Source organism: Chelonoidis abingdonii, chromosome 18 (assembly GCF_003597395.2).
Source record: "Chelonoidis abingdonii isolate Lonesome George chromosome 18, CheloAbing_2.0, whole genome shotgun sequence".
Lineage (NCBI taxonomy): Eukaryota > Metazoa > Chordata > Testudines > Testudinidae > Chelonoidis > Chelonoidis abingdonii.
Genome location: NC_133786.1, coordinates 19,623,785 through 19,766,529, shown reverse-complemented (window position 1 = coordinate 19,766,529; position 142,745 = coordinate 19,623,785). Strand labels below are relative to the sequence as shown.

General features: G+C 48.8%; 2 protein-coding genes across 6 annotated transcripts; one reads left to right on the top strand and one right to left on the bottom strand.

The window, feature by feature from the left end:
- The first annotated feature begins 25,546 nt into the window (after positions 1-25,546).
- BCL9L (BCL9 like) lies at positions 25,547-114,900 on the top strand. Of its 5 annotated transcripts, none has more exons than XM_075073563.1 (9): positions 25,547-26,132; positions 30,952-31,082; positions 89,260-89,638; positions 94,129-94,251; positions 100,106-100,316; positions 101,738-101,822; positions 102,043-104,392; positions 106,624-106,884; positions 109,882-114,900. In XM_075073563.1, exons 3-9 carry the CDS (start codon positions 89,338-89,340, stop codon positions 111,036-111,038), a joined length of 4,488 nt encoding a protein of 1,495 aa, XP_074929664.1. In that variant the 5' UTR covers positions 25,547-26,132; positions 30,952-31,082; positions 89,260-89,337; the 3' UTR covers positions 111,039-114,900. The 5 variants fall into 5 exon arrangements, with proteins under 5 accessions (XP_074929664.1, XP_074929663.1, XP_032633023.1 ...); XM_075073562.1 differs by having other exon boundaries at positions 30,952-31,101; XM_032777132.2 differs by lacking the exon at positions 30,952-31,082 and having other exon boundaries at positions 106,720-106,884.
- Positions 114,901-119,005: 4,105 nt separating this feature from the next.
- On the bottom strand, positions 119,006-128,736 carry CXCR5 (C-X-C motif chemokine receptor 5). Its single transcript, XM_032777159.2, has 2 exons — positions 128,569-128,736; positions 119,006-122,301 (listed from the first exon to the last, which is right to left on the bottom strand). The coding sequence occupies exons 1-2, from the start codon at positions 128,605-128,607 to the stop codon at positions 121,222-121,224; spliced, it is 1,119 nt and encodes a 372-aa protein (XP_032633050.1). The 5' UTR covers positions 128,608-128,736; the 3' UTR covers positions 119,006-121,221.
- Between the last annotated feature and the right edge of the window lie 14,009 nt (positions 128,737-142,745).

Sequence of the window (142,745 nt, the reverse complement as noted above, 5' to 3'; positions counted from 1 at the left end):
AAAGAATTTGCTGGAGAGGGGATTGAAAAACCATTATGAGCCTTCATCCCCCACAGAAGCTAAAACTAAGAGCTTCTCCTTCCAGTGGGGAGAACAGAAATAAGCCTTTGGGACACTTTATGTCCCGCTGAGCTGTAGATTCAAGCTGAGTCATCCCCTGCTTGGCACTCTGAACCCTTTTGTGTTCATCATCACGTCACATCTTCCTTACAGGAGTGTACTTCAATCACAGCCATCATCGGACTTTCTGTATACTGTCTGGGTTACTTCTCCAAACCCATGTTTTTTTTTTCTAATGACACTGAGAGCTGGATGGTTGGGGTAGCGAAGATCAAGCATTACGTGTTTCTCTCTCTTTACTGTCAAGAATACTTGGTTCCTAGAGCCAGTCGTAACAGATACTGTCAATACTTAATGATCCCACTTCATGTGGAAAAGATGCATATGGGGGAAAAAGTATCTGCAGCAGTATATACCTTCTTCTCAACCTCTAAGAAATGTGTAGTAGCTGTACCTCAATTCACATTTAGGATCCTGGTTCTCTGTGGGTTCCCTTTGTTGAAGTCCTGATCGTTCTTCCTATCAATGCTATTGCTGAAGGGCTAGATTTCCTGGGGTTTGGACCAGCCCCCAGGGCAGGGAAGCTGACCTTCAGGAACACCATATTGCCCTTTTGGGTCAATGGTGCGCTGCTGAATTCTTCCGCTCCCACTGCAGTGGGTCTTTGTCATTCCCCACATATGTCCAGCTTAGGCAGGCCATAGGGAGGTTGTTCCAGCTCTGCTGTAGTCTCTCAGTGTGATCCTTTCCCAAGTGCTGACACCAGCTGTAATACTGCATGAGCAACAAACATGGCAACTGCCAAAAAGAGATTTATGTACTCCTCTGAATTGTAGAGTGATTTTACATTGGTGTAGTGCCTTTCACCTACATGTATCAGAAGGGTGGTAGCTGTGTTAGTCTGGATCTGTAAAAGCAGCAAAGAATCCCGTGGCACCTTAGAGACTAACAGACATTTTGGAGCATGAGCTTTCGTGGGTGAATACCCACTTCGTCAGATGCATCCACCCACATGGAACTCAAAGCACCTTATTAACTGGGCAAATTTTATAGGCAGCACAGGGGCCAACTCATCTGCTGCTGAAATGCAGCTGTCTTTGAGGGGAGTACAACAGCTGTTGATAGTGCACATTAGCAGTACTGATTTAAGACAGTGCAAGGTGCCTTTGCTCCAGCCAGACTGCATCCTGCCATGAAGCATACTGCTCATAAGGGTTTTTCTCTCTGCCCTCCTATCACCCCACAGTGCTCTCTTCTTGGTGAGCATAAAATAACAGGCCTCTATTTTGTCCCCATCTCTCTGCACTTTTGTATCCTCACTTGTAGACCTGGCTCTCAACTGCAGGAGGGAGAGGTGATTCCTCTGAGCACCTCACATATACCAAAGCAATGACCCCAAAGGCTGGAGCTGTGGGATGCCTGCCTAGCTTCCACCTGCTTCTCTGCTCTGGGCTGCCAAGAGTGGGTTTGGGCCCTGGTGAAAATTTTTTTTCGGGCCCCCCAGCAAGGGTGGACCAGCTAAACAGGGCCGGGGAAGCCAGGCCCCCTTCCGGACCGCTGGGCCCCACTAATTTGCCCCAGCTCCCTCCCCCCGTCTCCCGTCAGCCCTGTCTCTGCCAGGTCTCTGTTTGACATGCAGATCAGACGCCTTTCCAAATCTGGTATTTGCAGAGGGGAGGGGCAGGATCACCTCTGCTGCTTGCTCCATGATAACGGGCTGTTCCAGCTCATCTGTGAAATACTGCTAGATGGACAGATCTCCACATTAGGAAATACCAATGTGCTGCACACTCACATGCATGCCTCTTGTGTACGTGGTAAGTTGCTGTTGAATCCTTCATATTTTGAAGACAAAGAGACTTGGGACCAAATTCAGCCCTTGTGTACATTGCTCTGCCCACACCAGTGTCCTCCCACATGCTTATTGTGCTGCTGTTTATTCTCCCCAGCTCCCTGGATGGATACCAGTGACCCCCATGCAGCTCTTGCCAGCTTTCTGGGGACTCCTGGATGGGGAAAGTGTATTAAAAATAAACAGGGACCAGAACTCAAATCCAACTCCCCTTTTGAATTTGAGAGATTGAATTGAATCCTTGGATCTTAGCCTGCCTGCACAGTTTGGGCCTAGGTCAGATCCAGTACCATCAGGAACCTATTGTCCAGTTTCAGTTTGGTTTTCATGGATTTCCACCTAATCTGATGTGATTTGGGTGCTATCTAGCCTGACGTAGCCCTGATTTGGCCCCTGGTTTAGCACTGAACCTGGAGCACCTAATCCTAAATTACTTTGAATTCTGACATCCTCAGCCTGTAAAGGAAAATTAATTAGCTGGCACTGCTGTGGCCACATTGGGCACCCCTCCTGTCCCCTCTTTTGTAATGGAATCAGAGGACTGGAAGTTTGAGAGTGATAATTGTTTCTGTTTTCATGTCCTATCTTGGGGCCAATTAAATTTGCTGGCAGGTGGCTATCAGCTGTATAGGACTGTACTGCACTCTTTTTTTTTTTTTTTCCTGTGACATGTCACAAGTTGCAGGGTAAAATACTGGTAGATTTTGTCAGGAGTGACTCTAGGCACCTGTGAATCCTCCTAGTGCAGGAGCTTGGAGCAGATGCAGGTGGGTGTAGCTCTGTTCACCTTATATAGGCCCCCTGCATTTGATGTTTTCAGGGCTCTTTATATAGGCCCAAGGAGACTGGTTTGAGGTCTGTTGTGGCGAGAGTGGGAAACCCCAGTCCCTGTGTGTTCATGACACACACAGATCTATGTCTCCTTGGTCTCACTGAAGAATCAATCTCCCTGTCATGAAATATTCATGACTATTTCCGAATGGGCTCCAGCAAAGCAAATCTACATGTTCCTCCCCTCCCCCTGCCCTCATGTGCATACCACCCCCTCTGCGCACAGACACAGAGGCACAGCGTCTGCAGCAGTGAGGGCGGCTGAAGGCTCTGCTGTGAGGTCAAACTGGCAGCTGATCTCTATGCCTTTGAGGAAATAAAATAGAAAGAGCAGGAAAAAAAGCAGCAAAAGGCTCAGGAGATGGTTGAGAGATTTAACCCTTTTGAGGTCAGGGAGCATCAACGGAAAATCCAGAGTGCACCAGGCCGTCTGAACAGGGAAAGAGAGAATGAGATCTGGGGAACAGAACAGATTATGCAGGACTCACTCGCTTAGGCTGGATGGTGACTCCCAATTTTGAGAATCCTGCTGAGGTGCAGCTCTGGCTGCACTGGGGCTAGGAATCCATCTCTTCACACCTGTGCCCTGGATCGTGCATCCTGCTGCACTCAGAAGCACTGGGGCACAAGAATGGGCATACTGGGTCAGATGAATGGTCCTTCTAGCTCAGTGTTCTCTTTCAATAGATGCTTCAGAGGAAATACATAGAGCGCATCAATTTATCGACTGTTTCTCATTCAGGCCCAGCTTCTGGCAGTCAGAGGCTAAGGGACACCCAGAGCATGGAGTTGTGTCCCTGACAAAAGGCTAATTGCCATCGATGGACCTATCCTCCATGAACTTAGCTAATTCTTTTTTGAACCCACCCAGTTATACTTTTGGCCTTCACAACATCCCTGGCAATGAGTTCTTTGTGTGAAGAAGTACTTCTTTTTTTAATTTTAAACCTCCTGCCTAATAATTTCATCAGGTGACCCTGGCTCTTGTGTGATGTGAAGGGGTAAATAGCACTTCCTTATTCACTTTCTCCATCCCATTCGTTATTTTATAGGCCTCTTATCATATCCCCCCCATCGTCTCTTTTCTAATGCTGAATAGTTCCAATCTTTTTTAATCTCTCCTCATATGGAAACTATTCCATACCCATTATTATTTTTGTTACCTTTTTCTGTACTTTTTCCAGTTCTGTTTTTTTCCCCTCAGTGGTGTGACCAGAACTGCATGTAGCATTCAAGTTGTGGGCGTACTATGGATTTATACTGTGGGATTATGATAATTTATCTTATCTAACTATGTATCCTAGTGGTTCTCAACCTATTTATCACTGTGGGCCACATATGCACAATATATATACTACTTGTATGGCCCTGAAGATGTCACATGGGCTGCTGCTCTGTGCTGTATGGGCCACAAGCAGCCCGTGGGTTGAGAACCACTGATCTGTCCCTTTCTTAATCTGATCTATCCCTTTCTAGCATTCTGTTAGATTTTTTTTGACTGCCGCTGCACATTGAGCAGGTGTTTTCGGAGAACTAGCCACGACTCTAAGATCTCTTTCTTGAATGGTAACAGCAAATTTAGACCCCATAATTTTGTGTGTATAGCTGGGATAATGTTTTCCAATGTACATTACTTTGCATTTATCAACATTAAATTTCATCTGCCATTTTGTTGCCTAGTCACCCAGTTTTGTGAGATCCGTTTGTAATTGTAACTCTTTGCAGTCAGCTTTGGACTTAACTATCTTGAGTAATTTGTACCATCTGCAAACTTTGCCACCTTACCGTTTACTCCTTTTTATGGATTATTTATGAATGGGCTGAACAGCGCAGGTCCCAGTACACATCTCTGGGGAACCCGCTATTTATCTCTCTCCATTGTGAAAACGGACAGTTTATTCATATGCTTTGTTTCCTGTCTTTTAACCAATTACTGATCCATGGAAAGATTTTCCCTCTTATCCCAAGTCTGCTCACTTTGCTTTAGAGCCTTTGGTGAGGAACCTAGTCAAAGGCTTTCTGAAAGTCCAAGTACACTGTATTGACTGGATCTCCCTTGTCCATGTGTTTGTTGAGACCCTCAAAGGATTCTAATAGATTGGTGAGGCATGATTTCTCTTTACAAAAGCCATCTAGATTCTTTCCCAATATATTGTGTTCATCTAGGTGTCCGATAATTCTGTTGTTTATTATAGTTCACCGAGTTTACCTGGTTTTGAAGTTAGGTTTACCGGCCTGTCATTGCCAAGATCACCTCTGGAACCTTTTTAAAAAAATCCACCTCAGATTAGCTATTCTCCAATCATCCGATACAGAAGCTGATAAACCAATAGTTTACATACCACTCTTGTTAGTTCTGCAATTTCATATTTGAGTTATTTCAGAACTTTTGGGTGAATACCATCTTGTCCTGGTGAGTTATTACTGTTTAATTTATCAGTTCATTCCACATCTTCCTCTGTTGGCACCTCAATCTGGGACACTTCCTCAGATTTGTCACCTAAGAAGAATGGCTCAGGTGTGGGACTCTCCCTCACATTTTCTGCAGTGAAGACTGTGCAAAGAGTTAATTTAGCTTCTCTGCAACAGCCTTATCTTTCTTGAATGCTTCTTTAGAACCTCAGTTGCCCGGTGGTCCCACTGATTGTTTGGCAGGCTTTCTGCTTCTGAGGTACTTAAAAGTATTTTTGCTGTTAGTTTTTGTGTCTTTTGCTAATTTCTCTTCAAATTCATTTTTGGCCTGCCTACTTATTCTTTTGTACTACATTTGCCAGAGGTTATATTCCTTTCTATTTTTCTCAGTAGGATTTGACTTCCAGTTTTTAAAGGATGTCTTTTTGTCTCTAACTGCTTTATTTACTCTGCTGTTTAGCCATAGAGGTGTTTCTATTATCCTTTTATTGTTTTTTTTATTTGGGATATATATCTAGTTTGAGCTTCTATTATGGTGTTTTTAAAAAGTTTTCATGCAGCTTGCAGGCATTTTACTTTTGTGATTGTTCCTTTTAATTTCCGTTTAACTAGCTTCCTCATTTTTGTGTAGTTCCCCTTTTGAAGTTAAAACGTTACTGGGCTTCTTTGGTATTTCCCCCCTACAAGGATGTTCAATTTAATTATATTATGGCAACTATTACTGAGTGGCTGTATTCACCTCTTGGTCTATATCCTGTGCTCCGCCTCAGGCTAAATCAAGACTTGCCTCTCTCCTTCTGGGTGCTAGGACTCTGATCTATGAAACATCCTATCCTGAGGTGACATGTACCCAATCAATATGGTGGGGATAGTTAACATTTTTCATTATCATCTGATTTTGTAGCCTCTCTAATCTCCCTGAGCATTTCACAATCACCATCACTATCCTGATTCCGTGGTCACAGTAGTATATTCTTACTGCTATACTCTTATTATTCAAGCATGAAATTTCTATCCATGCAGATTCTATGGTACAGTTTGCTTCATTTAAAGTTTTTACTATATTTGACTCAATGCTTTCACATATAGTGCCACTCCACCAGCACGACCTGTTCTGTCATTCCTGTATATTTTGTACCCCAGTATTATAGTGTTCCATTAATTATCATCATTCCATCAAGTTTTTATGATGCCTATTATATCAATATGCTTATTTAATGCCAGGCACTCAAGTTCACCCTTTAAACTTCTTGTATTTGTATACAAGCACTCATAACATTTGTCAGTATTTAGTTGTCTGCCTTCATATGATGTAATTTAATGGGACTCTTTTTCCTTTGACTTTTTCTCTTCAATTCCTGCCGGTACTTTATCAACTTCTGTCCTCTCCTCTTTACTAGGATATAGAGTATCCCCTTTAATAAGTCCTCCCCTAAAGGATGTCTGTGTCCCAACCATGTGCTCCTGCACACCTTCGGCTTTCCCTCAGCCCTCAGTTTAAAAACTCCTCTTATGGCCTTTTTCATTTTATATGCCAGCAATCTGGTTCCATTTTGGCTTAGGTGGAGCCCGTCCTTCCTGTATAGGATCCTCCTTTCCCAAAAGGTTCCCCAGTTTCTAATAAACCTAAAACCCTCCTCTGAACACCATCATCTCATCCATGAATTGAGACCCTGCAGTTCTGCCTTTCTAATTGGCCCTGCGCATGAAACTGGAAGCATTTCAGAAAATGCTGCCATGGAGGTCCTGGACTTTAATCTCTGTCCTAGAAGCGTAAATTTGGTCTCCAGGACCTCTCTCCTACCTTTCCCTCTGTCATTGGTACCTACATGTACCATAACTACCAACTCTTCCCCAGTACTGCATATAAATCTATTTAAATGTCTTGAGAGATCCACAACCTTTGTACTTGGCAAGCAGTTCACCATGCTGTTCTCCCAGTCATCACAAACCCAACTACTCTTTATATTTCTATTAAGCGAATCCCCCCATTACTAATACCTGTCTTTTCCTAATAACTAGGGTTCCCAAATTCATCTATTGTGTAAATGTGGCCATCTCCCATTGGCTCTGAGGGGACCTCTGCTTGCTTATATTGGGATGCATTTGGTCTGCAGAGTGAGAGTCCTGGATTATAATTAGTAATGCCAGGCAGCAAGGATTATATGTTGCCCCAATTAAATAGAAATCTTTCCAGTCAAAGAGAGGAAGGATAGTTTTATATCTTAAGTATAAGACTGGAAGTCAGGACTCCCAGAGTTCTTTTCCTGGCTCTGCCAAAGACTCCGCATGTGACCTTGGACAAGCCCCGTCCCTTCTCTGTGCCTCAGTTTCCTCTGTGTACAGTGGGTACCGTACTATTTGCCTCAGTGGGAGATGTAGGGCTAAATGGACTGATGTGTGTAAAGTACTCTCAGCTTTGGCTGCAGGCACCAGGGATGGGCAGGGGGCAGCTCCGTGGTGGGATTCCACTTGTTTGCAGCACAGGTGGGCCATTGTGCAAGTGGGCTGGTGTGGCTGCTGGGTGCAGGTGGCTCATCCCTCCCCATTTGTCCCCTTGATAATCTGATTTACATTCCCCTTTTCTTCCTCTGGATCCTGCTGTTACCATGGGAACTATGTTCTCATTTGCGTTTCATTGGCTTCCCAGAGAAACCCTTTTCTTTTCTTAACTTAATTTCAAGGCTTAGAGATGGGCTGTGGCTGTGTGTTTGCTGCAGGGAGAGGGAGCTCTTGGCCACATGTGGGGGCTCTGGGGAACTGGGGGGAATCAGGATGCCATGGGGTCCTCTGGCCCTGAGAGCAAGACAAATGGATGATGTCCCCATTGAGTGGCCAGCTGTAGTTCAAGTACCTTTGTCAGGAGAAAGTGCAGACCGGTGATGAGTCCCTAGGGGTTTGGGGCAGAGGCAGGGACTTCTAGGCACGAATTTTCCTGCTTCATTCTGCGGCCTCCAGGTGAGAAATGGGGTTCTGGGTGGTCAATGTCCTAAGAGCTGCCTCTTTGTCCCAAGGCATGTCCTGGCCTCATGATGATTCCCACTCTGAACTGCAACTAGAGAGTCGGGGCCAGGCCTCTGCAGCATGTACCATGACCCACCCCGCCCTGACTGGGGCTTTCTCAGCCCTGACCCTGCCAATGTCAGGCTGGTGCCCTGGCTGCTGGTGTTATGAAAGTGAGGGTAGGACAGGCAGCTCCAGGGCCCTCCACTGTCACTGACTGCTTCCCTTGGCCCAGGTGAAGGAGAGATGTTGGGGTTTTGGAATTAACAAACATTAACTTGATGTAATTTATATTTCTCAAGTTGCCAGAGAGAAATCGGGGATAGGGAGGGGTAGATGGGCCTGAGCTGAGAGGGAGTTCGTTCCTCTGCTGCATGATCAGGGGGCTACTCCTTCCCTTACCTCTTTCTGTCTCATTTATAGGGGAGGAGAAGGGGGCCTCGAGGTAAGACTATGGCACCCTCTCTCTATCCCGCCCTGACTCCTGCACTCTTACTCCCCTCACTTCTATTCATAATGGTGCTGCCAGGTCATCTTCTCAGCTCATCCGCATAGACCACATCAGGCCCTGGAGTCCCTCTGCTAGCTCCTACTTTATCTACATATCAAATAAAAGCTTCTTGTCTTTACCCTTGAGGACCTTCATAATGTAGCCCCGCCCCATCTCGTGGCTTAGGTACTGATTGCAATGTTAACCCCTGTGTTCGCTCTGCCAGAGTTCCCAGCTTTCATTGCCCATCAGGCAGCTTCTCCCTCAGACACCTCCATACTGCCCTCATGGCCTAGGAAAATTCCCACTGCCACTGCCTTGTCTTCTTCAGGACACCAATCTGCTGTGAAGCCTGCAGAACCAGCCAAAAGGCATGGCCAACCAAGTGATTATCTGACCCTGTTCCTTGTCCCCTTATTTGCTTTCCCTCTACTTGAAATTAGCCATCCACCATCTGTGTAACTGACCCAGCTGGGTCCAATTCCTTACCAGGTTAATTAGTTTCTCTGTGTTTTTGCAACCCCGTGCACCATGGTTTCCACAATCCCGACTGGAGCCTTTGGATGCTACCAGAATATAAATATTTAATAGGAGTATGGGACAGGGAGTCAAGACTTCTGAGTTCAATTCCCAGCTCTGCCACTGACTTGCTGCATAGCCTTGGGGAAGGCACTCCTCTTCAGTGCCCCACTTGTAAAGTGGGGATAATACCCACCTAGTAGGGAGTTCTGAAGTGCTTTGAGATCACTGTACTGTAGATGCTGGAGAAGGGCAATGCCTTGTATTTTCCTGTCTCAGGATGATGTCTGTGCCAGAGGGGATGGTTTAATGGTCTAAGCACCAACTTTAAAGCATTTGCACTTTCTAGAACTGAGGGTTCAAACTCAGCACAGTCCTCAGCCTCCTGATGTAGAAAAATGGAGTGAGGATCTCTGAGATTCAGCTCATCTCTTCACTGCCTGGACATTAATGTTCAGATGAGGGATTTTCCCAGAGAGACAAGATTTCTCTTGTTACCCCTGGCTAGAGCATCAGTTCCTGTTGAGCAGTGTGCTGTGCCCTGGTTGCCATGCTTTTCCTCAAAGGTAGCTGCATCTCCATCATTCTACCTGGGATGGAAGGGTGTGTGTGGTAGGGATGGGGATTATTATATATCGGGTTCTTTCCCGAGATAGCTCTGCTATTGTTTCTCTGTTTACATCCCTATTAATCCACCTCTGCAAAAAGAAAGTGCTCCTGTGTTATTGATGGATATGTCAGGGAAGGAGCTGTGTGACTCAGCAAGGAGGAGGTAAGGTACAGCAATAAACCTCCTGCTCCTTGATGAGGCCAGGGCTGACCAGCAGCGAAAGGATGGGGCTGGTTTGGTACAAGAGGCTGATGCAGCAACTAGACGGTCTTTCCCAGGTTTGACACCTGGGAAGAGCTCACCGCAGGGGACTAAACCTCATTCCCCCCTAGGTACGTCCTGGAACTGGGGTTCTGCAGAGGAGTAAGGGGTATCACGGCAGTGAAGTGTATGTGTATCAGTGACCCCCAACCCTCTACACTCCTCCTATATCGGACTCTGCTCACTTTGTGTCACTTTGCAATGCTGATACCTGTCAGCATCAAGGAGGGGCCAGTTGACTCATCTGGATATGTACGGATGAAGGATCTGAACTGCACAAAGTAGCACTAGAGAGCTGAACTAGCCCCCCAGCTCCATGTGCCCTGTGTCCCATGGCTTCAGTCGGCCCTTGAATCAAAGTGTCACTGGGAGGTGAATCCCACCCAGCCCTGTGTGGGCAGGACTTTGCAGAGCAGCTTGGGGCCTCCCCTCCTGGTCCCACGTCTTAGTTTCCAAAGGCTGTTAGATTTATTTCCTGGGAGTCATCTTTGCCCCTGGGTTCCCCTGCTGCCCCACCCCAGTTGGGAAGACCATCCCTGCCCCCTTCTGCTCCACACTGGGGAAGACGGGAGCTATATCTGCCTCTCCCAACCCTTACATCCCACTCTGAAATGTCTGCCTCATCTCTTGGACTCCCCAGTCCTGTGCTACCAGTGCTGTCTTTGCCCCGTTAAGTGAAACATTCCATTCTTGGATGCCTCAGTAGATTCTTTCCATCCCGCATGAGCCACCACTTTCTAGAGATGCTGCCAACAGGCCTTGTGGCAGCTCCAACGGGGGATAAACACACACTGCATTTTGCTTTCATAGGGATGGACTTCAAGCCCCCGGGCTGTCTGTACCAGGGACAGGGATGCCTCCCAGTTTGCTGCATGAGCTTTGGTGATGGGCCAGGGCCTGCTGTTGGGGGAAGCCTTTTTCTCTGCAGATGGGATGATGGATCCTTTACCAAATATGAATGTCCTTGGAGTCACTCATCTTTCTGCTATCTGGAGTCTGAGTCCTCTGTCTCTTCCTCTGACTGGTAATGACTCAGAGACCCTCTCCCTTCGCAGCTGCCAGTCTGAATCCAGATCAGGCTGCCAGAGACCCATCTGATGGCTGTGCAGTGGCACCCTGGATGAGATTACTTTGGTGTGTCTTATTTCAGTTCTCAGGAAACCAATGCCCACATCAAAAAAGCCATTGATACTGACGTCCACCTGGTCAGGGGAGAGACCAAGAACTGAAATGGCTGTGGTGCCAGTACTCCCGTCTCACTCCTAAGTTCTGCATCCCAGGCAGGGCTGAGGCACATTGATGGGGGAAACCATTCTGTCCCTGCTCTGCAGAAGCAGAAGGGCATCTGTCTCCAGGGCTTCATGGCTACTAGACAGTAAAATAACCAGGATCCAGGATTGTGGTAGTTGGAAGGAAATGACAGCAACAGAGAGAGCTTGCTCTCTCCACTCACCAAAGAGAGCAGTGCCCAGTGTGTGCCTTGCCAAGGGAACCTTGGGAGCAGAGATATCATCTCCATCCGGGGAGCAGAGCAGCCCCGTCCCACCTAGTAATTGCCTCCAACCTTAGGGTAGCATCTGAGCGAGTGTTTACACTGGAAACAGGACTGTGCCACAGAGTTTGGATCCAGAGAAGTCTCTGTGCACCCCAAAGGTTGTCTCCTTGCAGAGATGAGGTTGGTCCACTGAGGTTAGACTTGGATCCATACGTGTCCCTGAGGATGACTCTAATTTGCATATTTTAGCTACAGAAGTTCTCAAAACAAAATAAGACAGAAATCAAAGTCCTTAATTCCCAGGCCTGGTGCCCCCTTTCCCTGGCTGCCAGGAACTGGCAGAAGGGCAAAAATGCTTAGTCCTTAGGGAGGTACATGGTAGGGGAAAGTGCCTTACATTGCTTTCCTTTGCCTCCTTGGCTAATTAAAACAATTCATTAAGGGGCTCTGATGAAAACTTGACATGGATGGAGAGATGGTCCCTGTCTTGGGAATGGGGAATGAATGGACAGCCCCTCCGGCTTGGCTGCAGGTGTTAGTCTGTATGTCTGGTGCAGGGTGATGTGATTTAGCTAGGGCCTGCTCATAGTTTTCAGCAATGGGGATCCAGGCCTGTCTTTAATAGGATTAGGAGTGGCTTTGTGGCAGAATTAACCTCCTTGACAAGCTGATTCCAGCATCTCCCGCTCCCAGTTCTCGGACCTGGAAACTCTGTGGAGCATCCCATTCCCTCAGACTGCAATATGGGAATGTCTGGAGGAGCTCTTCTGGCAGAGTGGGGTATACAGCATTGTGTGACCCCTGCACTGACCACCATGGCGCAATTTGTACTACAAATCATTTGGCCTCCCATCCTATCTCTGACCCTTGCCTTTCCTGCAGTCAGGGGACTAGAGATGTGACCAGTGGCCTTGACAGGTGACATTGCTGCTAATCCATTCTAGACCCCCTTTTCTCCTGTACAACCTTACAGCTCTCTTGTGCCATACCCTGTTCACATCAAACGCTAGTCTCCTCAGGGGAATCGAAGTGATTATCCTATAGCAGCCAGATGGCAGCCTGTGAAGTCCCAGCTCCTGTGGAGAAGTCAAGCTGGGAAGGCCCCAAACTGCAAAAGCCCACACTCTCCATTCTTCCTACTTGACCTCATTTAACAATCTTCCCATCTTCTACTCCAGGGACAAATCCAGCCTCAGAGCTGTAATTCCTGCTAAAGCCAATGGTGCCAAATATCTTTGGCAGGAGGCCAGGCAGGTTGCGCCCTGCATGACATGGAGGACACTTTGGCCAAAGGCATAGGAACAAGCCCCCTTTTGCTTCCCACTTGCCTCAAGGGAATCTGTTGCAACGTTTGGGAAGTTCCACAAACTCATAGATGCTACCTGATTTTTGTGGGCTGGGCCTAGAAGCCAAAGGTTAAAACTCCCGTTAGAGGAGCTGTTTTGGGGCAGCCCTAGTCTGAGCAGAAGCAGGAAATACCAGAAATTACCTGGGTGAGCCAGAACTTTGGAGGCTTCAAGGCCAGCTCTGCAAACCTAAGGGGTTCAAAGAGTTCAGTACTGGGCAATCCTCCACGGCCATCATGTGTAGATCCAAGGTCAATAGAAGTTCTCGCAGGGGGCAGTTCTCCAAATTGTTTGTTCCAACTTGACAAAGAGGTGCAGGAGAGAGATCAGCTGCTTCTGCCCACCATGGACTGAGAACCCCGGGGCTGAAACACACCAAGCTACTAGTGACCCAGTGCATCTCTGCAGAGAGAGGGTAGAACAGAAGTATGTGAGGGAGCAGTCTTCTCGGGCTTTCTGTAAAGGCTTCACAGATGCAGAGATGCTGAGTTTGAACAGGGCAGGGGCCAAAGAAAAGGTGAAAGCTGAGTGCATGGGGCAGGGCTGAGAACTACAGAGAGGAAGCATGGCCCTTTGCTAGCTCCAAATGTCTCCAAGCGCTTCTCTGATGGTAATTAATTTGGCTGCTCAGCGCCCTCCTGAGGCAAGAAAGTCTCGTTATTCCCACTGTACAGATGGGGAAGCTAAGGCACAGAAAGGGAGAGGGACTGACCTAAAGCCACAGTGGCAGAACTGGGAATAGAGCCCAGAATCCCTGATATCCAGTCCCCTGCTCTAATCACGAGTCAGACAAGCCTTCCTCAGAGCATGCAGGGGAGCTGGCACCATCTGGGCAGCAGGGCCTGTTTGGGACCCCCTTTAGTTTCAGGGAAGTTCTGTATTCCTTGCTTTGTCTTAGAGTCCCTGCCTGGCGCACAGAACTAGTCGCATGCAGGGCCAGGACCTTCTCGCACCTGGTGACAGTGGCCACATTATTAAGATATTGTATATAGTCGAGTAAATGACTGTCTTGGAACCTGGGCCAGATAACTCCATTGGGCCCTGGGCACAAACAGCCGTCAGAGCTTAGACCATCAGTCATGGGTGGCCTAGCAATGCCTGAGAGAGTGAGAGTAGGAAGTCAATTGCTTGCAATGTCCAAGCCTCAGAACTCCACTAATGGTGAAGAAACAGGGACTGTGAGTGTGTGTTATGGAGGAAGGGGATTTGGAATCAGGCCTTCTGGGTGCAGTTACCAGCTCTGTGACCTTGGGCAAGTTCCATCACTTGACTGTTGATGTCCCCATCAGTACAGTGGTGATAATGAAACCAACCAACCTCTCCAGAGTTAATTATTCTTACTAAAGCACTTTGTGATCCTCAGATAAAAGGCGCAACACTGTGTGTCGTGTATGTCTGAGTACACAGGATGCACGTCTTCAGCAATGCCCTGTGTGTGTATTATACTTTGTGTTAGCAGTAGTACATGTGTATGTATGTAGAATGTCCATGTATTGTTTGTGTCTATTACACCATTTGTTTAGTTACATGTTCAGAGTGTGCATTTACCTACACACCCTGTGTGTGTTTCGGGTACTTTCCCTATCAGGTTTGTTTTCAGAGGAGCTTCAGAGGTGCAGAATGCCTGCAGGAGCAGAGCCAGGTGCTTGTGCGGGAGGGGGAGCTCAGGAATGCAATAGCAGCCAGCCAGCAGCAGAGCCAACCACCTATCTGTGTGTACTAACCTGAAATCCCCTGCAGCCTGTGCAGGGCCTGTTCACGCATGCGCAACCAACCAGGAATGTCATAGGAAAATCTCACTCCTGGGGGGTGGAATGATGTCTTTCTCCTCCCACACCAAGATCAGTCTGTCTCATCCCAATCCTCAGAGGTCCACATCCCTTGCCCTATGGCCTGTAGCATGCACTGAAGTTAGCAGGGTGCATGTTTGCCGGTCCCTGGCCCACACCAGCCCCTAACTCTCCTTTATTTCAGAGGGGAGATCTGGCTGGCTTTGTGTCACTGAGGCGCTGCGATTTCAGAACCAGCCCTGCCTGCTCAGTTTTTCCAAACCCTCACTTGGCAGGAAGGAGCCGTATCAGGATAAGAGTCCTCCCAACCCACCCCTTTCATTGCCATCTTTCCTGCTCTCCAGCCAGACCTAGCTCTAGGTGGCGGTGGGAGGGTTGCCTCTGCTGATTGCTACATTTATCACACTGGTGGCCTTGCTAAATGGTTTAACCCTTTGGTCCCCGCCATCCTCATTGCACTGTGTGGTTGTCTGTGCTGACAGCAGACTAGGAGGTTAGTTCTGCTGGTGGCTGCCCCAGCAGCCTCCCTTGCTGCACTAGGATCCAGGTCTTACTCCTCACAGTGGGCTTTGAGTCTCTGGCTCCCAATGGTGACTTTGCTGTCTGCCTAGGGTGGGAGATGTTGTAGCTGTGTTTGACCCCGGATATTAGAGAGACAAGCTGCATGAGGCAATATCTGTTATTGGACCAACTTCTGTTGGTGAAAGAGACAAACTTTCAAGCTACTCCGAGTTCTTCTTAAGATCTGGGCAGCCCTGAAGCTCCGTGTGGCTCGAAAGCTTCTCTCTTTTACCAACAGAAGCTAGTCCAATAAAAGATGTTAGCTCACCCACCTTGTCTCTGTGATGGGAGAGACAGCTTCCACCCTCAGCTGGCTCCAGAGCTACATCAGCTCTCTCCTGAGTTGGAGCACAGGGATCCCAAGATGCCAGATGGCTGGTTTGTGTTTGCCCATGTGACACCACATCTATTGGCAGCAAAGCAGAGGTCTGTATGGGTCTCAGTGCAACAAACACCCCAGCCCTGGGACCAACGGAATAGGAACCTTTCACCACTTGCCCCACCCCCAGAGCGAGAGGCAGCTGATAGCCTGATTTCCAAACTAATTCTCTCCTTCCAGAATTTGTCTGCTCCAGGACAGGCCTAAATTGCTGCATGAGTCCTGCGTGTTACCACAGTCAAAGCACATAGCAAGGGCCTTGGCCTCAGATTTGCCAAGGAACCTTCCCTTGGCCAGTCCAGTAGGAGCTGTGCTGATCTCCCTGGCCAGGGGATGTCCAGGTTCACAGCAGTGCCAGGGCTTTGCATACACCATGATGTATCTGGGTTTAGGGCATCGTCTGAGATGCAGTAGGCATGTAAGATTGAAACAACTCTGGGACTGTGCAGGCATACAGTGGGCACGGGAATGACAGTGCTGGGGCAGCGCAGGTAGGATTGTGACAGCACTGGGACTTCACAGGTATGCAGAGTGCATCTGGCATTGCAGGGATACTGAGGCTACGGAAGCACCCAGAATCATGGCAATCCAGTAATGCTTCTGGAATTTTGGCAGCTCTAGATCTCTGGAGGAAAGTGGTGCAGTAGCAGCGCTGTGCTGCTAAGCTGAATGGGGCTCTCCTCTCTGCCATCCCAAACCAGGACCAGACCTGTGCCTTTAGAATTGCAGTATACATGAAACTCTCAAGAACCCAGGCTTGGCAGTTAGAGCAGGAGGCTGGGAGTCAGGACTCCTGAGATTTATGCCCAGCTTTGGGAGACCAGTGTTGAGCAGGAGCCTGGAATTCCCAAGCTCCATTCCTAGCTCTTACATTAGGTCACTGGGTTGTCTTTGCCAGGACACTGCTGTGTGCCTCAGTTTTCCCTCAGTGCAGTGGAGCAATTATCCTGTGCTGATGGGGCTGTGATGGTTAATGAGTTAGGGTTTGTGATTGTGAAGCAGGCTGAGGTCCTACCATGAAAGATGCTGTAAAAGCAAAGAGGAGATCCTGATCATGGCCCTCTTCAGATCCATCCGACCAATGAGCACATACTGCCCAGGCAGCTACAGAGGTGGGACAGGTGGTGCTGGTGGGATGGAAGTCAGCCCTCTGTTCTCAATGAGCTGTGTATCACACCTGTGTCTCTGGACTGACTCAGTAAACACATTAAAAGGTGTGGGGTAGAACATTAGTTGCAACAGTGCATCACTTTTTTAAACTATTCTCGGGCACAATTAGCCAACAGGAAGATGGCATCTCACAGTGAGTGCAGCTTAGTTCCTGCTAAAACAATTAACCATTTTGTTGCTAAATTAAACCCTGTGCCAATACATCTGCAAGCGAATCCAGCCTGTCCGTTTTGCCTGTCTCCATTGCAGACTAGCTCATGAAGTTTCTTTAGGGCATTTGCTTACCATCTGTCAGTCAACAGAAAACAATAGGGAGCAACAGCTACACAGGCTGATAGGTTAGGATTAGGGTCAGGCCAGGACAATAAGAGATAATCACTCTCTGATCCTTTGAGGTCGTAGCTCCAAACAGGGTCTTTTATTTACGGGATGGGGAGATGGGTATTGAATCTAAGTTCTTTTCCTTCCCAGCTTTCTGCAGTGAGTTGGGCCAGTTTGTATCACAGCCTCCCTGAACAGTGGGGAAGGCAATATTCCTCCCCTTCCCAATAACGAGGAAAGGAATTGCTGTTTGGAGCACTGGGGCAGGGACACCCCAGCATTGACTCATTCAGCAGAGCGCTTACCTCCTCTTCCTTTATCCTGCTTCCCATCCCAGGACACATGCTGTAATGGGGCCCCTTCTCTGCAAGAGAAATAACAGTGGAGCCAAACAGTGGGTGGTACAGAAACCTATGGTGAAATGTAATTTCAAACTCAGGAGATGAGGAAGGGATTGGGGTATGGAGCCTCTGGGTTGCTGGTTCCAATCCATACCCAGGCAGTAGTGAGTGACAGTTGTTACTTGCTGATTGCTGGTCATTGGCCTGTCGGGGATGGGTTTGGTAGATCTCTGGTGTGGTGGGTTTCTAGAGCATGGGTGTATACAATTTAACTGTCCTGTTCCTGACAGCCAAGGGTTGGCTGGGCCATGGAGCCTGAAATCTCCAATTGCCTGGATGGGTCCATTGAGGGCAATGGGGCAGCACATTGTTGGGGCAGTGTGGAGGAGCCTGCCCTGCCGAAACATTGTGTGCACTGGCGATGGAGAGAAGACTTCGATCTATGGAGCTGTCAGGACAGCATCTTTTGCTAATGCTGAATTTACTGAACAAAAATTACAAGAGGAAAAAAAACAAATGGCCCGAAGTCAGGAAAGCTCCGTGTGTGGCAGAAGCAGGTAGCAGCCAGTCTGGGCTGCTCAGCCTTGGACTCATTAACATGCTGATGTACCAGGCAGCTCCTGGAATCAGCTGCTGGGATTTTGTTGTTTTTGGCATAAGGAGGCCGTGAGGAGCTCCAGGGACTCTGCTTCCCCAATTGCCTCTCCTTCCTGTCTCTCCTGGTGTGGGCGTAATGACAGAGGAGGGGAAGGGAGATGGGAGTAAGAGTCAAGTGCAGGGAGGATGGCTTGCCCAGCAGATGTTAATTAACGACAGAGGCTCAGCGCTGAGCCGGCAGCGCCTGGTCCTCCCTCTGACCTTTCCCAGTCTCACTCTATCGCTTTCATGCGCACAGCCTGGGAGAGATGTTAGGTGCTGTGATGTAGGAAGCCCAGGAGGCCAAGGAGAAAGAAAAAGAGGACAAGGGAAAGGTGGCTGGAGGCCCTGGCAAACAGGGGCTTGGTATATTCCATCTGGATCGGACACAGCTGGAGAAAGGCGCTGCCAGCATCTATACCCCTTCCACAGAGTGTTGGGTGCCACCATGCCAAATGGCAGCAGTTGGGTGCTTTTATTAACCCTCTGTGTGCTGTGGTTGGCTGCACTCATGGGGCATTAGATATATTAGTGACTTTATATTGCTATGGGGAGAGAAGGAAAGGTGAAGCCATGAACGTCCCCAGCCCCATGCAGATGGGAAGTGCAGACCAGAATCCCATGTGCTAGGGCAGTTTAGATCCAGAAGGTGCCCAGAATTGCATTATCTCACCAGTTATGGGTCACAGGCCCATGATGTGAGAGTAGGGCTAGGCAACCTGCTGGAGGCCGAGTGAGAATGCCTACCCCTCAAGCTTTGAAAACATTTAAGTCTGACCCACATGCAGGACCCCAGGGCAGGTGCTCAGATATACTTCAGAGAAGCATCCGAAACATGTTGTGCTGTTCCAGGGTGTGGCCCATTCAGAGCAGGGACCTTTGTGAGGCTCCCACATCTTCTAGGAATTTCACAGACAAACGCTGGGGATGCTGAAGACTTGGCTGGTGTTCTGAGACAATAATGAGAGCCAGTGTGGTCTAGGGGTGAGAGCAGAGGGTGAGAGGTGAAAAGACCTGGACCCTGCAATGCATTCATTATGGGAGCTTTGGCTTCACCTATCTGTGCCTTTGTTTCTCTGCCTGTAAGAAGGAGGGTCCATGTGTGGCTGCATGAAGCAAGCTGAGATCCTCCTCCAAGGAAAGACCAGTGCTGCTGTTATACAGGGGTGAGTAGAGATGTCTGTATTATTTTGGCACTGTGGACAAATTGTCCCCTTTCTCTACTCCAGTCTGTTTGCTGGTCTCCTCAGGGGCAAAACCACTCAGTGCCTTGGGGAAAATACCTTGAAAAGAGAATTCTGATCCCTTCTCTTTAGGTTTTGGGAACAGTGAGTGTCTCTCTCTTCTCTAGGGTGTCTCTTTGGTGCAATATCTGAAGTTTGCTTTGGTAAATTCTGCAGAATTTCATGCATATTGTGTTTATTCATGCTGCCCCAGCTTGCTCTGTACCCAAAATGCAAACAACCAAAGGAGCAACGTGGCCTCAATAAATATGATTTGTCAAATGAATTACATCATTTCCTGCTCCTGTCTGGGGAGCACAGGCTGTGGTTTGTTCACTTGTTAGAGTACAGTATGAATGTTAACGATGTTACCTTCCTATCCACACACATTCACACGGATTCTCTTTATCTTAGTTTATTATTTTATAGTCCAAATAAAAAACACCAACAGAGCTGTAGGAAGAGAGTGGGGTCTAGTGATGAGACTGGGGAGCCAGGACTCATGGGTTCTTTTCCCAGCTCTGTAACTCACTTTCCCTCCCTGTGCCTCAGTTTCCCAAGCTGAAAAGTAATCTTAATACTGGCAGCTACTTCATGGGAGGCTTCATTACTAACATCCCAAAATGCCCTGAGATTTTTCACATGGCAGATGCTAAAAAAGAGGAAAAGCATCATTACTGGTAGACGCAGCTGTTCCATCCTCAGATACCAAGCTGTGTGCAAACCCAGGGGCACTGGAACAATCTGTTTGTATAGTGGGGGTGCTAAGAGTCATTGAACCAAACTGTAAGCCCTGTGTATAATAGAAACCACTTCAAGCCACAGGGCATGGCAGCACCCCTAGTTCCAACACCTATGTGCAAATCCTTATGGGAAGGCAACATTGCCCTTGTTTCCACTCTTTCCTTAGCAGATGTGACATGTAGGACTTGAGGTTATCTGTGTGACTGATGCACACTTCAGGCAGGGAAAGATGTTTCCTGGAAGAGAGGCAACGACATTCCAACTGCCTGCCTGGCACCTCTTCAGCCAAGCAGAGACAGCTGTTGTGGATCCGCAGTTTAGGCACACACCACAAGGGGGCAGTGGTGCACAAACCCTCAGCTGCAGTTCCTGTGGCTCAAGTTAGCAGAATCCCAGTTCTGTCCCAGTACAGTCTGGGGGACAGAGAGAGCCTGTAGCTCAGAGTGCTTTGCACACATGAAATTCCCAAGCCTCCCAACCCCTGCCAGGTCAGAAAACAATCATGCCACTTACTGTCCTTAGTATGGGCAGCCCCAAGCATCCAAAAATCATGTCACAAAGACAATAAATAAATAAATAAATTAAAATAAAATAAAATAAAAAAATCACAAGATTTAAGATCTGAAAAAGAAAAGGTTGAGGGTAATTGTATTTGCTTTCCGTTTTCTGAGACTTTAGAGTGTGCTTGAGCCACCATTCATTGCTACTTCCTACTGGGGATCTCAAAGTGCTGTCTCCCCTTCTAAAGCTGCCCACTTTGCCTGCTCTCAGGTAGAGGATGAGGGAGCGTTGCTGAGGAATCCTATGGATAAGGCTGCTGCATGCTGCACTTTTATGTCTTCCACAAAAGATGGCACCTCCTGCAACATGGTACCCTGTAGCATCAGGATGGGACACTGGCGTGAGTGCTAACTTGGTGGAAGAACATGCCCTGCTGTGTTACTCACATACTTCCCTGTAGTGCAGCAATTACTTTGTGGGGCTAGTAAGCTATTCACACTGCTCCCTGCAATACTGTGCCCCCAGTGCCATGCTCTCACATTGGTTCCATATGGCTGAAAGCAGTATCTACCTAAGATACCAGCGCTGCTCCCTGCAGCTCTTGGGTATTCCTTTGAGGTCTAGCCAGTATTTTTTTACCTAGACCATACCTGCTTAGCTTGTGAGATCTGAAAGATCATAGACTTTGACACGACAGTTGCAGGGCTAGGTCTGACTCCTGGATCTTTGCTCGCCAGAGGCCACATTTACTTTCTTGCTGTGACATTCCTCCCTGCTGGCCATGGGAGGGTTAATAATATAGGGTGTCTCTCTCTCTGGCTGTGGCCACTAGTGTCTGCATGTGAAGCAGGAGGGAAAGGTGTATTTTAATTTCCAGTTAGGGCTGCTGCTTCCCATCAGCTGAGATTGTTTGTTTGTCCCTGGATCCCCTTTAGCTGTGCAATGCTTTAAGATCCCCTTTAGCTTTGCAGTGCCAAGTGGTCACTGCCTCCAGCTGTCTCCACTCTCCCCAACCCACCCCTGAACAGTTAGTGTGCTGCAGATAGGAAAGTGACACATCCTGGTTAGGATGCTGCTGGCATCAGCCGAAAGTGGGTGGACTGGTTTAATAGCCTAATGTGTGTGTGTTGTACAGCTCCCTTCTGTTTGCAGGAGGCAGAGTGGGGGCATGCAAAGAGCCCAGGTGGCCAGCTGTGTCCTTTCTCAGCTGTATCTGTCATGCCTTTACCAACAGCAGACTCCCACTTGGAATATATTTCCTGAGATGCATGCCATCCACTGCTTGGAAGTCTCTATTCCTGCCACCCAGCCAAAGCAGATTGTGCATTTGAAATAGATGTTATTTTCACTGTAGCTAAGCCTCTTGGCCTCTCCATTCCTTCCCTCCTTTAGCTCCTAGACTGACTGTCTCCTCTCCCAGGTTCAAACCTGCAGAGAGACTCCTTTTGTGCCGAGGTGCTGCAAGTTTCAATTAGATGTTTGAAAATCTCACTTTTATACTTTTTTTAACTTTTCCTTGTTCAAACTGTCCCAGCTTGACAGCCCTGCAGGGTTGTTCCTGAACTTATCAGGAAAATAAGCAAGGAAGGACTATTTAGATCTTGGGGTGAGAAGGACTCTAAAATACCTCCACTAGATCCTGAATACAGTTTAGTTGTAGCCGTGTTGGTCCCAGGATATTAAAGAGACATGGTGGGTGAGGTAGTATCTTTCATTGGGCCAACTTCTGTGTGCCTTGAAAGCTTGTCTCTGTCACCAACAGAAATTGGTCCGTCTCACCACCCTGTCACTCCCCTAGATCTTATTAGATGAGTGGAAGCGGGGGGACAACCCCATGGAGGGACCTGCCAATGAGGAGCAGGATTTTATAATGGTTTCTGGAGGGGACAGGAAACCAAGGTGATTTCAATGGAAGAGGATAGCTGTGCAGCCCCGGTTCTAGGTACAAGAGTGGGGAGATGCTGCTCCATGCAGGAAGAGTAGGATCTCAAGGCAGTAAGGTATCAGAGGGGTAGCCGTGTTAGTCTGGATCTGTAAAAGCAGCAAAGAATCCTGTGGCACCTTATAGACGAACAGTCATATTGGAGCATGAGCTTTCGTGGGTGAATACCCACTTCGTCAGATGCATCCGACGAAGTGGGTATTCACCCACAAAAGCTCATGCTCCAATACGTCTATTAGTCTATAAGGTGCTACAGGACTCTTTGCTGCTAAGGCAGTCAGATTGGTGGTTGGGAGTTGTCCAGCTGAGAAGAGGTGAAGACTCAATGACCAATCTCGGCAGAAGTTGTGGTTCCAGGGGAAGGAGAGAGTGGAATGCCTGGATTCCTCGTGGGAGTGAGGACCTGCAGACTGGGGTTCTAGAGAGAGATGCAAGTGGTGAGGGATTTGGATTGAATGTGCGGCTTAGTGGAGTTTCATTCAGAGATGAGGCCTGGACAGTTTGGGGTGAGGATGGAGCAGAGGGGTCTGGAGTTTGGTCTGAGAAGCCTCTTCTTGCCACTTAGCAGGGCATCGGTTTGGGATTCGTTAAGCTGAATTAAATGGTGTTGGAGTCAGGCACTGGTGGTGCAGAGATGCTTAGTGACTAAAGGACAGAAGCTGTGACAAGGGTAAAGTCTGGAGTGCACGCAGGTACACTTCACTCCCACACGTACATTCACAAACATGTACATGCAAAATAGAGACAAACCTTTAGTGATACTGGTGTTGGTTAAACATGGACCACAGCATGTATGTAAACAGACTCCTGAGTAACTATAGTCACATATACTTCTTGCATAGCCACATGCCTGAAAACCACTTGCAAGGGTGCGTGACCACGGTGAGCATTTAGGCTCTGCCATTTCCTTTTAGTGTGTAAACTTCCAATGCAATCATGCATGATTTTAAACTGAGCAGCAGGTGACAACTAGGGTTGACTGCCAGAAGCTGGGGCTGGATAACAGGAGATGGATCACTCGATAATTGCCGTGTTCTGTTTATTCCCTCTGAAACATCTGGCATTGGCCACTGTTGGAAGACAGGATACTGGTCTAGATGGACCATAGGTCTGACCCAGGATGGCTGTTCTTAGGTTGTCAAGTTCAGAGGGATAGCCGTGTTAGTCTGGATCTGTAAAAGCAGCTGAGTCCGAAGTGGGTATTCACCCACAAAAGCTCATGCTCCAATACGTCTGTTAGTCTCTAAGGTGCCACAGGACTCTTTGCTGTTCTTAGGTTGTTCTCTGATCTTCCTGCATAGTGAAGGGAGAAAGACCTGTGGAGATGTGGGTGCTCACAACAGCAGTTTCTGACATACCTGCTAGTTTTACGCAAAGTACTCAATAATCCCATTGGTTCTGTCCAGTAATTTGCCACTCCCCCCCTCCCATACACACAGAGTTTACTAAGTTCCCATTTTGGAGCTGGGTGGTCAGACAGATGACCCAGCCCTCTTATTAACTGTACAGCACTCAGCTCACCCTGAGTCTGCTTGGATGTCTGGCAAAGCCTAGCTCATGAGCATTAGCATAGCATGACTTGGTGTATAGAGCTTGAAACTGTGAGGTCTTTGTTTTGTGTGTACTGTACCTTTACATTTCTGTTACCTCTCCCAGAATGCAAAGACAGCTGCCATTCTCTTCTGAGGTGCTGCATCTGTGGTGGAGATAACACATGCTACACTCTCTCCTGGAAACTTCACTTTTGTTCTTGGCATTTTCCTCATTCTAAAATAAGTGGCTTTAGGCTGAACATTTCTGTTTTGCTGCTTCTGCATGGAAATTTAATTCTTGTTTGTGTATTTACAGCCCCCCTAGTGAAGCAACAATGTACCTTTCCATGCAGCAGCAGAATATCTCAGACCAAAAGCATCATAGAGCCAGAGCACTGGATGACCCAGTAGGTATAGTCCTTTTAGAACCTTTTTTGCTGAAAAATCAAAGTAAAGTACATTTATTCCTAGCTGAGAAAAGTTCTGGCATTTGGTGACATCCTTGAGCCATGAGTAAAGGACTGTGAATGTGTAAAGGACTAATCATTGCTTTAAACTGAAATAGGCCACAACCTGCTAGAAGTCATACCAGGAGGGAACAATTCTGCACTGGTGAGGTGATGGATCTGAATAGGGATTTTGGTGACCCCACCGTAATAAAACACTCAGAAAAGGAAAGACTTAAACTTTCACAGCCAACAGTTCAAAAGCAAATAAAGGATTTAGGGCCTGATCCTGAGAGGTGCTGAGTACCCCCAATCTCCACTAAAGTCAGTGACAGGATTGGTCTCTTAATCAAAGTAGAGATCCTGCCCTTTACTAGAATCCTGTGGAGAGTTTTCATATGCTCTGATCATTAGTAGATCAATGAGTGAGTCAGATCCACAACAGCAACAAGGAACCTCCCTCTTCATTGTCAGAGTTTAATTAATTCCCAAGCAAGTGGAGGAGCTGGTAGGGGCTAGAGCTCTCTGGGGGCTGTTTTTAATTACTGTGCCAACCAAGCCAGAGACTCAGGTGCAGACATTTAGCCAATTTGCTAAGCCTGCCTACATGGGGGCTGTCTGTCCTCTGCCATTAGCTTGGGCAGCTTTCCTTATGTCTGAAAAAAACTCATCCCTCTTCTTTCACTCCTAGATGCAAACAAGAGCACCAGTCGTGAGTGTGTAACATAAGATTTGCTCTTTTGGAGTTTCCTTATTTTTTTTTGTTTTGTTTATAATTTATTTTTAATGCTCCTCATCAATGTCCTTTAAAGACTTTGCCTCTCATGCCATTATTTGTCTGGGCCATAAGTGCAGGTGAGGCATTTAGCAATGGGGGTTAATTGTTTCCCATCGTCTCTTTTTGCAAGGTGTTCCTCTCAGACAGGCCACTGGGAGGCCAGAGGAGGAGACCTAGATTAGGAAGCAGTTAATCAGTGGAAGAGGCAAACTGGGGCTTTTATTTTGACAGGGCACTGCTTGGCTTCTTGTATGAAGGCAAAGTGAATGATCCTGTTTCTCCAAATGATTATTCAGACTCAGGAAGAGAAAGAGAGAGGGAAAGGAGCGTTCCATACACAGAGCTTTGGCCACTTTATAACCGCATCCTCTCAAAAACACCGAGATTCTTAGCTGGAGGGATCTAACAGACAGTTAAACAATAATAAGGATCAAGAGGGGGGGAAAATTGTGGAAAAGGTTGTTGTAACTTCAGGGGGCAAGAGGGAAGTTGCTGCTAAAAATCAGCCAACCAACAAGCTCCCCTACCAGAAACGGAGTCTGAATTCTCCTCAAGTGAAAGTGAAACAACTAAAGGAGTGAAAGTGTGTGCGAGAGGCAGAGTGTTTGAAATGTGTGTGCGTGTGTGCTGTACACGTAGGTGAGACTCCAGTGCGTGTGGAAAGAGCATGATCCACTCCCCAGAGCCCCCTGCAGCTGGCTAGAAGGCTGTTGGTGAAGAAGATCATGAGCCCTGACTGCATGGCTGTCCCCCAGCAGCTTCCAGATCCTCAGCTCCCCTCTAACAAGCTTCACCGAGCAGACAGCTGCTGAAAAACCCAAAGGAAAAAAGCACAGGATCACTATGGGAAATACCTCTGGCCTTTCTTGAGACCTGGAGCAAGAGAAAGGTAAGTAGTCTTCCAACCACTTTCTTTCAATCCCCGAGTGTTTTGAAATGAGAGGACTGTCCTACAGGCAGGTCCATTTTGTATGGTGTAGTGATAAGTCTGGGGCTGGGCAGACGGAGTATTTTTTCCAGCATGCTGCAGACTTCCTAGGTGTTTTTCTTAAAAGATTGATTAGAGTCCTAATCTGTATTTTCCCCTGGAGACTGCAAGGGTCCTTGTAGGGAACTCCACTTTTGCCTTCTTCTTAGATTTGTGAGGAATGTGATGTGTCTTGTACTTAGGATTCGTGGTAGCAAATGAAGACATGTATTTGCAAATGTTTAATTGTTTTGAATTTAAAATTAAAGGTCGTCTTGCTTTTTTGTTCTTGTTTGTGAGCAAGTACCCTCCCTTGCTGCCTGTTGGTATGGAGGGCTGTTCTGGGAGCTCAGCTTGGGCTGCTGACTTGGAGTACAATTCTATGTGTGTGTGTTATTTTTGTGAGAAATTGACAGTTTCTTTTGAACATCGTCTCAAAGCCCAGATCTTTGATTATGGCTGTCATTTTCAGTCAGCCTAGCTGGCAATAGGCAGGGGGTGATGGACAGCACAGGCATCCAGTAACTGGGTAGAAGTCACTGAATTGAATCAAAGTACAGCCAGTGTGAAGAGAGCAGGCTGGCCATTTGGCAACTGAATGTTGGCTGTGTGGCCCCAAAGGCTTCTGGTCGCTGTAGTCTTTTCCTTTCTCTTGTTTGTTTGGCTACTGAAGCAGAAGTCTTTGGTTTTCTCTTAATTTTTTTCATGTGGTCAGAAATCATGGTGGGCTGCAGACTGCTGTGCACAGAGACTAAACACCGGCCAGTCAGCAAATGCAGCATAGCAAAGTAATAGATTAGCGCCTGTGGCAGGCTTTACAGAGGAGTAATCAGACATTGTACTACAACTCCCATGGGGCTGTTTTGTTTTTAGGGGGGTGAAGGTGGCAGCATTGAGAGGTTCCTAGACAGAGGTGGTAAGAACTTCTTGTGGAAAGGGCACTGGTCTTAGAGGAGCCTGGATCTGTATTGGGTGGTTTTCCAGTATCTCACTTCTGTCCTTCTGCTCAGTTTCCAATGCACAGGGCACTTGCCTACAGCTCTGGAGCAATGATGCAGGGGATCCAGCCCTCTGAATATTTCTGTTCACTCCTCACTGCATGGAGAGTTTTCTGAGTTGGGGATGCATGGGAGAGAGGCCCTATCTGCACCTCCCTCTTTCTGGGCATGTGATGAGCCTCATCTCCATTCTCTTTGGCCCTTGGTGCTTAGTTTTTGTGTTTGGAAACTCATTCTCTTAGGCTGCAGTGCTTCCTCTGTGTGAGGGCACTGTCATTGGCAGCAGTTCCAAGAGCAGGGTCAGAGTACTCATTGATGGCTCTGCTACGGGTGTGACAGGCTTACCTGCCGTGCACCCAGCTTTCCCCATGTGCTCCAGGTCTGGCCTGCTCTGTCTGGAACGGATCTGGGTTTCACAGCTCGTCACCAGTTGGGTCCAAACCCTGCAGTGGCTTGGAACAGAACTATTTTATCTGGAACTATCGAAGTTCAGGTAGAGTCTGGATAAATGGTTCCAATTTTGGCCAGTCTCTTAACAGTGAAATAGACAACAAGGAAAAGCTCTCCCTATTCCCGGGAATATCTTACCAGGGGCTGCTCAGTGTTCTCATATGGGAAGGAAGGATGCCTGTTCAGTTTGCAAAGAGCAAAACTCCTTTTTTCTTCTGCATTAACCTTCCTCCCCGCCCCCCGCATCCACATGAATGTGCCCTTCACTGTTTTGTGTTGAGGTGGTGAAGTTGCCCCAGCGCTGCTTTGTGCTAGCAGCCATGTGCTGGGGTAGAAACATGAGAGGGCTGCATTTCTGTACATGTAAGTAATGCTACATGACAGGGCATGCTGTTGTGGTGTAGTATGCAGCGTCTGTATGCCTTGGGGCAGTGCTACATGACATGGTGTTCGGCTGTAGTGTCATACACCTGCGTTCTGGGGATGTAAGGCAGAGCATTGCCAACACTGAAGGCACAAACAACTGGACGCTTAGGACTATGTTGCTGTCTTTGCAGAATGGAATACGAAGGATTTAGCTGCTTACTCTTGACCTGTGGACTCTAGTCTCCTATGGATACAGCCCTGATTTCTTATACCCTTTCCAAATGCTGCATCATGCCAAGCAGGAAATGATGACGTGCCATCAGTTGCAAAGTTCTTTGCAAAGGAGAGTGTGCATTATTCTCCCTACTTTTACAGAGTGAGGGAGAAGGAAACTGGGGCACAGAGGGGGAAGTGATTTGCCCAAGGTCATGTGGTGAATCTGTGTCAAAACTGAGCATCCAAACCCTTAATACTATAGCTATCTTTTTTTTACATCTAATCTACCATTTCTGCTGGACATAAATATCCTGTGATGCCCTCTCCTCCCTCTCTAGCTATATTGCATAGTGAACTGAGGAGAAATCTATCTTGTTTTTTTCCCACAGGTTTTGTGCCTTAATCATGTTTCAGTTCTCTCTAAATCCAAAACCAGAACTTTTTTTGGGGGAGGGGGGGCGAGAGTTTATAGGAAGAGTATTAAAAATATACTTAAAAATCTTGGTTTTAAGCCTGTTTGGTTTTTTTTAAACCCTGCTGCAGGAGGCTAATAATAATATATACTTGTAGACTTTAAGCCGAGAAGGGACCATCATGATCATCTAGTCTGACCCCATGCACATTGGACAAAATATTACTTTAAAACCTTCTACCTATTAACTCATCTCCTGTAAGATGGGTCCTGTTGCCCCATTTTATAGATGGGGAGGAAAGTAAGACCTAGTATTTGAAGTGACTTACCCAAGATCTCACAAGGCAGTTCAGAGCTGAGATTAAAACTCAGGCATTACTGGGGGCGCTGGAACAATTTGTATAGTGGAGGTGCTGAGAGCCATTGAACCAAAATGTAAACCCTGTATATGATGGAAGCCACTTCAAGCCAAGCGGTGTGGCAGGACCCCTAGTATCAGCACCTATGGGAGTTAGTGGCTTGCAGTCCTGTGCTCTAATCGCTAGGCAGTGTTGTCTGACTGCCAAAATGCATTGAGACTAAACTCTGCTTTGGTTCCACTGGTGTAAATCTGGAGTAATTCTTGACTGGGCCTGAGGCCACGCACTGGACTTCTACTTGTTTAGGACCTCTAAGACTTTGTCAGCTCTGTCTATCTCTTCTGTGGACAATTCAACCCAGTTTGCACAAGCTTCTCAAAGTTTGGTATTCTGGGAAGGGATCTTTGCCTTCTCTTTCCACCCCTGGAATCCACCTTCCTGCCAGCATCCCCTGTGTTCTCACCCTTGCAGCTCTACTTCCTGAGTGAAGAGGCCTGAGAGGGTATTCCTCTTTTATCACAGTTGCTTCTTACCTAGACAGAAGGCTCTCCTTGACCTCACCAAGGTACTTCAGCTGCATTCCTGGCCCATGCAGCCTGGAGGCCAAAGGATTTTTCTGCAGTTATTTTGTCTGGGTTTAACCTACCCCCACCCACCCCAGGCCTGATGCATCTTCCCCTGTCAGGTACAACAGTTGCAAAGTCCAAGTCACTGCCAGTCTCATCAGCATTTCTTGTGCCTGGTCTCTTACTTATGGCCAACACCATGACATGTTTCCCTTTGCTGCCTTAGCTGGTGTAATTGGCTCATCTGCTCTGATGAGTGAGGCTTTACCCATCCCTGTGCTGCAGTCTGCTTGTTTGCTCTCTCAGTATCTGTCCTTGTGGGGATCTAGAAGTAGAAATGAACTCCTACAGGTGGGGAAGACTGGTTGGGGCCCATCCCTGGTGGGCAAGAGAGACTGGATTCCGGCTCTCCATTCCCCTGATGTCTGTCCATTTCAGCTGTGGATGTCTTCAGTGATGGACCCCTAGTCCCTTAGAGAAATGATTCCTCCATGGAATGAGTCTTCTGGAAGAATGTTCCCCTCCTTTGCTTGTGCTCTTGGACCTATCCAAGAATCACAGCCTTGTGGACAGCAATTGCATTCCACTGCCAGTCATCCGGTGGCCAGGTCAGACAGACATAGCTCTCTTTGGCTCTTCACTGCTGACTTACTGTTTCCAGACTCTTCACTGTCACTGCTGCTCTTCTGTAAAAACATTTTCCAGTTTGGCATAAAGTTGAGGCTCATTTTCTACCCATCCCACATGCTGTGGGGACCATGTGAGGCTTTCCTCATCCATTCTCCTGCTCCTTTGTTCAGGTAATTCTAAGATCACAGAGCCTTGATGGCATAAGATGGCCATGCTGGTCACCTTGGATGTCTGCCAGAAATACCCACAGACCCCAGTCTCAACTGAACAGGACCCTGGAGGTTGTCCTACAGCTGTGGTTTTCCACATGGTGGCGGTGGTGGTGTTCTGGCGAAGACCCAGAGTTATATTAGCCACTATATCCTCTCCGCAGGGTGCTGGACCCTACCCTTGCAGGGGTAGAGACTCAGGACAAGTCTGTAATTAAAGCTGTTGCTGGGATAGTAATCTCTGTTAGGAGTGTGTGTGTGTGTGTGTGGCGGGCGGGAGTTAATGACTTTTTTATACCAGAAAAAGCTCTAGTGTAGATGCAGTTATTGGGGGGAAATGCTTTTGCAGATATAGCTTAGTTTGTTTGGGAGAGTGGGGTAAGCTATATTGGCCAGCGCACTCTTTTCTGGCATAGGCTATATTCCTTGGTCCCTTCCAGTTTTCAGCCAACTGCAACCTGATTTCTTTCTCTCCTATGGAAGGTGCTGACTGGCCAGTGCAAGTTCCCTGAGCTGTTTGTGTCTCACTTCACAGGGTTGAACTTGTGAATCCTGGATGAAAATTACCCCAGAAGTCACTGGTTCAGACTGCCCAGGGAAACGCACACATCTCGGAGCGAAGGACCTAGGAGTTTGGCTGCTGCTTTTCCTTCTCCATATCTGATAGTAACCACAAGAGATATTGGTATGGGCTGGGGGGGGGGGGGGAGAAGGAGGGGGGAAGCAGGGAAGGCTGGAAATTAGGATTCTTAGAACCAAGAATTGAATCCATCTGTGACTCCTGGTGTGACCCTTGGACAAGTCATTCCTGCTATTGGTGTCTCAGTTTCCCATCTGTAAATACCTCCTAGGGAGTAGTGCATGTAAAATACCTTGGGTTCTTGTGTAAGAAATGCTGGAGGAGGGCAGGGTCTGTCAGTATCTGTGCTGATCTCTATTGTCCTTGCCCAGCCTTCCCTTGTGAACCAGAGCTGGCCAAGTCAGGTGGGCCTTATTGGAGACTCTCTCCCAGATGGTGTGTTTCCACAGGACAATCTCGAGGACACCTGCTTGGCACCGGGCAGCTCCCGTGGATATCCATTTCTTTCCTGTCGTCTGTCAGACCCAGTTACCAATTGTGGGTTTGGGTACTGAATTACCTCTGTCTGGGGTCACCTCCTTGTGGAGCCTGTACCTGCTGCAGGGCTATTCCCTGTCAGGAGTTGGCACAGAGGAAGCAGTTTATGTCACTGATACCTGCTTTTGATTTAAGGGAGAGCCATGTAATCAAGGGGCGGGTTGCCAGGAACCATGCACGTATCCAGGTTCCTTGGAAAGCAGGGTTGTGTTTGTGAGTGCAGCAGGCATTCTATTCTCCAGTGCAGGAGGAGAAGGGGGCTTGTGCAATACCAGCCAGGCTTTGTCATGACTAACCAAGGCCTGTGCCAATTCCCAGAGATCAGGACAGTGAGATTCCATCTCCCCACCAGGTCCAAGCAAGGCTCCCTGCTCCCCCCTCTGCTTGACATCCAGCTCCGTCCTTTGTAAGGGTGGGAGTAGGTCATTGTTGAGACCTGCCACATATGTGCTGCTGCCTGGATTATTAGGTGGGCTGTGAAACACCCTTGGGACTGGAGGAGTTATGAATGCTCCTGCAGCTAGTACTCCTGCCCAGATCCCTACAGCACGCCATGCTGGGAGAGGCCATCACTGGGGACTCCTTTGGGAAGGGGCCACAGCCATGGCCAGTGGGGTTCTTCAGTGCTAGTGTCAATTACAAGGAAGCAAGGCAGAGGAGAGACTGGAGACTCCTGGTAGGGCAGAGAGCAAGTGACATCCCATTCTTTTCACAGCAAGGACCTGGTCACTGGAGGTGTGAAAGTCTCTTGAGGCTGCTCAGACTGAGAGTGGTGGGGGATGCGGTGCCTCCTTCATATACGCAGCTGTGCAGCTGTCGGCTCCTTCTCCAGGGAACAGGGGAGGGCTTTTCCTCAGCTGACAGGTTAATTGAACGGCTCCTTTCTGAGCCCTGATTACCCCTCTCATCCCCCAAATCCAATGGAACCATCCAGGGTGCTGTAAAGTGGGGAAATTGGGCCAGGAACTGCCTCCCTTTATATACTGCTGGAGGGGAAGGCTGTTCTCTTGGGGAGTCTGCTTCCCTCTGGCCTTCCGGCAGAGTGGGAGGGCAGGCCAGGCTGTGGTTCCAGCTACTCTGGCTCTGCTCCTGTTGAATGGGAGCAGAGGGGGAGGACCTGTAGGGTATGATGGTTTGGGGGCTGGCACACAGTGAGACTGGCCCATGCATCCTGCAGCACGGGTACTTGTGAGCAATGAGATGTGGTAGGCATGCCCAGGAAGCAGTGGCATTGGCTGTAGCTATAAAAGTCTGAGCAGGATCTCTGTGGTAGGGATGGGGCTCTGTCTGTTAGGAACTGTTAGTCCCTCCTGTGGCTCATTCCCTTCCTCCAAGCCCCCCCACCCCCCACTTCCCTGGGAATAGACGTCTCAGCCCTCGCTGTCTGGCTCCATCTGGCTTCTTTCCTTCTGCAGTCTCTGAAAAGCTCAGGCCTCTGTCTGGCCCATAGAATCTGCTCCATGCTGAATCTATCAGGGCTGGGACAAGTGAGTCTGTTCCTCAGTATATGAGGTTCCAGAAGGCAGTGCTGGGACCTGCTTGTCTTCATGTTGAACACTAACAGCACTCGGCTCTTTGGAAGCACCTCTCAGCCGTGGAGCTCCAAGTGCTAAATGGCAGATAGAACCCAGGAGTTCGGGCTCTCTGGCTCTTATTGCTAGATCCCACTTTCTCCCAGAGCAAAAATAGAGCTGGGGCCTCCTAATCACCTGCTCTAACCATGAAATCAAGGTGCCTTGAACCCCAGTACACATTAGTGAAAGTCAGGGGGTGAGGAGCCTGCTCTGGGGTTTTCAGCTCTGTGGCTGTGGCTGATGTTCCCCAAGGTAATAAGCAGCTCCAGGAATTGGCTGCATTCTGTGCCTGGGGACGGGGCGTCTCCCTGGTTGAAGAGAAGCTTCAGTGGAGCCGAATCCTGGGCCAGGAGCCAGGTTGGCGCCCTGTGCCAGAGAGAGGGCGAGACTTGGAAAGTGGAGCCAAACTCCTCCTGTGTGAGAGATGGCCTGAAATACCGAGTGAAACCACAGAGTGCTCCTTGTTCTGCCTCTGCCTGCTGGTCTTCCCTGGGCCTAATGAGTTGTGGGAGGTCACAGCACTTGGCTGCTGAGGAGGAAGCAGAGCCCAACAGAACATACGGGCCTTTCTGCTGTCTCCCATCTCTCAAAATGCTTGTTGGGTTGATTTTGTTTTTAGCTTTGTTACTCCCATCTCTCTGTCCCTTGCTAGTACTAGTTGCAAGAGCCTTCTCTGTATCTCCTGCTGTCTGAAACAGCCCATGTACAGTTGCTCTCTTATAGCTCAGCTGAAAACCTCTCCTCTTACTTTCCTCTACCTCTTTAAATAATGAAACAGAGGGAGAGGAATTAGCTGGAAAGTGTCTTGAAGACATAGTTTGTATAAAGATGCTGCACAAAATATTGAATGTTTACAGCCTTTGTGCTCCTTAAAATGTAAGCAAAGGAAATGCCAGGTTTTGCTTGCATTTGTGAGAGAACATTGTAGCTTCCTGTATGTTACCAGGTGTTCTGTTCAGTTAGGCATAATGACCGTGGATTCTGGGATCCAAATACCTAGGTGTGTTCAAAGCATCCCAGCAGATGGCTTTGCTTGATAAGTGGCGTGCTGTGTGTAGGAATTGGGTAGTATGTCTTGAAATCGTTTGTGAGCCTTCTCATGGTGCTTTCTGTGTTCTGTATTTAGCACCCTATTAGGGCAGCAGTGTGTATGTGTGGCTAGGACCTGCAAGTAGTGTATAGTTAGTAGACCTGGACCTTGCTGTGCCTGTGTGAGTTCTTCATGTTACATTTATTGTCCATGGAGCCAAAGATACAAGAGGGTGTTTTGTTGCACTGCATTCTCCTGCTGTAGAGAGGGCTGGGCATGCTCCAGCAAAATGCCAGTCCCTGTCTCCAGGTAAGGCTGCATCCCTGTTTGGGGAAGGAAGCTGAGTGGCTGGACTTTGCCCCAGAGCATGTTGTTTGTGGATCTGAATGTTGGCAAGCTTGTCAACTGAGCGCCATCCTCATATTTGCGTTGAGTTCCTGCTGTTCTCACCGACAGGTCCAGACATCACATTTTTGGTTCTTTCTCATATGAACGTAACACTGGTGGAAAGGCTCCAAAGTGACAGTCTTAGAGATTAGTGTCTTCCCTATCTGCAGAGGAGGAGCAGTAGGCAGGGCAAGTTTCCCCCTCACTAGGCCTGCCAACATAACTCACCCCAGGGACATGATGTTTCCTCTAAGAATTTGCCTGATCTGTCAAGCTTCAACCCCTAAAGTCAAATTCAGTCCTTTTATAAGGGGTGTAACTCCACTGAAGCCGATGGAAGCTGCACCTGTCTGCAGTCAAGATGTATGTGGCCTGTCCTGGCTATGGTAGATGCCCATATGGTGGATTCCCCCACCTCACTTATATCCAAGAGTGATAACTGTCCTGCCAGGCCTGTGTCAGTCAGCGCATCATGCAGATAAAGACTCAACTGAGCATTCCAGTCTTCTTTAAAAGCAAGTACTGGTTTAACTTGCTCAGTCGATACAATGGTCTCCTTCTCTTTCTGTCTTAAATGATTGTGTGGTGTTTTTATACAGTGGTAAACAGCTGTCATGCCCCATGCCGGAGATGACTGCATTTCAACAGTGGGTAAGGTGATTTCTGCCTCATGCAGTTGGGTACTAAAGTGTTCTAGACTCCTTAGGAATGATATAATGTGAGGCTCTTGTCATTAATGGGCTTGGGGTTTTGAACTTGGGCTAGGCAGGGCCCTAAATATGCATAGTTTGAGGCTCTGGGAGACCCAAATGTCTGAGTCTTCTGGGAGCATAAATGGCTGGGATGAGGAGGAATCGCTTGGGGTGCTCCAAGGGAGAATGACTAGGAGCCAGGGGTGAAACTCCAGGTGACTTTCTGACATGAGCTGGATGAAGCAGTGTAATGCTCTATAGTGTAGCTGCATTCATTCCTTCCCTTGGTAGGAGACAATCCTGCATGGTCCCCAGTTGGGATTGGGTCACACGAGACATGAGTGGAGCTAGTCTGCCCCCAGCTTAGGCTCAAGCATGGGTGGTTAAACTGAACTGAAAGCTGTCTGTGTCCAGTGTCTGCATGGTCATATTTGAACTTCTCCCTGGCAAGGAGAGAAAGGAACTGGGGAGAGAAACAGGGCTGGGCTGAGCAAGTTTCTTCTGCCCTCCCTGTCCCTTGGACATAAATGGGGCAGCAGCTCCAAACTCCAGCACTGTCACCAAGGACAGCTTGGGGGCCTTGTGCTGGTGGTTGTTCAAAAAATAATTTTTGCCTCCAGAACTCTCTGCCTCTCAGACTGTGATGTTTTCGAGGGAGGTGAAGCTGTGGTTTAGAATGAGCCCTCTGGATGGCAAGAAAATTGCTGAGTAGCTGGTTTCCAGGCTGCCGAGGACTAAGCCAGGGCCCAGCTTGGCTGCCAGAAGCAACAGGCTTGGAATTTCCTCTGCCCGGTGCCAGGTCCTCTCGGGCTGGCCACTGCACTTCTGATGGGGCCAAGGCTCCTCCAGAGCCCCACGGAGGGGAGTGTTCCCAGAGCAGGGTGGGTTACACTTGGAGCTGAGAACCTCCCCCCATTCTTGGGGCCTGGGAGAACCTCTCCCCGTTCTTGGGGCCTGGTTTCTATTTTTTTTTCCAGGGTCCAAGCTGTTTTGAATTATGCAGCCTGCACCTCCCGCGGGGCTCCCGGAGCAGCCGTCTAATGAGCTGAGCTCCTGACAAACTTCACTCTGGCTCTGGCTGCGTTTGGAAAATTTTACAGCCTTTTTAGAGAAAGGAAATGCCAGTAATGTCTGTCTCTTCTTATTTTTATGAGGGGGTCCCAGTTGAGTGGGGGATGGGAGGCTTCGAAAGGAAGACAGGAAGGATTTTGTATAGCACTTATTGCTGTAACCCGCTGCCCCCTCTCAACCAATGTGCATTGGAGTGGGGTTGCTAGTGATTAGTGCATGGTAGAGTGAAACTGTCATGGCTGCACCCTTTCAGAGCTGTATACAATATGGGGTAAGACCTGTAAAGGACCATCGGGGTGGGGAGCATGGTGGAGATTTCAGAGATCTGGGCAGTGGGAATAGGAGGAACCCACCAAGCATTGCAGGCCCTGGGGAGGCAGGAGAGTGAATGACAGTGGCGTGGGACCAGGCCACCAGCCTGGATTCCATGAAGTACTGAGTCCCTCTGTACCTGAGCATCTGGCTTCCTAGTGGGAAATAGTTCTGTGGAGACAGACCCAACAGCTCCCCTTCTCCCCTGCAACCCACAAACCACCTGTCCTCTGTTGCTGTGTGCTTAGCAGAGCTGGAAGGGCTGGGGAGGAACAGGGAAAGTTCTCCCTCATCTGGCATACTACCGACTCAGTGGGAGGGGAGGGGAGGGGAGGAAAGTCTCAGATGCTAGAAATTGGGGGCCACATATGGGTGGATAATTTTGCATTGATGCGTGGACTTGTCCAAATGCTCCTCACACAGATAGTGGGGAACTCTGCTGCTGGCTGCCAGAATAGATATTAGTCATTTAATCTTTGCTAATTATGTGTTTAAATGAAATATAAAAATCAGAGTTTTATTATTGCTACTGTGGCAGCACCCAGAGGCCCCACCTGGGGTCAGGGCCCCATCCTGCAGAGTCAATTAGATGATCCCTCCCCAGAATGCGTTAGTGACATAGTGCCTGGGCAATAATCGCATGAGGAAAAAGGGGTTAGGGGCAGCATTGCCCTTCTGACACAAGGATGTCCAGGAGCCTGGTCTGTTCACAGATTGAATGTGCTCCGCAGGTGGCCAGAATATTATCCCAGGAGACTGGCATCCTCTCTATTGTCAGAACATGGGCAGAGCAGGCTGCCCTGTGTTGTCCTGTGAATGGGTGTCTCCTTGTTCTGAAGTGGTCTCGACTAGAGTGAAAGGGGAATGCAGACTCCCTGGGACCCCTGTCGAGACTGCCAGCAAGGGATCAGTTGTGGCATTGTCACTATCTTCTGGAAGCCACCAGTTTGCTTATAGGTAACCATTAAACAGTTGCCAGCTGGTCACATTGCTGTTGTGGTGGGTTGGATTGGAGATGGCAGCCTGGAGTTGAAAGTCTCCTGTTAAGGAGCCAGAGCTTGTGAATTTACCCACTCCTCTGTGAGGGGCCCTTTGGACTAGGATTTAGCATGGCCAGAGTGTCTGGGCAGGAGGTTGCCCATGTGTCCATGCCATGTGATCAGGCTCCTTCTCTCGCTGTGTAGCGGCCTGATACGCACCTCCTACCTTGTGTATGTTAGTAGTGTACCTGGTTACTTTCTCATGGCCCATAGGGATCTGTGAGGTGGGGACGGTAGGTGGAATATATAAAAATGCAGCTGCCTGGGGAGATGCACAGCTTCTTCTCTGGGTTGGGAGGGGTTCCTGCATGATCTGTAGGCATCAGCTGTTGCCAGTCAGAGTGAATGAGTCTCAGATGTGAGCAGTGCATTGCCCTGGGTGGATGAAGGCTTGGGTTGGTCCCGCTCTGAGGGCTTGTTTGTTAATGTGTGTCAGGAGCATGGCTCTGGATGGCTATTTGATGTGGCAGCCTCAGCAAGCCTGGCAGCCTCCAAAGCAAGTTGAGTAGTGAGGAGCAGGCACCAGAATTGTGCCCCATTCCTCCTTGCTTTCTGCTGTACAGGGGCTGGAAGGCACACTGGAGGGCCCAGTGAGTGATGGGCCACCTCCCCTCCCAACCTGGGAAGTGAGCAACAGCCCCCACGTTCTCTAGCAGATTTTATGGGTAGAGTCTGGATTTTATTGAGCTAAAGCCTGGAGTCTCCCCCACCCACCCCCAGCTGCGTTTGATGGGAGCAGCACGGGGTCTGAAGTGCTCCTGGTATGTGGCACATTTGTGATTCTGAAGTGTACCATTTGACATCAGAACTAGCATGGTCTGGGGCCTGATTCTAGGAGCATTTGAGAACCTGTAGCCCCGGTTGATGTCTGCACTTCCAGAACTAAGGCTTCTATTGCCCAGGTGACTCTCGGGTCATACCCAGGTTTGAGCTGAGGCTCAATATCTCCCAGTGCCACTTGGTGAAGGAGTATTGAGTCTGCACTGGGTTATCACCACATCAGAGTAACAGTAATTGAAAACTAGGCTAGACAGCAGGGAAGTGGAAAAGTTTGAGTCTGAAAAACGAGGGAAGCAGCCACTCTCTCAGCAATGTAGGTGCCTTGCTATAAAGCACAGAACTGAAGGTGTGTTTATGAGGGGATTGTGTGTATGTGCACATGTGGGCAATGGGAAGTTTCTGCATGCATGTACATACAGTCAGGGTTGGGTTTTTTGTGTTTGTTTTGGGGTTTTTTTGCATGCCATGTTGGGTCCTGGCAGTGTCTGGAAGCACAGTCTAAATGACCTCCATTTAAGCCCAAACTCAGAGACGGACCCTATCTGGTCTCTTGGGAATAGCTGTGTTCACAGTGGCTCTGTTGGTTTCAGGATTCCCTTGAGCATGATGCACAGGAGTTGGTTTTTGGCCAGGAAAAGAATTGGTTAGTCTATATCCTGGTCTTCATGGAAAAATCCTCCCTCTGCACCAGACCAAAAATCACAGACTGATGACCTCCATTGTGTACATAGCCAGATTCTGAACCCTGTTGTAGAAAAGGCCTTGGAGGGTTTTAAATGACTCTCTCATGGTCAGTTACTTGTAGAACAAAATGTGCCGTCTGATTTGGCACTGCTGGGTTTACAGAGAAGAGCACCACTGAATGTGTGAAGGGAGCTGCTAGGATTGTGAGCCACCAGACTTCTTCCAGAATGGAAGCCTTGGTGGGGTGGGACAGCATGGGTGGGGGTGGTTGGGCAGGAAATGGCTGTTGGCATGTGTACCCCAGGCCTCAGAACATGCAGCCCATGTGGTTTCAGATGGCTGTATCTGTGTGCTACAGTGTCAGCAACTGTCCCAGAGACTGGGAGTTGAGACTTCTCCAGGATGACAAATATCATGCTTTTAAAACAAACAAACAAAAAAAGGTAAACATCTTTTATTTGCATGATGCCAGCAGTGACTTCCCATTTTATAGTCTTATGTTGATGAAGTGGATGTTTTGTACTTATTTCTTTTAATTAGTTTCCTAATTGTTAGTAGAGTTTGTTTAATTTTTACATAGCAATTTTCTTTCTACTAATAAGTTTCACATTTAAAATGCTTTTCTTTGCTGAAAAAGATAAATCCAGGCCTTTCATTAGCATCCTTGCTGTGAGAACAACACAAACTCAAATGCAAAACAGATAAGTAAATAGCTTGTGCTATATTTACAGATGATAATACTTTCTGATGTATTGAACTTACACAAGTCAGTAAAGTTGCAGTGCTTTGACCAGGCTATGCTCCTCCATCAGCATTTGCATGCTGACATAAATGGGAACTGTGGTCCTATGTCACTTAAGGTACTTTTGAAAATCTCAAGGTACAGTCGGTACCTAAATACGGAGTTAGAAACCTATTTTTCAAAATTTGGGCATATGTATAAGTAACAACATTATTGTGACTTGTTTTGACATGTATTGAAAGTCTAAACTTTGATAACTCTGGAGCTATTTTGTTTTGAAGTAACAAAGATTTTATGCCACTAAGAGATATCTCTAATTAAAATTAAATTTTAACTCTTGATTGCTGCTAACGCTTACACATGAGAGTCACTGGAACTCTTTCTGAGAATAGTTCCTACTTAAATGTTTGCAGGGTCAGGACCTTAAGTTTCAATATTTTGTTTAGCCAGTTTTGTAAAATTAAAATAAAAGTCCCTGTTAGCTGTGGCATTTAAAATCCCAGCACTTATTGTTCAGTTTCTTAGAAATTTTAATCTCAAATTGCAATAGCACAATTTTTAGATTAATTTCACAAAGCCTCAACCAAATTTGAACAAATCTACTCTGGGACTTCTGGGTTCTCCTGCGGACTGTCACTGCGTTGCTATGAGCCCTCTTTGTGCGCCAGTTTCCCCATCTGTCAAAGGGGAGAATACTTGCCCCTCTCATGTGTTTGCAGGTGCTAGAAGGTGTTGTCGTGACATGGCAGTGTCTATACTGCGCTCTGTATCCATCTCGCCAAAACCAGCTGGAACAGTAAGTTGCCTTATGTGGTATCTGGCTGTGATTGGGGCATGGATGTAGGTGGGCTGAGGCTCAAATTGGGTAGGACTGCAGTGATCATTGATTGCTTGGAAGCAGCAGGAAGAGGTGACAGGGGTAATATCAGCCCTCCCCCTGTCCAGGGAATGTCCACCTCTTGCTGTTTAGGTTTGCAACCTAAGGCCATTGTTGGCTAGGGCCCAGTTGGATGGCTGAGTCTGTTGTTGCTATTGGTAGTTGTATTTGTGAATGTTGTCAGGGCACTCAGTGACTCCTATTTTCTTCTTGTATAAAATGGAAGAAGAATTAAGCTAATAAACACCCCTGGAGAATGACCAGGAGGTGTCTGTTGCTCTCATTGTTTCTTCTTCTCTTCCATCGCTTTATGGGCAACAGGCCTTTGCCTCCTCATGCACGCATCAGGCTGGCTATAGTATCTGACTGGTTAAACTCAGCTTTCAGCTCAAAGTCTTGTTTTTCATCCGTCCCAACATGAGGTTCAGCAGGATATGACCATGGCCCTTCCCTGCTCCCATAGCAGAATTATGGTTGTCCAGACTCTGTGTTGGATCTTGGTCTTAAGTCAGTGGGAACATTTCAGCTCACAAGGCTAGTTCCAAATGTTTGAGACTTGAGTTGAGGTCTGAGGAGGAGAGAGATTGGGATCATAGGTCAGAGCAGGGGGAAGCCCATGCTTTGCCCTGACCCCAAAGCTACCCTGGCAACTAGCTAGGAATCACAAGTCCCAATTTAATTTGCATATAATTAACTTTTTAATGAGGATCCACACCTGCCTCAATACTTGCTGATGCCTCTATCTGCCCCAGGAAAAGACCAGGAATTGTTTGATATGAACAGCAGTGGAAACAAGCTGAGGGAGGCCACACAATCAGTGATTGGGAAATGGGTCTGTGAGTCCAGACTCCCGGGTTTAATTTCAGGTTTTACTATGGAGTTCACCCTGTAGCCTTTGCCAAGTCTTCCCATCTGTAAATGGAAGGCAGCTATACTGGGGGCTTTAAGGTCCTTGGGAATAATACAGGGCATGAGAGGGGAATCTGGCCTGTTTAGTCTCTGCATCTATTGGGGCACATGGGCTAGGTTCAAGATTTCCATCACTAACGGGGGCTCTGGTGCCATGGAGCAGGCTCTCTGCCCTTGTGCTATCTCAGCTCCTTATCCCCTATCCATACTGTCTTCCCCAGGACTCTACATCCCAGGTGGCACAAAACAGAGACTAAAGGTAAAGTGGGGGCTGAGGTCAAGAAGCTTCTCTCTGTGCCCAGCAGGATGTATTACTGGGGAGAACCTGAATGCAAAGCTTCCCCAGGTTGCCTCATACTGCAGAAAGGGAGCAAAAACCTTCTCTACCCAGAGACAGGAAATCAGAACCACGTGGGCTGCCTTAGAGCCCAGCTGATACCTCAAGTCTGCAGAGAAGGGACTTGGCTGGTCTAGGTTCTCTGGCTGCCTTCCAAGGAACTGACTGCTGCATTCTGTATCATCTGGTTGAAAAATGAAGGGGGGAAATACAGGCCTTCACTCCCAAGTGTATGGGGGAGGGTGGAAACTATAAACCTGAACAGTCCCTGACAGGGTTTAGAATTGTCTAGTGCTTAAAGTTGGGGACTGGGAGTCAGGACTTCTGGGGTCTGTTGCTGTTTTTCCTAGTGACCTAGTGTCACTGTGTCAGGCATCTATGCCACAACCACTGCGAGATGGGGAGGGGTTTCAGTAACTGTCTGTTGGTTACGTTGAGACCAGGTAGAGTGTTATCTACCAGGCTTTTGGGGGTTTGGAGCCAAGTGCAGCCCTGGCATAAGGGCCTGCAGCTCCGCTGAATACACCGAGAGAGCCACTTGCGCTGTGTCTGCCTGAGATTCCTGGTTCAGAAACTGCTGGGTTTTATTGTGGGGCTCTTCCCTCCTTGGATCCAGGTTCTCCAATCACTGTCCCGATCTCTTCCTCTGACGGTAAGTTCAGGGTCCTGGGATTTCTGCTTCACATCTCACACAGCAGTGGTTATTGGAGGAAAAAGGCAACTTAAGCTTTCTCAGCACAAGTTGTCATGTTTGTTCAATTACAATGCAGCAGCAGTGGCACCAGCCCCTGCCTCCTTCCTATTGCTGGGCTGGAGCACGGTGGCCCTTGGTGGACATCTGCTGCCTCCCTGCCCCAGCCCCGTCCCCCGCCCGTCCCCCCCCCCCCCCGCCCCAGGTAGGAAGGCTGCAATGGCTTTCCATTGAACGGAGTTGCTCCTTTACATCACTCCCTCACCCCAACCAAAGCTTCCGTCCGCTCTGATAGGCTCCTTCGCTGGACCTTGAAATGGTGGTTTCCCTGGAGCTGGCTAATATCCAAGCAGCTTTCCCTCTCACTGAATGGTAGGTTAAAAATCCAGGGAGGATGGTGGACGCGGAAGGCTTAAGGGAGCCTGGGTGTCACTTGCTCCAATCTGGCTTGTGACAGGCAAACCTCTTCCAGGCTAGTCTCCACCTGGAGCCCAGGGCCCCAGACACACATGGTCTGGGACATTTGGAGCTTGGATAGGTTTGGCTGGAGTAGATGCAGGTGCGGGTCAGCTGTGAACTTAAGGCCACATACCAGAGTCTGGTGTCTGGCTCAAATGTATCCCACATAGGTGTGGAGGGTGGGGTTGCCAGTACAGTGTGTGTCGCTGCAGCTGTGCAACTGGCCCCTTTCTCCAAGAATGAGTGTCTGTTTCCTCCCACTGTGTCTAACTGGGGCAAGAAACTCTCTCTTTTCTCCCCCACCCACCTCCAGTGGGCTGGAAAAAGACAGTTAATGGATCTCTTCCCCTGTGACAGTGACTTGGAGACTCAGTGCCTTCACAAGTCACAGAAGCGACTCCAGTCCCCCAACCTTGGAGTGCTTAGATTTGATTATTTATTTTTGGCCTCTTGCCATGCTGGGTCCCTGTGTGTGAGCATGCAAACGCTCCAGAATAGTGGCATTCTGTGAGTATGTACGTGGGGCACCAAAGGAGGGGAAGATGGGAGTAGTCTGAAGTCCAACTTTTGCCTTCTCCCCAACCTTCTCGTTCCCTGACGCACATTCTCTTAGGCCCATTATCTGTACTGTTTGTGCTTCTAGCCTCAAAGCTCCGTTGGAGATGGGTATGTGCCTGCTGGGGTGTGGTCTGCAATGCCACCCCTTTGTGCAGCTACAACAGATTCAAAATGTGGTGGAGAAATGGAAAATCCCTTGGGAATTCAAGTTCCCATCTCCCTGCAGGAATTTTAATGATAGGTGGGAGGAGGGGCAGTATGACCTGGAGCACTGTCACTAATCACCATTATGTAACCCCTCCTCCCAAGAGAGGGTAGGGAACAGCAAATAGCAACATGAAGGGGCAGGTGGCTTGTAAACTGTGGGACAGCCCAGGGGTGAGATCCATGGATTGTTACTCAGAAGAAATGGTAGAGGATAAAAGAGGGTGCAGCAGTGGTGACTGTAAAGGCAGGTTTGGAAAGAAGGAGGTAGAGGGATTTCAGATGGGGTAGAAACATGAGAGTTTGGAAATGAGGAGTGAATGGATGTGGTGGGGGATTTGCTGCTTTCTGGCGGGAGCAGCATGATGCGTGAGAGAGAGCGATTCAACAGGGCTTTTACAAGAAGACACAGGTCTCCAGGTGGAGGGAGATGGAGTTGATTTTACTCACATTTACCAGCATCTTTTCAGCTGGTGCCAGGGAGGTGGAAAAGCCCAACAACAGCCCCTCCAAGATCAGAGAATCTACTACTGACATACAGAGTAAAGTAACTGTACCTGGGACATGAGTCATCAATGACATGATGTCACACAACAGGCCCCTCAGTTTGTCTAGCAAGAAGCTTGTGTGGGGGAACAGTGCCACCCCTTGCCAGTGCTGGGCAGCTGAGCAGTAGCGGAGGGTGCACTTAGAGGCACAAGTGAATATTTAAATTATACAGGAACATACTTAGCATGGCACTAGAATGAGACCAATGGGTGGGGCCATTTGGGGGAACAAGGAAGTGATGAGGTAATTAAATCCATGGGATTGACCTAAGCAACAGCTAGGGACTCAGTGTGGGAACAGTGTGAGAGAAGGGGGTGTTTCTGGGCAGGCAGCAGAGGCTTTTCAAGGGAAGGGCCATCTTCAGACATGTGGCTGGGCCGTGGCACTTAATTACCTATTAGGTTCACTCCCTCTGGGGCACCTGGGATCGTCCACTGTTGGTAGACAGGATACTGGGCTGGATGGACCTTTGGTCTGACCCAGTATGGCCGTTCTTATGTTCTTACCAGGCATCAGCAATGAGTGTGGTTATGTATAAAACCAAGAAGGAGGTGCTGCCCCCAACGAGCCTTTTTTCATTTTGACAGGAACTAGCAGGGCAAGGATGGGGCCCTGGGGGAGGGGGAGATGTCTGGGCAGTTGGTGGGGCCAGGGCCTGGAGGAAGCTCTTTGCAGCTGGCAAGGGCACTGCGGGGAATCCCGGTCAGCTGGCAGGATGGGAGCAGGTTGAGGTGTATTTTTATATTAACTAAGATGATGAACTGCAGTGATTGGGATCAGACCCATTGCATCAAGGGAAAAGTGAGTGGGCCACAGTCATGCAGCAAGAGCTGAAATTAGAACCCAGGTCTCTTGGCTGGGCATTAACCACAAGCCCATCCTTCTTGTTGGCACAACAAGCCTTTGTATGTAAGGAAGATGAGGTGAGTGAAAAAGCCTGAGGCGCCTAGAAGACGGGGCTCTGTGTGAGTTCATGCAACACGTGAGGGATGCTGCCGAAAACCGTAACGGAACTCTGTGCCTTATTGTTTGCTGGCAGATACTTGGCAGGGATGGGGGCAACAGGACTGGACTGGAGGGCAGAAACGTGCGCACACGTCTCTGGGAAAGGAAGTTGAAAGGCTTCAGGAAGCCAGGCTCTTGTCTGCACAGGTGATCAAGGACTACAGCATCGTAGGAGTGAGAAGGCAAAGCCCTTCCCGTACTCAGTCAGCTGAGCTCTGTCCCGGAACCTGGAAGGAAGGGGCCAAAGAGATAAGGGAGCCTAGGCAGATGGTGTTTAAAACCTCCACTTGGAAATGGGAGTGGCATCAGCAGCCTGAGGAGAGGCTGACAGATTTGTATTTACCTGAGATGCTGGGGAGAACCAGAAAGTCCATGTAAAGGGCTGTTGCTGGTCCAAAGGGGAGCACAATGGAGCAGAGGAAAAACCATCTTGGATATTGAAGTCACTGGGGGGGGAAGATGGCTGGTGTGGAGATACCAGGGTTAGTGCCAAGATGGCTGCTGATGTTGGCATCCTTATCTCCAAGCTGGAGGAAAGAGGGCTTGAAAGCTAGAAGCCAGGACTCCTGGGTTCTCTCTCTGGCTCTGCCTGTGCCTCCTTGGTCCATTTGAGATGCAGGAGTAGGATTACATGGGAGTTAGGATTCTAAAGGTCTTTGAGATCTGAGGTAGAAGGCACTGGACAGAGCAGAGTGTTGTTCGTACTGACGTTAGGGACTCAGTGCAGGAGGGAAGATCAGTGAGTGCGCAGAGTGTGGCTGTGCTCAGAGTCTTTGGACATCAAGGGCCAGAGGCCTGTAAGAGAGTGACTGGTGTAAATGGGGGACTTGTAGGAAGAGGACTGTAACTTTCAGCGTACTACCTGCAGTGGGAGAGGGAAGGCTCTGTGTCAAGGCCTAGGGGAAACAAACCAGGAATCAAGCTTTTCCCAAAAGTCTGGTGACCTAGCAGTGTTCCCTGGAAGGGAAGTATAGGCCACCATTTCCAAGGGGGACTGAAGCTATTTGACCTGGTGTGAAATGGGAGTGAAGGAGGTGCCAGCTCAAGTCCTGGGAGAAGGACCGTGCCTGGCAGGGATTTCTTTATGCAGGAGCATAGAACAAGCCTTTCTGAACCACAAGGAGGAAGCACTGCCTCTTGTGATTACACTGCAGGGTTCTGTGCTGTGCTGGAACTATGGGTTCTGACCCGGATGGGGCCTCTAGGTGCTGCTGTGATCTAATGTGTGGGAGGTGGGGGTTTCAGGGAGGCCCAGACCCATTTGGCTGCCTTGTTCTTCTGCGAATTAATGCAGCCATGTATTCTACTTACCCAGTGCATCGGAGCCAGAGAATTTTCCTAGAAGTACCTGTAACAGGTGGCACTTGCGCCTCATGCTCGTAGCCTCTACACAGCACCACTTTGACCCTCCTCAGTTTCTTCTTACCATCTGTGGCCAGAGGCAGAGCTCTTTCTGGTTCCTAACCTCACAACCTCTCTCTTCCTTGGTAATTTTTTTCTAATTGTATTTAGTTAAGTAGTGCTCTTAGTATAGTGTTAGTTAGACTTAGCACTAGGTAGATTTAGTTTAAATATTTCACCAGTGATGTCCTCACCAGGGTTTAAACATTATCTGTCGTATGGGGGGAATGATACCCAACAACAATCCCCACACATGATCGTTGCTGTGCTTAGGCAAAGCCCACATCAAGAAGTGGTGGTCAATTTGCAGATCATTCACGAAACGGATTCAGGTGGAGAGGGATCTTTGTCTAAAGAACTACCTGCTCAAACAGGCAATGTGACCTGCTTTGGCACCGAGGCCCTCATCAGAGAGGAGGTCACCCTCGGGTTCTGAGAATGCTGACGTTGCATGCTCAAGAGCCAGTGCATCTCTGAAGAGATGGAGTAGGCGTTCCCTATCAAATGCGCCAGGGAAAAGGTTGCATAAGACCTATGGAGGCCACTCCAGGTTGCGTGGGGACTCATGCATCCTCCAGAAGGCGCGCAGACCAGCATGGTGTGAATGCTGGCATACGGGACGGAGCAGGTCCTGTTAACTGCTCCCCGGTACTGTGCAAGGACGCAAGGAGGTCAGAGACCCCATACCGTCGACTCCAGTTCTGGCGCTGGAGTATCTGTTGAGTCTGGTATTGCCGAAGGTGATACCAACACTGGGTGTTCCCACGCTGGTGGTGTATCAGGTGGCAGTGGACCTTCTCTGCCTTTCTGTCCCAACCTCTCCCTTGGTCTGTGAATTTGCAAGGGCTGTGTCATTTATAGCCCCATTGTCTGAATGGGCTGCTAAACGTGTTTGTTGGCACCACATCCTGATGTTTCCCTTGCACAGTCAGTGGAAGTGAGGCTAGTGCTGGGCTCTGCACAAGAGATCTCTGTGGCACCAGGAACTTTCTCAGCACCCTTGCTTTCGGCGCTGCTGATGTTACTATGGCGGCACTCACCACCCTCTACTTCAGCAACGTCAGTCTCCTCGGTGCTGACTTCCGGGTTGACACTGCTTCTGACACGACAAACAATGGAAGCGTACTCAGTGCCAGGAATACTGTTTCTACTGTCGGTGCTAGTTCTCTCTTTGTTCTGGGTTATGGATGAGTCAGTCTGATTGCTCACATGCTTAGGGCTGGCTCCATCTTTGTCCCCTCAAGTCAGGGATTCCTCAGCATCCAGATTGGGATCATCCTCCTCCTGTTCTCTCTTTCTTGACCTGCATCGGGGGCCAGGCTGTTCATGCAGCATTATGGGTATCAGGATTGGTGCCTGTGTCGTGGTCGGGACGGGGACCTCTTGCCTGGGGCCTACTGGTCACCAATGTCCTATTCATGTCAGTAGCCTCCATGGAATCCATGGGATGCTCCTTGATCGTGGGAGTCCCACTCCTCATCAGGCTCTAAGGAGAGATTAAGTATGTCTATGGCAGTGACCATCGATCCACTGCAGGCCCAGAAACTGGTGAGCCTTCCCCTCAGGGAGCTTCCAGAATCATCCTTCCAAATCCATCAATCCTGGAACAGAGTCTATTTCTGGCACAGCTAAATGTTTTGTCTTCATCCCTGGATGATTCTGCTGTATCTAGCTCTTCCTCTCCTTTGTCAGCTGAGGATTTCAAGGCATACCAAGACCTTTTGCAGCATGTGGCTGCTTCCCTGGGTATTCAGGCAGAGTTTCTGCAGGAGAATACTCATATGTTTTTGGATATCCTGCAGCCGTCTGCCTGTGGAGTGTCACCCTCCCTATTAATGATGCGTTCCTAGAGCCTGCTATGGTTCTTTGGAGACTGTCTGTCTGCTTCAGTACTACCTACTGGAGAGAGCTTGGAGAAACACCATTTTGTCGTGGACCAAGGATCTGAGGGATTTACTCTTACCCAGCACCAAATTCCCTGGTCACAACCACAGTGAACAATAGGACTCAGCGGGGCAGATTTAAGGCCACTCCCAAGGATAAGAACTCTAAATGGATGGACCTGATGGGTAGGAAGATGTACACCACCTCTTCCTTGCAGATGTGCACTGCTAACCAGCAGGCATTGCTGTCCAAATGTTCACATGACTTTAGACCTAGCCATCCAGTTCACAATTTTGCAAAGAGGACAAGTTTGATGGGGTGGCGGGGTGCGGTCAGGGATGGGGCGGGGGACTGTCAAGGGCAGGGTCCCGGGGGGCCATCAGGGAACGGGGGGTTAGATGGGGCAGGAGTCCGGGAGGGGTGTGTGGATAGGGAGTGGGAGCTGGGCCATGACCCCCTCCTCTAACCGGCCCTGCATAATTTCTGAAACCCAGTGCAGTCCTCAGGCCAAAAAGTTTGCCTGCCCCTGCATTATGTGAACAGGCAAAGGGGAACACGCTCCCGGGTGCTTTGTTGAGGCAATAACGTTGTGGCAGTTGTGTTTGAGGAGATTATCACTCCCATAACTGATCACTTGCCCAGAGTCCAGAATCATCTTGCAGGTCATCTAATCAGGAATTTTTCCCTGAGTCACAAGCGGTCCCTGAAGAAAAGTGTCCTCTGGATCATCTTTGCAGCCTTGGGCATTCAGTGGTTAACCTGTTTGCTACAAGGGACAAGAAGAAATGTCATCCATTGAGCTCTTGAGGGGCCCTCAGCCTGGACTCGCTGCTGCTTCTTTCACATGGCTGGTGTAGAGCAGCAACTACAATGTCACCTGAAGTTGATTGAGCCAAATGGCTACATCAGAAGTAGCAGAATTTATTGCAGTGATGCCTCCTTCATATTTATAATTTGGGCAGTAGGTAGTGATATGTTCAATGGGTTGTTGTGGGCAACCACGCTTGCATGCTAGGGAGTCCTTGATTTTCCATTTGTACATTAGATGTCCACATCTACTATGGTTGGTTTGGATTTGGTTCAGAATTGATCAAGATGACCATGGAAGGTCAAACCCAGGAACCTTCTGTATGGGATCTGGCACAAGTTACTTATTTTTTAAGTCATCTTTAGCCCAATATGCTTTCCAAGCCTCCTCCTGATGGTAGCTTGATTGCATGAAGCTAAATGAATGTTCCCAGAAAGGCTTGCAGGACTTAAGACATTGTGGGGTGCATTGTCAAGATCTTGGTGGACAGGAAAGACATCTGTTTTCCTGGATTTACTGAGCTTTGGGTAATGTCACTGTAATTTGGCATATTGGTGGGGAAGCGATGTTAGAACAGGTAGTCATGGTGTTGAAGTTGACTTAAGGGTTCCTGTAATGCACTGCATTACTATATTCAGCTGGATGTACAATGCCAAGGTAGCAAGATTCTTAAAAGGGCCCCTTCATCTCCATCCGCTGGCCTGAGGGCCGGTTCCTCTGTGGGACCTTAACATGGTCCTAGTGGCTTTGATAGGACCTCCGTTTGAACCCCTGACATCTTGTCCCTTTCTGCTTTTGTGTCAGAAGACTGCATTCCTGGTAGCGATAACATCAGCAAAGAGAGTGAGTGGCAGGCTCTGTTGGCAGAGCCTCCTTATACACAGTTCTCCAAGGACAAAGTGACTTTATTACCACACCCAAAATTTTTGTCTAAAGTGGTTTCTCAGTTTCCTTTGAACCAGGCAGTTTATTTACTTGTGTTCTTTCCACATTCATCTACGGAGGAGCAATGTCTCCGTGCAATAGCTGTCAGTCAATGTCTAGCCTTCTGTCTGAACAGACTAAACTGTTTCATCCTTCACCTTGTCTGTTTGTGTCATATGAAGATCATATGAAGGGGCAAGGAGTTTCCTCACAGATGATCTCTAAATGGATGACATTCTGTATCAAGACTGTATATGAAATAGCTTCAGTTACACCCCTCAGCAGGTGTGAGCTCATTCTACAAAAGTGCAAGCGATGTCAATAGCATTCCTCAGTGACGTCTCCATATTGGACATTTGCAGACTGCTACATGGTCGTCAACACGTATGTTTACGAACTATTATGCCATTGCCACATCATCAACCGCAGATGCAAGTTTTGGTGGGGTGGTCCTGCAATCCTTGTTTATGTAGACTCTGAGCCCCGCCTCCTGGGGTTAGTATTGTTTGTGAGCCACCTGAGTGGAATACATGGCTGCATCTACTCGAAGAAGAAGAAGAAGTGGTTGCTTTTTGTAGTGATGGTTCTTCAAGATGTGATGCAGATGTGTATTCCACAACCCACCCTTCATCCACCCTACATTGGAGTCTGGTCTGTGGGTGTTCGGTGCGAAGGAACTGGGGGGGATCAAGGCGCTGCCACCTCATGTAGCCAGAGGAGGAGCTATGTGCATGAGGTGCAAGCTCCACCTCCTACAGATACTGCTAGGAAAAATTCTCTGGCTCCACTGCACTAACTACAGAATACAAATCTGCACCACATCTTGAAGAACCAGTTACAGGCAGTAATGGTTTTTTCTTTCACATCCTAAAATGGCCTATGTCCCCTGTGGTCTATAACTGTCATTCTCTCCCATCCCTAGTGCGTAGACCTGAGCGTGACTAATGCTGGGTTATGGATAGATTCTGGGTACAGCTTGATCCTCACTACAAAGCGATAGGTCTGGCCGTGCTCTGCTCCAGTCTTTCCCCAGCTCAGTGCCAGGCACCAAAGCCCTAACATGTCAGGCGCTCTTGGCACCTCTGATCCTTGCCGGTAGTTATTGTGGTTGGTGAGCTGGGAAAGCAGTTGAGATTTATATGCTGGTGTTTTGACTCCAGGCCCTGGGTGCAACTGACGCACTGGCTCTCACACCTGAGGAGGTGCACCTCTGCTCCTGTTCTGCTGATGTCTGCTTCTGAGCTATCTCCCCTATCCCCAGGCTGGGGCCTGACTGAAATGCAAGTGAAGCTAGCAGCCGTTTGGGGTCCCCCACCCCCTCCACATGAGGGAGAAAACAACTCTTTGCTAGGTTTCAGAGTAGCAGCCGTGTTAGTTTGTATCCACAAAAGGAACAGGAGTACTTGTGGCACAAGTACAGCGTCCAATTAAGTGCTCTGTAGCCCACAAAAGCTTATGCTTAAGTAAATTTGTTAGTCTCTAAGGTACCACAAGTACTCCAACTCTTTGCTAGTCCCCCTCCATCTCCTCCCACCTCAGTCAAGGGAAAGAACTCTCAGACCCTTGCCCACCACCTTCCTGGTGTTTTGAGGGGAGCATGTTCTAAGGCTTCCCCTGTTGAGGATCATCCTCCTCCACCACTCCACAGCGAGCAGCGTTATGTTTACTGGGACAGACGCAGCGGAGTAGTTGCCATGCAAAGGGTTAATTCTGTGCAGCAGCTTGCTGTGTGCTGCAGGAGTGGTGTTTAGCAGCTTGCTCCAGTTGGCTTCTTTCCCAGAATGCTTTGGAAAAGCACTGACCTCTGACCCCCAGTACAAACTGAGCCCAGCACGTGGGAGGGAGAAATTACTCCCAGACCTTCAGGCTCCAGAGTTTACAAGCTGCCTGCAATAAAGCAGCCATTTTTCCCTGACAGTCATTAAATCTCTTCTTCTAGTTCCACTGCTAACCCCAGCCCCCCCCCCCCCCCAAATAAAATAAAATCTTCTTCCTGGCGCTCTTCCTCCAAAGGTGACACCAAGCCAGTAGCCCAAGAGCTTGTAGCTCTGCAGATCTTCAGGGCTGCTAGTTCTAAGCTGTGAACTGTGAATTTCATTGTGGAAGATTTTGTTAGACTTGGCGGTCAGCCTCTTGTTGACTGGTCCGGCTGTTTTCTGCATAGTGCTGTGCTCACTGGGATGCCTGCATGCCTTGTCAGGGCCTCTCCAGAATGGTTCCTCCAGGGAGTCTCTGCACCTGCCAGTTTTCTCCTCGACCCTTACCCAGTGTGTACACATGTAGAATCCTGTGCCTGCTCTGACTATGGACTGAGAGTCCTCACAAAATGTGGTGGCAAGGGGATCGGTGCTTGTGTTACAGATAGTACCTTGATAGAGAGGAACATTGTCTACAAAAGCTCACAAAATGCCAATTTAAAGGGCTGGATTACAGTAGTTCATTGAGTGGCAATCTTGTCTTAGTGGTCATATGAGGAAATAGGAAGTCAGGGCTCCTGGGTTTCATTCCTGGCTCTGCCACTGGCTTGTGCAATTCCTTAGCTTTTCTGTGCCTCAATTCCATCATCTACAAATGGGAATAAAAATACAGTGGCCACACGTAACTCTTTCCAATTCCTTACATAATTCATCTCCCTCCACATTCCCTGCAGTGAGTCTAGAATTAATTTCCAGCCAAGCTGGCCCCTTTCTGTGAGTGATTGCTGTGTGGGAGACGCAGGTGACTTCACCAACTAGTATTTGTAAAGCATGTGATCTGTGCACAAGAAATCAGGGAGGTGCCAGCTGGTGCTCCTTCCCTTATGACTTCACTGATAGCTCCAGGTGAGACTGTAAGCTGTGTGTGTCTGGTACTGCGCTGAGTACATCAGTGCTTAGCACTGCCACACAGGTAGCTCCTGCAGCTGAGGGTGTGGAAAGTTATTCATGTTTGAACTGCACTTTGAGAACACTGTGCACTCATTATGAAATACTGCCATGCCATGGGCACTACAGAATCCAGATAAATAAAACAGGAGTCAGTATTTAAAAGCAATTTCTTCCGTGCTTCTGCTGCTTCTTATATGCAGATTTCTCAGACCGACTGTGGGTCTCCCGGAAGGTGGGGAAACACCTGCAGTGTGCAAGATTTGGAGCCACAGACCCGGTACCTGTGGATCATTGCACTGGCAAGAAAGAAACCAAGTCATTCTCACTTCTAGACACATGCACAAAGCCAAACCCACTTCTCAGGAACAGCTCTCCCACTGCATATTGCTTTGGCTTGGCTATTTTCCCCCTATAAGATAGACATTACCAGGGCTAGGGGAGCATGTATCAAACAAGTATTACTTTCTCCCAGCTCTTTCAAGATCTTGAGGGATCTGCAGGGGGAGCAGACCTTAGTTTAGCCTTGGGGTTTTATTTTACTTATTTTCAAACCAAGGCATTTTCAGAGGGCAGAGTGGCCAGAGACCTGTGCTCCCTGAGACCCTACTGACAAAGTGTGATAGAGAAACCATTTTCCTGAATACATATTGGGCTGGTCTAGAATCCATTTGCAGTCAACAAAAAAGCACATTCATCTGAATCCCCTGCTCTCCCCTCTCTGAGAGCTGGGTTTTGTTTTTAAATTTATGTGGCAGGAGACCAAACTGGCTGAGTCAGTCGGCTGGCTGGCCACCAGAAATAAAAATGTGGTTTCTGTCCCCTCCCTCCTTCTCCCCTTGGTATTTTTTTTTTCTTCTTTTTCTTCACTTAGCGACAGTTTCATGTATTCATAACAAACCTCTTTCTGCCTCACTCCTTCTCAGGGCTGGGACAAGTGGAAGCTGGTTTTTGTTCTGAGAATCAGTCTAAAAGGAAAGGATGCTATGTGGCAGCTTGTTTTTGTCACACTCTCTAACCCACAATGCTGGAGTTTCTGAAGAGATGGGAGGCTGCGTGCTGAACTCCTGGCCCCAAAAGGACTCTGGACAATTCAAATTCTGAAGCTAATGCTCTGCACTTTTCTAGAACCTTGTCTACCAGTCTCTAAGTGTGCAGTTAGTGCTGCCTCCCCACACCCATGTGAGGCAGCTATTACCCCCATTTTACTGACAGTTAATAGAGGTGGAGAGAGGTTGCCTGAGGCCACGCAAGCTAGTTCCTGTTAATCCCTTTCTTCCTGTTGTACCACAGGAGGCCCTCTGGCATGGGGTTGCTGCACCAGCCACAGGGCAGGTGTTTGGGGAATGAGAGGAGGTGAAAGGTGAAAACTGTGATTTCTAAATGTTTACAGTGCAAGTGGCCTGAATGGCACAGAACTGGGGAGGCTGTTCAAAAAGAAACTTGGGGTCAGTGTTCACACTTGGGTGTCCAAAATTAGCAGCCTAAAAACATGAGAGGCCTAATTTTTCGGAGGTCCAAGTTGCTGAATGGCAGTCGTGGATGCTTAGCACTTCTGAAAATCAGCCATTTGGTTCTGGAAGTGCCTGGCTTTGGGCACTTTAGTTTGAAACTCTTCTGGCCTTGATGTCCATGTGCTTGGCTTTTCCCCTAGTGCTGAACTTTGCATCTGGATGGCAGAGGGGAGAGTTCATGTGCTGGTGGCTGTCCGTCTGGCCAGTGGCTGGGGCTTGGTGGCAGTGCTTGTGTCTATGCCTACCCATCCTTGAGTGCTGCAAGGATCCATTAGTTAATGTGTGCACACTGGGAAGCACTCCGAACGCTAAGTGTTGTTACTGTCTCCCACAGAGGTGAAATTGCATCACTCCCTCCCAGGCTATTGCACCAACTCCCAGGGCAAAGTACATGAGTCTGAGACATGCACACACACCCCAACTCGTCCAGAGGGGGTTGGGGAGATGTCTTGGGTTGTATGGGAACAGCAGCAGGAGGGCTTAAGAGCCTCTCCCTCTACTGACCATGTTCATAGGTCTGCTAATTCCCAGGGGAGAGCACCCAGCCTTGGAAGTACAGCTTTTCCCCAGGGCTTTCAGAAAGGCTGCCAGCCCCTGCATTTGTCGCCTGCTCCCACATTCCCGCAGAGGAGCATTCGTGCCCAAAAGGTTGCTGCTCTAGCAGGAATGGCTCTTGGCCTCAGGCTGGTTGAGTCAAACCTGCACAACCTGCTGGTGGCTTGGAGGGAGCTACCTCCTAGGTCCCAAAATCCCACATATCTCTCCTGCTTCTCTGACACCCTGGGGAAAGAGCCCACCTTTGGCTCGCTTTAGGGAGGAATAGTAACTTTCAGGATGGGGCTCTAGACCAGTGGTGGGCATCTCGTGGGCTGCATGCGGCCCATCAGAGTAAGCTGATTACAAGGGGGCCAGTTAGTACCGATGACTGCTGATGTGGAACCCTGGAGTCTGGGGGCAGATGCAGCAAACTCAGCCCTGCAAGATGATTGGGAGGGTTTCTAGTGACTATCTCAAACTAGGGCTTGACTTGTCTCCATGCTGCAGCTTCATCTAAGAGGATCATCCCAGCTGAGGCATCAGACTCCGTTATTAGGATTTATTTGTATTCTGGTAGCACCTAGTGTCTGACTGAGAAGGGGGTCCCATTGTGCTTTTTGCTGTGCAGGGTAGTAGATAGTCCCTGCCCCTCAGTTCTTGTTGCTCTGAGCACCCATCAGATGCCTGGATGGGGTGTTGGAAGGCAGTGCTTTGCCCCTCTGTAGCTTGCAGGGACAGGGTGCTGCTACTTGGAATGGATGATTAGGTCCTGTCTTTATTGACACAGTCACTAACCCACCCAAGCTGGAGATCCCCTTTGAAAATAATAGGGGAGCTCCTGGATGCTCTCTGATTGCAAGGGAGTTTCTGTTTTGATGCTGGGACTTGCCTACTCTTGTGTGGCTCTGTTGGGGAGGCTCCCTGTGCTGGGTAACTAGGCAGGACACTTCTGATCACTTTGGAAATTTCTTAACAGACCACAGTCCCTTCTTCTTTCTGTGCATCCTGCAGGAGGAGGTGCCAGCAGGCCCATGTGCCAACGTGTGTGCGCAGTGGCATGTGGCAAATGGGAATGGAGAAGCACTCGCTAGTTGTCTGATTGTCCTTGTGGAGTGAACAATTGCAGCAGGAGGGGAGAGTGATCTCCTTTTCCAAGCAGGGAGCCAGGACAATCTCTTGTCCTGGGCGGCCATGCTCTGGCCATGTAACTATTCCTACCCTCACTATCCAGCTACATCTAAACGTGGAGAAAAGCAGGGTGCATGGGAAGGAGGGAGCATTTGGTTCCTTGTTGGCTGTGGTTTGGCTCTTGCCTGTCTAACTTCAATAGTGCTTCTGTGGGCAGTCCAGTGACATGTTCTGGGCGAGTGGGGAGACAGTGGGTAGCATTGAAGCAGGTGACTGACATCTCCTGTTGCTGCCAAGTCAGCTCCTTGCTGCACTGAGCATTCATGGCTGCCCTACGTCTCCATTTTTCACCGTGTGCCATATCAAGAGCGATATTGCGTGCAATCAGACTCCCATTGGGGTGCACAGAAATTGTGGTGCACAGCACCTCACAGTAGCAGCACTTGTTTAACAGGGCAAGGAGACCCCCTGGGGTGAGATTACATTTCTAATGCAAATAGGCCAATCAGTTTCTGAGGTAGGTTTTCTTCATTTGTGTGTTTGGATTTTATTATTATAAACGCACAAATGCTGGCAAATGCTTCAGCCTTACTCTGGCTTCTGTGTGCTTGAGCGAGGGGCCTGCATAAATGCAAGGAGCCGGTTGGCTGTTGTGAGCCATGCGGGTATTTGAGGATATTCACACTGGTCTGAACTAGTTTGCTGCTTTCTCACGTAATATATCACCGCTCAATTGCAATCCATACTTCCAAGGCAAGGAAGGAGAGAAATTGATTTACTGTTTTTTTTATTTTAGCAGAAGAGGATGTGATGGGCTAAGAAATGGAAAAGGGGAAATAAATCCTCTTGTAAAGAGAATTCACTCCATTGAAATGAAGTGAACTTAAGATGTGTAATAAAGGTTGGGAATGCAAAGAAGAGAAGTTGCTGAGGGTTCCCATGGATCTAAGCTGTAGCTTTCACCTCAGCCCCCTGCTCTGCACCAGGGAAGCTGGACGCTAGAGAAATGGCTGTCCTCTTCCCTAAAGGTGTCTGTCCACAAATAAATCATTTTCCCGTTTTGATTCAATGGCCATGGTCCTGTGTACGCTACGCAATGTTCTTCTTTGAGTGGTTGTTCATGTCAATTCCAATCAGGTACGTGTGTGCGCACATGCACGGTAGCTGGAAGATTTTTCTCATAGCAGAATCCGTTGGGTTGGTCCAGGTGCGCCCTCGAGTCGCGCCTTCATGGCGCTCAATATAGAGCCCTGCCGACCCATCACCTCCTCAGTTCCTTCTTGCCGCCAGTGACAGTGACTGGAACTTCGTGCAGCCCTTGCTTTAGCAAGCGCTTTCAACTCCAGTTGTTTGTATATAGTTAGTTTATCCTTTTAGTTAGTGATTACAGTTGTTGGCGGGGTCTCCACCCACCTTCCAACTCCCTGGAGCTGTGATGTGCCATGGTCCCCGGAGTTTAAAAACTGTGTGGTCTGCGCAAAGTGCATGCCAAAGAGCAATCCACACTCCCTGTGTTTACAGAGCCTAGGGGAGGTCACCAAAAGGATCACTGTAAGATCTGCCGCGAGTTCTGCCCTAGAACTCTTAAAGAAAGGGAGTAATGGCTTAAAGTGATCCTCATGGAGGCAGCTCTACACCCACATTCAGACCTGAGCTCAGGGGACCTGGCTCCTAACACTTCCTCGTCGACGTGGAGCACCCCGGCGCTGTCATAGAGTTCGGTGCAGAGAAAGGACTTGTCCCGGGATGCTTGGCACCGGTATGGCGCCTCCCAAGGTCTAGCAGGCACCAATCTCATTCGTCATTGCCCCAGAAGAAAAAGCTGGATAGTTGGTCACCTCCGGCTAAATCTAAGGAAGTGAGACCCGAGGCAGGCCACAGCTCAGGATCCCCCACTGGGGCCTTGTTGACTCCTGCCCAGATGAAGCAGTTGAGTCTGTGCCCCCCGCATTCACTTACGTGCCAGCAGCTGCTGCTTCCTTCGACGCTGGAAGCTTTTGAAGCCGCTTGGGCTCTGCCGTATCTTACGGTGCCATTCTCTCCCTCTAGGAGGGAGGAACCTCCTGCGCTGGCGATCCCATCCTGCCCCCAGGTGGAGTGGAGGGAAGCCTGCAATGATGTCCAGGCATTCCCCCTCTCCACATCCTTCAGCACCGGCCCACTCAGACAGCCTAGTCACTCCCCAAACTCTCAACACTTGAGGCACCAAAGCCTGGAGTCAGAGTCTGATTCCTACTGCTCTTGGAAGAGTGGGAGCCGATGATTGAGGTCAGGGAGAGACGGGCAGGAGCCCCAATCATGGCCACCACAGTGGCAGAATTCACCACATAGGCCATTCTGGACCCCTTGGGACTTTCACCAAAGCCAGGAAGGGAACAGCACTGCTCTGCAGCTTCTTCAGTGGCCTCGACCACATTCGTCCTGCCGTCAACCACACAGCTCACCTCAGCGTCTGTCTACATGCCAACGCCATCAGCTGCAGCACCATCGTTGGCTCCAGCACCGGCAACTCTTTCAACCTCTGTGCTGGCACCAACAGCATTTTTGGCACCGATGGCAACCTTTGCACCGAGAGCAGCACAGACAATGGGCCCGCCACCAGGCAGCTGGTTCGGCACTGGCTCCACCAGCTGTACCACCAGTGTCTCTGGTGCCCATGCCAACGCTGAGTTTGGCATTGACAGCCCCGGCACCGACGGGCGCTCCATCGGCATTGACATTGCCCCAAGAGTCACAGGACCCCATGGGAGCTGATGGCAGGGAGCATCCTCTGTTTATAGGGGCTTCCTCCTCGTCATTTCTGGATGAGGCATTGGCAGGCACAGCCAGCCATTGCCCCAGTGCTTGAGGACAACAGGGCATTACAAGAGTTGCTGCTCAGCGTCTGGGGATTAAGGCTGAGGAGGTGGTCGAGGAGGTTGATCCCATGGTGGATATCCTCGCCCCCTCAGGACCTTCTTGTATTGCCCTACCACTGATTAAAACTATTGTGGATACCACCAAGACCCAGTGGCAGACGCCAGCTTCCTTGCTGCCCACTGCCAAGCACAGTGAGAGGTGTTATTTCATGCCCTCCAAGGACTATGAACATTTGTACTCTTACCCACCTCCCAACTCTCTTATCATGGACATTGCTAATCAGTGTGAGTAGCTGGGTTTCCAGGAGCCCTCCCCTAAAAACAGGGAGGCTAAGTGACTTGACCTTATCAGGAGAAATGTCTACTCTGTAGGGGGTCTTCAGCTCCATATTTCGAACTAACAGGCCATCGTCAGCAGGTACTTTTATAACACCTGTGTAGCAATGGCCAAATTTGCAGAGCTCCTCCCTTCAGACTCCCTAGTCGAGTTCTTGGGCTTGGTGGAGGAGGGAAAGCTAGTCTCCCAGGCTTCCCTCCAGGCCATGTTGGATGGTGCTGATGCCAAGTATCAGGGGGTAGCCGTGTTAGTCTGTATCCACTAAAACAACAAGGAGTGCTGTGGCATCTTAAAGACTAGTAGATTTATTTGGACATAAGCTTTCGTGGGTAAAAAAAAACTCACTTCTTCTGATGCCACCATTAGGGTCATGGCTATTGGAGTGGCCATGAGAAGGGGCTCCTGGCCCCAAGTCTTGGTGCTCCCTTATGAGGTCCAACAGACCATTCAGAACCTCCCATTTGAGGGTGTGACTCTTTCTTTTTTTTTTTTTTCCTCTGAAAAGACAGACAAGAGGCTGCATAGTCTGAAAAACTCACGAGCCACCCTTTGGTGTTTGGGCCTTCACACTCCTGCCACACTGTGGAAACACTTTAGGCCACAACCTCCTCTGAGGTTCTATTAGCAGAATCGCCAGGATGGTTCTCGGAGGAGGAACAGGAGTGGTTTGAGCATTGGCCTGCTAAACCCAGGGTTGTGAGTTCAATCCTTGAAGGGACCATTTAGGGATCTGGGGCAAAAATCTGATGGTACTTGGTCCTGCTGTGAAGGCAGGGGACTGGACTTGTTGACCTTTCAAGGTCTCTTCCAGTTCTGAGAGACAGGATAGGAGTGGCAGGAAAAGACAACACTCGTCCTCAGGCAAGGGCTCTGGCCAATCCAAACCAGTTTCCAGACCCAAATCGTCCTTTTGAAGGTGTGGTTGAGGATGGCGCACCAGAACAGAAACTGGATCTACCCTGCCTTACCTTTTCCTCCCGACTGTCCCCTTTCTACCATGCATCGTCCCGTATCACTTCGGACCGCTGGGTGCTCCACCCGATAGAGAGGGGATACTCCATCCAATTATGTGTCTCCCTGCCCTTCCACCCTCCTTCCCCGTCCCCCTTCAGGGACCCTTCTCACGAGCAGCTCCTTATCCAGGAGGTGCAGTTGCTCCCATCTCTAGGGGCAGTGGAGGACATTGCTCAGGAGAATAGGGGTGAGAGCTTTTATTCCCGGTATTTCCTAATACCGAAAGCCAAAGGCTCCCTCGGGCCTATCTTGGACCTGCAAGAACTCAACAAGTTGGTGAAGAAACTCAGTTTCCACATGATCTCCTTGGCCTCCATCATCCCCTCACTGGATCCAGCAGACTGGTATGCCGCCCTTGACTTGAAGGATGCATATTTTCATATCTCAATCACTCAGCGCCACAAGAAGTATCTCAGGTTCGTGGTCAACAGTACCCACCACCAATTTACCATCCTTCTATTCGGCCTCTCAGCAGCATATTGAGTCTTCACCGTGTGCATGGCAGTCGCCGCCGTGTTCTTGCACAGGCACCAGGTACAGGTGTTTCCATACCTTGACAACTGGCTGATCAGGGGCCACTCCAGGACCCAAGTGGAAGCTCAGGTCAGATTCATCAGAGCCACCTTCACCAACCTAGGTCTCGTTCTAAACAAAGCAAAATCGACTCTGTCCCCCATCCAGTGGATAGCGTTCATAGAGGCAGTACTAGACTTGACCCAATCCAGGGCATATCTGCCAGAAGCAAGGTTTCAGGCCCTGACTGATCTAATTCAAGGCCTCAGACAGTTTCCCACCACCACCACAGCGAGAAAGTGCCTGAAGCTTCTTAGACACACTGCTGCCTGTACCTATGTGGTGCAGCACGCCAGACTCAGGCTTTGACCTCTTCAGTCATGACTGGCATCAGTGTATCGCCCAGCCCAGGACAGCTTGGACAGGGTCGTGACCCTGCCTGGCCCAGTCCTTGACTCCCTCCTGTGATGGTTCAGCCCTCAGGAGATATGCTCAGGGGTCTTCTTTGCCATTCCTCAGCCGTCTCCGTCGCTAGTGACGGATGCATCAGACTTGGGCTGGGGAGCACATCTGGGAGACCGCAGGACTCAAGGCTTCTGATCTCAGGCAGACCTGGGTCTCCACATCAGTGTCAGAGAACTTAGAGCGGTGCGTCTGGTGTGGCATACCTTCCGGGCACACTTAATGGGGCAACGTGTATCAGTCATGACAGACAATACAACAGCAATGTTCTACAGCAACAAATGGGCTCCAGCGTGGGTGCGTTCCTCCTCCACTGGGGAGGTTGTCTTTCTGCCCATACCGCTGGTTCACAAGGTGGTCCTCAAGATCCAGAGGGAACAAGCTCAGGTCATATTGATAGCGCCAGCCTGGCCCCGTCAGCGCTGGTACACATCTCCCCTAGCCATGTCCGTGGAAGCCCGGATCACCCTGTCACTGTTCCCGGACCTTCTGACACAAGATCATGGCCAACTTCAACTTCTGAACCTCGAGTCACTTCACCTCATGGCATGGAAGCTCCATGGTTGAACCCAATGGAGCTTTCCTGTTCAGATCAGGTTAGACAAGGCAGCAGAAAACCCTCTACAAGAGCCACATACCTTGCCAAGTGGGCGAGATTTTCAGTATGGTCGGCACTGTGCCATTCATCCCCGATGCTAGCCTCAGTGCTGCTTACTCTGGACTACGTCCTCCATCTGAAGCAGCATGGGCTTTCGTTGTCATCAATAAGAGTGCACTTAGCCGCCATCTAGTCTTTTCAACCAGGTGTTGAGGGCCACTCTGTGTTTGCTAACCCTATGGTCTGCTGGTTTTTAAAAGGGCTCGACAGTCTATACCCTAACGTCCATCAGCCTGTCCCTGCCTGGGACCTCAACCTAGTCCTTTCTAAGCTCATGGGACCCTCCTTGGAACCATTAGTGACGTGGTTCCTGCTCTACCTCTCTTACAAGGTGGCGTTCCTGGTAGTAATAACCTTGGCCAGGAGGATGTCTGAGCTCAGGGCTCTAATATCAGAGCCTCCTTACACTGTGTTCTGTAAGGACAAGGTTCAACTCAGGCCTCATTCTGCTTTCCTCCCGAAGGTTGTGTCACAATTTCACATCAACCAGGACCTCTTTCTCATGGTGTTCTATCCTAAGCCACATTCCAACAGCAGGGAGCAGAGACCCCGGTCTCTGGATGTTTGCAGGGCGCTAGCCTTTTACATCAAGAGAACGAAACCGTTCAGAAAATCAGTCCAGTTATTTGTGTCAGTGGCAGACATAATGAAAGGACTGCCTGTGTTGTCACAACACATTTCATCATGGATAGTGTTCTGTATTTATGAGTGCTGTGCACTTCATCAACAGTATTCCTGGCTCAGGTTCTCACTCAGGAAATCTTCAGGGTCATGACATGGTCCTCCGTCCACATCTTTGCCACACACCATGCGCTTACCCAGCAGGCCACAGACTATGCGGCCTTCGGACGAGCAGTGCTCCAATCAGTGGAAAACTCTGACCTCACCACCTAAACCTGGGTTTGAGAGTCACCTGATTTGGAGTTGACATGAACAAGCACTTGAAGAAAAAATGGTTACTCACCTTCTTGTGACAATTGTTCTTCGAGATGTGGTGTTTATGTCCATTCCAATACCCACATTCCTGCCTCTCTGTTGGAGTAGGCGGCAAGAAGGAACTGAGGGGTTGGCATGTTCGGCAGGGCTCTATATTGAGCGCCATGAGGGGGGCGCCCAGACTGACCTGATGGATGCTGCTATGGGAAAAATCTTCTGGCTACTGTGCACGTGCACACGCATACACCTGATTGGAATGGACATGAACAACACATCTTGAAGAACAAGGATTACGAGAAGGTGGGTAACTTTTTTTTACCATGTTTGAGTACAGCTGTGAACATGTTGCAGTGTAGGCAAGGCAAGAGTTTGCTCAGGAACTGGGATAACCTGGTGGGGGTGAGCGGGCAAGCGATACAGGTGACAGCTGGAATGTGTTGGCAGAGCTTTGTTGAGACTCTAGGACTGGAATCAAATAGGGTAGTGCAGATCAAGAGTGAGGGGTATTGGCAGAGCTATGGAGGGCCTGGACCCCTGGAGCTGGGACAGGAAGAGGTGCTCCAGGGTTAGGATGAGAATCCGCTAGTACAGCTGCCTGGGGAAATACACAGTGCACCTGCTTGTGCCTAGCCCTAGGCCCCTGCTACCTTCTATTCCCTTTTCAGTCTTTAAAACCCAGTTACCCCTGCTTCAGTAGGTGTAGGGAGAAAGAAGGGTTAATGCCTGTGGACCTATGTCTCTGGTCAGAAAGCCCAGTCCTGTCTAGCACCAGATTTCCTTAAACATATTTAATGGTCTTCAAATAATCCCCCTTTTTATCAATACCTGAAAAGGCCCCCTAACAGAGTGTGGCTAATCCGCTAATCCGATACATTCTGCAACCAATGAGATGAATTGATCTTCTCTCCAGGGTGTTATGACTGCTGGCCCAAGATGCATTGGCAGAGCTGTGTGGCGTGGGGTCCTGTCTGTACTATGCCTGGCAATACTCAGTGCCTTTAGTTTGTTGTTTTCATAAACACCAAAGTCCCCCAATGAACAAAATTTGGATTTTTTTATTTATTTATTTATTTTATTTTATTTTTTGCATCTGGCTGTAGAAATCCACCCCTCAGTGTTGCAGTAGTGGCTTGCTGAGCTCACATCAGTAGAGCTTGAGAGAGAGAAGGTGAACAGGGGCCAGGAGCCCTGTTAAGGACTGGAGGAGGAGACATTAATTAAGTCACAATGACCTGCAGGCTGCTCAGATGCATCTCAGTGCTTTAGAAGTGTAGACCAACAATTCCAGCCCTGGGCACCTAACGCTGCTGACTTCAGTGGGAGCTGTGTCTACTCAGAAGCTCTGAGAACTGGCACCTTTATTTGGGAGCTTAATAGGAGGCACCTCAGTGAGAAAACTGCAGTCTGCTGGCTTTGGTGCAAACGTGAGCTTGGCCAGTCACAGCGCTGAGAATGTATGTTCAACATGATAATTACAGTAATTACTGACGTTGGCAGTAACCCCAGAGATTGTTCTGAAAACCAGCTTCATCCTCGCTATTCCTGTGTTTTGCTTTTTGCCATTCTGTTGGAAGATTGGTTAGTTCCATGATTTTCTGATCAGTTTCCCTTTCTGGCTCTCCTGTCCTAGCCTAGTGCTGCAATGGTTGGGTTACAAATGCTGCAGAAATCTTTAAATCCCAGTCATTCTTTCTGAAATGAAGGAAAAGAACCATGAACATGGATTTGTTAATGGCAGGATTGTTTAAACCCCTCCACCCAAACCTCCTCTCCTGCCCCCAACCAAACGGAAATCCCATCTAAACTTCATGGCAATCGGTCCCCTTTGACATTTTGTACCGTAAGCAGTTGTTGCACTGCCTGATCCACTCTTTCCTACAGGGCACACACTGTTTTGTGGCCCACACTACAGCTGTTGGTAGTGTTCTTCCATCCTAGCAATTGTTTTTAATGGTGAAGGAGTGGGAGGAGGGAAGGGTCCCCGAGGGACTATTTAACTTTCACACCTGCCTTCATGTTTCTCCCCAGGCAGGTGACCGGAGCTTGGCACAGCCTGTTTCTAACGTAATCACTAGGAAAGACATTTGTAACAAGGTCTGACCCATGGCAAACTTTAAAACAAACACAAACAAACTCCTGCATTCAATCGATAACTGGATCAATGGGTTATTTTTTTTTTCCCTCTCAGGGAAGATTCTAGGGCTGTGTTGACTCGGTCTGTTGAGATGGCTCTGCATATGTGGCTGTTTCCCAGAAGGCTGAAACTTTAGGGCCAGAATTTCAAATGCTTAGTGCCCAAAATTGGGGCCAGATTTGGGGTGCATGTCAGGTGCTAGGTTCTTGGGGAAAATCTGGTCCATAACATCCATTGCTGGATCCCATGTTTAACTGGTCGTGTCTTGGGCATATAAAAAACTTGAAGGTGGGCGAGACCACTCAGTTTTGGAGATAGAGAGATCCTTTCAGGGGCTGGTGATAGCAAGAAGTGTGTGTGTGTGTGTGTGTGTTCCTGAGCTTTTGGGCAGCTTGCAGATTTGGATCTGGACCTTGTTCTACTTTGAATCTACTTCGTGTGTGTGTGGGGGGGGGGGGGGGGGTTCCTGAGCTTTTGGGCAGCTTGCAGATTTGGATCTGGACCTTGTTCTACTTTGAATCTACTTCTGCTCCTTAACTCTGTCCTCTTGATTCTGTAGGGCCAAGTAACATATTAGTGCAATGGTTCTTCAGCCAGTGACGCATATGGCAAATCCCATGGCAAGTTGTGGGATAGTAGTATTTTCTACTATTTGACCATCGCTGGCAGTCATTTTGTCTCTTTTTAAGCATCTTAAATGGAAAGCTGATTGACAGCATGTTATAGTTAATTGCAGTGCCCCCGGGCTGGATGGGTGGCAGCATCCATCATAGCTAGTAACTTTAGTCCTGTTATGTCTTGGTAATAAACAGCTAGAAAAGATTCCCCCAGGTTTGGTAACCCAGCACACTTCCCAGACACCACGACTGTGTGTCTGAAAGGCAGGTCCAGTCCCGCATGTGCTGTGCTGTGGCTGATCCACTCCATGGTGCTACGTGTGACCAGGGTTGCTATCCTGGAGATTCCTTCTGGGGCCATAATCTCAATAAAAGTAGAACCCTTGGGCCCCATGACCTGATCCCCGGCCCTGCTGTTTTTTTAGTTTCACTGTATATGACCCCAGCCAAATTGTTGGGGGAGACATAGTCACCCTGGAGATCGCTGGAAGCAAAATCTGGGTATTCGCTAAGCCTTGATTAGCCTTCATTATGAAGAAATGGGAACTTGCTGACTGGCCTTCATTTTTGCCTTCAATGCTTTGTGGTCATGTGCTCTATGTTTTTATCCTGGAGTATTGGGTTAGCCAAAGGCAGGTCATGGTCTTGTGACGGTTCCTCTCTGTGAATTCTGGTCAGGGTGGGTTTTTTTTAACCTGGAGATTAAACTTGTTTAAAATGAGACTGGAGAAAGTCTCCTTAGGAGCAAGGAGGGTTTCATTCCAAAACACAGGCCCAACTCAGGCTGCAAGCATAGCTGCTCCGAGTCCTCTTGACCGGCATGGGCTGGGGAGGAATTGTCTGGCCCCTGGCAGAGCCCTATGGCAAACTAATGCAGGGTGTTTAGAAAGGAAACATGGGCTTGTGGTGAGGTACTGGGCTGGGACTCAGGAGATCTGTGTTCAGTTTCCAGCTCCACTGGCAACCCTGTCTGACCTCAGGCAAGTTGCTGAATCTCTCTGTGCCTGTTGCGCCTTCGGTAGAATGGGTTTAGTAACAGAGGGGGTTGTGAAGGTAAATCCCCTGATATTTATGAGGCTCAGACACTACAGTTGGGGAGCTGTATGAGTCCCTAAAGAGAGAAAGAGAGAGGACCCGACAGAGTGTGTGGGAATTCAGTCAGGTGCAATGTACATAATAGAAGACTTGCCTATGTACACATTGGTTGGGGAAACCCTGCAGCCACCAGCCATGCCCAAGTGTGGTGTGCTGTGGTGGTAGCTAGCATGGCTCTGGCTGCAGCCCCACCCCGGTAGGGCCTCAGTCACCTTTCTAACCAGGTTCTGATGTCCAAGGCTGATTCTGTTTAGTTTACAGGGCTTGGCAGCCAGGAGACAGAATACCCCAGATACCCCATCCTCCACCCCTGTTTTGGTGAATGGAACCCCCATGTACTCACTGCCTGCACCCATTGTCTGGATGGGCCCTTGTGAGGGCTTGGGGACAGTGGGTGAGGGGTGAATATAGGGATCTCTCAGAAGTATCCAGGGAATCGTCAAAATGAACAGTGGCTGGATACCTGCCTGTCACAATAGTGTAGTTTCAGCAGTGATACAAAGTGATACAAAGAAGGCCTCAGCGTGGGTCTCTGGTTTCTACCATGCCTCCCCTTGACACCAGAGAATGCAGCATGGCAAGAGTTACACATTCCCCATGGGCCTCTTCTGCACACAGACAGACATGCTTATGTGGGCACATTCACGTCCACACACGCTGGTGTGGGCACGCTGACACATGCACATTCATGTGCATGCAAATACAGACTCCCACTGGTATGGGCATGCTTGTACAGGTTTACATAGATATGCTCAAGCAGGCATTCCCATGCATACAGACTCCCGCTGACATGGGTACACTTGCTCACTCTCACACTTGCGGTCTTGGTCACATGCACATGGATGCAAGCTCACACACACACACTGACATGCTCATGCACACACATGGACAAGCAGCAGAGCTAAGCCAGCTGTAGTCTATTTTTGGGAGGACTCCTAAGAGTTTGGAACGTATTTCAGATGTTACAATCTTAGACGGGGGAACGCAAGAACAGATGGCTGGAGGGTTCAGAGCAGCAGCCCTGCTGGGAACTGATATTTATAGGTGGATTTAGCCCTTGTGTGGTCTTTGGAACCACCTTTAAAGGCACAAGCACAGAATCTCTGTTCCAGAAGTGAGCTGCGAGGACCCACATAACAACCAAATCCAAATATGCGTGGTCCTTTCCCTTCTGTCTCTGCGAGTCACACTGGCATCCAGATCAATTAGTGATCCAGCTTGGAAATCCACAGTAACATGCTCCTCCTGATTCCTTGAGTGTGGGGATGTGACTGTCTCTGCACTGTCAGCCTGGGCTGTTGGCTTAGCTGTGCTCATTTTTCCATTTGTCTTGTTTAAATTGGGGCCCGTCTGTCTCTTCTGAGCTGCCTCCAGGAGCTAGGTCTATGAGTGCTCAGATGAGCCTGCAGTTGCTGGATTAGCAAGACTAGAGATATCTAAACAATCGCAGGGCTAGCCTTCTTGCCCTGTTTATGCCAATGGCCACCCAGACTCTTGCCTTGTCTGCTGAGAGGGGAGACATTGCAGCCTAGAGAAACATTTGCTCCTGGGCAGAGTCCCCTGTGAAGGTGCTTGAGCCTCTCCATAAAAAAATCCTTATATCTGACCTCTTCAGTGCCTGTGCCTGATGTTTTAGATGAAGAACGTACTAAGTTAGTTGAGCAAAGCTGGTCATGGAGCATGGAATACAACCTGTCAGTGCTTTGCCAATGGCTGCAGACTCATCCCTAACCCTTCCCCTAAGAGCAGTGAGCTCCCCAGTTGGGACCTGAAGTTCTACTGTACTCTTTATCTTGTATAGTGCATCTTACACAGTATCCCAAAGGGCTTTGCTGAGATGAGTAACTTCAGAGGAAGAGAGCAATTAAGAGGCAAAGGAGGAAAGTGATGTCTTCACCTGAGACTTGGCGTGACACAGGAGCTGCTGTGGAGAAGGCTCTTGGACCGACAGGTGAAAAGCAGGGCGGGGAGGGAGGGATGTAAGATGCCGGGCAAATCCACTTAGGCCGCTAAACATAAGAAATCGAATTATCAACTTTGGTCTGGAAATGAATGAGAAGCCAGCAGAGCTCCTGAGCCAGAGCAGGAGGCTGATACCCAAAGGGGTATCTGAGCAAGTCCGAGTGAAGGGACAGTGGAGACACTGGCCACACTTTCAAGGTTAGTGCTGTCAGATTAGTGGGTGGCACTGGACTGTAGCTGCTGATGAGAGAGAGCCTGGTCACTTAGCCTATGTGGGAGATGGAGGGGGGAGGTCCAGGCTGGAGGTGGAGACGGACACGCATCACAATGTCTAGCTACCCATTAACACACTAGGCTTTCTACTGCACTGTAGCCAGCATGGTGTGTACCAGTGCCTGTTCCTAGCAGGTTGGGATCCTGGGGTGTTAATGTCTGTACTCTGACTCACACAGGGCTGTGGTTGTGTCTTCTGTCTGCAGTGCATGAGACATCCAGAGTGACTCGGGGAGGCCAAACCCAGCACATTTCAGTGATACGGACCAATGCAGGGTCTGGGAATCAGGACTCCTGGGTTCTTTTCCTAGCTCAGCTGCTGACTCACTCTGTAACCATGGGCAAGTCACTTCCCTTTTCTGTGCGTTCGTCTGAAACCTGGGGATGTGCTTTTCTGTCCTCGCTGAAGGGGTTGAGAGGGTAGGTTAATGTTGGTTAAGGGCTTGGCCGTGCAGGGGACAGAGTGCCATTAACACCTAAAATCCTCCCTCACCCCAGAGGAGACTTTCCACTATATGAACTTAAAGGGCAGCAGCTGCTACCTGGACCCTGCACTGCTGCTTTTCTTTCCTGTCTGAGGTTGAGATTTGTGTCCTTGGAGCTTGCATGTGTGCTGTTTGGCAATTCCCAGCACTTCCCTGGAGCCTTGGCTGGGCTGCAGGAAGCTCTAGTGTACTTCAGGCAACAATGTTGTGGTTTCTAAGGCTTGGCTTGTCCCCTCTCATTGTCCCCATCGTTCTGCCATCTCAATCTTTCTTCTCCTCTCTTTTCCAGTTCAGAAGCAGTAATAAATTTTACTGACATCTCCCCTACTAAGCTGCTGGTAATTGCTGCTGTGTGCCCCTCACTGTTTAACATGATGATTGTCTCCTCTTCCACGCACACCCCCTTCAACCTCTGCTGCTTTATCTTTCTCCTAATTATGCAGTAGATCCTATACCGGCCAAGGTGGGAGCCAAATGTTCTCTTACAGTTGTGCCCTGCTGGCAGCACAGAGTTGGGGAGAGGGGGAGCGAGAATTTTTTTTGTTTGTTTGGCTTCTGTGGCCAACCACCTTTGCCCCACGTTTGGAATCCTGCCTTGGAATATGCCTGTGGGGTGAAGGGAGAGCCTTGTACCTCCTGGCACCAATCCCCCTGACTTTAGAATAGCTCGTTATGTTGCTAGTCATGCTCTGCAGCTAGCATGCAATGGCTTAGAAAACATAGCAAGGAACCATCCTGCTGCACTTTAGAAGCTTTGAATGCATCTGTCTCTATTCGGATGTGGCACTGGCTCCTGTAATAAATGATCGTTGAGGGAATAGAAGCCAGGTTGTTCAGCAGCATGATGCATCTTCTCAGGATGGCTTGGTAACCTTTGGCAGCGGATTGCTGTGTCCTGTGTGGCTCTGACCACATCTAGATCTGTGTGCAGGGCCGGGGAGATGTACTCACTCTCTTCCTGTACCTGACCAGGGAGGAGGAGAGTGCATGGCAGGAGCAGTACACCCATTTGGTAACTCCCAGTGCCAGAAATCTGCCCACACTTGCCTGCCCTCCCACAATAGCCCAATTGTTCCTGCCAAAAGCAAGGAGACTTCCTGCAGTTCCCTGGGCATTGTTAACCCTCTGGTTACCAGCTGCAGAACCAGCAGTGTGTTCCTGGTCAAGTGCAGAGTGGAAGGGGTAGGGGGCAAATGGGGAGAGCTTCTGCTGCCCTTGGGCTAGTGGTGCAGCTTGGGAAGCAGGAGCCCCAGTTCTAGTGCTTCCCCACAAAGTTCTGTTGGTTGTTACCATTTCAGAAGATGGGTAGCAGATGCCTTTGTTGAAAATGTCATCCCAGCATCCCCCAAGGAGAGCTGTATCCAAGGGGATGTAAGCCGGCAGAAAGGGGTCCAGCTGAGCTCCTACAGCCTCTCCCCAAACGAGAGCAGGGGGAGAGTATTCTGCATATTTCTAGGGTGCTGCTTTCTGTGGTATCTAGGCAAGGTGACTTGCTACTCTGGGGGCAGCCCAGCCTGCACCTCTGCACACACAGAAGGATCCAGGCCATCCATCCTCTGTTACTCTGGCACAGTGTCCGGGACAGGAAGTGCCTCTGGATGTGGGGAGATGGGGCGCTAATTCCAGTGGCTTAGATACTGGCATGGAAACCATTTAAAGCAATCTCAGCTCGATCAAAGTGCCCTCTTCCTTCCTGTGCTGTAATGTGATCATGAGCCCAGGAGCTGCTCTTGGGCTTCTCTGGTTTCTGACTTCTGTGGCTTTAAAGACAGCCCTGAAAGGAACAGACATGCTTCACCAATGCACTCACACAGCATCGATACAGGCCCGCTGTCTGGAGCGGGACATGGATAGAAACAGCATCGTGTGTGTGTGTGAAAGAGAGAGAGAGAGAGGAGTATAATGAATAGTGAATGTAAGGCAGTGCTGCTGAGTAGTGGGCTGTGGGAACCCAGAATCCTGGGTTTTGTTCCCTGCTGTGGCTCATGTGCTATGGCTGTGTCTACGACAGCCATCTTCCCACTACCAGAGACCACCTGCAGGGGTCAAGACAGGATCCCTCCCACAATGTGTTCTGGGTTTTGTTTTCATTTTTTAATCTCCTTATGCAGAAGCATCCGGGATGTCTGTGGCTGGAGATAGAATATAGGAGGGGTGGGCACCAAGCATTCTGGTGCTTGGCTGGCAGGTTCTTGCTCACATGCACATGCTCTACCCAATTGCCATATGTGGGGTTGGGAGGGAATTTTCGCCTAGGCCAGGTTGGCAGGGACCTTGTTGAGGGGTTTTTCAGCTTCTTCTTCACTGTGTGGGTGTAGGTCACTTACTAGGATTATCTGGGTGTATCTCAATCATGTCCCTGCCATCGTGGGGGGCTCCTGCACTGGTGCACTTCAGTCCCTCCTATTCGCTGCCTGTGGCATGTAATAGTCTCGTTTCTTGAGGGCTGTAATACCTTGGTCTCATTTCAGTTGTTGGGTTCAATGTGCAGGTGCTGGTGGCCTGTGACGTACAGGAGGTCAGACTAGATGATCTGGTGGTCCCTTCTGACTCTTTATGTCTCAGGGAGGAAGGGTCAATGCTGGCGCCCCGACCTCCCCCCCATGTTTTCTGGGCAAGGGGGGCTGCTCGAGGTGTTGCTGTTGTGTGTGTTAGCACAGGGTTTACTATTTTTTTTCTCTCATGCATGTTGATATGTTGTGACTCCTCTGTGAAGACTCTGTAGCTAAGGGTCTGGGTGAGTTTCAGTTATAAACATTATAAATCCATTCAGAGTTGAAGCTTGGCACAAACTCTCAGGCCCAGAGATGACTATTTTCCCCCTTCCAACTGCAGAGACTCAGACCAGCTGAGGTGGGGGCTCAAGCTGCAGACATCTCTTTGGAACACCCTGCTACCCTCAAGTCTGCATAGACCCAATCTCTGTCCTTGCTCACTCAATGCCGACCTGTGATGCGGTACAACAGGACTTTTCTGAGGGTCACATGAAGGCAGAGCCCTGTGGAATTGCCACAGCATTCCTTCTGTTACAGAATTATGCTTCAGAATGGTGAGGGTTGGGGTGAAGAAAGGGAGGAGGTGCTGCACTAGTTGTTCCAGAATCCTGGGGGGAGTCTCTCCAGCTCTGAGTTGTGTTTATTTCACAGTGATTGTCAGTAAGCTGCCGTCCCAGTGCCAGATGCCCCATTTCCCACTATGGACCTACAAAACACTATGGACCTAGCTTCCTACCCCCACACGTTTTCAGTGCAGTAACAGGTCACTATGAAAATCAGTCACATGTTGAATACAGAATGTATTAGGCAGAGTAAAATAAATGGAAATGACCATCCTAGTGATCAGCCCCAACCTTTCTCTGAGTGTCTTACTGCACTAAACGTAATTGAAGCTGCCACAGAATTTTTGTCTGGCTGCACCATAACTGCGGAATCCAAGCACCTGACCACAGAACACGGCCTGTTGGCTACAGGAGCCACTGCATACCTTGAAATGAGCCCCAGTGAGCGCTAAACACTTGCTAGGGGCTCTGTGGTTGGAAAGCCAAGGGGTATCTGCATGCAGTCTGCTGCCTGTCTGCTGGATCTTGACAATCCTGCCTGCAGTCCCTACCCACAGAGGAATGATCTGTGATCCTAATGGCTCTTTCCGTTCTGTGACCTGGCTGAAGTGATGACACTGAAACAACAATAACTCTTGTTGTTTGGAGTACCTTGCTTCCTGCCTGTGCAGTCCAGACACTCCAGTATCACCTGGTCTCTCTGGTCCTTTCTTCTCTTTATGAGGTGTGTGTGCAGGTAGCTTCTGTTAGGCTGACTGACTCAGCATCCCCACCTGCATCACCCACTAACTCCCAGGACTGGGCCTGAGGGATTGGTTTAGTGATCTCTCTCTCTCTCTCACACACACACACACGTGTCAGTGAAGGACTGGAAATGGCTTAGGAATACTCATACCTAGGATTGCCAACCCTCCAGTATTGTCCTGGAGGATCCAGGAATTAAAGCTTAATCTTTAATTAGAGATTGTTGTGGGATGAAACCTCCAGGAATACATCCAATCAAACTTGGCAACCGTACTCATATCCTCAAGAAACTCACTCTTTCTCACCTCCTTGCCAGCTTTGTGGATGTTATAAATTAACAAGGCATCTTTTCCTTCTGTGCAGGAGTCTCTGTAGGGAGCACTAGGAAAAGTTGTTTGTTGGGCCTGACCCCTAAAAAGTAAGCTGTTGTGTGGCATCACTGTGCTGCTGTTAAATTTCTGCCATGCCTCACTCGAGTAGGGCTGCATTTCAGTGCTGGGGGAGCGATTCCTGTCGTTAGTCTGCTGTACCTCGTAGGGTGATTGGAGAATTAGGAAAATAGAGTACCTAAAGGGCTTGGAGACACTGGTCTTTTTGCTATAGAAAAGCAGAATAACCTGAGACTTGGGCTAGTGCTGTGGAGTGTGTCTCACTTATGTGCGCCCACCAGAATGGGAAAGCCTGAGAAACTTCACGTGAAGGTGGGAGGAAGTCTTCTGGGACAGGAAGCACTGTGGAGCTGTGATGCCCTTTCAGGATGTTAGGGGGGAAAACCCCTAGTGGTGTCCAAATCCTGCACAGCAGTGCAAAACCCAAACTCTGATACAGTGGTGGAGAGGGGGAGTGCTCTGTGCTTGCTCATCCCACTCTGGGCTTTTCTTTCCCCTTCCCCTGTCTCTCCCACCCCCAATCCAGAGGCCCCTGTGCTGAAGTTTCGACACCCTCAGACTGTCCCAGCTCCTTCCGCTCTGGCGATCTCTTACAGGCAGCTGCCACTGCTTTGCTAGCAGGATTCTAGCTGCCTGCTCTGACGCTGCACTGTAAAAGCCATGTGAAAGGTCGCCCACGGTGGAATTTCCTGCCAAGCAGATGTGTGGCTATTTCCCCTTTAACCTTAAACCCCAATGCGCCTTAGTCATGACTGCATGCAAATAAGAGCAAATGGGGGTGTGGGGAGCTGCCGGGAAAAGGAAGCGACCTCAGTCAAGGTTTAAATATAGAGCCAAAGTTTTTCGCTGCATGCCAGGCCTGTTGTTTATAATCTTGGAGGAGTGTTCGGTGGCTTCTCATGTCTCATCTGAAGCCGAGGCTCATACAAGGCAGCACAGTTAGAAAGTGTGCAGTGTGAGAACAGTACAGGGCAGCCACCCCTGCACTCCCAGCTGTCTCCATCATTTCCCTGCATGCCAGTGCCTCGCATTGGTGGTAGTGTTATACAGATGTACGGCTCTGTGATTTAAGCTGCTCACTAGGGTATAAGTAGTCTAGCCCAAGTCCCCTGACGCTACTCAGAGGTGATCATGCCCTTTATGCAAAGCTGTTGGGGCTCAGAGTGGGCCATCAGGTCAGAGTAGGGGAACCTGAATCTTTCCCAGTCAGGAGTACTTTAGAGGCTACCCAGGAAAGTTAGGGCTGCAACTGATGTGTGTGGTATGTAGAGAAGGGCCAGAGCACACTTACGTAATTTAAATTCCCCCTGCCCTTGGGTAAAAATTAGTCTTGTTCATTGCCCTGTAAGGCTCCACAGAGCCGAACCTTTGCTGGTCCCTAATAAAGCAGAACGAACGCAGCAGCTACCCTGCTCTTTGATATGGAGATACGGACTTGTTTGGACTACAGGTCCCAGCATGCAACCTGACTGGTTTACTGGATCTGGCCAGAGGATTGCACCATGGGAGTTGTTGTCCACATGGGCTGCACCCCTGTTCAAAGCAGGAGGTGATGACAGTTTGCATGGCTTAGAGTCTCTGTTTCTGGGAGGATTTTATGCAGATTGTTGAGGAGCCTTCAACTGCACTAGGATGGGGGAGTGCCTTGAGATTTCCCTGGCAGTTCACAGCAGAATTCTCCATGCACTGTTTATCTGAGTTGGCATCAACTGGGTTCCTGCCAGTGGCGCATAAGGGCTACATGGCTCTACTCCCCCATGCCATCTGCAGCACTTGTAGTAACTACTCCCTGGAATGCTGTTGTTCACAGATTCAGGACTTGGGGCCAAGGGAAAGGGTCCAAATTGCAAGTAAAACCATTGCTGTGTGGTGTCAGAGTTGTCTGCCTTGCTGGAGGTGAGTGAGTTTGCCAGTTCTCAGTCCCAGCTGTTGTAAGGCCTGGGAGTTTAGCTGAATCCCCTGTGCAACTGTGACACCTAGTGGCACAAGATCATAGTCCACGGGCCAGGTTTAGAGACAGGCTACTCACCAAGACACCACTAAAAGTCTCCTCATTGCAATCTCTGGCGTGCTGAGGTTGGGTTGAGCTGGCTGACAGCTCCTCCATGTTGGGATCTGAAGGAGAATTCCCTCAATTTGCTACAAGTTTCTGGAGTGGCCTGTGGGTTTAATCCCAAGAGGCACCGACCATCCTCATGCGGGCAGATCCAAGAAGACAGAGTAGGCAACTCTGTGTGAGGGTCTCACTTGCGTGGAATGTACCTTGAGTGCAGACAGGGAGTGTGAGTGGCCTGTCTGATCCCCTGGGCACAGGGTTCCCGATGGAAATGTATGCCACACCTGTGAAGGGAGAGTTTAGTCAAAGGCAGGAGCCCCCTGGGTTTTTTTGCTTGCGGAGGTGTAAGTGGCCTGGCCTGCATTCCCTGACACTGTAATGCCCCATGGGTGAGCCCTGAGAATAATGAGCTTAGTAGCCTGTTCTGAAGCTGCTGGCCCTTGGGAGATGGGACTGTTGTGGGAGAGACTGACCTTAGTGGTGTTAGAGCAGGGAGAAGCTCAGGGAAGGGAGTCTGGGTATTACAGGCCAGGCACTGACTTATCCCGTTCTCCTCTGTCCGAAGGGGATGATAGCTGCTTCCCTCATGAGTGCAGCCCCTTAAGACTCTCTGCTGAAAAGGAGCTACAAAAATGTAAAGTATAATTGTTCCCTTCCCCTCTTGGGGCTGAGAGAAGTGATGTTTGTGCCCTTTAAGAGTTGTCTGTGCTCTGTGTGGGAGCCCTGCCCCAGGCACGCTGGGCGGGAGGCTAGGTGCTGGGAGCTCTGCATTTGATGTTACTAGGTAATACCTGAGCTAGTCTGTATCCCCCTGGCCCCAGGAGATGAGGCTGAGTCTCAAGTGAGTCACTGGCACTTGCATATGACAATCCCTTCCTGAACGCCTTTGATTCTCAGGTAATGGAGTGATAGTAGCTAGCAGTGCCCTAGGCCCAGTGAAGCCCTCTGTGCCCAGGGGCCAGGCTGCCTGCAGCAGAGGGGTGCGGAGAGGAGGAACGTTAGAAGGAGACACTGAGGAAGCAAGTTCACTTATAAAGCAGCTGACCCACTCCACTGGCAGCGGCTGCTGCTAGTGATTCAGAGCTGCCTCTAGGAGAAACTAGAGAGACCAGGTGGGTGAGGTAATATCTTTTATTGGGCCAACTTCTGTTGGTGAGAGAGACAAGCTTTCGAGCTTACACTGAGCTCTTTTTCAGGTCTGGGAAACAAGAGTGTCATAGCAAATTACAAAGTGGAACAGATTGTTTAGCATAATAGTTAACACACATTTCAAGGGACCATTCAAGGTGAAGTGTCTGTACACTGGTTCCTCCCCGACCTCCCAAATCAGGTGAGCAGCTTGAGCTAAAATAGCATTAACCCTTGAGCTGCTGGTACGAAAAGATAGCTGTGGTGCTTGAGGTACGGACTGTTGGTGTTGTATTGTACAGAGGCCTACTGTCTGAAATACCCAGGGACTCCTTTGGAAAGCCACATGGGTAGATAGGGCATGCAGGGCATGGTGCCAGGTACCGATTGTTTTAGTTCAGCCTTTGGCATGGGGAGTGAAGTACTGGGTGGAGCGCCTCTTGAATGGGGAGCCAGGTGTGATCTTGGCGGGAGGGAGAAATTGGGGGCTGGGTACCATGTGTGAATTGGGGAGGGGGTAGATTTGCTGAGGGAAGGAGCCCTCAGGGATGATGGGGAGCCCAGCACTCCCTTCTCATGCAGTGCAAACACCTGCTGGGCACCACAGGCCAGCACTGTCTTGGCAACACATGGCCTGGCCAAACCTCGAGCACCTGGACTGGGAGGGCCTCTTCATCACCGTCTTTCTCATCCCCTCCTTAGCAGTGCATAGCCTTGTCACAAAATGTCCAGGCCTTTCCACATTCTTTGCCAGGTACTAAGGGGTTTGGGCTGCCTGCAGGTGAGGAGTGTAGCACTGCAGCACATTCAGTCATTGCCATCTCTGCTGAAAAGGATCAGTTAGTGCCAAGTGTAGTGCTGTGTGACAAAGTCCACTCACTGGAGCGCACCTCCTGCTGTCCATTACAGGGATTAGCTCCGCCAGCCGGTGTGCCCCCTCCAGGCAGTGCCTCTCCTGTCATTGTCTCTACTTGCAGACCAGTCTCAGTTCAGGTACTGCAGCATTCTCTTCATGATTCAGCCCTCCGGCTGTATCACCATCCATTTCTTCACACTTCTGGGGGGCGGGAGGGAGAAGTATCTTAGTTCAACCATCCAGCCACTTCCCTAGTGGCAGGTGTGGGATGACCTGAGCCCGTTCAGTACTCTGGGTCCTAACCCAGGGACCCTGTAGATAGCAGCCTCCTGCTGCATCTCCTTAACTTCACTCAATGCTGCTTCTGTTCCCTGGGCCACTTCTCTGTAACCTCAGCACCTTCTTCACCCTCTTCTCAGGGCTCTCAGTCAGCCAGAAGCTCCCTCTTGCTCCCTCAGTCCCTGCCAGCATCTGCTCTGTCCAAGGTGCTACCCTTCCTGCAGCCCACTAGGAACACAGGCCTTACTCCTTAGGCTCCCTGCAGCAGCTGACTGTCTCTGCCCTGATTGACTGCTCTGTGCAGCTTCTCTCCAATTGGCTGATCCTTGCACAGCATCCCTAGGCTGCTTTTAACCCCTTCCTTTTCCGGTGTGGGGTGAGGATCTCATCATGTGATGTGTTTGAACAGAGGCCACCAAATAGCCATGAAATGGGAATGGCTTCCATTCTCCTGCTGGGTTTAGATTTAGAGGCTCCACAGCCCAGGACCTGCTCTTCTCAGCAGCCCTTCCTGCTCTCCTGCTGGAATTTCTTCCTCCAAAGACAAATCCTTTGGCTCTGCCAGCTGCAGCTGGTAAATGTGACTAAAAGCACCTGTGCTGCTCTCTTTCAGGATGGGAGCACTCATGCTTTCAAGGGCCAATGCACAATGCGCATATAGAAAGAAAATTGCTGCCACAGAAAGGCACAGTTGTTATGGTGTTAAAGCAACAGGTAGGGACTTGGCAATATTAGTGGACTACCAGCACTCATGCCTGGTCCTGATCCAGGTAAATGTGGGTCTGCAGCCTGCTCCTGATGCCTGTCCTCTGCATCTCTCCTGCCTGTGGCCCCCCTCACTGGCCACTCCCTGGAGTCCCAGATCATAGTATTTTGTTTAATCCTGAAGGATCCCAAAGTGTTTCATAAACTCTATACGCAGCCCTGCTGAAATACTCTCTACCCCAGAGGTGGGTGCATCAGGCATGTGCACTGCACAGTGACCAAGCCCAGCCTTGTCTCTCCCATAGCACCTATGGGAAAGCAATGATGAGCTGGGGTTTCAGGGTCTTGCCCAAGAGCCCTGCACCTGTGGGATGGTTAGAGTGGTGGGGGGCAGAGGTCCACACCCAGAGCAAAAGCCAGAGGCTGCAGAATTCCACAGCAGGTCACTGCTTCAGCAGCACCAATGACATCAGTACACCAGCATGGTGAGAATAGCATAAGGGGATCCTGTTATCTTATGTAGTGGCTGGGCCAAGGGGGGCTGGAGTGCAGAGCTGCACCAGGGCTGGCAGCCTCACATGGGAGAGCGGTTCAGATAGGGAATCTGCAGTTTTCCCCTTACATGCTGCAGTCCAGATCTCACCAATGCTCTTGGCCCCACTAAAGAGCTGCATGTCATGGCAACTGAGGGATTCCCCAAGAATCGTCTAGGTAACAAAGAATGAGGACTAGGCTGAGGTCCTTGGATCTTTTGGGTAGCAGAATAGGGTGTTGGGGGCAGGACAAGGTCTCAGGAGATTCTGGGTAACAGGATCTAGGGCTGTTCCTCGGGCACTTGGGGAGGGAGGTTAATGTTCATGAATATGTCTCTTACCAGGACCTGCTCTGCCTGAGTTCAGCTGTGCTGGGGCTCTGTTCTCTGCGAGGCCCAGCTCCGACTGAGCAGTGCCAGTACCTCCCCTTGTAATTTAAGAGTTCTGAGATGTTTACCAGATGTGGGTATGGGCAGCTGGCTCCCAATAGCAGCTTGTGATTCTGGCCTGTTCTCTCACACAGTGCGGGAGAGCTCCTGCCTCAATGGAAATCAAAGCTCCCCAGCCCTGAATAGCCAGCAAGTGCCTAGATATTCGTGGCTTTTTTGCCTGAGCTCCGGATCACTGCACCACTGTGCAAATAGGTGATGGTCACATTAACACCATCCTATACCGAAAACCAACCGACCGCTATGCCTACCTTCATGCCTCCAGCTTCTATCCTGGGCACATCACACGATCCATCGTCTACAGTCAAGCACTGAGGTACAACCGCATCTGCTCTAAGCCCTCAGACAGAGACCAACACCTACAAAATCTCCACCAAGCCTTCTCCAATCTACAATACCTGCACGAGGAAATAAGGAAACAGATCAACAGAGCCAGACGTGTACCCAGAAGCCTCCTACTGCAAGACAAACCCAAGAAAGAAACCAACAGGACTCCACTGGCCATCACATACAGTCCCCAGCTAAAACTCCTCCAACGCATCATCAGGGATCTACACCATCCTGGACGATGATCCCACACTTTCCAGGCCTTGGTGGCAGGCCAGTCCGTTGCCCACAGGACAACCTCCCAACCTGAACATATTCTCAACTAAGTAACTGCACACCGCACCATTGTAACTCTAGCTCAGGAACCGATCCATGCAACAAACCTCGATCCCCAAACTTTCTGTCCATATCTAACACCGCGACACTACGAACCTAACGCGATCAGCCAGCCAATCACCGGTTCATTCACCTGCAACGTCCACCAATGTAATATCCGCCGTAATATACGCCATATAAGCCAGGCAAAGCCCTCTGCTATGTACTTCGGCCAAAACTGGACCAGCTTACGAATAAGGATAATGGACACAAATCAGATAATAAGAAATGGGCAATAGTACAAAAACCTGTAGGAGAACACTCAACCTCCCTGGACACATTATAGCAGATTCTTAGGTGGCCATCCCTGCAGGCAAAAAAACTTCAGGACCAGACGTTCAGAGAGAAACTGCTGAAGCTTCAGTTCATCTGGCAAATTTGCACACGTCAGCTCAGGATTAAACAAAGACTCGGATGGCTTTTCGCCAACTACAAAACAGTTTCTCCTCCTTGGGTCTTCACACCTCAACTGCTGGAACAGGGCCTCATCCTCCCTGATTGAACTAACCTCGTTATCTCTAGCTTGCTTGCATATATATACCTGCCCCTGGAAATTTCCACTACGTGCATCTGACGAAGTGGGTATTCACCCACGAAAACTCATGCTCCAAAATGTCTGTTAGTCTATAAGGTGCCACAGGATTCTGTGTCAGAACAGCTGTTTTTGGATCAAAAAGCAGAAGTTTTAAATTCTGGTCTCTCTCTCTCTGGTCAGAAGTGACTTGAGAGCCCTGGACCTCAGAAACGTTCCTGTTGAAAATTTTTTGGTGAAATCAGTAAGTCTCAATAAAACACTTTGGTCTCCACAAAACAGCATATTTCTACAAAACTACATCACTGAAAATATTCTGACCATTGCTACTCTTGACCTCTAGGATTTTCCATACGAGATGTTATTGGCCAGTACTAGTGACTCCCAATAGAGATCTGTAGGCAGGGGGTCCTGTTGTCTGGTGGGGAGCAGTCTTTGGGGTCTTTATTTTGCTGACCTATGAAGGGTGCTTAATGGGCTTTCTGTGGAAAACAATAGTTCTGGGCCCCTTGTTTCAAAGTAAGGACTTCCTGGTTGAAGGTTTGGGAGTATCCATGAGGTACTTCAGATCAGGGCCTCTTGTGGCATGATGGGGGCAGTTTAGCAGTATGTGAGAGAGTGTGTATTTGCAGTAGGAACCTATCTGTTACCAGAAGGACTGGCTGGAGGACAGAGGCAGGGATGAATATTTCTGCTTGCCGCATTGCTTTGTCATGCCCCATCTCTCCATGTATCAGGGGGTAGCTGTGTTAGTTGTTTTTGTAGATACAGACTAGGAGTCTGGTGGCACCTTAAAGACTAACAGATTTCCATGCATCTGAAGAAGTGAGTTTTTTTTACCCACAGAAGCTTATGCCCAAATAAATCTTAGTCTTTAAGATGCCAACGGGCTCCTTGTTATCTCACCACGTGTCCACTCATTGGGCATTTGCATTCTATGGGGCATGACAGCACAGCACGTGGAGAGCCCAATTCTGGTTTCACCTGTGCCCAGTTAACTCCAGATTTACTCTGCCCTGTTATGACCTCTTGACCAAGTGTCTCCTTGCTGACGAGTGGAGAGGTGTCACTGACATGGTCAGTCTCCTTCGTTCTCTAATTGTCTTGATTTTTGGTTTTCCATGCTTCCTTTCTTGCTGTTGCTCTGTCAGTGTGCCGTGCGCTCCCCTTTTGCTGGCTGGTGTGACTGAAGGATTGCACTGCAGTGGTATCAGTCTGCATTGAAATGTGGAAGTAGCAGGGCAGGCGGATTGGCTGCTGGGTGGCTTCCCTGCTGCTTCTGGAGGTGGGGGGCGGGGGAGCCTCTGTGTTCTTGTGGCTGCGTCAGGAATCTGTGTTATCGTCCTTTCAGTATGAGCAGGAATATGATTCACCAGAAACTCCTCCGAGAACACACCAGGGTTTCAAGTTGCTTGAAATATCAGCTACCAATTCTGGGACTGAGTGTGTGTCAGGTTCACTCCTCAGCCTGGAGTTTCCTCTTCCTCCATCGATCAGACTGAGACTGCAAGAGACTTATTGAAACCAGCTTTTTGTTTTATTTTTTTCCTGTCTAAAGGTCTTTTGATTTAGGTCTGCGGCTTGTTGAATGTGCAGAGCACCAAATACTTGCCTGTAATGTTTTGCAGCCATCTACAAAGGAGTGTAGAGGCATTTATTAAACTTCACTTATCCCTTAGCGCACTAGGTTATGCTCTCCATTTACTGATGGTGACACTGAGGCACATAGACATGAAATGTCTTGGTCAAGGTCGCTCAACGAGACAGTGGCAGAGCAAGGAATAGAATCCAGGAGTCCTGGCTCCTTGCTTTAACAACTAGGAATCAAAAGTTGCTGCTGTCTTTAAAGCTGCCAGGTGAGGGTAAAGTTTCTGCTAAACCCGCTGTCTTGTCACTAATTGTCAAGGGAGCCACATTTCTGTGCAGCCTCATTTTCTTTGATGTGTCCTTTCCAGGGATATTTTGGGTCATCTGTCACCCTGGGTCCATGTAGGTGCTTCTCAATGGATTTTCCATGGTCCGGTTGTTTAACATGTCTGCTGGACAATTTCCCTAAACCCTTCATCTGCCTCTTCCCCCAGAAGTCCATCATCTCCCTGCAGAGAGACTGATGGGGGAAGCGGCTTATCTCTCTGTGTATCTTCAACACGATGCAACTGTTGCTACTGCCGAAGGCACTGTAAAAACTTGCAGTCAGTCACTTCTGGCGGCAATCCTGTTGGATCTCACAGAGTAAGGGAGGACAGACTTCATTAGAATGTGAGTAGGAGAACCTCCCCAGAGAAACCTTGGATTAGCAGGGGGGCTTGAGTCAGGATTGGGGATTGGCAGTGTTGAGGGAGGGAGGAGCCACGGACTGAAATAACAGGGGCTGCTGATTGGCATCAAGGGCACTGACAAAGCAGTGTGTGGGGAGCCCAGGGCTGGAATTGGTAGGGGTCTGCTGGTCAAGATTGAGGAGGCATCAGAGAGCTGTGTGTGGCTATCTGCACTGTGTTTAGCTCAGGGAGATGGTGATAACCTTTCATGAGCACCAAACTCACCTGATTCTGTAACAGAAGGGGGAGGGAACTGAGGCAAATGCCTGATCTAAAGAGAAATCTTCTGAAGCCATGGCTTGACGAGGCAAATGGGGGCAGCTCACTGGCAATGGTGGTCACTAGGCTCCCCAGGGTTGTTCCATCCTAGTCTACACTAATGTTAACACGTGTTAGCTAACACATTTTTACATTTGACTTATTTTCCAAGTCCAGGCATGGCCTGGAAGGGGCTTTGCTAATTGCCGTAGAATGGAGCTGGGCTGGGAGGAACCAGGACTCTGCTCTGGAGAATCCCTTGCAATGGGGAACTTTTATTTACAGGGCACCTCATATCCAAATGCCTCCCAGTGTCAGTGAGATCTGAGAGAACCCAGCCCCAAAGGCAGCATGGCCTAATAAACAGCAGAAAACAGAGTTCTCTCTAACTCCTCTGCCAAACGCAGCAGACAGGGCCCCCTCCAAGCCCACAGTCCAAGCTATGGGAGACTTGGAAGGAAACCATGGCTACTGCTCAGACAATTTCCGTGTCTTAGTATGATATGGACACAGTGTCTGTGGGGAATGTCTTTGTCTGTGCCTGGCTGGGGTGCCTCTGGGGGGGCCTGGTATGTGGATCTCTGTTGTACATGCAGGATGTAAACAGTTTTTGTTAACTTTTTAATTTAACCATTACCTTTCCCCTTCACTATTGTAACGATTTATCATCGCTAAAGGGGCAATCTGTATAGCAGGTTCATTGCATCAGCCACAGAACCGTAACCACCATGATGGTGCTGTGTCCCACTTTTGTCTGTGCTTGGCGGAGCTGACTCTTGCCCAGACCATGAGCACTCTGTCCTGGTGCTGTGCAGTTCAGAGGGGCAGCCAGATGGTTAATGACTGAAGAGAGTACAGTGGCTAGTCAGCTGTTCCCTTGAGCTGGCAGCACAGGCCCCAGCCCCTGTGGAGCCTGTCAGCAGAATCCATAGTGATCAAGGCAGTCTGCTCACTGGTTTTGTCACCCATGGACAATGGAAATGTTCCAGGCATTGGGACTTTTATGAGAGAATCTCTGAAACCAGTTTTAAGTGTTCCTTGTCTTGTTTCTAGGGACTTTCAAGCCTGCTTGGATGGGATGGCTGGTGGGTCTCAAGCACCTAGACTCTCTAGAACCCATGGGTTTGAGTTCTAGCAAGACTGTCTCAGACCCTAATCTCCTCCACCCAGTGCTAGCAGCTTAGTAGGTATGTGTGATTTGTGTACTCAGACTTAAGCCCAAAGGCCTCTTGTCTGCCCTGGATGGCCATTAAGTGTCACCAAGCCTAGGCGCATTTCCTAGGGGTAGGAGTTTACACTCCAGTCCTTGGCCATGATTCTCCCCATCACTGATGCATACAGTACTGTGCCCTCCCACCTCCCTGAACTGGCAGCATCCTGGTGCTGCTGGGTGTCCTTGGTGAAGCACTTTGAAATCCATTTCAATGAGGTGCAGTGTCTATGTGAAACTTTGGACACCCTGCTGATCTCAAAGCATCCTGCATGCTGTGCACAAGGGGTGGCTACTGAGAGGAAGGATGGCATCATCTCTCTGCCTGCCAGTGGAGCCCCAGCCTCAAGTCAAGTGTGTGACCCGCAGGGCCTTAGTGCAATGTGCTGTGTAGACTGCTGGCTTCTCTGGGATCTCACAGCAGCAGGAGCTGCTGCAGGGCTTGCTGTCTGGAATGCCGTGTGGCAGCAGCAGTGGCTTCCAGAGGGGCTGAGGGCTCCCTGCAGGCAGCCTGTGTGCTTAATGCTGCAGTTTGCACCATATGGACCTTCTCCTCCTCTTCGCTCATCCTCCCAGTGTCTCCTTCCCTGTTTGCTCCCCTGCCCCTGCAAGCAGTTAGATAGAGCAATTGGCCAGGCACTGGGACAGCAGCACTGACATAAATCTCTCCTGGTGTGGAATGAGGGGTATAAATATCCAGAGAGTGATGTGATCTTTCCAGCTGCTATTAATAGGTCCCTGGAGAGAGAGAGAGCAAGCAAGCAAGACTGGCTGACACTTAAAGGGCTAGCTACTCCCTTAATGTGCTGTGAAAATTAATCAGCACCATAGCTCACCATCTTCCTCTAGGCTAAAGCAGAGCCCTCTGCTAGGTGTGTGGGGATAAGGAGGAGGAGGGAGCTGCTAATGACTTGCTAGTTAGGAAGCAGTGATAGGCCAAATGGTGCAGGAGAGATCTCACTTTACTAACTAGAAATGCTTGGGCGGGCTGTGTGGCAGCACTGCACTTGCAGGCCTGTGAGTCCCATCTGGTTTGGTCTCTCACCCACTGGCAAGGCAGGTGCTATCATCCCACATTTTGCAGATGGGGAAACTGAGGTACAACACTGTGAAGGGACTTGCAGAGGTTATGGGGGTACTGATGGCAGGTTGCCTGAGTTTGGGTCCTGGCTGACCTGACACTGAGGCTGTTGCTGTCTCTTGGACAGCACAGAGCAGCTGGCAGACTGGCTGCTCTGCTGCATCTTGTTCGAGGTCTACCATCCTGCTGCAGTGGAGTGGGACTTGGCTTTTCCCCCATTGCGTGTCCCCGGGTCCACTCTGAGCAGGTCAGAAAGGGCATCCATCCCACTGCTGAGCTGATTCAGTTCTATTTAGAGCCCTAGGGTTTGGATTGGTGCCCAGTGCTTCTGGTCCCTGGCTGACAGAAATAGCTGTGTTCAGTGAATGGGTAGGGCAGCCCGGCATCATGCAGCAGAGCCCAGGCAGAAGGGTGGTACCCTGTGTGTGGTGTGGTGTGGGGTGATCTCTTTGCCTGTGCACGGGAGGAGGCTCCTTTGTGAGCAGGGTGGTTTCTATAGGGTAGAGAGTTAAACAGAGCTGAACAAGCAGAGAACAACACAGCAGCTTCCATTACAGCTGGCTGGAGGCTCCCCCCAGGAAGTAAAAAGGGTGTGAAGGGGAATGTCTGTGTATCTTTAGGGCCAACACAGCAGAGGGACATGGGGTGTGTCTCTGGAAGATCCTGGCACAGTATGCAGGGTACTTCTCATGGAGAGTTTGAATACACTGCCCTGTTCCTTTCTCAAGTGCAGAAGCCATCTCACATTGCTGGTGGTTTGTCAGGAGCACAGGACAGGGGAAGACACCGCTCCCCTTGACTTGCTTCCCCTGCCTCTGCTGGGTGACTCTGAGTGCACTTGCCTCTTCTTCTCCTCCCACTGTGGTACTGCATTTATTCTGGGCTCACTGGGGTTATTGCTCCCTGCTAAAGTGAGCCATCGTTGGTTGCGTGTAGGGAACAGTGACCAGCCATGAGGGATGCAGGCTGCAGCTGCCCAGGCAGCCCATTGAATTGTGAGTGGTGCTGCATGGCTCCCCAGAGCAGATAATGGACCCAGCAAATACCTGGCACCTCATTCCAGTCACTGCAAGACTCCTTATCCTAGCACCCAGGGCAGAGACACGGGAGAGCCCCAGCGAAGGGGTGAGGGTGTGGGTGGAAGAGTCCCGTGTTAAGTCAACTAGATGCTGAAGAAAGGGTGAATCTGTATTTCCTGAACAAACCGCACACACACCACTGCCCAGCCTCCCATATGTGCCCTTGGCTCCTGTCTTCCCTCTGAGCACACTGTAGGGCTATCTAGAGAACTGTGACCAAGGTGTGGTATGGTGAAGACCTCACCTCATTATCCCTGGCAGCACCATGCTGCATCACAACATCCAGCTGGAAGTTGTGGCTGATATGGAGCTTTCCCCATCCATCAAGCATTTCTGTCTCAGGCCACTGCAGCAAGTGCTAAAGCTACCTCTTTGCCCCCTACAAGAGCGATGACTGTTGCTTGGCTGGCTGGTTCCTCTGCCTGCTCTCACTTCTGCCTCTCTCTTATCTCTCTGCCCCCCATCTCCTCCATCCCCTCCTTCCCTCAGCCTTTTTCATTAATTCCTGCTCAGAACAGCTCCCTCTCACCTCCTGCTCCTTCTCCCTCCCTGGATTTCTCCCCTACTGCATTCCTCCCCTCAGTAGGCTGGGTTGTCCCCTCTTGTCCATCAGGTTGAACCATATGCTGACTGCTAGGCACCATGTCTCATGTGTTTTGCAAAGGACCAGAAAGTGCTAGTAACAACTGGGGCTGGCTGAGAAATGGGCAGTAGGATTTGGGGTGCTAAGGCCTCTGTATTTTTGTTCACTATACAAATTTGTTCTGTACTTTGGCAAACACCTGCAAAATCTTAGAAACATAGGACTGACTAAGGCAGGAATAAGTATTATCTAGACCATCCCTGACAGGTGTTTGTCTAACCTGCTCTTAAAAACCTCCAATGACAGAGATTGCACACTCTCTCTAGGTAACTCTCTAGGTAGTGCTTAACTACCGTGACAGAAAGTTTTTCCTAATCTCTAACCTAAATCTCCCTTGATGCAATTTAAGCCCATTGCTTCTTGTTCTGTCCTCAGTGGTTAAGGAGAACAATTTATCACCCTGCTCTTTATAACAACGTGTTGCCTACTTGAAGACACTAATCATGTCCCCCCCATCAGTCTTCTCTTCTCCAGACTAAATAAAGCGTTTGGTGTTTTTGTTTTTTTCCCCCCCTCCCAATTCTTCCTCGTAAGGCATGTTTTCTAGAGACCTTGACTCATTTTTGTTTCTCTCTTCTGGACTTTCTCCAATTTGTTCACATCTGTCTGAAAGTGTGGAAGAATTGTGCTGGATGTCCTTCCATTCAAGAGAGGACAAGCTTTGAGTGAAAATAGCCCCATTTTATTCATACCATATTGAATTGGGGGGGTGTGGTGTGTGCATGTTTTTGTGTACATGCCTCTACTTGGTGGAATTGCTTCTCTGTGTGTCATAGATCTTATACTGCTTCTAGCAAAGGAGGCTTCTCCTTTAGCTCTGATTTTTGCTTTTGGGAAGTCTGGTTCTATCCTGCTGCCACCTTGAAGTTCCACACAGCCAGATATGCAGCACAGTGACAGTTGTGATCTCCTGGGTCCCCAATGTAGCATTTAAATATGCAGCTTAGAAAATATTACTGTGTGAATCCCATTATTCCTGGTTAAAAGGCCTGCGAAGCTTATTTTTGGGGGGTGAAGAGGTGATGTCAGTGTAGAATTTTGTGTCCTTAGCAATGTGTAATGTGCCAGGACTACTGAATTGGGCATGCTGGGCTTTGCTGATAGTCAGAACCCTGCAAGTCTGTGGGGATGAGGATATCCATGGACCATGTTTGTGGATTGCAGATCAGATACAGATACAAACTTTGTATCCACACATGACTCTACTCATAGTGGTAGGTGTGGGTGCAGGCATTTTCAGTTGGGACAGGCACAAGGGGTGCAAGCACCCTTGATGGAGGGAGGGAAGGAGGCATTTGGGCTGTGGGCACCCTGGATGGCTTGCGGGGAGGCCTACAGGCACTCCTGGTGGGGGAGGCATGTAGGGCACAGAGGTTTATTGATCGCTTTCTCTTTTTGCAGGTGTTTTGACCAAAGGGAAGCAGCAGCAGGGACTTGAAGCTCCCTCCACTGTCGCTGCCAGAAGTTTTAGCCAATCAAATGCACCCTGACAATAAACTGACCAATCATGGAAAGACAGGTAACAGCGGCACCCAGTCTCAGCACCATAATGTGAGCCAAGGACCCACTTGCAACCTGGGGTCTAAGGGCGTGGGGGCGGGAAATCATGGCAGCAAAGCCAATCAGATTTCTCCTGGCAACTCTGGACTGAAAAACAGCCAGAACGCTGTCCCAAACTTTGGGTCCTTGAAGGGCAAAGTGAAACGGGAACGAAGCATCTCTGTGGACTCAGGAGAGCAGCGGGAAGCCAGCACCCCCTCACTGGACACGGAATCGAAAGGTAATGCTAAAAAACCTTTGCCTTGGAGAGATTTTCTCTGAACTGTCCCTCGCATCGTAGTGGGAACTGGGTGTGGAGCAGCCAAGAACCTTCCCTGCAGCCTGTGATCCTTCAGTGTCCCTGCTGGGCTAGCTAGGAGCTACCCTACGCGGCCTGTGCTCCTGCACCCTTGGACTGCCCTCTCCTTGCAGATGGTGCTGGGATTGGAATAACTGTGAGCTCACTCATGGCCTGTGTTCCTACACTACTCCTCACAGCACCTTCTGCTGGGGAATGCTTGGATTGCACTGGTTGGCAGCGTCACCCCAGACACCTTATATACCCCATACTGGGCTCCGTTTTGCACTTGCTTCTAGGGCCCTAGTGAGCTGCAGCATGTCATCAGGAGTTGTGGTGAAAATTCCCTAATAGTGCAGATTCCAAGCACAGAACTGAGACAGGTTTTGTTAATTGTCTAATTGCTGTTGCCAAAGATCTGACTTTTTGTGGTGTCCTTGCATCTGTTTTGTTTCTGCCCAGCCATGGTTAGAGGGAGTTGGTGTGAGGGTCACTGGTTGAAGAGTTAGTGCTTTTGTTTGCAATGGATGACTTCTGAGTTAAATCACATGGATTCTGGAAAAGGACTGAGTCAGCACTTCCTGACCGTTGGCTTCCCTGTTCTAACCAGCCTCCCACAGCTTGTTGGGCCCTGCAGAGCACTGTGCCAAAGGGCTGCATGTGGCACTCGCTACAGCAGACCTGGGGGCATTTTGCCAGTGAGTTGCAAAGTGAGAACCTCAGGAAGCATCCTTAGTTCCTCTTAGGGGCCATCTTTACACGGTTGCCTGGAGCTTCTCTTTCCAGGAGTAGCACTGCTGCTCTGGCCCATATTCCAACACGTCTCATGATCAAAGATCTGTTTAGCATTCTATAGGAACATAGAAACTGGCAGGCTGGCTTGGACCAGAGCTGCATCCAGCTCAGTGTCTTGTCCCTGACCATGGCCAGTGCTAGCTGCGTCAGAGGAAGGTGCAAGAAACACCATTATAGACTATGTCCTGCTTAAAAGGAAGGCTTCTTTCTCAGTGACAGTGGGAGGTTGGCTAATGCCCTGGAATGTGAGAGTCCATAGCCCTGGTTAATGGGATGGGGATGTTCTCATTATCCATGTAAATGTTCAATCTTTTATTGAATCCAGCTTTGCTTTTAGCTCAGTCTACTGAAGCATTGATTTGAACAGGTGATTTATTAAAATAACTCAGTCTAGAATGCCTGAATCTCCTATGTAAGTTCCTTGGCCTCCCAATTCAGCTACAGCTCACTGATGTCTGTCTTGTATCTGGCCTCTCAACACTGTTTTGTGTAAGAGGCTCAATGAGGGAGTGATGTCTTGGGAGTTATACCAGAGGACTGGAAGTCACCACTCCTGGGTTCTATTCCTGGCTCTGACACTGACATCCTGTGTGACTTTAGGCAAGTCTTTTCCCCCATCTCTGAGCCTCAGTCCATCCCTGAGCCTCAGTCCATCCCTCTGTGTAATGGGGAGGGGACAATACCCAGTCTTGCAAAGTGCTTTGAGATCTTCAGGTGACAAGTGTCATAAAATGGCAGGGTATTATGGCACCAATCCCTCAAATGGCCCTAAACCTCCCTTCCATTTTCACCTCTGGAAATCTCTGCGCCACAACCTTGGGCTTAGTGCCAAAGCCTTCCATCACTTGCTGCAGGAGCCAGGTATCATTTGAGTATATGTAGGGCCCTACCAAATTCATGGTCTGTTTTGGTCAATTTCAGTCATAGGATTTTAAAATCATAAATTTCACAGTGTTGTAGGGGTCCTAACCCAAAAAGAAGGGAGGGGTGTGTGTGTGTGTGTCACAAAGTTATTGTAGGGGTGTGTGGTTCTGTTACCCATACTTCTGCGCTGCTGCTGCTGGTGGCATTGCCTTCAGAGCTGAGCAGCTGGAGAGTGGTGGCAGCTGGCTGGGAGCCCACTCTGAAGGCAGCACCACAGAAGTAAGCTCAGCATGGAATTGCCACCCTTACTTTCTGCACTTCTGCCTGCAGAGCTGGGCCTTCAGTCAGCAGCTGCCATTCTCCAGCCACCCAACTCTGAAGGCAGCAGCACAGAAGAACGGGTGGCGTGGTATGGTATTGCCACCTTTACTTCTGCACTGCTGCTGGCAGGGAGCTGCCTTCAGAGCTGGTCACCTGGCCAACAGCCGCTGCGCTCTGGCCGCCCAGTTCTGAAGGCAGCGCAGAAGAAAGGGTGGTAATATTGCGACCCCCCTGCAACTCTCTTTTAGGTCAGGCCCTCAATTTGAGAAACATTGGTCTCCCCTGTGAAATCTGTATACTGTAGGGTAAAAGCGCACAAAAGACCAGATTTCACGGCCCGTGACACGTTTTTCATGACTGTGAATTTGGTAGGGCCCTGGGTATATGGATTCCTTTCAAAGAACAATAAAGTATCTCGTATTCCAAGCTGCTTGTGTTTATAGAGCTGCAGCCTGAGATTCATCCTCTGAGGCAGTTGGCAAGGATGCTTACTAGCAAAGATATGTGCAGAGCTCTCTCTCCTGGTCACACGCCATGGATGGGCTGATGTGAATGCAAGGCTCCACCTCCCACCTCCATCCCCCTCCAAAAAAAAAAACCATGGACACTGTGTTGGCGATGCTGATCCTTGCTGTATGTTACTCTTTCCTCCTGCCTGCTGGGTGGTCTTGGACACCTGTGGAACTGATTTCCAGGGATGCTGTGAAGGGCAAAAGTATAACTGGGTTAAAAAAAAGGATCAGATAAGTTAATGGAGAATTGATCCAAAATTGGCTATTAGCCAAGATGGTCAGGGTCACAACCTCACACTCTGGGTATCCCTAATTCTCTGACTCCCAGAAGCTGGGACTGGACGACAAGGGGATGGATCATTTGATAATTTCCTATTCTGTTCATTCTGTGTCTCTGAAGCACCTGGCACTAGCCATTGTCGGATTACAGGATGCTGGGCTAGATGAACTTGGTCTGACCCAGTATGGCCGTTCTTATGTTCTGATGATGGTGAGACGGACTCCTGCCTGTTGCCTTGTTGAGAGCCCATTGAATCCATGGGGCAGGAAGCCATCTCTGGGGCAAAAGCTACATCCCTGCCCCAATGCAGCATGTACCTGTTGCTTTGGCCTAGCTGAGCTTCTATGGTTGTGTTTTTTGCAATCATGTCCCTGCTGCACCCCCCCCCCTTCCCCTTTAATTCTGCTCTGATTGGAACTAGTTGCCATTTTTGGGGGGCAGGAAGGGGTTGTTGGTAATTTTTCTTGTATGAAAACCAGTGGTGCATCTCTCCCTGCCAGTCACCATCCACAGCTGCAGAGTCAGGCCTCTGGGGAGAGAGTCTAAATGCTTAGGCCAAGATGTCAAGGGAGAGTGCTCACTGTGTCTGGCTGGGAGGAGAACTGGGGAATGTGCACCCCATGCAAGGAGGGGAGTTAAAGCAGGAGCAATAAGGGAGAAGAACTTGGCTGAGACTGAGAGGGGAAAATTTGGGCTGGATGCCAGGAAAGTGCCCACGCAGTGTGATGGCTCAGGCTGGGGAATAGTCTCCCAAAGGGAGGGTAGGAGCCCCATTGCTTGGCACATTTCTGCTACTCAGGGCAAACCTCTGGGTGGGATCCCGTTGGAAACAATTCTGCTGCAGCCAGCAGGGAGATGGGAGTTGACAGGCCTCTAATGAGCCCCCATGTCAATCTGTTGTGCCAGACTGAGCTCTTGTGAATGGCAGAGGTGGCTGGTATTGACTGAGCTTTCCTGCTCAGCATTCCAGCAGCAGCTTTGCCTCCCCTGGCTAATGTGTGGGTCGCAGCTCAGGGATGGTGCTGGACTCCAGCAAAAGCTTCCAGATCCCTGACAATCTCATACTGTTTTAAACAGTTCTGTGGCAGCAGTTTGGGCCCAGCTCAGGCTGTGATCCCATCCCTCCATAGGTGAGGAATGACTGCATTGGAGAATGGGTCCCAGCCTGGGCTCTGACTACTAAAAGACTTTTTGCAAAGCCATGCTAGCAGGGCCTCACCCACAGCACAACCAGGGTCTTGCTGCAGGCACAGCACAGTGCAGCCAATGGTCTCTGGGCAGAGATGGAAATGCTGCTTCCAAGTTGTGCACTGTACGAGGGAGAGTCGCTGCAGGTCCTGCACTACTTGGGGATACCAGGGCTTCTGACCCACGTAGGGCTGTTCAGTCATTGGGCAGGAGTCCACATGGCTCCATGCTGGGTGGAATTGCTGCGGTTTAGTGCAGGAAGCAGACAGATGCTGGTTGTCAGGGCCAGGGTGATGCCTGTCACAGGGAGCTGAACTCTTATACATCTGCCCCTCTGTTCATTGGACTCCTCCGACTGGTTTTGCTAGCATGACCCTAAGTGCCCCGAGATGGTGGGGCAGAGCCCCAGCCTACTCAGTCCATGGCTGTGCCGTGGCACTTCCCACTTTCTGACAGGTTCTATCCCATTGCAGGGGAGGTGGCTCCCCGCAGCAAGCGTCGGTGTGTGCTGGAAAGGAAACAGCCATACAGCGGGGACGAATGGTGCTCAGGACCAGACAGCGAGGAGGACGACAAACCCATCAGCAGCACACACAGTGAGTATTCCCTCCCCAAACAGCCCCGAGATCACTGTATGCGCAGTTCCTGTTCCGGAGTCTGTCAGAGATGGCAGCGATGGCAACCAAAGGCTCCCAGAAGAAGCTGTCTGCTGGATTAACAGGGCACTTGGCAAGGTGTGTGGTGATGCTGCAGGGTTGTAGTATTACACACAGGTGTGGTGTGGTGCTCTGCAGGTGAATTTTGTGCAGTGTGATTTAGGTGGTGGTGTGCTGGAGGATTGTTGAATGTAGTGTAAGGGTAGGAGGGGTCGGTGTGTAATATGGGACTGGATCAGTCCCCCAGCCCTCTTGGCCCTGTCTCCACGAGGGGACATTTCTCCCCCCGCCCCCCCAACCTCCATGACAGGTGGGCTGGCCATGCTGGGCTGTTGTGCATGGCTGGCACTGACTTGGCTTCAGTGCTGTTTGGCAGGCCAGTGGGCATGCACAGAGCTCATCATGTTCTGTGAGCGCTGTGCTCAGACAGTGCCTCCCACATGGATTTAGATCCTTGTTCACACTGTAGTGTTGGACCATCCACTCTGGAGTCACTACAACCCTGCCTGCAGGCGGTTGTGCTCTGGCATTGAGGGAAATGCTCAGGGCCTGTCAAGAATCTGGACAGGGCTGAGTTAACCAGAGTGCACTGCACACTGCCTTAATTTCTGATCAAGGCTTTAAATCAAGTTAAAAGCTTGCTCTGAGGCCCTGACGGTTTTTATTGTAAGTCTCTGGGGAATGGTGACGTTTTATCAATAGGTTTCATGTGACTCTTAAGCCTCCGCTTCCTCATTCCCCCATCTCGGTCCTCTCTCCCCACCCACTGGAATCTCATATGTTAAAAAAGTGTCATTTTGTGTTTAGCTGGAAGCTGAGGCACTTCCCTTGGCCTAATAAATAGCACAGTGATCTGATGGGTGGGAGGTTGGGTGGGGGTGTGTGTGGGGGTGTGTGTGTGTGAGAGAGAGAGAGAGCACAAACTGAAGGTCCTACCTGCCTTCCAGAAACAGCAAAATCCTTTGATTTGTTGCATCTTGAATTCAACGGTTTTCAAACTGTGGAAGTGAAAATATTTTTGAGGCAGCTGGGTCAGGTCCATTTGGGTCCATCCTTCACATTCTCACTTCTCATCATCCTGCCAATGGCTTTCCCAACAGACAAGTTCCCCAGCTGCTAGAAGAAAAAGCTAGATTTGTTTCCCTGGATATATCTATCCCATTCACTTCCCTCTCTCTCTCCAGAATTGTGTTTAAATTCTGCTCACAGCAAATGGAACATGGTAAAGTAATTAAGAAAAGTGTGAAGCTAAGAGTTTGTGAGTCAGAGCAATTGCCCCTAAAATGATAGAGGAGATTTTCCTAGATCAATATTCATGATGGTTTGTATTTCTTAAAACTCCAGGTACTTTTAGCCATGAATACCTCCCCCACATCTTCTCTGACCCAGGCTCCCAGTTTGACATAAGGGACTCACGTTGTTATCTTCTCCATCCACATAGCTGCAGTCTTAGCTTTCAGTAAAAAGACTGTACGGGATAAAGACTGGTTTGCCACATACTCTGAAGTATGCTTCCAGTTACTGAAGCAAAATGCATGCTATATATCCACTACAACATGAACCCCTCTCCTGAAATGAGCTAACCTGAGAATGGCCAAGAGCACATTGCAACAAACATCAAAGCAAGATGCTCATCCGTACTGGCTCGCTCTCTCTGTGAAAAGATACAAATGTCCTTCGAGAATGGAGGTCTAAGAGGATGATGGAATCAAGAAAGCAATAGTACCTTCAGCCAGGAAGATTGCCCACTCAAATCTCTTAATGGAGACATCATCATCATCATCAACAGAAGCAAATGGATGCAGTATCACAAGCTCTAGTCATGTGAAACCACTCTTTCTGAAGCAGTGCTAAATGCAGTCCCCAGGCTTCTATATCAAACTCTTTGATAGTCTGAACCGTCTATAAATGAGCTTGAAAAGGCAATCACCTCCCTAGTACCAGGAAAGGCTACAGGAAAAGAAGGAATTCCAGCTGAAGTACTGGAATAAGACTTAAACATCTGCCCAATGTCTTGTTTGCCTGGTGGAGGGAAGGAAGGGTATTGCAAGACATGAATGGTGTCAACATCATAATGCTGTATAAAACCAAAGGAGAATGGAGTGATTGCAACAACTACAGAGGAATCTCTTTCCTTAGGATTGCTGGTAAGGTATTTGCACAGGTCAGCCTCAAAAGACTCGAAGTTCTTGTTGAATGCATATATTCAGAGAGTTACTGTATCTTCCATGCCAGTAAATCAACTATCCACGTAGCCTTCACTAAGGCAGCTGCAAGAAAAGTGTCAAGAACAAGGAAAACCTCTCTAGATGGCCTTCATAGATCTTACAAAGGCTGTTGACCTGGTCAGCAGAATGGGTCTTTTCCAATTGCAAGAGAATTTGTTGCACCCCCTCTCCCACCCACTGTCCTCCTCAGTCTAATTCAATCTTTCCACAGTGGCATGAAGGCTACAGTCCAATATGATGATGATCAAGCTGACTGCTTTGTAATCCACAGTGGTATCAAACAGAGATGTGTTTTGGCACTAACACTTTTTTTGATATATTCTTCTCTCTGCTGCTTTGTCATGCTTTCTCATCTAGCACTGAGGATGTATGGACAACGCTTCAACATTGCACATATAAGAGCTAACAGCAAAGTCAAACACCTGCTGATAAGGGAACTTTTTTGTACTGACAGCACACTGTTTGCCACACACAGTGAAGAGGACCTTTAGCAACGTGGCAGTAGCTTTGCACTAGCTTGTGACAAATTTGGACTAATCACTAGTCTAAAGAAGACCATGATTATGGCACACGTGTGGACTGCACCAGAAGTTTTTATAGCTAGTACCGTGCTAGAATTTGTCACAAGTTCTGTTATCTAGGATCAACTGTTCTGGATAACCTACCTCTAGATGATGAGCTTAATTCCCACATTGGAAAGGCAGCCACCAGACCCACACCAAGATATGGGTCTACCAGCTGTGCATTTTAATTACACTGCTGTATAGTGGCAAGATTTGGAACACCTACAGTGGACATGAGTAGGTTAAACACCTTCCACACGTATTGTCTTCATCATATTCTAAATATCAAGTGAGAAACCAAAGTTTCTGACACCAAAGTACCTGAGAGAGCAAAATTGCCAAGTCTAATCAGGTTCAAGGATGTGTCCAGGAGTGACTTCAAAGCTTTTAATATAGATACTACAGGGTGGGACGATGCAGCTAATGGGTCACATTGGTGAGCTGCCCTGCATCAGGGAGTCAAAGAGGCTGAAGAGATGTGGTTGAGGGAGAGGAAAGTGAAGACAGTAAAGCATAGGAGGCCTCAAAGTCTTAGTACTGCACTAGCTTCCTCTTCTGGGCTTGTGTTTTGTGCCTGCATTATTTATGGCAAAGACTGTTTCTCAAGAATTTGATGTTTTACCTACTTGCAGTGTTGCAGCACAACACACAGTAACTGAACTTATTTGGCTGTTTCATTGTCATCTGTCAAGGCTGCCATTCCATGTTAATGCTTCGTAAAGTTGTATGGGAGTCTGACTATCTTTGCTACAGGAAAGTTGCCAGTTGGAAATGTGAATTTCTGCATCACTCTAGAGAGAGGATCCTCCCCTCTGCTGTGCAGGCCTACAGCTGGGTGCAGAGCAAGGCAGGCAGGCAGTATAAAGAAAGTGGACAAGCATACAAGGAGCTGCAGAGTTGCCCTTGTGTCTGACTCACTGCAGTGCAAACAGACAAGGGCTTAAAGCAAGTTGCTGTTCAAGGCTCTTCCCTTTAGATCACTGGGTTTGAGACAGTATAGCCCAGGGCACTAGGCTGGGAGTCAGGACTACTGGGTTCTCTACTTGGCTGTGCCACAGATTCACTGGGTGACCTTTGGCGAGTCACTTCTCCTCTGTGCCTCAAGAGAAAGGGATAACGCTGCCCTGCCCTTTACAAAACACTCTGTGATCCATGGGTGAAAGGTGGAAGGTAAGACTAACTGTTATTTCTGAGGCTTGCTGTGAGCAGATCATCAGAATGCTGCCATGTGTGACAAGAGAGCATCCAGCTGGAGAACAAATGGCCATTCTCCTGTTAGAAATGGCTGGATTTTAACAGTTCTGCATAGAATTTTGCCAACTCCAGCACTATGATCCCCATAACGTGGCGAGGAGTGAGCCTTCCTCAGACTGCCCCCATGACAGAGACAAGAGCCTGGTTCCCCTCCCAGCACAGAGACTCTAGGGAGTCTTGCTCAGAGACACAGGGTAGTCTGGAGAGTGCGCAGAGGAAGTGCTGGGTGAATCCTGGCCTTGCCCCCATTCCGGCCTTGTCCTTTATTTAATGCCAGAGCCTCGTAGTTCACATGAAGGGGCAGTAGCTATGCTCTCCCAGTCAAGTTCAGGGCCTGGGGGGATGTGTGTGGCTGTGGCTTCAAGGGGACTTTGTGCAGGTGGAAGTGCTAATGCAGACTATCTACTAACTACCCTCCAGCTGTCCATAGGGTGCTGTGCAAATGCAAAGCACTAAGTGGTGTTGTTAATTACAATTATTATTAATATTAAGTAGGAGTATTATTAAATAATTGATAGTGATTATCATCGCTCCAGTATGCAGTGTTCCCTGAGTGTCTCTGGAATTGCCCTTGAAGGGGAAGGCTGGGAGTGTTTGGGGTCTATCACTCACCAGGAGGGAAAATGAAGGGGAGGACCTAAGCCACTCCCTGCTCCTGCCATCTGTCTGGGAGGCTGTAGATATCCAGGCCCAGAAAAATCCCTGTTGTGTGCTGCCATCTGCTGGAGGCTGGGGGAATGCATAGCTCTGCCCTGCTGGCGGGAAGATGCAGGAGAGAGGCCCTGCTCCCCAACACATGTGGTTTTTGTTCTTTTCTATGTTTTGTAAGGGAATGAACTCCAGGGTAGAATGTTGGGCCAGAGACACTGAATCCTCTTCTCACACGCACCTCTGACACTGGCCCTCAATCCTGACTCTCAAGACTCTCTGCTACTTCAGTCCTGGGCTCCCTCGACACACACAGCTTTGCCAGTGCCTCTCATTCCCAGCTTTCAGATCCCACTATCCCAGCCCCAGGCTCCCCTACGCCATAGGCAGCTCTGCTGGTTCCCCTCAATCCTGACCCCTCAGCCTTGAACTCCTGTGTTATACCGATCTCACTCTGGTAATTGCCCTTAACCCAGACATTCAGTGTGTGCTGTTTAGAATCAGAGAATATCAGGGTTTGAAGGGACCTCAGAAGGTATCTAGTCCAACCCCCTGCTCAAAGCAGGACCAACCCCAACTTAAATCATCCCAGCCAGGGCTTTGTCACGCTGAGCCTTAAATCCTCTCAAGATGGAGTTTCTACCACCTTCCTAGGTAACCCATTCCAGTGCTTCACCAACCTGCTAGTGAAATAGTGTTTCCTAATATTCAACCTAGACCTTCCCCACTGCAACTTGAGACCATTGCTCCTTGTTCTGTCATCAGGTACCACTGAGAACAGCCTAGATCCATCCTCTTTGGAACCTCCCTTCAGGTAGTTGACAGCAGCTATCAAATCCCCCCTCATTCTTCTCTTCTGCAGACTAAACAATCCCAGTTCCCTCAGCCTCCTCTCATAGATCATGTGTTCCAGGCAGGGCCGTCCCTAGCTATTCTGGAGCTCTATGCATCCCCCCCACCCCCATGGGGGGCGGGGGCTTTGCGGGAGGAGAGCAGGGGGGCTGTCCCCAGGCCTCCACAGGGCATCCTGCTCAGTGCTTCCCAGCAGTTTGTGTTATGCTGATCGTTGGTAACAGCTGCTCTCTCCTGTGTCCTCTGCAGACTGTAATGTAGCAGATCCTGCAATGTCCACAGCCCCGCAGCTTGGTCCTGGGTCCAACCCGCTGCCGAGCCTGAATGAGACCAGTTCTTCCAATGCACCACATGGTGCTGCTCCTGGCCTGCGGCCCGATGCTGGGGGCAGTGGAGGTGGTGGTGCCGGAAAGCAGCCTTCCCAGTTTGTTTATGTCTTCACCACTCACCTTGCTAACACGTAAGTGGTAAACCCCTGTGTCCTCCCCATTGGCTCTGGCCACTTGGGTTGGTCTACCACAGCTGCCTCCTACATGTTGCAGTTAGCACTGCCGCCTCTGGAGAAGGTGGGGACTGGAGGTTCCCTGGGTTGCCCTTAGCATGACCTCTCCCCCTACCCCCAATCCACATTCTCCTTAGCATAGTTGTCAGCTGCTGGTGGAGAGACTTCATCTTAAATGTGAGTTGTCTCCTGGTAGTGCTGCCAGCTGCAACAGGAGCCACAGAGTGCATTTGGCCAGATGTGTAATAAAAGGTCATAGGAGCACTGAAACGTGTTGGCTGCTGCCAGAGGCAGGATACTTGGTTAGATGGATTAGTGGTATTATCTGGAAGGGCCCTGGGAGAACAGACTGCGGTGGGAGGCACTGGGTGCTAACACTCCAGATTATTGGCTGCCTTCGATTTGCTCCCTTCATTCTTTTGCAGTATCTCAGCCACTGATTCTCGGGAAACATACAGCTTTAGAGTGTCTGCTTAGGTCATAGCTAGAGTCCCGTGAAATTCTTTTTATTTTTTTTTATAATTTTTCCTTTAATTTTTGGGGAGTTTTGTGCTGTTTTATCCATGTGGGAGGGGCTGGGTCCTGCTGCCAGGAGAAGTGAGAGGCCCTGAGGGGGCACAGAACGAGCCTGCCCCACACTCACCCCATTGCAGCAGCTCCTATCCCGCAGGACGTCCCACTCTGAGTGTTGAGACTTGGCACATGAAGTCACAGTGCTGCTCAGATTTGGCCCAGCTGCCCTCCATCTGAGGACCGGGGTGTGGCTGGGCCAAATTTGAGTGAGTGGTGCTGCAACACCATCTGCTAGGTCACAGTGCTACTCACTCAAATTTGGTCCGGCTGCGCTTCTCTGTCCTTTCCTGTTATGATGGCAGAGAGATGGCCAGGCTAAACCTGAGCAGCATTGTGACCCCTGTGCGCCAGGTCACAAAGCTCGGTGCAAGGAGCTGGGCCCAGCCCCTGCCGTAGGGTGAGTTTTCATTTGATAGTTGTTTTTGCTTTTATGTTGTGTTATTTCACATTTGCAAAGAACATGGGGTTCTAGTCCTAGCATATCCCAGTGTCTCCCTCCGAGGCTATATCCCTCTGGCAGCACACAACAACCAGTGCAGAGCACAGCACAATGCACAGTTCAGGGGGTGGGGAAGGGGAAATTGCAAGGCAGAGAGTTGCCCTGAGATCTGTGCAGAAGAGGTGGAAGTTCAGTGCCAGCTCTCCTCTGAGATTCCCACGATGAGCACAGGGGGCTTGGGCATTCCCCTAGGGGGCCAACGGGCAAAGGTAGCCCTGCTGGGAGTTCTGAGCCTGTGGACCAGGGAGTTACTAAGTATTTCTGGCTTGACACTTTGCTGTTCTTGACCGGCTGCTCTCTCTTTTAGTGCTGCAGAAGCTGTCTTGCAGGGGCGAGCAGACTCCATCCTGGCCTATCATCAGCAGAATGTTCCCCGGGCAAAGCTAGACCAGGTATGGCTGGGTGAGAGCCAGACACTCTGGTCTGTGCATGCTGCTGGCTAATGTCCTCGTGGCCAGTCACACCCTGACCCCACTTGCAGCTCACATTCTTTAAAGGGGGATGGGCTCAGTTGGCTCTTGTGGGATTCAGGGCTCGAAGCCCACCCAAAGTCTGGGGCTACACACCTGCCTTATGTGTTTCTTGCTTACTTTGGCTTCCCCTTTCTCACAGGCTCCAGCTCCCAAGGTACTGGGAGTCGCCGAGCAACTGCCAGTTAACCCACCTGCCTCCAGCACTCCGCAGCCTCAGCCCCCCCCAGCACAGCCCCCTCCGCCCCAAAGCATCAGTCAGCAAGCTTTGCCTGCACCAACTACCCTACCCCAGGAAGGGATGGGAGAGGACATTCGGCGGGACCTGACTCCCAACTCTGTGGGAAATAGCGGCAGCACCCAAGCAGGTAGCAACCACCCCAACACACCCAATGCCGCCTCCAACCCGATGCAGCCTGGGCAAGTGGACTCTTCTAGTGCTTCCAGCTCTAACTTACTGGGCGATGGTGCCAGTGCTGGGGCAACCGGAAATGGGCAGGTAGTGCTGGGCCCCAGGAACCCCATGAACTCAGAGGGGCTCTCTAAGGAGCAGCTGGAGCACCGGGAACGCTCCCTGCAGACCCTGCGGGACATTGAGCGCCTGTTGCTGCGCAGCGGTGAGGCCGAGCCCTTCATGAAGTCCAACCAAAGTGCTGGTGAGGGTGGCCCCACTCCCCAGCCGCAACCCCCACCCACCCAACCACCCCTCCCACCTGTGGGCATGAAGAAGTATGAAGAGCCCCTGCAGTCCATGATTTCACAGACGCAGAATCTGGGGGGCCCCAGCTTGGAGCATGAGGTCCCCCACCACCCAGGCTCTGACATGGGGCAGCAGATGAACATCATGATGCAGCGGCTGAGCCAAGACAGCCTGACACCAGAGCAAGTGGCCTGGAGAAAGCTGCAGGAGGAGTATTATGAGGAGAAGCGGCGGAAGGAGGAGCAGATCAGCATCCATGGTCGACCCATGCAGGAGATGATGATCCCACAGTCCATGGGTGGCATGATGATCCGGGGGCCACCACCCCCTTATCACAGCAAACCTGGGGAGCCGTGGCCTCCAGGGATGGGGAACCAGCTAAGGGGCCCCATTGAGGTCCAGGACCCCATGCAGATGAGGGGAGCACCCCCCTTCCCAGGGCCAAGGTTCCCTGGAAATCAGATGCAGAGGGTCTCTGGCTTTGGCGGGATGCAGAATGTGCCCATGGATGCCCTTGGGTCCATGAATGCTATGCAGCGGCCAGTCAGGCCTGGCATGGGATGGAATGATGATATGCCTCCAATAGGAGGCCCAGGGAACTTTCCACAAGGGAGCCTGCCCTACCCTTCAGGGCAAGGGGACCCTGAGCGGTTCATGAACCCCCGAGCCAGGGAGGAGATCCTGAGGCACCAGTTGATGGAGAAGCGCCCGGTGGTGATGCAGAGGCCCATGGGGATGTCTGGCAGCTCCATGAGCCAAGGTTTGGAAATGGAGAGGATGATACAGGCTCACAGGCAGATTGACCCATCAATGTTCCCTGGACAGATGCCAGGAGAGAGCCTAGGTGGTGCACCCATAGGTATGGACTTCACGGGTACCCGCGGAATGTTGAGCCCACCCATGAACCAATCGAGCCTCCGAGACCTGGATGCGCCCATGGGACCTGGGAACCTCAACATGAACATGAATGTCAACATGAACATGAACATGAACCTCAATGTCCAGATGACCCCACAGCAGCAGATGATGATGTCGCAGAAAATGAGGGGTCCTGACATGATAGGCCACCAGGGCATCAGCCCTGAAGATCTGGCCAGGGTGAGGGCTCAGAATGGTAGTGGTGGCACAATGATGGGGGGGCCGCAGAAGATGATGATCCCTTCACAGTTCCCCAGCCAAGGGCAGCAAGGCTTCTCAGGTGGGCAGGGCCCCTATCCCAGCATGCCCCAGGAGATGGGCAGTGCCCCAGACATGTTCAGCCCTGAACAGGGTGCCATGTCCATTGGGAACATCGGTGGCACCACCAGGCTCAGCCACATCCCTTTGCCGCCAGCTTCCAATTCCGCTCCCACTCAAGGGGGCAACCTAGCCAACATGCACCCGGCACCCTCACGGGGGCTGGGCCGCAGGCCCTCCGACCTCACCATCAACATCACCCAGATGAACTCCCCTGGCATGGCCCACCTCAAGTCCCCAACACTCAGCCAGGTGCACTCACCGCTTGTCCCCTCCCCATCTGCCAACCTGAAGTCTCCACAGACGCCCTCGCAGATGGTCAGCATGCCACCTTCCAACCAGTCTGGGCCCCTGAAGTCGCCCCAGGTGATGAGCTCCTCCCTCAACGTCAGGTCTCCCACCAACTCACCAAGCCGCCTGAAGTCCCCTTCCATGGCCGTTCCTTCACCTGGGTGGGTGCCATCTCCCAAAACCACCTTGCCAAGTCCTGGAGTCAGCCAGAGCAAGCAGCCTATCAGCATGAATTCGTCAGCTTCCATGGGAGGGCTGGATCAGGGTAAGCTGCTAAACTGTGTATGTGAGTGGGATAGGCCACGGAATTAAAGCCTGGTGCTCCGAAGGTCTCTGCACATTGCTGGTCACTCTCATGGGACCCAATAATTCTGTGGCTTCCAGACCCCTATTTTCCATATACTCAGACTAGTAGTGATTACATGGCTATTTCCCTGCAGGGCAGTGGTGGGAACCTGCTTTCCCATAGCCAGTTCTTCCTGTGCTGGGATTTGGGGTTGGCAAGTGGGCATCTAGGGCCCAGCACTGGAAGTGCTGTGATAGCAGCCCAGTTCCTTTTCCAAAGGGATAGAACACGCCATCTCCCTTTCTGTGCCATGCACCAGGCCTCAGGGCAATGTGGCTCAGCATTGGGAAGAAGGGAACAAGAGCCTAGATTAGGGGAAATGCATACAGCCTGGAGAGGGACTGCTCTTTCCTGGTGGTCTGAATGAGCCTGGTCTGTCCAACACATGCAAGTCTGCACTTGCTCCTTCTGGGGATTAATACCAGTGATTTGCTGTGCCCCACCACACCCCCTGATGCTGTGCTCTCTTATTTACAAGGAGGAAAACCGACTAGGCAGCCTACTATGCACTGTAGAGGTTTGGAAGGAGATATTGGACCAAATTAGAAATGGGGAACCAGGATCCCAGCATTCCCAAATCTCTCTGCTGAGTCTCTCGTGCTCTTCAGAGTTGGGTAGGGATGGAAAAATGGATTGATGGGAGACAGAGTCCTTAAACATATGTCCTGACTTGGGGAAGTGCACTGAAAGGAGGGGACAGTGGGTGTGTCTCTGTCACTGAGCAAACCTGTCTTGGTGCATTCCAAGGGTTGGGGGGATTGCAAGGTATGTCTGGCCAATGCCCAGCTCCCTGCATTTCCTTGTGTTTCTTTTCTCAGGCCCCACGTCCTGTTGTCTGGGGAGACTTTTTGCAGGTAGATCAGAATTTAATCCAGTTATTTATGCAGGCAGCATTGTCTAATGGTCAAAACAGAGTCTGAGAGAATCATAGACTATCAGAGTTGGAAGGGACCTCAGGAGGTCATCTAGTCCAACCTCCTGGTCAAAGCAGGACCAGTCCCCAACTAAATCCCCAAATGGCCCCCTCAAGCATTGAACTCACAACCCTGGGTTTAACAGGCCAATCCTCAAACCACTCAGGATTCCAGAACTTTAAGCCTTGCTCTGCCACTGTCACCTTGGCCAGGTCCCTTCACCTCTTGGTGCTTCAGTTTCCCCAGCCCTGATTTGAGTCTTTCATTGTCCCTCTGATGATATGACAAGGATTCCCCATCCTCACTTTCTTCTACGTCCGCTCATATCGGGGTAACAGGAGGGGCTAGAAAGCAGGGTTCCTTCCTAGGTACTGGGGGCTGGTCCACCTCTTCCCCCATGCCTTCTAGCAAGGTTAACACCTCTCCCCACCCCATTCCCCTGTACAAACAGGCTGTTCCTATCCATGCCTACTTGCTTGAGGAGGCCTTGAGTGAATGCAGAGCAAATTACCCACCAGGGTAATTTGTGTGCTCACAAGACACACTGAGTGCCAGAAACCTGCCCACAGCTACATCCAGGGAAGGGATGTCAGGGTAAGGCCCCTGAAGTACCTCTAGTGCTGGAAGAATGGTTCTAGGTAGCCCTGCATGGTGCAAGCAGCATGTGCGCATAGCTACTTAGTGCAGTGGCGTGTCAGTCCCATCTCGTACTCTCAGCCAGAGCAGATTGTCAGCCAGGCCACCAACTGCTGCATTTTTCTTACTCACACTTGGCTCACATGCACATTCGTGCCCTAGGTTTCCAGTTTCTGACTTCTCTGTGTTAGCTCTTGAAGTTAGTGTGGATTTTGCCCCCAGGCATCCAGCAGGAACTTTAAAAAGAAGCAGGTAGGGGAAAGGGGCCAAGTTTTCTGTATCCAGGTCTAGAAAAAGGCCTCAGACTCAGTGCCTTCCCCTCAGCACCCGCTCCTCTCCTTCTTCAGTTCATAAGGGAAGGGCCAGAGCTCAGAAGTTGGGACTAGATCAGATCTAACTCCCCTATAGTTTGGGGTGTCTGGTTCTGGTGCCAACCACAGCAGGTGCTCCCAGCACAGAACTTCCCCAGAATCCATAAGGGGTTTTGGTTGGGGGTTGCTGTTCCAAGCAGAGAACTGGGGATGCTGCCTGATGGGACCCGGCTGCAGCTTGCAGGGAGCACTAAGCTGGTCTCTCTCTCTCTCTCTCTCTTGCTTGCAGGTTCGCTCCCTCCTGGACCTAGGAGCAGTTCCTCTGCGCCAGCCAGTAATCCCTCTAGCACCATGAATCCCAACATACCTTTTACTTCCTCTCCAGATCCATCCCCTTCCCAGAACCCCCTCTCGCTGATGATGTCACAGATGTCCAAGTATGCCATGCCCAGCTCCACACCACTCTACCACAATGCCATCAAAACCATTGCCACCTCTGATGATGAGCTGCTCCCAGACAGGCCTATGCTCCCACCAGGAAGCATGCCAGGTACGTTCTTCTGGGACGGTGTCTGCGCCAACAGGGAGAGCAAGCTGGAGCTGGGCTTTATAGGGGTAAGACTGGTCTTGTGGCTCTCACACAGGCCTGGGAGGCAGGACACCTGGGTGTGGTTTTGATGCTCAGAGTGGGGATCAGGAATTCTATTCCCAGCTCTGCCACTGACTTCTTCTATGGCTTTGGACAAGTCACTTAGCTTGTCAGTTCCTGTTTCCCTATCCCTCCCTGCCTCTGTTGGAGCATGGTGCTCAGTGCATTGATGACTAGAAGGTACCTGGGGGATATGGCTGGGGATGTGTTGTAGAAAAATGTGCTAATTGAGAGCCAGAATAGGAACAGACACATTTGGAACTGCAAAGGAAGGAGAACGAAAGGGTTAATTGAGTCAGATGAGAGCATTTATCCTGTGGGGAAGAGAAGAGTTTGTTCCAGGCACAGGGAAAAGCCTGAGGAAGAAGTTGGACAAGGAAGAAGACTCAGTGAGCCCTCTACAGGGACAGGACAGGGTGTAATCCTTGTTGTGCACCATGCTGTGGAAGGATCACTCCTTTCCAAATGTATGACTTAATATAGCTGTGTCCTTGCTGTGGCCTCTCAAAATGTCACAGAGGCAGCAGGTTAGAACCCAGGATCGCCCACTCCAAAAGCATTGGCCTGACCAACTGAGTTCAAGGAAAATTACTATCTGTTAGCAGTGTGGGGCCTTAACACACAGCAAGCAATTCTGATTCCAGCCAGCAGAGGGCAACAGTGCCATATACACACCAGGCAGTTAATTGCAGTATAATACAGTTGGGGTTATTAATGGTAACTGCAGTCACTGTAAGTCCACCAGCATGCTAGGGGTAAAAGTTATTGCAAGGGTTACATCTCCTTAGGTGAGACATGAATGTCAGGTCTGAGGTATGGGTATCTTAGCCTGTCCTGAGTCTCTTGATGAGTGTCTTGGGCTCCCAGTGTTTTCATTAGCACAACTAAAAGCAATGGAGCCCGTCCAGCTGTCCTGCATTCAGGTGTAACCAAAGGCTTTGGGGAAACTCTAGCTCCCTGGATACTGTTGACTAAGTTCTTAAAATGGAACTGCTGAGCTGGCTTCCCAGGCTGGTTTCCCAGCTTGCCGCAGCTTTGCAAAGGCATTGGGCGCTTCCAGAACCTAGTGCGAAGCTGGCAAGTGTTTGTTTGCTTGGCATTGGCGGGTGCAGTGCTATTCTGCCATCTGCTTCTTACTGACTGGCCAGGGCCAGCAGCTGCCTTCTCCATGTGCCATTGATCTGTCTGGCAAACACAGCGAGCTCAGGAGACACTAGAGTTTCTAGCCCAGCACACAGCCACGATCAGCTGGGAGTAAAACAGATAATGGGAGATGCAGCGTTAATGTGGGTTACATGTACATTCCCATGCCCGGTGGGGATAATGTGACACCACCTACATCTTACTCATCTCCCTATCCTCTTCGGCATCTCCTCTCTGCCCCCACATGCCCAGTGTTCCTCCCTCAACCATCTGCCTGAGTGTTGTCTCCGGGATGGCAGGCCCGTGTTCTAGTATTTGGCCACTCCCCTTGATTGAGTCCTAGAGCTAGCTTTCCAGGAACCATGTTTGCCTTGCTTGGAGGAGGGAGGGGGCTGTGACATTTGGGATGCCCTTAAATTTCCCTCTCCCACCAGAGATGTCCCATCACCACTGTGTCCACCCCAGAGCTCTGCTGTGTAGGAAACCTCAGATGGTCTCAGCAGGGTATGGCCCAGTGGGATGGGAAAGCCTGAGCAGGGACTGGGCTATCCAGTCCATGCAGGGTCCCAGTGTCTGCAGTCAGAGCTGTGAGAGAGAGAGGCATAATCTGAGAACTCCTTAGTTCTGATTTCAGAAAGTCTTTCTGACCTCCACAGCAGGGGGCCCACACCTCCCTCCCATGCTGGCTGTGACCATTGTGTAAGCCAGGCAGTGCTCCTGCGGTGAGTAGCTTTGCTGTCCTTCTCAGTATCCACCACTGGGGGGCACGTTGGAGCTGCACAGAGCTTGCCAACTAATGGCTGTGCTGAGGGTGTTCTTTGTGCTCAACACAGTAGAGAGGTTGCTGTGCTGTACTGTCCCAGCCTGCGTAGCAACAGAGGGGAACAGGATTTGCTGGGCTGGTAAGAGCCACAAGCCCCATGTATGGCCAATGGCTGACTGAGTCTTACGGTAACATCCCTTGAACCCCAGCTATTCTCTGCCTGCACTAGGCCAGCTCTGAGTTCTGGAGCCGCTCTCACCAGCAGAAGCAGCAGCACCTACCAGGGGGCCCTCTTAAGGCAAGTCTACACTGCATCTGGGAGTGAGCCTTCCAGCCTGGGTCCACAGACTCACGCTAGCACTCTAAAAATAGCTGTGTAGATGTTACAGCTTGGGCTGGAGCTCAGGCTCTGATGCCTGGGGTGGGCCTGAGAGCCAAGCTCCAGCCACAGTTGCAACTTCGAAGCACCATCTACACTGGTATTTTTAGAATGCTAGCACAAGTCGGTGGCCCTGGTCTGGAGGCTGGCTCCCAGATGCAGTGCTGATGTGCCTTTATTCTCTCAGTGAGAGAGGGAGGGGCTGGCCTCCCAAGCATGTGCTCTGCGGTGCTCACCTCTCCCCTGTACAGGCTAGCACCTGGCTGGTATGGGGCAGGGTGTGATGCTGCCATGGCAATGAGGTGCTGAGCGAGGGTACTGAGCAGGTATCAGGTCTGACAGCAAGCCTGAGAGCAGAGTCCCCTGGGCTTAGGGACTCTTTCACTGACCCTACTGCCTTGATGGACTCTCCATGGCAGACCCTCTCCATGGGTCTAGCAGTGAGAGCAGAGCTGGGCCAGGTTTGAATACTCCAGGGAATCTGGCTGGAGCTGATCTCTGCTTACATGCTGATTTCAATGGAGAGAGCTGCTAGCATCAGGGACATACTCTCTGTATATGGTGGGAGGAGATGCATGGGTCCTGAGTTAACTGTCCTTCTCCCCTTCATTAGGTATCACAGGAAATCAGCCAAATCAACTGCACTTGAATTCAGTGGGGCCTGCATCCTCACAGAGTCCCATGGGGATGAACTTGCCTGGCCAGCAGCCACTCTCCCATGAACCCCCCACGTCCATGATGTCCTCGCCAAATCCCCTGGGCACCAACATTCCGATGCACCCTGGTGCACAGGGGGCGGGTGTGCCCTCCCAAAACCCCTTGATGCTGCCTCCAGGGCCCCAGGACTCCTTGAACCAGCCCTGTGGCCCTGTGCCAAACAATTCTCAGATGGTCCCTTCCAACCAGCTGGTGTTCCCCCGCATGCAGCAGCCCCACAGTGCCATGCAGTCTCCAGCTGCGGGTATGCCCATGACACCAGGAGGTGGAGGAGGGGCTGGGATGCAGCAACATTACCCGCCTGGGATGCCTTTGCCACCAGAGGACCTTCCCTCTCAGCAGCCTGGCCAGATGTCCTCCCAGCAGCACATGCTGGGCAAGAACATCCCTCCTCGGATTGGAGATCCCTATCCCCCTGTGCTTCCGGGTGTGGCTTCAGTGCTGAATGACCCTGAGCTCAGTGAGGTCATCCGCCCCACACCTACGGGCATCCCTGAGTTTGACCTCTCCAGGATCATCCCTTCAGAGAAGCCGAGCAGCACCTTGCAGTATTTCCCCAAGAGTGACAGCCAAGCACCGAAATCACAGCCTTCCAACCTCCACCTCATGAACCTGCAGAACATGATGGCTGAGCAGCCACCCACACGGCCGGGCATGAGCGCCCCGAGCCTTCCAGGGCAGCAGGGCATGCAGCGGGGACTCAACATGTCTATGTGCCACCCTGGACAGGTATCCATGCTGGGCAGGACAGGTATGCCACCCCAGCAAGCCATGATGGGGAATAGCATGCACCAGGGCATGATGTCCCCCCAGCAGAGTCTGATGGCCCAGCAGAATTTCATGCTGATGCAGGCTAAGCAGAGGAGCATGTCTGTGTCAGGGGAAATGTATGGCCAGACGGGCCATATGATGTCACCTCAGGGCTCCCTAATGGGGCCACCACCTCAGCAGAACCTTTTGGTCACACACCAGATGAGGCAGAGGAGTGTTTCACTGGACAGCCAAATGAGCTATATCTCTGGGCCTGGAAACATGGCAAACCTGCCTTTCTAATCATGTCCTGAGGGGCAGGGGCCAACTGTAGAAAAAAAAAATTTAAACCTTTATTTGGGTTAGGGTTGGGAGGCTGGGGCCTGTGGGAGTGCGGAGGGGGGATGTTTTTCGTATTGGATTTGCCTCTATAAGGAAAACCAGATGTGCAGTAAAATTGATGTGAATCCTTTTTGGGGGGTGGGGGCATTATTATTTTTGAAACTCAAGTGGTGACCGGGGGCTTCCAGACCTACAGCAGTTTGTAAAATCTTCCTTTATTTTTTCCTCGTAGTGTGGGTTTTCCCTGTTTTTTTTTGTTTGTTTGTTTTGTTTTGTTTTAAAGAACAACCAAAATGTACAACAAGATTTTGAATGAGCTGTAAATAGGGCTGGGAAAGGCAGAAACTTGTGCTGGTTTTAAATTGTCTGTATTTCTGTGTTTTAATAGAAGCCTCAATTTTCTGTTTTAAAACAACAACAAAACTTTTTAAAAAAATCAATGTACAAGGGTTTAAAACTCTTGCAGAGGGGGTTCTAGCGCAGTGGGAGGAGGTGTGAATGGGCATTGAGAGAGCCCTCTGCAAAAGAGCCTCTTTGCCAGCCCCACATCATTCATGCATCAGAACAGCTTGTGTGCAGGGATGGATGGTTTTGAACAGACACATATACACATCTTAGATCCGGATTCTGCAGTCAGACCCTTTGGGCCTGTACTCGGTTCAGGGGTGCACCCAGTCATACGGATCCACCTGCAGGATTGGAGCTGCTTAGATGTCTCTAAAACAGTGTTGGTGTTGGAGTCGCTGTTTGATTGTAGGGATTGATAGTGGCCTCTATCTGTCTCTGCTACCTGGTGAAGCTGCTGGCAGCATGAGGAAGGAGAGGGCCCAGTTGTTTAGTTTAGGGACAGGTGGGGGTCTGATCCCACTCTGCAAGTAATAAGTAACTGGGCCATGAGGTCTCCACCCAATCATGACACTCCCTGCTCCTCTCTCTATACCCAGATGCTCTCTGTGATGTGTGTATGCCCCCCTGGAGATAGCAGAATTAACACTGGGATTTCTGACTGCCTGATTCCATCCTGTGCTTCCTGGGTGTGTTGTGCAGAGGCCAGGAGGGAACTCAAGACATACACTGACACACACACCCCACAGAGCATCCCATACTCCTTGTTGGCTCTGCTCCCACTTACATGAGTTCATGCATCTCACCCTGCTGCACTATGCCCTTTGCCTCGTAAGTGCACACATTTCTGTGGGAGAGCTAGCCTGATGCATAAAAGCAGGCATTTTATGGTAAAGATTCTCCAAGCATTTTCTCAATCTGGGAATCCCAGACTCCTCCATGAAAGCCCCTAGAGGCAATTGGCCAGCAATTGTAAGGCCACCTGTATACCTGAAACCACCTGCAGCAGCCCTGCTCTCTATGATGGATGTGCACCTTATAGAAACATCAGGTCCTTGCCTGCAATACTCCAACTGGATACAAGAGGCCTCCTGCTCGGACTGAGCTGATGTTTTTCTAAACGAAGCTTTAGTTCAACCAGTAATTTATTCAGGGAAGTTTCATGGCCTGTGTTATACAGGAAGCCAGACTAGATGATCACAATGGTCTCATCTGCCCTTAGAATCTATGCTGGGAAATGTTTCTCATAGCAGCAGCTGGGACTTCATTTCCACCACCACTGTAGGCTGCTTAAAGCATGGACTACAAACATAAGTTTTGTGTGGGGGAGTGTGCCCATTCCTGGCACTCTCTTCCTGCAGAGTTCTAAGAGTGTGCCGTGACAGCTTTTTGAAGGGAGGTTGGAGATAACCCATGTGTGCATGCAGCCTCCGTGGATTGCAGGAAAATATTCTAAAAAGTGGATCCCAATGACCATCGGGCACCCTAACCTACCACCAATTTGAGGTTTATCTCAGAAAAGCCAGCCTTTTTGTTGCCCCTCTCATAGCAAAGGGGCCCCTTCCCTAAGCACCACAATGGAGGAGAGATAAAGCTTCTGCACGGAGAAGTTGAGAAGGACTGCATGAAATGTAGCCTTCTCTTTGTGGTTCCAAAGAGCAAAGGCTGTTAGCAAAAGCTGCTGAAATGCACCAGCCCAACAGTCTCTTAAGCCAGATCCCAATGGGCTGGAACCAAAAAGTTTAGACAGAAACATTCCCAAGTTTGAGGGTGTGTTGTGGGAATGGGGCTGGCTGGGAAATCTGGATCCAAACCAGGTAGAAGGGTGTTGAGCTCTGGTCTTTTGCTTTGGGCCTGAGTCTAGGGACATGAGTGTAGCTCTCAGAACAGGAATGGGCTAAAAGCAGAGCCACTTTTCCAGCCCTGTCCCATTTGGTAAAATGGGAACAACCCATTGCGTTGCCCATCTCTGCCTGGGACAGTGCCCTGCCCTGTCAAAGGGCCAAGAGGGCTATCCCCTCCATTTCCCACTATAAGTGTACTCAGGCACCTTGCTTTTTAACTGGGGTGGGTTTTTAACCCATTTCAGAGCCTGGAGGGGGGGAAGATTGGTGCTGGAAGAGCTGGTTCAAGCAGCAAACCCTACTGTAAAAGAAGCCTTCCCTATTTCTCCATGTTGCCCTCTGGCAGTGCTATTGGGGGCGACACCTGCTAGCATTTCCCTTGTAAACACCATTGGGAGTTACTCAGGACTAGCACAAGCCCCATGCACCACAAGAGCCCCCGGCCCCATACACTCAGGGGCATTTCACCCCCCACCATCAAGTCTCTCTATCTGAAGCCAAAATATTGTTTAAAATAAAATTAATCTTTGTCTCCAGGCAGCCATTGCTTTGACCCCCGAGTGATTAAAAGCTCCAGTGTGTAGACCTCCCACACGTCCCTCTACCCATCTGGTCTAGCTGAGAACTGTCCTGGGTGTTGGATCTCTTCTGTCAGCATTGTCCTCACATGAGTCAGGGCCTGCAAGTTGCAATAAGTCTGTGTGAGGAAAGCCACTGCAGCTGTGTAGAAGAGCAAGAGAGAGAGCTCACAGATGCAGGTGGGAGCGATGGCATTCCAGGTGACAGAAAGGGAAGGTGATGGGTGGTGATGTTGTTTATCCAACACTGATTGCATGACAGTTGGGAAGGAGCAAGGCCTACAGGGCAACCGCCCTGAATACAAAAGTGAAATTCTGGTACTTTGCAAGACTGTTGGTCCTCCTCGGGTACTTTTTGTTTGGTCTTCAGAGCAGCCAACTGGGAAGTCGTAACCAACCCCCACTGCCCTAGCAGCCAGTCTTCATGATGTCTGAATGTGGAGGCAGGCAAGGCTGAGTGGTGCCTTTTTTTGCTTTGGGTACCATCTCCCAAACAGGTCTAGTTCTTCAGCAATATGGTGGGAGCCGTTCAGAGGTGAACGGTAGCCACCCCTTGTTAGGCCTCAGCAGAGCATTTGCTCTCATCACCCTCTGCTGTGCGCTGGGTCTCATCTTGAGTCTTGTGGTTTACTGCTTCATTTATTGGCTTGAGTTTTGTGTGCTGAATTCTACCCAATCATGGTTCTGGATGCCCCTTTTTTTCTAACTATGATATGTCAATGTTTTTTCCTCCTCCAAACAAAGGAAAACGTCTTTCCAATGCAATTTTAAGCAATCACATGTCCAGAATTAGCTTTCATGTCAAGGTAACAGTGACTGACCCTTCCCCTCCCCCTTCTCTGTCATCCCATGGAGAAACTTCCCCAATCATTTTGTACCATTATATAAATATATATATAAAAATATAAATATATAAATACAATACGTGAAGACATCTTATTGGTTTTTATTTTGAAACAATTTTTAGGCTTGTTTTTTGGGTATCTGTGCTGCCTGTAATGTACTGACCTGTTTTATAGGTGCCTTTTTATTAAAAAGAGAAGTTTCAAAACCTGATCCTTGGAGCCTGTCTTCAGTGGTCTGAGTTTCTTCAACATTAGCTAGTGTGGCCCACTATACTTGGGGGGGCTCACATCAAATCACATATAGCTGGTAGTTGCTGTTTGGTAGAGCCCCAGCGAAGAGCTGGCTTAGACACATGCATTTCTTCTGGTTGTTTTCTCCAAATTATGTTTAAGGAATGAGGAGAGTTGTTGCCATGTGAAGGGCACAGATGTTGTTAATGCCCAGATTATCCAAACTACAAGTCAAATCGTAACTTTTAACTGCAGTCCTTTCCAATGATGTCAGCAGCAGTCTTCTGCTCCGAGTAGGAGCTGATGCTGTAGTAGCACCTATGATCAGCAATGTCCTGCTGAGCTGGGCCACTGGCTAACCCTCTGTTGCTGCTTTTTGGGTAGCTCATCCTCTCCATTCAGTTGGAAAAAGCTACCATGAGCAATAAAAGAGCCCATTCCCTCCCTGTCCTGCTGTCAGCCCAGCTCTCTGCACATAAACCATACGTGTCTAAGCTCTCTGCTCTCTCAGAACTGCAGAGACATGGATGCTCCTGAGCCAGTCTCTCTCCTGCTGGGCAGAATCAGTGAAGGAAAGGAGCACTGTTGGTTTTATTCTCTGATGGCTCCACTGGAGCTAATACTCAAGGCTACAGAATAATCTTCACTCCCTGATTGCCAGTGAGGTCAGTAGACGTATGTGTCTGTGTTCTTTCCACGTGCTGTCCCAGCTCTGCACAGAGAGCTAGTAGAGTAGACTTCAATATATTGAGACAAGTTACACATTACACTCCTGGCTAAGAACACGGGAGTTGCTGATTCAAACCTTCTTTCTGCTTGCTGAGCTGGGATTTGAATTTTATTCTCTTACCTCCAGTGAATGGCTTAAATGCCACCGTGGGAGGTATTTAGATGTGGGGGCTCCCTTGGTCTTTCTGGTGAAGCTGGTCCACTGCCACTAAATAATAACTGGGTCAAACTCAGGCTGTGAATCTTTTCGTAGTCCAGTTGTTTTGGTAAGTTCTCCAGAATGGATGAGTTGCTGGTTCAAATCCCTTTTGTGCTGGTTGAGATGGGATTTCAACCAGGCTCCCTTACCTTTCAAGTGAAGGGCCTAAGTGCCAGCCTGGGAGGTATTCTGACATACCTCAGTCTTTACTATTGATGGTGGTCCACTTTAACTACATAATAAATGGGCCAAAGTCTGCCTCCCTGGCTCTTGATGGTAGCAAGGTTAGAGCACTTCTCTGGGATGTGAGTGACCCTGGTTCAAATTCCCCATCTGTCTCAGTGGAGGAGGTCTGGTGCCTGAGGTGCAGGCCCTTGTAAATCGACTGTGGACTATACAGAGCAGCTCTTGCTGGCTTAATTAGTGAGTATTGTGGCCATGCAAAAAACCCAAATCTCTTTCTTGCCCCAATAGCTAGGATACACATCCAAGCTGTGGCAGAGCCCTTCTCTGCTTAGGGGTGTGAGCTGTGGGCTCCCACGTCCCAGCGAAGAGTCAGAGGTGGACAAGCCCTGTCTGAATCCCCTCCCTGTCCCAAGACAGAAATGGTCTCCTGAGAAAAGGAGGGGGTTCAGACAAGGATGTCCCATTGCAAAGGGCAGTCACCTGAGAGGGAGGAAATTCCTGTGCAATCCCCTGCTCATTAGGCACCCAGGTGTGAGTACCCTCACCACCAGCCTATAGAGTGATTCTGACTTTTGGCCTAGCCTGAAGAATTGTTAAGTAAATTGCAATAGCTTCCAAAGGCAAGAGTAAGGGAGCATCTCCCACAGGCCAGGCATGTAACCTAACCACCAGGTTGCAGAACGCATCTTGTTCCTGGGCTGGCCCAAAGAATAGTTAATTCAAGTGGAATGGCTTCAAGAGGCAACAACGAGAATCACCCCATCATGATAGCCCAAAGTTTAGGGTGCACCCGTGGGCTACAGGAAAGGGTTAGTCAAGCCCTCTCTTACCAGACGGGTGGGTGTGTTGCCCTAGCATTTCCCACACTCTACAGCAGTCACTGAACCCCTGGCCTTGAGAAGGCATCTCAACTATTCTAGGGGCCAGTGAGTGGGTAAGTCAAGTGGAACAACTTTGAGGCAAACATGAGGGAACCCCTCCCCTCTGACTTTCTGTGGCTGTGATGGGCTGCACTAGGCCCAAAGGCCCCTTGTTGGTGGCCTCAGGGTCCTGCTACGCTCATCCCAGCTGAAGAGCAGTGAAGCAGTCCTCCAAGCAGGCTAGAGAGGCTCCAGAGGAAGCAGCTAATCATGGCCCAGGAGGGCCAAATAAAAGGAGCTGCAGAGCAGCGCAACAGTTAGATGCTGCTGGAAGCTGGAGAAGAAAGGACTGCACGCCTGTCTAGCTGAGGGATCTGCAGCACAATGGACAGCAAAGTGGGAGCAGGGAATGGGAAAGTGAGAGGCTCCTGGCTAGCTGCTAGGACTGAGCCAAAGACAATTTGATCCCCTAGTCTCTGCTTGCACTGAAGGAGCTCTGAGCTGGCTGCAGAGACTGAGTAGGGACTGAGCCTGGAAAGGGCCACAGGAAGATAGTGTATCCAGGGAGGAAGCCCTGGGGATACAGCCCAACATCAAGGCTGGACTGGTTTAAAGACTGCAGGCACACCCAACCAAAGGGGGGTGCTTGTGAGAGGCAGGTGCTGACCCCATTATAGGGGCCCAGGGTACTGTCAGTTGGCATGCAGAAAGAAGTTACTCACCTTGTGCAGTAACACTGGGTCTTTGAGATACAGGTCCCTGTGGGTACTCTGCTGTATGTGCACTTGTGTATCTGTGCTGTTGCTTAGCAAACTTTGGTAGCAGTGTCCTTTTAATAGCTGTCAATCACTGTGTGCCACCAGGCTGAGTCTTGGATTCTATCTAGGAAAAGCCCCATGGGTAGATCCTGCCACAGTTGTTCAGGTAGGGGGCAGGTCCAGTTCTCAGTCCAGAGAAGCTATTTCTTACATGATCACTGCACCTCTGCCCTGTTTGGAGCTGCTCAGCGATTTGGGCATGTAACAGACTAACATCTGTTACAGACTTTGCTGCATTCGATGTCCAGCGTCCTGTGTGTTTTGGTGAAGCCCAGGGCTTAAATTCTCAAAGATGATTTCCTGGAGCACCCCACCCCATTAGGGGCTCCAGGCTTTAACTTAGAGGTGGAGGGGGGCACCAGGGCTTGGGGCTTTAGCCCCGCTACCTCCACAGGTTTGAAACTATTTACCAGAGCTTTGGTGAAGCGCCTCTTTCTTTGACTCACTCTTTCCTCTTTGCTTGATTTGTTGCCAGGTAGCCATGGATTGGCAAGACTGGGCTGCAGAGTCACATAGCAGGCAGGACAGCACTGCAGTGTATTATCCCTATTCTGGAGACGTTCAAACTAAGGCTATGTGACTTGACCAAGGCCACATCAGGTATTAGTGTCACAGCTTTGGAATCCCTTGCTCAGACTGCTGGACCATGCAGTCTCTCACTATTGAGCTGCCTCTTCTTGTGGCCAGGGCCAAACTTGGATGAGCAGCAGAGCAGGCAGATGAATAAGTGTTTTGCCACCAAGCAGTTCTTGCAGAAATTATGGAAACCTGGGAGCACCAACTCTCCCCGGGCCTAATGCACTGTGAGCACTTTAATAAGATCTCTCCAATGAAACAAGATCCAGTTGATTTTTTTTCTTAATTAAAGCAGCTGAGCTTTGAGTGTAACTCTGCTATGGGTTGACAAATCTGAAACTTGAATAAAGTAGCTTATAGTAACCTACTAGGGTTAGCTGATGTCTCAGTACAATGGTGATGGGTGCTCTAGGCAGTCCTTGGTTACAAACCGAGCTAAACTTGGATCTTACATGTGCCCTAAAATGAGAGGCTTCTGCAGTACTAGTGAAAAGGACAAATTCCAGTGAGCCTCATAAGCAACACATGAAAGGCTCCTTTTATCTCCATACAGAACTTATCAGAAAGGCATCTGACCAGCCAGCAGCTATTCATTGGTCTCTCTGATGTCTGTGTTTCAGAATATTGACAACTGCAGCTGACTTTCTGCAGAAGCATGAGACATGCGAGGTGGAAAAAGTACTTTTATTTAATTAAACATTATAGTGCATTTTAAAAAAAAAAGCCTCTCAAAATATCCCCTTTGAGTTACGAACACTGAAATATTGTACAAACTGTAGCTGGACTTTGCCACAGTAGCACAGTTTAAACAAATTTTTCGGCATTTCTCCCTGCTTGGACCATAAGAATCACCTCATCAGTGTCACTGGGGTCCTCAGTGGCTGTGCTGTGAACACCACAGGGAATGTTTGATTTTTTTTTTTTTAATTTTTGTTAACGTTACATCCCTTGGAATTTAAAAAAAAAAATCTCTAAACTTTGGACTTTTCCTGTTGGGGTTAGAGTTGGTAAAAGGCTTCACCAATCCTCCATTTTGGGATGAATTTAGCCAGTGGTGATCCTTTACATAGGATCATTCCCCTACTTCTGACAGATCATTTTTCTGGAAAGGGGTGAGTGAATTGTAGTTGGTCTCTTTGTTATTGGGTGAATGCTACTAGTAACCCTAGCACAAAGCTCAAACATCCACCCTGCCACATGGGCAGTTTGACAACACTGAAATATATACTGATCAGCAGAAATAGTTTGTTTTGCCTAGGAAGTCAGGTTAATTTTGGAGCAGATTTTTACAGATGTATTTGTGGTTAGGTTGTGCCTCAGATGAGTGGTGGCCAGTGGCTCTTTAGGCAGAACTATAACTAATACATTTCAAGCCAAAGTAACACTTTTCCTGTTAAGAAAAATATAAAGAAAGCAGCAGCATTGCCTACACGTTGTCCCTGTTGGTGTGACAACAGCTAATGGAAAACAACATAGTTAAACAGAGACCCTTATGGCTGCTCTACACAGCCTTACACTGAAATAACCCCAGCTGTGGGTTAAAGCTGCTGTCATGAGTTTGGTGCATGTCTGTGTAGAGTAGGCCTGATTCTGAGAGCTGTGGGGTACCCACAACTCTGGTATGAAGTCAAAGTTCAGACCTTTTTACCCTAAAATCTAATATGTGAAATTTTTAAAGACAACATCAATGCAGATAGAGCTAAAATGCCTGAAAGCACAGGACAAAGCAAAGCAAAAACTTTCCCTTGTCTCCCCCTGGAAAAAAAAAAAACACTCAACCCCACCCCACCCCACCCTCCCCTCCTCTTCCCCTTCCATGTTCTGTTTTACTCTGCCATAACAGGAATTCTTGCTCTTAAAGCCAAGCGATACAGCAGCCGACCCCAAAAGCAAATCAATAACACGTTCAGCTGTATTTCCCTCCTCCTCCCACCTAGTAATCAAAGTAGGAGAGGGTCTGTGCCAGCGTTGTTACAAGGCTGGACAGGGGCTGCCCAGAGAATACTCACCCTCAAAGGAAATCAGTTAGTTCCAGTAAGTCAGTAACTGGAATTATTAATAGAAATAAAATGGATTGGAAGTGAGTGAGAAAGTACGCAGCTGATGGGCAGGAAAGGAATTCCTGACAGTAAAGTCTTTGGGCCTATGGAAGAGTCTTCCAGTGTAAGTCACAGAAATGCCCCCATTTGGGATTGAGGCACCCAACTGTCCCAAAGCCCCAGGAAAGGCATAACAGGAGACAACCCCATATTGGCTGGAGGAGATGGGCTGGCTGCCTTACAGGCCTCTTCTACTTCCAGAGTCTGTGATGCAGTCAGAAGAGCCGTGTCCAGTCCTTTGTATTGACCAGAATGGTGTGTAACATGCAGCTATGTGCCCAAGTAACCACAACATACTCTAAACTTCATATTTTACATGACTTTCATTAAACATAGAACTGTTTCTAATTAAAAGCAATGATTGGGCTGTATCACTTTCTTCTGAGCACCTCAATGAGCTGCACAGACTAAATCATGCTCTTCCATTTCTCTGATAAAAATCTCTGTGTCATCTGGAATTTCCTGTTTGTCATTTTCTAAGGCCCCGATTCTGTGGTTGGCTCTGCACATGGGGCTCCTCCAGTGGGGAGAATGCAGTATCAGAGCTAACTAACTAGGGTCTCAGCCAGCCCCTTTGCAGTGGTTACAATGTAAAGTCAGTATTTACCAAGGGCTACACAAACCATTTCTCCATATATTTAGCAGAGGAAGTAACTGTGTGGTAACAGTTGACAAGTATTTGCTGTTTTAATGGTGGCCTTTAGACCTCAGTCTCTTGTGGAGAGGAGGGAAGTGGTAGGGATGATACTGAGGCAGAGCTGAGTCTTGCACCAAGGGCATTACATGCTTTGCTGGCCAAGGTCTATCTCAGCCCTGTGCCCAGTTCTTTCCCCACTAGAAGGTGCTGACAGAAGTGATGGTGTCCGACTCAATCCCACTGCTCTTCCTTGTCACATCAAGGATCTCCTGCAGGGTCTCTTGGCTTATGCAACCCAGGTCCCGGAGGATCCGGAAGAAGTCGTTGCGGAACTTGACTCCAACAAAGGCATAGAGGATGGGGTTGAGACAGCAATGTGTGAAGCCAATTACCTCTGTCACCATGATGCTGGTGCCCAGCTGGTCCGCCAAGGCACAATCGTTCGGTAAGGTTTCCAGCTTGTCTAGTGTGTCCAAAAAGATGACCATGTGGTAAGGGCTCCAACAGAGTAGGAACACCCCTGTGACCAGGATGGCCACTCTCACGGCCTTCTGCCTCTGCAGCCGCTGAGACTGGCACAGGGTCCTCACAATGGCTGTGTAGCAGTAGCACATGACCAGCAGGGGCATGAAAAAACCCACAATGTGATACAGGAAGCGGGTTGCCAGCCACATGTTGCTGCCATGAATCCCAACTTGCTGGAAATTGCAGACACTGTGGTTGCTCTTGTCTGACCAGACCTCCATGAGCACTAGATCGGGCAAGGTCAGCACCAGGGAGACGAACCAAATGGCCAGGCAAGTGAGGTGGATCGACCTGACTCTGCGCTTCCTGTAGGTGTGGATAGCATACACTATGGCCAGGTAGCGATCCACACTGATGCAGCCCAGCAGCATGCTGCTGCAGTAGAAGTTGATCTTGTGGACAGCGCTGAGGACTTTGCAGAGGAAAGTGCCGAAGATCCAGCCAGTCAAGCTCTCGGTCACGCCAAAAGGCAAGGTGAGCAATAGCACCAGATTGGCCAGGGCTAGGTGAAAGAGGAAGTTCTCAGTGGTAGTGCGGGCGCACTTGTAACGCTCCAGGATGATCAATACTAGGGCATTGCCCAAGGTCCCCAGAAGGAATATCAGAAGGTAGACTAAGGGCATAAAGATCTTCTTGAAAGGATGTGTGGGGTCACTAGCCAGTGATGAGACTGTTTCTGGACAAAAGTAGTCATCATAGGATCTTGTGGTGTTGTCATTGTCATTGTAGTCACTGAATTCCCCCAGCAAATTCTGCAGAACAGGAGGAGAATAATTACAGGCTGCAGTTTCTGTATAGCCATTTCCCAGGAGAAAGCCCAACCATTACATAGGAACTGCCAGATGAGATGAGACCCTAGCTGATCAAGTCCAAGGCCCTGCCTCCGGACAATAGCCAGCACCAGATACTTCAGAGGAAGGTGCAGGAAACCTCCAGCAGCAGATGTGGGATAATCTGCCACCAGTGAGGGTCTCATCCTGATCTCTGATCGTTAGAACCTCCTGCTCCAGCATTTAAGCCAATGTCTATCTCTCTTCCATTACATGTTTTAGCATTAACTAAAATATTTCTTGATATTCTTGTTATCCATATAAATATACAATCTCTTTTGAATCTTAAGTCCATGGCTTCAACTATTTCCTGTTGCAATGAGTTCCTCAGTCTAATTATACACTGCATGAACAAGTATTTCCTTTTGTTAATTTTGAATTTGCCACCCTCAATATCATTGAATGTCCCCTTATTCTTGTGTTATGGGACAGGGTGAAAACAAGCATCCAGTCAGCTGTCTCTATCCCGTTCATTATTGTATAGACTTTTATCAGGTCCCCTCTTATTCAGCTATTGATAAGGTAAACAATTCCAGTCTCTTTTCATAGATTTTTTTCCCCCAGCCCTTGATCATTCTTGTCACCTTTCTTTGACCCCTCCTAATTCCATTGTATCCTTTTTGGGATGGGGGACCAGAACTACACAGACTGCCTGGAGGATGTCTTGTTGGTTTATATAGCGGCATTAGAATATTCTCCATATCATTCTCCACCCTATTTCTTGTTGACACTCACCAGTTGTTTGCTTTCTGAGCACTGCAGCACAGTGGGCAGAGCCCTCCATCGAGCTGGCCACCTCAGGCCCTTTCCTGAGTTGATGCAATTAATTCAGAACCCTGTAAGGGCTATGAATAGCACATTTCCCCTCCTATGTGCATTAGTCACCATTGTGTTGCCCATTTCACCTGGCTTGGTTGTGTCCCTCTAATAAACTTTTCTGTACTTTTCTATCATGTTAATTCCATATTCTGTTCCTAAAACTACTGTCACACACTGGCCCTAAGGACTTTCTCTGATTTGTCAGTAGGGTGATTACAAACCATGCTGTGTCTTGAGACAGAAGATGTCTTGACACAGGGCTGTCCCCCAGTGTGACACCCCGGCTGGCTGAGCTCCTTGGGCTGAACTACGGCTGGCAATTTGTGATATCAGGGCCACGCCCAATGTGCAGGCTGTGATGCTGCCACCCAAAGCGAGATATGCACTGGCAACAACACAAAGCTGAACAATGGAGTGAGCTGTATGTAAGCACTGGAGAGGAGAGGGCCACTGCCTCCTACTTTTAAAAACCTGGCTGGGAGGGAGCACACTGTGCCTGGCTGGCGGCAGCTGGGTTCTGCTCTGCCTTGTGGCACATGCATCATGCTGGTCCGGTCCTGGCTTGTGTTGTTTTGCATGTCTGCAGCTGGTCCCTCACCTGTTGGTGGCTGAAACCACAGCAGTGGCTTCTAGGGGCTGGGGCTTCACCAGGTTTGGGAAGCAGGATGGACCCACTACCCAAAGGGCTTGGGCATGCCGCTAAGGAGTGAGGGAAGGCAGGGACTTAGAGAAGATCCTGCTGGTGCGGGATTGCCCTCCTCACTTTTATAGTCCTTTCGGCACCCATGGAGCTGTATCACACACCGAGTTTCTTATTCAAAGCAGAAAGCACATCGAAGTCCTGAGCACTAGAAAGCTGGCAAAGCCCAGCCCTCACATGGAGCACGTGCTCTGACTGTCCTCTGCTGATCCAGGCAGGCAATGGACAGACCCTAATGCTAGCCAAAACAAGAGTGCTTGGGGGGAAAAGGGAGGGTAGAAATCAATGAGGAGAAGAGGAACAAAGGGCCAAGCAAGGCTCATGGCAAAAATGACACACAGCTCAACAAATACTAACTGGAAGATGGTAAGGGTTCCCCTGCAGTCAGGCTGAAAGCTCTCCCCCTCCCAAACACCTTCGCTGGAGACTGAGACTCTTGCACTGACCACAGCGGAAGTTTCTGCTTGCTGTTTTCATACCTTTCACTGCCAGCTGTAGCTGCCTGCACCTGCTGCACCTTCCCCCATTAGCCATAGTTCCTGCTTGAACTGTTTTCAGAGCTATTTTTTTCTTTTTTTGGTTGCATTTTTTTTTTTAGAAACAGCTCAACTGTCCTGTGAAATACAGTGAGTGTGAATCTCCCCAGTCATGAGACCCTAGGCCACATGGCAGAGGCAGAACGCTCCCAGGTTGGGGACAACCCCCTGAAACACATACAAGCTATCTCTGGCTGCAGCAAGCGAAGGCCTCACTTAAGGCAATGGCATGTTGTTTGCTTGTCACCCGTAGAGAGCAACCCATGGGACATTGCACTGTGGCAGAGAGCTGTAGCTGCTGTGCACTCAGGCAAATCTTTAAAGTGCAGTTTTGGAAAACAGCACGGTGCTGGTGCTGCTTTACTCATGTCTTCCCAGTGCCGCCTCCTGAGAGATGCTTCTGGGAGATAGCCAAGGGGCAGGAAAGAAACTACACACCGTCTCAATCCAGTGCACACAACTGGTCAGGTTTTCTGCCTTCATCTAAAGCAATAGCAGGGCACCAGCCTGGAGGGACCAACACTCACCTCCACTAACTAAAACTCTGCAAAAAAGAGGAGAGATGGCAAAGGGAGTCTTTAAACTACCCTTAATTTCATATTTTTCTGTTTCCAAAAATATTTCTTAGCAACTGTCTAGATCATACATACCCGGAATTAATGATGCCCATGGAACTTGTGCTAATAGCACTGACTATGGCAAGGACCAATGCCCAAACCCAATGCTGGGGTGGTTATATAACCTCATATCTGAAAATCCACCCTTAAGGGGGTCTTGTTTCAAAGGGCCCTTAGTATCTACGCCATCTGCAGCCCACCAGCTGCTGTACTATTAATGTGACACTATGAATGTGCACAGCATCTCATCAAATGCATACAAAGTTCCTTCTCTAAAAAGCTTCCATTTTCCCTAAGCAAAACAAAACTAAACAGGCTGCTCAAGAGCCAGGGAAGGGTTGGGGGGGTTCCAAACATCAGAGGGAGGAGGAGATGCTGCAGCACAATTTGGAACTGCAGGGTTAATCACAAGAGCGCAGCATGGTGTCAAAAGAAAAGGATAGAAATCTTTCAAAACATGGGCAGTGAGTGCTAAACGGTTTTAACTGCAGAGAGTGGCTGTCAGCATCACCTTGCATTTACAACAGAAGATGCAGCACTCAAGCACCACTATCTACCACCATCTCATCTTTGATAAGGTGACAGGTAGGGTATTGTTTGTTTTTTACTGTAAGCCACTCGCCTCTGGCTTGGGAAATGGGCAGAGTGCTGTGACTGCGCCATCCTCTCATGTACGTCTAAGGCTGGAAGAGAGCAGCAAGTGTGGGTGGGAGCAGACAGAGATGAGTCAAAGAGACAAAGTATTTAGGTATCATGAATCCAAGCTGAAGCAGAAAGGGGTTGGAGTGCAGCGACAAGAGTTGCATAGAGTGTGACATACTAGGGCTATGGGAACATAGATGTGAAGGACCTTACAGCATTCAGTATGGCAGGTGCAGAGATTAGTCCCATGACTCACAGGGGCAACAGGCTGTTTCCAACTCCTGCTGCTGGGCTAGGGAGTCAACATTTTGCTTTAAGGATGGATTTGCTGGGAAAACCATGTGTGTGCTTGTGAAAGCCTCTAGTACAGGGGTTAGGCAACCTATGGCACAGGTGCCGAAGGCAGCACGTGAGCTGATTTTCAATGGCACTCACGCTGCCTGGGTCCTGGCCACCAGTCTGGGGGACTCTGCATTTTAATTTAATTTTAAATGAAGCTTCTTAAAGATTTAAAAAAGCCTTAGTTAGAGTGAATAAACGAAGATTTGGCACACCACTCCTGAAAGGCTGCCGACCCCTGCTCTAATAGCAGGAAAAAGGGGCCTAAAAATAAGGAATGAGGAAGGAATAGAACAGGAGGATTACGTAACAGCTTCCATTTGTCACTGCTATGGGTATTTGTGTGTAATGATGGGGAATTACATGTAAAATAAAACAGAACTGGCAAGCCAAACATGGCAATAATTGTGTGTGTATCTTCCCTTGCAGGAAGATAGATAGAGAGATTACATTTATTTAATGCAATCCCTCACGCTTTCTCCTTAAGAGGCTCCTAGAAAACAGAGATGGAAAAGACACCCCCCACACGTGAAGGCATAATTTAAATCCCACTTAAGCAGTCAAAATCCCCCTGAAGCTCTGGGCAGGGCAATGGCCACTGTTTAGGACTGCACTGCATGCTTAGTTCATCAAGTTCAGCCTCCCTCAAGGGCTAAAAGGACATTAAACTGATTCTACTCTACCTCACAAATGCCCATCTCTTCAGTCCCAAGTCATCCATGTTTCACACAGATCTGGTGTTCCCCTCACAGTTGAATATCATTTACAGATGAGATCAAGTCATGGAGCTGAAGTTCTGGAAAGTTATTCACAACCAAGGAACAAATCCCACAGCACTTTAATTTCCCTGCATTAATAATTTTGTGTCTGTCACAGACTACATCCTCTATCTGGAACTGGGCAGGTTAAGCAGTAAGGACACAGCATTGATCTTATCTGTTTTTCTGCCAATAGGATAATTTATATATAAGGCATATAACTGAGAGGAGGGTGAAAAGAAAATAAAAATCAGAATCGGTCTAAGATTCCATTAGGAGTTGTTCTGCAGAGCTTACCCACTGGATTCTGTACTTTGCCCACCGCCATCCCCCAGCTGCTGCTCACCTTGCTTTGCCCCTGCACCCAGCCAGTGCTGCTGCAGTGGATATGCTGCTCCTACTTTTCACATTTTTCATTAAGGAGTGAGCTCTGCTTTACTCCCAGCTAAACTCCACCACCATGATTCTCCTGCTTGAGCCTTCCATTTAAAAGGAGGGGTCAGGGTGATCAAAGAAGGGGAAGTATCGTTTGCAAAAAAATTCTGACAAAAATAATTTTGTTTTGAAGTTTTCACAGGATTTTTCAACCAAACAAATCAAAAATTGTTCTGGCATTTGTTGTTTTTTTTTGGGGGGGGGGGCAGGGTGAGGGCTGCTTTTTCCCGTTTCTCACCTTTCTGCGCCCCGCTCCCCGAAAGGAAACAAGGAAGAAAAAGGTAAGGGGAAAAATTAAACCAAAATGGAATGAATATGTTTTGATTTGAACAGAAACAAAACAATTTCCTTTGAAAAGTCATATTTAATTTAAATAAAAGTTGAAAAACTTCTGAGCCCTTCTATTTAAAAGCCAGGCTTTGTGGCAAATCTGCCGTGAGCTTTCCTTAGCATGGAACAATCATCTTTTACAAGATATTATTGTTTTCAATTTACAAGGCTAATTAGAGGATGGAATATATTCTGTCATAATTCAAATCTAGGATATTTGTAGTATAGCTTCTGTCCTGGTAAAAAACCCTCTAACATAAATACGCTACAGCATGTAGCCTACAGAACTGCTCTCAGGCAGGCTCCGCAAGGCAACCCACTCGTAGAAAAGGATAAAATGAAGCCAGGGATGTGAGTGTAGAATTATGTTATTGTGGGATGTAGGTCTTTCATTGTTTCCCAGCGTTATTGTAGCTTACCCAGTTACTCCTGTTTGTTTAAGTTAGTGGTTTGATTTCCCATGGCACTGCACCTTGTGCACTGATTTACACCGGTACACAGTGGTGTAAAATGCTGTCAAGTCCAAATACGCGTTTTAAACCCAGTCGCTGCTGGTTTAAATGACTACACGAGGTGGGCTTCTCTCTAAGCAAGATAACTTAGGAAGGAGATGCATCTGATTCCCACTGTCTCAGAATGAGCTTTTTGGCCACAAGAACAGAGGCTGCAACCCCAGCACTGACAGCATGAGAACTGTAGAGCCAACCACTGATGAAAATACTTTAAAGATATGGCACAAGTAATCACAGCATGTAAGAAGGGGTGGCATTCTCATCTGCACCTCCTGCAGCTGGCAAAAACTCCCTAAATAGGTGCTTTGGGGTCTAACTGTGTTGGTTTGAAATTTTAGCTTAAGACCAAACTTATCTAAATGAAAGAGGGAAAGTATGTGTTTGTGGGTGGGAGAGGTTAAAAGCCAAGCTCCTCAGCCCAGATATAACACCCATCACCCCCTAGAATCCTCAACCTAAACTCATGGACATTGCAAAAACAAAGACCTGAGCATGACTTACCATGTCATAGCTCTTCATAGAGATGCTGTAGGGCCCCATTATTTGAGAGACACTGTTTTTCTCCTCCAGTGGTTTGGGTAGCGGCTCTGAAGGAGAATATCAACCAACTTCCCTTTTTGATGAGGGGTTAATAATTTAACTGAATGGGGCGGGGCATCTAGTTCTCATCAACAAAGTATTGAGCTTTTCAACTTTGCAAGGCAAATGAGCTCAAAGCTCGGAATGACCTATTTGAGCATCAGATTAGAATCTCGCTCTATCATCTTTACTTTAGATTATTCAAAACCTTACTTTAAAAAAAACAGTTTAAAGCTCCTATAATCTCCAACAAAGCCCCCAAAGTAGTTCACTGCACAATGTGGTGAGTCCCTTCCCAAATGCTTAATCCAGTACAGAGTCTAGAGCCTTTTATAGAAGACACTGCACTGGATTTGGGCAATGTACAAAAAATATCTCCGATTTTAAGATATGTTCTACTCATGGGAAACGTTTGTTTCCAACCCTCAAAATGCCTTGGATTGGGTATGGACTAGATTGTCATGGCCCTCTGACTCTAATAGCACCAGTTGCTTTAAGCCCTCAGCTTTTCTCTTCGTCCCCCTCTCCTGCACAGCGCCAAAAGGCTGCTGCTGGCCCCATTCTGGTGTGAACCCTGGAAGAAATCTGAGGAGAGGGGGCATGTTACCCTGCGTGCCCCCCACATGTTGCCTTGGGAAGATACATCACCAGGTATCAGGAGAGGTGGGTCCACTCTGGAGGCCTAGCCAGGCATGGAGGGTGGAGAGTACCTATCAGGGAGGGTCGGGTCGGTTGCTCACCGGCCCTGTGTGAGAGAGGTATGCGAGAGTGTGTATGTATCACCTCTCCCTGTGTGAACCCTTAAGTCTTGAAGGTAAATAAAAAGAATCCAACTACTCAGTATCTCTTTTTAACAGGGGCTCAGTCAACTTGATGTTAATTTGAATGTTTGAACTGCATGGTTCTGATTGATTGCCATTGAACTTGCTTGAATATGAGCAATTTTACCAGGTGTCCTGTAGTCAGCATAGGGAAATATGGTCACCCCAGACAGAGACCATATTGTGGAGGTGTGAAGCTCTGACGAGTGTAATGCCTGATCTCTGCAAGGCAGAGTGCATTGACACTGAGGCTGCCATGCTGGAGAGGATGTCTGAATGGAAGTCATGCAGAGGAAGTGGGGAGCTCACTCTGTGCTTTCACTAGCCTTTATACCCCTCAACATAGGAGCAGCAAACCACTGCACTGGCTGCAGTGAGTCCACATCCCCTTGCCTGTAAGACAATCAGCTTGAAGACAAGCACCTCTGCCCCTAAGATGCTGCATTCTGTTCTGGGCACAGGGCTGATCCTATGGAATATACTATACTGTTCTTCCACACCCACCCTGCCACTTCCTGCCTGCCAATGTGGAGAGAGAGAGCCAACAGAGAAGTTGCTCCAACAAAATATATTACCTTACCCACCCTCTCTGACAGACACACACACATTTTATGGCCTGTGTGGACTCGCCTTCATGGCCCAGGAGTTACGGCTGAAAAGCAGGTATCCAAACAAGAGGCAGAGAGCTCACACTCTGCTAGGGCATGCTGTTGGCAGGGGAATAGGACATGGCACTTGGGCTGGTACACTGACAGAGCAAGGCCTTATGTTGCCTCATGAGCACCAGAATGCAATTGTCTGGGACACTGCAGTACCAGAGCCGTGTAGTACAGTACTGCAAAGAGCAATACACAGCATTTAGAGGCTGGAAGGACTGAGAGATAAAGAAGCAAATTTGACTAAACACATATGGGAAGGCAGATAGCTACAGGTACTTGAAGGACATAAGTGTCAAGAAAGAGAAGGGCATCATTTAGAGCGGCAGTGTAGCCCCCCTGGACTGTGATTCAGTAGACCTGGGTTCTATTCCCAGCTCTGTCACTGACCAGCTGGGTGACCATTGGCAAGTCACAGCCCCTCCCATGCCTCAGTTTTCCCATCAGCAAAATGGGGATAATGATACCAATGACCTTGGTGAAATGCTTTGAAAGCTACAGATGAAAAGTTCTACCAAAGAGCACACTGTTATTATGGTACATGGGGTGTAACTGGACAGTGGGAACCGTAGGTTGGAAACATCTTCCAATGGTGTGAACTATGGGCCAGCCTGCGCAGAAACCCTGCATGTATCCGGTATAACCCTGCTAGGCATGAGCCTTACAAATACAGAGACACACAAGGGAGCAACAAGATGCCTCCATTTAGGAGCTGGCTTCTGACCGTTAAACTTTATGCAGCAAAGCATGGAGGTAGAATTGCCTCCAAACAGGTCCAGCAACTCTCTCCTATTGCACGGAGCTGCATAATGACAGCCTGCCACTTGTATTAAGATAAGGCCCTGAAACATAAACCCTTGTATCACAGACCTGGTATGAGGCCTAAGGCCTGAACTAAAGTAATGGTCAAGACTTTGCTAACATAAAGCAAAGTTAAGCAGTGACGCAGAGGCAGCCCCTGCTCACAGGAGCTGGCAAGGAAAGGGCTAATGTTGCAAAAATACACATACCTAAAAGGTACTGGACAATAGAGATATAAACAGGTGCCAGGATGGTACCAAGAACACGCCAATACTTGCACATTCCACACAACAAGAAACAGGCTGATCCATCCTAAAGACGGGCAGAAGGGTAATATGATGGCTAGAGTTGTCTTGTTCAAACCAACATGTACAAGGAGAGAGGCGGCACCTTACTAAGTAGAGGGATTGTACCTCAATACATCAGGAGTGATACGTAAAGTGTTTGTACCTGTGTATAAGAATGCATCCCTGAGTGGTTGTCTTTGTCTGGCCTAGAGGGCAGTGGTAAATCTCGTCACTGACTGAGCTGGTCCATTGTCAGGGAGCACATGTACTATGTAGACGTCTCATTCGGGGAGCTAGAGACTGTGTTTCGTTTGGCAATAAACCTGGCTGGGGCCTTCACACCTTATCGGAGTCTGTAGTCACTGGGCTTTTCTTATGAGATCTGTTGTGCCAGCTATCTGCAGAGCCTGGGCAGCGCACAGGGGGAACACACACACGCAGCTGGCTGTTATCATCATTGAACAAAGCAGCGCACCACACCGGTGATGTCTGATGACACCCGATAGTGTCCTACCCTTCCTTTCCCAGACTCTCAAGCTGAGTTTGCTGGGAACCTGAAGAAACTGATGCATCCAGACAGTTAAGATAAACCAGGACCCCCCCCCAAACTCCCTATTATTTAGTGACTAAACATCTTTGCACGCACCCAGGCACTTTCCAAAATTACAAATGAGAGGGGCCTTCCCTGTAGCCACTGCCAAAACACTGCATTTCTCAGGAGGAAATGCATCAAGCAGAGTTGGGCACAAAAGAGTAGACCTCAAAAACTGCAGCACCGCCAACCTATTGGGGGTTTCATGGATACCATGGCACACCAAGGTTTTTCAGACACTGTGCCAAAAGTTCAAAAGCCAGGGGTGTAGGTACTTCAAAAGCTGTGCTGTAAGGGATTGTAACATCATTAGTCCCCAGCATGCATGTATGCACACACACATACAGTTAACAGGAAAAGACTATCTGATATGGCTGACTGGGAAAGGAAGCAGGTACAAGGAAAGGAAGCAGGTATCCTAGGGGCAAAACCTATGCCAGCAAAAAGTTAACTCTGCCTTGCAGGGTTGGGCAATAGTATGGGAAAGGCTAACCTTCCTGCCATGATTCATCAGGCACCTTCAACTCTATTCCTTCCTGGGAGGACAAATCAGTTCTTAGGGCTTGCAAGACAGGGCCTGACCCTGGTGGTGGTATTGGTCTCATGTTTGCATCATCTCCCTATTGGCAGGTACATGTTCTCTGCTCAACAGTCTTCAGCTTTGGGCATCACAATGCAAGCCCCCTCCTCAGACTTACCTTGTCCTGCTCTCCTGTACACACTAGACCCAGACCTCTGGCTCAGTTCTCCATTTGTCACGTGTTACTTTACTGCAGTAGGTAGCTGCTCCCCTACTGGTCTCACTCTGAACCCCACTCCTCTCCTTACACCTACCACTCCCCTGGGGAGACTTCCCCTCAGTCTAGCTGCATCCTCTGCCTTTCTGCATCATCTAATGGACTGCCCCTTCCATTCCTGGTTCACGCTGAATCTGTGGGCTGCTTGTCAGTTTGAGCTGCCACCATCCGTGCTCCCTGGCAGCTTCAATACCTTTTGCAAGCCAGCGTCATCTTAATATTCTGAGACCCTGGAGCAGCTTCTCCTGGGCTCACTCTGTTCCCTGGCCCCTACTTTTCTCATGAAGCTGCATATCTCCATGGCAGATTCCTATTGGGGTGTCTTTTCCCAGCCTCCATCTTGCCAGGCCATTGGACTGCTACAGCCTCTCACCTCCAACCCTCTGTATGGCTACCTTTCATGGGGGTCTTGCTGGCCTCCTTCTCCAGGAACTACATGCAACAGCCACTCTCCTTATTGCTTAATTGTCCTGGGGCACTTCAGCCATCTCTGCCCTAGACTTGGGCCATGCCTTCCAAGGGATGAAGAGAAGAAGAGAGACAGAGCTGATCTATCTTCTACTCTTCTTCCTGCCTCAGCTATAACAGATAGTCTCTTTGTGACCAGGTTCTTTCAGAACATCCCAGATGTCCAACACATACCAACTTACTGGCTTTAGGTGAATAACCATACCTTATCCAATTAAAACAAGAGCTGATAGTAGCCAGCATGCACTTGCCCACGCTTAGCCTGGTCAGGACACTGGGGGTAAAGAGTGTAATTAAAGAGCCATGGATCTTTAATTATTTGGAAGAGAATTCAAAGGGTCCGTGCCAAGGTTTTAGCCTGACAGTCCTTTTAAGGAGAGCTCACTACTCCAGAGTTTGTCTCATGACAGTGTCATGGTTTTAATGGCACTGTTGCACGTCTTAGGAAGTGCTCAGTATCTCACAGAAGTAGGTCCATATTGTGCCTTTCAGATTATTTTGAATAATTAATGAAGCCTCAAGTGGTTAAGGCAGTAACATCATCTCAGTATTACAGATAAGTACAGAGAAGCACAGAGAAATGAAGTGACTCATTCCTCAGGGTTACAAAGTGAGTCAGTGGTAGAATTGGAAATAAAATCCTGACTTCCAGTCCCCTACTTAACTGCAGGACCATCTAGCAAATGTAATCTTTGTTTTATCATCCATGATAAAAGGGATAATAGAAATTCTGGCTCAAAGAGAAATCATCAGGCAAGCCAAGCTGCTCTTCCCCTGTGATGAAGAGCTGAGAAACCCGACCCTGTAGCAGCTGGAGTGAAGTGAGATTCCTGGTCATTTTGATATTAGAAAAAGCCTTCATCCCCTAGGGAATTTCAGTCTGTCATTGGAGCCACGTGACAATCTGGGTAGTTCTAGTGGAGTGTTAATGGTGAAGAGGTGGCAGGATGATGACAACATTTGGGGTATTCCCGTGAAAGGAGATTTTATGAATCTTTGCATCAAAACAAGAACTGAAAGTGGAATAGAGACAGGTGCAAACCAGAGACGACTTTCAGTCTGAATAACTTTTAAAAGTACCACCCTGAAGGAAATTAAAAATTTATAAGTAGACCTTAAAATGAACTGCTTGCATTCACAGACCAGCACAGCCTGTACACTCCTAAACCACCTGCCTAGACACTAGCCCCAATGCCATTTAGCTTGTGCTGCTGGGCCATGGCAGAAAGTAAAACTCCTAAAATGGACAGATTTTTAAAAAAGAGTCAAGCATCCAATGGTTCTTACTGACTGCATTAGAAACTACTGCACGCAGGACTATTCTGAAAATCTGGCACACCTGTCCATTACTCTCCATTGCTCAGATCAACTCCGATCTAGGGAAGGAGGATTATGAGAGGCCTCACAAATTTGTGGAGAAGGTTTGCCACAGTGTGATGGCACAGTTAGAGTTTTGCAGGCAGGTAGGAGATGGCTAGAGTGGGTGAGGTGTGTAGGTAAGTGGATGAGAGCTGGATGGGGTTTGTATTTAGGGAAAAATTAGAAAGTCTGAGGGATAAAATGCAAGACACCTAGCTAGGGGGGTTCTTTATACATTAGAAGCAAGACAAAGATGAAGGAAAGTGTAAGTCCTCTACTTAGTGTGGAAGGGGAGCTAATAACAGTGACATCAAGAAGACTGAGGTGTTTAATTCCTATTTTGCTTCAGCCTCACTAAAAAGGTTAATAGTGACTGTTACTCAACACAACACATATTAACAACAAGGGGGAAGGAACACAAGCCAAAATAGAGAAAGAATGGGTTAAAGAGTCTTTAAATAAGTTAGATGTATTAAAGTTGGCAGGGCCTGATGAAATTCATCTTAGGATACATAAGGAACTAGCTGAAGCAATCTCAGAACTGTGAGCAATTACCTTTGAGAATTCATGGAGGATGGGTGAGTTCCAGAGGACTAGAAAAGGGCAAACGTTAGTAGCTATCTTTAAAAAGGGGAACAAAGAGGACCTAGGGAATTATAGACGAGTCAGCCTAACCTTTGATACCTGGAAAGACATGGATCCAATTATTAAACAATCAATTTGTAAGTACCTAGGGGATATCAGGGTTATAAGGAATAGACATCAAGGATTTGTTAAAATCAAATCATGCCAAACCAACCTAATTTCCTTCTTTGATAGGGTTATTGACTTGTGGATGGGGGATGGGACAAGAAGTAGTGCAGAGTACTTAGGAAGGAAAAATCAAATACACAACTTCAAATTGGGGAATAACTGGCTTGACGGTAGCACTGCTGAAAAGGATCTGGGGGTTATAGTAGATCACAAATTCAATGTCAGTCAACAATGTGATGTAGTTGCAAAAAAGGCTAATATTCTGGGGGACATTTAGTGTATGTAAGACATAGAAGGTAATTGTCCCACTCTATTTCAACACTGATGAAGCCTCGGCTGGAGTACTGTGTCCAATTCTAGACGCCACACTTTAGGAAAGATGTGGACAAATTGGAGAGAGTTCAGAGGAGAGCGACAAAAATTGTAAAAGGTTTAGAAAACCTGACCTATAAGGAAATGTTAAAACAACTAAACACGCTTACTCTTGAGAAAAGAAGACTGAAGGGGAACCCGATCATCTTCAAATATGCTAAGGTCTGTTAAAAAGAGGCAGGGATCAATTGTTCTCCATGTCCACTGGAGGTAGGACAAACAGTAAATGGCTTAAACTGTATCAAAGAAGACTTAGGTTAGATATTAGGAAAAACTTTCTAACTCTGTAATTAAGCGCTGGAACAGGCTTCCAAGGGAGGTTGTGGAATCCCCATCATTGGAGGTTTTTAAGAACAGGTTAAATAAACACTGCCAGAGATAGTCTAGGTTTACTTGGTCCTGTCTCAGCACAGGGAGCTGAATTTAATGACCTCTCAAGGTCCCCTCCAGCCCTACATTTCTATGAGTCTGTATTTGTTATTTTGCATCAAACCTAACAAAATAATGACAACACAAATTAAATAGCTTTTGCCTTTTCTTCTCTGGGACAGAGCACTGCAGTATTTGATACATTTGGGAAACTTCCTAATATAGAGTCTATAGTGATGTGTTTGTTCAAGATTATATTATAGAGAGGCTCACTCAAAAGGGACAGTATTATGAATGTAAGAATTTTCAGATATACCCTGGAAACAAGGGGATTGAGAACACAGTGTAGCTGTATACAGCAGCTCACCACAGATATTCTCTATTATTTAAATAAAAGTTTTATTTATTTCTCATTCACGGGTTTGTTATTTAATAACCTCCAATATCATTACATGGTGTCAGAAGTGCAGAGTGAGAAGGAGACTGCAGTAATTTTGAAGTTAACTCCTGTGTTTAAAACTGAAAGCAGAGGCAAGAGGATTATGTGGAGCAACAAACAGAGATGAACAAAAGCTTTTGTATGTATTCTATGAGCACAACAGTAGCTTGGCTAGCTTTAGAAGGAAGAAAGCCAAAAATGAATGCGCTGCAACCTTCATCCAGTCTTCAAATGTCAGGCAATGTTTCAGAGAATTGGAAAAAATTCCAACAGAGATTTTAATTATACTTAGCAGCCACAGGGGCAAAGGAGCAAAATGATAAAGTGAAATCATCAATCTTTTTGTATGTTGCTGGGGAGAAGGCATTACACACACACACACACTTTAAGTATGAAGTTAATTAAAATACTGACTAAATTTGAGGAACATTTCATGACAAACAGGAATGAGACCTTTGAGAGAAACAATCTTTTTACATTCATGCAATAAACTGATGACACCATAGAGCAATGTGTCACAGAATTAAGAAGTCTCAGTAAAACCTGTAACTTTGGTGAGCTGACAGATTCTCTGGTCAGAGACAATATATTGTCTTTAATGCCACAAATTATTCTAAGAAACAGACTACTCCATGAAGGAGATTTAAATTTAGAAAAAGTTTTCCAGATATGCAGGGCAGAAGAAACTGTGAAAGCACAAGTCAAAGAGTTGACTTCACCAGAACAGATTATCCATGTACTAAGTACAAAAAAGGAGTATAGCCAGAAAAGGTCAAATCAAAAAGTAGAACCACTATGAAACCACTACTGCAGGTAGACTGGGTACAGATAGTTATGTGGAAGGTGTGGATCGCAGCATGGCCCAAAAGAGTGTTGTGACTTTGGTAAACTGTTATAAATGTGCAAAAAAAAAAAAATTTGCAAAACGCTGTAGATTCCAAAGGCAGAAAAGTCAAATGCACACAGCTCAAGACAAGCTGGTTGAAGAGTTTTATGTAGACGTGCTGGGATCAAGCAAAACTGATGAGAGGGACTAGATATTACCAATGAAAGTGGATGAAATAATTATTCCACTCCAACTGGACACAGAAGCACAGGTTAATAAGAAACTGAAAATAAGACCAAAACTTAAAAGTAAGACAAAAATAAAAGTAACTGGTTATTCTGCAACAAATATACCAGTGAAGGAGATGTGCATTGCTAGCATCTAATATAAGAATATCATGTACAGGCTACTGTTCATTGTAGTACCAAAGGAGGTGACATGAATTTTAGGCTTGGCAGCTTGTGAAAATCTGGTAAAACAGGCACTCTTACTACAAGATCACACTAAACCTGACTATGAGGCTCTCATTTGGGAATATCATGATCTGTTTGAAGAGCTGAGTTGCTTGCAGGGTGATCATAGAATCCAGGTAAACAAGCAAGTCCCTTCAGTTATCCATCCATGTAGAAAGGTACCATTTGCACACCATGATAAACTCAAGGCTGGGCTTGCAAGATGGAAGCAATACAAGCAATGCACAAAATTTAGGAGCCAACGGAATAGGTGAGTTCCCTTGTCATTGTGGAGAAAAATAACAGCCAGCTATGCATATGCTTAGATCCAAGAGCCCTCAACAAGGCTATACAAAGAAAACATTTAAAACTGCAACCAGAGAAGAGTTTATGGCTCAATTTGAGAATGCACAATAGTTCAGTAAATTGGATGCCTCCTCAGCATTTTAGCAGCAAAAATTAACTGACGAAGGCTCAAAACTATGCACATTTAATATCCATTTGGAAGATACTGATTCTTACATCCACCTTTCAGCATAGCTTCATCACCAAACACGCACCACAAAAATCACACATGCGATCTATTCATAGCTCAGTGGGTTTGAGCATTGGCCTGCTAAACCCAGGATTGTGAGTTCAATCCTTGAGGGAGCTGCTTAGGGAACTGGGATAAAAATCTGTCTGGGGATTGGTCCTCCTTTGAGCAGGGAGGTGGACTAGATGATCTCCAGAGGTCCCTTCCAACCCTGATATTCTATGAACATTTTAATGGTGTTGACAACTCAATGGATGACATTGTCATCTGGGGCTCAACTAAAGAGGAGCATGATGGTAGACTTCAGAAAGTCTTGGATGCAACTAGAGCTGCAAACTTGAAACTAAACAGAGAAAAATGTATTTTAGAGGTTACAGAACTGACTTGCACTGGAGATATTATTTCCAACAAAGATGTCAAACCTGATAAGAGGAAAGTTTTCAGCCACTGAAATTGCCAAATCTCACCGAAAGACGTCCCCAGGTTCCTGAGAGTGGTTAATTAACTTAGAAAATTCATACCTAATCTGTTTACAAAAGCAGTGACATTCAGAAAACTCCTACAAAGTAAAAAATTAATGGTACTTGTGTGCAGAACAGGAGGAATCATGAGGAAGTTTGATACCAGAACTTATACAAAAGCCACTGTTGAAGTAGTATGCACGAAACAGGCATATTAAAATTTTCAGCATATGCTTCACAATCTGGGTTAGGCACAGTGATTTTACAGAAAACACGATTGTGGGCAACCAGTTGAATATACATGCAAACCACTGACTGATACAGAAACCAGATAAAATAAATAACTTAATGGAGATATCCTATCTCCTAGAACTGGAAGGAACCTTGAAAGGTCATTGAGTCCAGTCCCCTGCCTTCACTAGCAGGACCAAGTACTGATTTTTGCTCCAGATCCCTAAGTGGCCCCCTCAAAGATTGAACTCACAACCCTAGGTTTAGCAGGCCAATCCTCAAACCACTGAGCTATCCCTTCCCCCAGACTGAGAATAGTCTTTTAGGAATATTGTTTACCTGATGTTGAAATGGACCACGCACCCAGTAGCATTATCTGGCAAACTGCTAAGTGCCTGTACCTTAAAGGATTCAAAGAATGACGACAAATCTGCAAAAGTATGATTTGGTTGTGATCTACACACCTGGTAAATTAATGTTTATTGTGGATGCACTTTCCAGAGTGGTGACTCCTGTTACAAAACTAGAGAAGGCCTCAGAGATAGAGATGCAACCCTTTGTAGATCTGATTGTAAAGTCAATTCACATAGCTAACAAAAAATTACAACAAATAGAGAGGGGAAACAAGAGAGAGAGAGAGGAATGACTGGGGATCCTGAAAGAAGTGATAATTAAAGGTGGCCTGAAGAAATAAGCAGTTGCTGTCCAAGTATAAGAGACTATTAGAACTGCAGACATTAATTTACTGTGATAGATGGGGTGATTTTCAAGGGCAGCAAGGCTGTAATACCAGTGAGCCTCTAGAAAGAAATGCTACTGAATATCCACAGAAGTCATTAAGGGATTTAGAAGTGCAAACAACGAGCATGAGAGGTGATGCATTGGGTGTGGCTCAACCACAACATTGCTAATATGGTAGGAAACCACTTTTCATGCCTGAAATACAATCCATGCCAGTGGACAGAGCCACTGAGACCTTACCCACTTCCAAAAAGGCCTTATGAGAAGGTAGGCACTGACTTTATTTACCTGGCAATCATAGGATTATTTCATAGTCACAGATTATTATTCCCTGTATTCAGAAATTTGCACACTGCACAGTATTAGTAGTAAGTCAGTAATCGCCAGCATGAAGGAGTATTTTCCAGACATGGAAATCCACATGAAATCTTTAGCAATAATGGGCCACAATTCTTCAGCACAGATTTTAGCCAGTCTGGTATAAATTGGAATTTTTATCACAAAACAAAGTCCAAACTACCTCCAATTGAATGGATTTGTGGAAAGGTCTATATGGACAGTAATAAACCTTAAAAAAAAGACTTTTGACAATGGGGGTGATTTGCATAAAGTTTTATTGATTTACTGAAGTACACCTCTAGAGCAGGGGTAAGCAACCTATGGCATGTGTGCCACCTTCTGATTTTGAGTGGCACTCACACTGCCTGGGTCCTGGCCACCAGGGCTCTGCATTTTAATTTAATTTTAAATGAAGCCTCTTAAAACATTTAAAAAAACTTATTTACTTTACATACAATAACAGTTTAGTTATATATTATAGACTTATAGAAAGAGACCTTCTAAAAACATTGAAAAGTATTATTGGCACCCAAAACCTTAAATTAGAGTGAATAAATGAAGACTTGGCACACCACTTCTGAAAGGCTGCCAATCCCTGTTCTAGAGAATGGGTATCCTTTCTTCCCATTGATAGTTGAGCTGAAGATCAGATCCAATCAATGATAATGTGCTGAAATCTCATGACAATGAAATCATACAGAAGATGAAAGAAAATCAGAAGCGGAAGCAGAAATATTATTTTGACAAAAGGGCCCGTGATCTCTCATCTCTTAGCCCAGGTGACAGAGTGCGCCTGAGGACTCACACCTCTAATACTTGGTGCTAAAGGGATACCATTAAAGAACAGCTGCATCCAAGAATTTATGTAGTCCAGACAGACCAAGGCGGCAAATATTGGCATAATCGAAGGGATCTAAGAGTAAATTCAGAAAGTTAAAAAAACATTGACAGTCAGTAAGAACTCTGGCACTACTGATTGTTTATTATCAATGGACAAAGGAGAAACAAGCAACAAGCTAGCAACAAGAGAACTCAGACTCTAATGAAAGGGTGAGATACTGAGAAGATCAGAGAGCGAGATTAAATGTCCTGAAAGACTCAGATTTACTAGCCTGCCTGGAGAAGAGGTATTTGAGGTACGTCTACACTGCACGATTATTTCGAATTAGCTTAAACCGATATTACAAAACAGATCTAATAAAATCGGTTTAGCGCGTCCACAGTGGGATCACGAAATCGATTGTTTGCGTCCATGGTCCAAAGCTACCATCGATTTCAGGAGCGGTGCACTGTGGGTAGCTGTTCCTCAGCTATCCCATAGTTCCCACTTCCGGGTTGAGAGCACAGTGCCTGATGGGGCAGAAAACATTGCCCCGGGTGGTGCTGGGTACAGCCTCACCCCTCCCTTTGTGAAGGCAGCAGACAACCCTTTGGCGCCTTTTTCCCGGAGTGCATTGAGCAAACGCCATAGCACAGCAATCATGGACCCTGAGATCACAAATAGTATCCTGACCGTTGTCAACACCTCGCGTACTCTCTGCCAGCAGCATTCAGTACACAGAGGGTGACATTTACAGTACTCAAGGAATTATTTATTTTACTTCTCTTTCACGTGCTGGGGGGGGGAAAGGACTGACGAGCTGTTCCGTGAACCACGCAAGACACCGTGTATTAAGCTACAGACATTGGGCGCTCAGCCAAGAATGCAAATAGTTTTCAGAGACTGCTGTGGAGACTGGTAGCTGTAGTCCTCATTACCCCCTCCCTCCCTCCATGAGCATCCGTTTGAGTCTCTGGCTTCCCGTTACGGTTGTCACGCACCGCTGTGTATCCTGGAGTTTATTTTTCAAACGCTTTGGCATTTCCTGTTCTTTAACGGAGCTCTGATAAAACAGATTTGTCTCACCATACAGCGATCAGATCTAGTATCTCCCGTAAGGTTCAATGCAGGAGCTACTTTTGCATTTGAACTGCATCGCCACCCGTGCTGATCAGAGCTGGACACGTGAAAGCAGGAAATGTCATTCTAAAGGTCTCGGGGCTTTTCCTGTTTACCGGCACTCCGCATCCGAGTTCGGATTGCGGACCAGAGCGGTCAGTGGTGCACTGTGGGATACCTCTAGGAGGCCAATAATGTCGATTTCCGTCCACATGAGCCCTAATCCGAGTTATCACTATCGAATTTAGCGCTACTCCTCTCGTTTGGGAGGAGTTCCGAAATCGATTTAAGGAGCCATTTAACTCGATATTAATGACGATGTCGTGTGAACGGGTACAGCGTTAAATCGGTATATCGGCCATTAAACCGATTTAAAGTCACAGTGTAGACCTGGCCTGTGGAATGTAAGTGTTAAAGACTGATAGCTTCTCTCTAGGTAGCTGATACATTGAGTATATGGATCATAGTTTATTGAAATGTACTAGTTGGGTTGAGAATTTAATGGATGTGTTATTAGATAGTTGTTAGCTGCTTATATAAGAGGTTTTTTTTTGTTTTGTTTTTTAAAGGTAGTTTCTTGGTTTATTCTGCTTTGCATGGCTATTTGGCAGAAGAATTTTATTGAATGAGATCAGAAGGCATATAGAGGTGACTGATGTAGTGCAGTCGACGTATGACGCAAAGCACAGATGGGCGGGTCATGCAGTCTACAGGCAAGACAATAGATGAGCAACCCACATAAGTGGCTGGATCCCCAGAGACCACAAGCTGTGAGGGTAATCTAAGCCTCTGACTTCCTGGGTGTTTTAAGCTTCTCTGGGTCTCCTCAGGCTGCAGAACTTTGTCCTCCCTGGTGTCTCA

Coding starts and splice junctions, on each gene's coding strand:
- BCL9L (XM_032777130.2), top strand. CDS start 89,338: ATGCACCCTGACAATAAACTGACCAATCATGGAAAGACAGGTAACAGC. Junction 94,252..100,105: donor ACCCATCAGCAGCACACACA/GTGAGTATTCCC, acceptor TGTCCTCTGCAG/ACTGTAATGTAGCAGATCCT. Junction 100,317..101,737: donor ACCACTCACCTTGCTAACAC/GTAAGTGGTAAA, acceptor TCTCTCTTTTAG/TGCTGCAGAAGCTGTCTTGC.
- CXCR5 (XM_032777159.2), bottom strand. CDS start 128,607: ATGGGGCCCTACAGCATCTCTATGAAGAGCTATGACATG. Junction 122,302..128,568: donor CTATGAAGAGCTATGACATG/GTAAGTCATGCT, acceptor CCTGTTCTGCAG/AATTTGCTGGGGGAATTCAG.